Raw genomic sequence first — 144,179 nt, forward strand, 5'->3', positions numbered from 1 at the left:
ACAGATTCCAAATTGCTATATATGGCTCAGTTCTGAGCCACCTCATGTACCTCCACAAAAAAGGAACAGAGTGTACGGCACTGCACACTGCTTGCATAGGTAGGCAAGCAGGGGGAGCAGTCTCTACAGAGACGCTACACTCTGTCCCACGTATTTGGGTGAGGGTGGGCGGAGGCTTGGCCAGCAGAACTCAGCTGGGGCAGCAGGGCAGGTAATCTATGCCAGGTAAAGGGCTCAGGTCCCAAGTCTGGACCTGGGGCAGTGCAACAGCATGGTTAGCCTTATACAGAGCTTGTGGCAAAGCCATAATTGAGCCCATACTGAAGCACTAGAAAAACAAGGGACATTTCTCCAGTGTGAGACCAGCCCTAACCCATATACTTTTTCCTGGTCAACAATATCAAATTATTATTCTGATTTGTTGTGGTTTTTCTATAGATGAGTGGGGGGCTTTGCAGATAAGCACCAGAATGCTCTGCCCCCAAAGAGTTTACAGTCTGAACTAATGGACAGGCAAAGAACTGGAGAAGGAATAACAAAAGGGGAAGGTCATATTTGGCTTGGCACATCTCTTGCTATTCCAGGGACTTGATTTAAAATGTATTTTGTGTTTTTGGCACTGGCAGGAAAGGATTGAAAGAAGTGCGGTTTTAGTGGGGACTTGAAGAAGAAGAAAAATCAACCAGCTATAAATTAACCAGTCTGCAGGCCAAGGAGCATTATAAATGTAGCCAAAGATCCCCCAAATCTCATGCACATGTCTCAGTAGAGTGTTCTGTATGGGCTACGCAGCTGCTCCCAGCATATAGGCTGCAGCTGTGTTGCAGAACTGGAGGATGACGTGATGAGCAGCATAGATCATCTGAGATATGAGCCTGTGTGCTTTAACTCAACTCACACTGGGTTTCCAAAGTCCTAGAAAGCATAATGACAGATCCAGAGGGATTGTTAGCCCAAGACTGCATAATAATCTCATCCAGGATTTCCCTAATGGACAATAGTAAAGATGTTTCTCAAAATAATGGGTGAGTCAAATGAACCAAAAAGCAGCTAAGTTGGAGGATATATGATCCAGTTCAGGGGCCTTGGAGTTGGGAATGAGAGAGTCTTACAAGCTGTAACAGTTCTGGAGAGCTATGCCAGTGAGCCTCTGTGTTAAATACAAGGGTCTAGGGAGCATTATATTTATGGATGAAGAATTATTTTATAGGGCCAAATCTTTCTCCCATTGAAGTTAATGGGAGTTTTGCCACTACTTTCAATAGGAAAAACATTTGATCCATAATGAGAAAATAATAACGGTAAAGAGCAGAAAGAGCCAGCATTCACGGCAGCCAAGAACATTCTAAAGAGATGTAGGTAAACTATTTGTCATTTGGGTGCAAATATAGGCTTTTACATAAAAGCCAGTCATTCCCCAAACATTTGTGGAGACAGGTGAACAAAAAGGGGGTGCAAGGTTTTATTAAGTTGCACCAAAATATCTAAAAATAGTTCGTTTAAAGTTCTTAAGTTTTGGACACTATATTTTTAGTTTAGCTTTTGGGCCAAAGTCAGCAGCATATAAGGTGGTTAAAGTGCTTTGAGATCTATAGATGAAAAGCACTATAGAAGAGCTAGGTATAATTATTATAAGGTGTAATTTACAGGTTATATGTGTGGGATTCTAAGTTGTTTTATTTCAGAGTAGCAGCCGTGTTAGTCTGTATCAGCAAAAAGAACAGGAGTACTTGTGGCACCTTAGAGACTAACAAATTTATTTGAGCATAAGCTTTTGTGGGCTACAGCCCAAATTACACAGACTTAGTCCCACTCACGGATGTGTAATTTACACCTCTTTGCTTAGTACCTCTGAATTTAGTCCATTATTCTCTATCAAACTGAGGCAAATTGAAATGGCTGAAAACAAGTTTTAAAGAGATCACCTGACACAGCTTCTCAACCAATGAAGGGCCTTTACAGACTCCTTCCTGTGTTAGATTTCATTAAGGTTGGTTTAGATGACTATCCCAAGCTACCTAACTCACTATGGAGGTGCAAAATAGCTTTGTTTCACCACTCACAGTTAGGTTACGCCCCATATTCAGAGATTTGCTTATCTGAGTCATTTCAGCCCACCTCTATTTTAAATAAGCTGGGGGAAGAAAGTCAGAGATCAATAAAAGTGAAGCACATAAGGCAGCCAGCAAGTAATAGCTTTAAGTATTCCCCCTAGAGACCCGCTGCACCAGAAACCTTCCACTTAGTGCTGGTGATCCTGACACCTCCTACAAACTGTCTGTGGGTGGTCACACTCAGTATGTGGATGGGAGACTTCTAAACAACACCCCTGTTGCTGCCGGAAATGGGATTGGTAATTCAGTAGGTAGCCCTCTTTTCTCGGAGTCAGTACTCAGTCAGTGGCTCAGTATGTTTGCAGGGGCATTCGACTGCTGGTGCTGTTATTTTTTTAGTTGAGATTTAAAACCAATGTTCCCACAGTCATCATCTGTATTAAATGACACTTGGCCTTTTCCCTAACATTCAGGTGTTAACACCAGTGTCCTGAGCAAATTTCAAAGCAGTCATTTATATTCTGCCTCCTTAAATTCCCTGTCTGCAGTTTTTGTTGTACATGGTATTTTTCATTCCTGCCCTACACTGGCAAGTATTGTAGCTGTGTGCTGTTAAACAACCGAGTGTTTAGCCCCAGAGATGGCTGCATTTTATTGATGTATTTAAATGATCCCTTTCTCAGTTTGTAACAAACAGTGCTCTCAACATGGAAAATGTAGTTATTATTATTGCCTAACTCTGAACTCCTCAGAGCATATTCCCATTGCAGGATCGGCCCCATTGTAATTAAACCTGTATAAGAAGCTTTGCTCATCTGTGTAGTCTCTAGAAGTGACCCAGGTTCAGCTTAGAATAAAGTAAAGGACAAACCAGATAGACGAGACAACCCATATGTTACTGACTGGAAAGAAAAACCTTCTCTTACTTGTATGTGATAAGACCTAAATATTCAGTCTGACACAGGGTTTAGCACTGTCACAATGAGCCCTCATGACATGAATCTGTATCTTTTGTTCTTGCAGTAGTTTCTACTAGAGCCTTTTATTTTCAGAAATGCGAAAAATTTGCATGATATTAAAATGCATAATTCCATGGGGCTTGCCGTTTAATTTTTTTTTTTAACAAACAGGGCTCAATTTCACCATTGTTCAGTTTTTCTCTTATTTAAGCAAAATTTTAAGCTCTTCAGCTGCTCTGCCGAGATTTTTCTTTCATTACTTTATGGCAGATGAAAGTTAAGAGGCCCAATTATGAACATTTATGATGGCACAGAATATTATTAAAGCACTTAAGAGGTTATTAACACCTTTTATGTACCTCATTATTTAAAAGACTGCCATAGTTAATCATTTTAGCACCATTAAATTGGCATTAACAACAACCCTATGACTTACACTCACAAAATGTCACAATTTGACAACACTCATGTAATAAAACATCTTGGAGAAACCTGCAAGCTCCAGGTGAGTACTAATGCTTCTGGAAAAAAGGAGTTTTTAATAGCGTTATAGCTACAGAGAGGCAAAAGGGGCCCCAAAGGCACTGCGGCTTTCATAGGCCTTTCCCCCATTGAAGCATTTTCTTGTGCCCAAATGCAATTGGATGCCCTCACTCTCCATTTAGGGCCTGTTACCCACCAGTGGGCAGTACTGAGAATAGCACTTGACTATACAGGCCTGGGCACAGAAAAAAAAAGAATCATGTGATTGCGTTTAATGTCCACCAAGGTTTGAGATGGCTGGTCATAGCTGGATGCAGTGAGACAAGCGAAGGGCAACACTTGTTCCATACGTGGCTCTATCCATGAACAGGAAGCCTAAAGCTGGGCTCACCTGCCCTGAGTCCGACAGGATTCCCTTTCTTCAACAGGGTTATCCAGAACCAGCAGAGAAATAGGAAGAGTCCAGAAAGCTTTAGGTTTGAATCATGAAAGGGAGCCCATTAACTTGTCTTTCAGACACTAACCCTCACATACAAGTGACTGCATATAAAATAAATCAGATCTGTGTACAAAACATACTGATACCATCGGCTGGAAAGATGCCATCACTGCTATCAAGGATATTAGTTCAACCATTTGGGGTAAATGTCAGCAATTCCAATGCAAAGAGGTCAAGACATTCTGTTGTTAATTATGCTGTCTGTCCACAACAAAACTCCTAGTGTTTAATGTTAATCACTGGCTCTTGCCTATTTCCAAGGCCCCAGACGGAATATATTAAGGCTTGGATTCGTTTTGCTGTTTGTGCCACATCCATATCTGCAGCAGTTTAATGTTGATAGACCAACGTGTCTCTTACATGTATGACAGGAGCCCCTTGACAGAGAATCCTACACCTCACGTGACAGGCTAGAGCACTGCGTCCCAAATTACTCAGCTGTCTAATGTCAGCAGACTGAGAAGGGCTCTGACTAGTGAATCCACCATTGGAACAGAAGCTGGATTGAGTTATTATTTGAAAAGGGGGTGGGGGGGAGGAAGGGAGGGTGTTACCACTCATTAAAGTGAGAGATTAATAGCAATGCTTTGGGGACCTACCTAGATCTATCCTAATCCCCACCTTCAACCTTCCTCTGCATTCCTCCCTCTGCTTCCCTTCTTTAGTCCCTTCTTCCCCAACCCATGCCTTTTTGCTTCCGATTTTAAAACCCTTTATGGTCCCCTCTCCTCTTTTCATTTCCCTGCTCTCTAGAAGATGGAGCACATTTTGCAAAAGTGCCTGAGTGACTCAGAAGCCTGAGTCCCATTTTCAAAAGTGCCTGAGGCATTTAAGTCTTATTGGGACTCAGGCTCCTAAATGCCTCAGTCACTTTTAAAAATGTGATGCAGGCTTCTAAGTCGCCAAGGCACGTTTGAAAAATTTGCCCTCAGTGTTGTTTGGAGGGTGAAGAGGATAGCCCTGGGTGGCTCCATTATTGTGACTACCAGTCTCAGCTGATGTCTGGCTGCAGCCTTGCACATAATCTGCAGAATCAAGGGGTGGGTGGGTGTGTATGAATTGCTGCTCAGTTGTTCTCCCACCTGAGGCCCATTGACTCTAGCTTTGAGCAGGGAGAAATGCATTTCACTCTCCATACACAGAGTTCATTTGGACAGTCACATTGCTATTCATCTGGCAGCCGATTCTAGTACTGAATTTGCTTTCAAACTGTTTTTTAACATGCTGGAATAGCAGATTGAGGACGTGCCTATTTTCTACCACTTGATTCAAGAGATCCTTACAAAAAAACAAAACCAAAAATGTAAAGGCCTTCAGGATCCCAGCTCCTGCATCTGACAAAGTGTTTTACTAATGTCCCAATTAAACGTACACTGTAGGAGAAAAAAGAGGTGACATATAGCAAGTCCCACTTTGGTCAATTCTTAGTCGAAGATGGGTTATTGTAATCGAAAAGTGAGTTGAGGTTGTTGATTTGTTTCTAATTATAAGACTTGATTCTAGAACAGGCAATCATACAAGTGAGATTGGCTCACCATCCCACTTTAGCTCCACATTGTGTCACGTTGGAACGGAAATGGCCTGGTAAAAGCCAGGGAATGCCAAAAAGCCAGATATAATGCTGCCAGATCGTTATGAAATATTCACAAGACATTTAATTTAACGTGGTGCTAATTGAATACTGACAGCATAAGTTACTCCTGCTTGCAGCAATAGTCCATCACATTTCGGCAAGCGACATTCTCTCCCTTTGATGCTATCACAGAAAGTACCCTGCACATATTAGCAAAAAGAAAAGGAGTACTTGTGGCACCTTAGAGACTAACCAATTTATTTGAGCATAAGCTTTCGCGAGCTACAGCTCACTTCATCGGATGCATTTGCTCAAATAAATTGGTTAGTCTCTAAGGTGCCACAAGTACTCCTTTTCTTTTTGCGAATACAGACTAACACGGCTGTTACTCTGAAACCTGCACATATTAGGGTATACAATATCTCAGGGTCCAATCCTGCTGGCCCCAGGCAGGAAGAACTCTCTGAAGCCAATGGGAGTACAGCTGCACAGAGTGAGGCAGGCTGGTCCAGTGTTAGGGAGTAGCTTAGGAGTTGAGAGAGGTGGGTTCAGTTCCCTATTCCCCACAGACTTCCTGTGTGACCTGGGGTAAGTCACTTAGCCTCCCTGTGCCTCAGTTCCCAGCTGTACAATGGGGATAATACAATGGGGGTGTTGTGAGGATTAAGACATTAAAGATTACAAGGTGCTCAAACACTAAGGGGATGTGTGCCAGATAAATAGGGATTGCAAGGTTGGAGTCTATGTGGGTAAGTTTTTTGATATAACTAAGGTATAAGTTTATGCCAGTTTAGCTCTCATGATTTAACCTCCCACCTCACGTGCACACTGGCATAAGAATGCCCTTTTCCAGTTTAGTTCATATTACTTGAGAAGAAGCCACTCATACTGCAGTAAGAGTATCTAGAGGGGGTTCTGTCTGTGTAATGATATTGATACCACTGGCAAACTTTCCCATGTAGACAAGGTCTTATTTACTTCTCCGTCTGATTCTTTTCTAAACAAATGAACATACTGTTTAGTGACAGTTCTAAATTTGTTTATTGTTTTGTATGCTCAGTTTTCCCCAGGGACATTAAACGTCCCATCAGGAACTTTATTACTGTCTTAATTGTCTCTGGTTTTACTTATTTCAGAACAAAGTTTGAAACATTGCTTTAGAAGCATGATGTCTGGATTCTTCAGAGGGTATGTGTGGTCTAACGAGTTTGGGCCCAGGCCTCGGAGCCAACAACTCTTGAATGCTAATCTTGGCTCTGCCATGGCCCAGCTGTGGTTTTGGATGAGTAGCTTGACTCTTCTGCCTTGGTTTCCCAGCTGCAAAATAATAATGCTCGCATAGCGCAGAGAGGGGGTGATGAGGAATAGCTACATGTTAACATTTGAGAAGTGCCATGAAGAAGTAAAGTGCTGTGTGAATGCTAAATGCTATTACTGGCGTGCACAAAGTGGTGGCATGGATTAGGAGCAGCAGTGGGCCAACAAACGGACACACCACTTTGTATAATTATTTGAAGCATCACTTCAATGTTTTCCATTTCCTAACGCATCCAGTGGGAAATTCACAGCACCAGCGTAGAGCCAGAACAATAGTACAGTGGGAAAAACCAAGCCCTTAAGCTGGGCTCAGGGTACTGCAGAGCACTTGTGTGGAGTTAGGGCCAATGTGTAACTGAGGAACCAGGAGTCCCCTCCACTATCCCCAGCACCACCTTCCACACCAGCCTGTTTAAGCGAACAGAAGAGCTCACTCCTTATGCACAGGGGGTACTGAGATCCTGCTACAACGCTGCTCCACCCTGTACCTCCTGTGGAAGGCAAATGTGGTGCAGAGAACTTGTGTGGGACCCTCTGTGCAGGTCTGAATTTCACTCCATGAGATCGAGACTTTTTTTTTTTTAAACACAGTGTGTTACAAAAGTGACCCAGGACAGTTTTAATCTGGAGAGCAAGCTCCTGATCTGCCCTCCTCACCTATCCTTGGTAAAGAAGGGAATTAAAGGAGACTGGCTCACAACACAGGAAGGTGTTAATTGAGCTGACAGTGATTTAAGTGCATTAGTTCACTGAGTAAATGGCCAGCTGACTACAAGTTCTAACGTGAACACCAGCTGACTATAAAAATTTATATAGTCCTAATACCACTGGAACTTGTAGAGAGACGAGGTCATGCCCTGGTCCTTAAGGGCTGGCTTTCACTAGAAAATACTGGCATTTTAGCACTTCACCTCACTCAAACCATGTTAATTATCACTGTGTGGCCCGTGTAGGCAGGGACCATCATGTCTGGCTACGTCTTCATTGCAAAGAAAGGGGAATTTTTACATCAGGAAAGATTACTTGATGTGCAACCCTAGCATAGACAAAGCACTGTCATTTTTACCTCCATGTAATTCATTGAAGTCAGCTCCAGTTGAGGGTTGTAGAATTGACCTTGACTGACTGCATCAAGGTAAGAACTACCTGTGCCAAATGACTGGAGGATAGCTAATGTGACGCCAATTTTTAAAAATGGCTCCAGAGGTGAGCACAGCAATTACAGGCCGGTAAGCCTGACTTCAGTACCGGGCAAACTGGTTGAAATTATAGTAAAGAACAAAATTGTCAGACACATAGATGAACATAATTTGTTGGGGAAGAGTCAACATGGTTTTTGTAAAGGGAAATCATGCCTCACCAATCTACTAGAATTCTTTGACGGGGCAACAAGCATGTGGATCCAGTGGATATAGTGTATTTAGCATTTCAGAAAGCCTTTGACAAGGTCTCTCGCCAAAGGCTCTTAAGCTAAGTAAACAGTCATGGGATAAAAGGGAAGGTCCTTTCATGGAGTGGTAACTGGTTAAAAGATAGGAAACAAAAGGTAGGAATAAATGGTCAGTTTTCAGAATGGAGAGAGGTAAATAGTGGTGTCCCCCAGGGGTCTGTACTGGGCCCAGTCCTATTCAACATATTCATAAATGAGCTAGAAAAAGGGGTAAATAGTGAGGTGAATTTGCAGATGATACAAAATTACTCAAGATAGTTAAGTCCCAGGCAGACAGCAAAGAGCTACAAAAGGATCTCTCAAAACTGAGTGACTGGGCAACAAAATGGCAGATGAAATTCAAAATTGATAAATGCAAAGTAATGCACATTTGAAAACATAATCCCAACTAGACATATAAAATGATGGAATCTAAATTAACTATTACCACTAAGAAAGAGATCTCAGAGTCATTGTGGATAGTTCTCCGAAAACATCCACTCAATGTGCAGCGACAGTCAAAAAAGCGAAAAGAATGTTGGGAATCGTTAAGAAAGGGATAGCTAATAAGACAGAAAATATCATATTGCCTCTGTATAAATCCATGGTACACCCACATCTTGAATACTGCATGCAGATGCGGTTGTCCCATGTCAAAAAAGATATATTGGAATTGGAAAAGGTGCAGAAAAGGGCAACAAAAATGATTAGGGGTATGGAACGGCTGCCATATGAGGAGAGATTAATAAGACTTGGGACTTTTCAGTTTGGAAAAGAGATGACTAAGGGGAGATATGATTGAGGTCTATAAAATCATGACTGGTGTGGAGAAAGTAAATAAGGAAGTGTTATTTACTCCTTCTCATAACACAAGAACTAGGGGTCACCAAATGAAATTAATAGGCAGCAGGTTTAAAACAAACAAAATAAAGTATTTCTTCACACAGTCAACTTGTGGAACTCTTTGCCAGAGGATGTTGTGAAGGCCAAGACTATAGCATCTTCAAAAAAGAACTAGATAAATTCATGGAGGATAGGTCCATCAATGGCTATTAGCCAGGATGGGCACGGATGGTGTCCCTAGCCTCTGTTTGCCAGAAGCTGGGAATGAGTGACAGGGAAAGAATCACTTGATGATTACCTGTTCTGTTAATCTCCTCCGGGGCACATTGGATTGGCAACTGTCAGAAGAAAGGATACTGGGCTAGATGGACCTTTGGTTTGACACAGTATGGCCATTCTTATGTTCTTATGCTTCGTCTCCACTAGGATTTTGCATCAAGAGCGCTAACTCAAGTTGGCTATCTTGCTGTAAAAACACACTTTTTTTGCAGTGATAATAAAGCCTTAAACATCAGATCAGCTGCTCATGGGTGAACCCTGAGGTTTACATTATAGCGTTAACTACAACCAGTTGATGTGATGTTAAATACAGCTTATCTCAGTCTACACTTCCAGCAAAGTCATGTTTAACATCCTATTAGTCCACATGACTCCTTAACTCAAGGTCTTATTTTAACATGGCCTAATTTGAAGACCCGACCTAAAGGGGTGTCAGATATTATGGTGATGGGTGCCAATACAAGAACCCCAGATAAATAGATAGATCACCTACACTAGCCTTCTCCTCCATAAATTTCCCACTGTTGCTACCACTGAATGCTACTTTCCAAGTGCCACCGCCTTTAGTAAGTTCAAATTGTGACACTGCATCCCATATTCTTCACAGTGATATTATGATATGATTATGACATAGTTATGATGTATTTTATGCGCTATAAGTCATGAAAGATGTCATTGGAAAGGATACGATTTGCTGAATATGATTATCCTATTGGTATGCATGTATCATTCTTGTATCCGAAGTTATGAATATTGACTATGTATCTATTTCACGTGTAGCTATTCCTGGGCAATGTCCACTAGGCAAAAGGCTGTCAATCTAGACGGCTGGCTGGGAAGGGCCCAGTCAAGTTAATGAGCCATTAGAGAGAACATCAGGCCTTAGGAGAAGCTTATGTCTCACCTGGGAAGCCTTCCTGAGGACCCTACAGAAAGCATCCGAGTAATGGCTGCTGTGATACTGCAGGGACATGTGACCAGGTCACCTGGTGCTGGACTCCATCTTGGGATGTCAGTATTTTTCCACTGATTGGTGTGGGAACCAAGCTTTGAAACAAAAGGTTCCCGCCATACGCAAAAGCTATATAAGGCAGGGGAGTGACATCATCGTGGTTCTTCACTGACTCCCCCACCCAAGATGACTTGTGGAAATAGCGAGAAACAAAGACTGAACTGTGGTAAGCTGGACCCAGGATGAAGGGATTTTGAGCCTGTGAATGGAACACCTGGGGATTCCAAGCTGTAAGCACGTGCAGCTTGCCCCTTAAGAATCTTCAGCCTGCTTGTATCATCACTTAGGGTGAGAATTTGCTATTCATAGATGATCTATGTAGTATATTAAGCTTAGTTTGTATTTTTTGTTAATTTGCTAGATAATCTGCTTGGATCAGTTTGCTATCACTTAAAATCTATCTTTTGTAGTTAATAAACTTGTTTTTGCTTTATCTAAAACCAGTGTGTGGGAGTCATAACCCAGGGAAGAAAGCTGTTGCATATTTGTCTCCCCATTGAGGGCGGCGGCAAATTTCATTAGCTTACGCTGTACAGTTCCCTGTTCAGCGCAAGACGGTATAATTTGGGTATACATTCCAGACGGGGTACATGTCTGAGTAGCTGGGAAGTACCCTAGCTGGATTCCTGGTCAGAGCGTCTGCATATAACTGCACCTGGGTGTGTCCCTACCTGTCCGTATGCTGATGAAAGGGAAGGCTGAAGCTTGGAGAGGGCTTGGCAGCTTGTCCCAGCAGTACAGTGTAAAAGGGAGCCCAGGCTGGTGGGTCAGGGGGGCTCAGTGGTACCCCAGTTCCAGGTGGCACCCCGGGGGGAACCTGTCACACAAATGAATTTGCATTTCCTCCTGTCTGCATAACATAGCCTCTTAAGAAAGGGATGCATGACATGCCCCACCCTCCATGGAATCCTGCACCAACTGACTCCCATAACTACTTCTCCTCAGAGGAAAACTAAATTATGCTCTGGAAATCATCTAACTTGATTCATTTTATTCTGGGCTAGAGCAAAGCCAATAGACAGTGGGAGGACTCCATTAATAAAGTATTTTTTCCAAAGCAGAGAATACCAGAAGATAACACAACAGCAAATTACTGCATATTTTAAACCCTTGTAGCTAAACATACAGTTCTGGGGCTACGCCAGGTATCTTGTGGTGCCAGTGAAAATGGGATACAGATGTTCACTTGTTTGGATGGAGACACTGCAATAATTCATGCCTGCTACAAATTATATGATGCCTTGTGCTCACAAAAGAACACCTCTATCTTTTTGTCAGTAATGAGAAAATATATTCTAGCTGCCTATCTTAAGGAATACAATGCCTGTGAGGATTTGGAATCTGGAAAGTTGGTTCTTTCTTTTCCATAATGCTACCTCTGCTGTAGAAAGCACTGACTTCTAAAAGGAGTAGTACCATGATACAAAACAAATGGTGTGTTAAAGCCATCACTCCGAAAATCAAGTCAATTAGTGGCAGGGATAGGTGTAAATCGAGTTAAAATGTTTGAGTAAAAAGATATGTCGTGGCACAAACCCACAGAAGGACCATGAGAGAATTTGCCGTGAAAAAGCAATCTGAAGTGTCAGTGGGGCCACTACAGACTTCTGCTGTCTATAGCCATGTTGGTCAAGGGTGTGAAGAGGTGAGATTCCCGATGGACACAGCTGTGCTGGCAAAAGCCACTGGGATAGGTGTAGCTATACCATCAAAACTGGACTTTTTCTGCATAACTCAGTTAGCTCATGGGGAATGAAATAACCTGTACTGGCAAACATGCAGTTTTGCTGGTATAAGCTTTGTCCACACTAGGAGTGCTAGTATACCAGAATGGCTATACCGGCAAAGTATACCTAGAGTAGACCTGGCCTGGGACTTAGGCGCCTAAGTGCTTCAATCCCTTATACCAATGGAATTGTAGCTGCTTTTGAAATTTGTACCTCTGGTCTTGCAACCATTCCTTTTGCAAATAGCCCATTGGAGTCAATGGAATTACTCAAGGCAGTAAGAGGCTCAAGAATCTGCCCCATCCATTTCAAGAACTGGGGGGAAATGTGAAACCTGTCAGACATACGCTGAAAGGGAGTAAATTTCCAAAATGGGTGAGGCCTGCCCTCCCTCTGCAGATGGAAGATGCACCTGCAAAACTGTCATCCGCATATGGAATTCTGCAAGCAAGTGTGAGTACTTACACCACTGACTTGCACCTTCAATCAGATTTCTGCCAGCAGAAATGCAACTAGATTTGCATCCACAATTCAATGGCAGGTCCAAGAATACAGGGATAAGTCCAGCAAGGGCAAATGGCATCCCTAAAAGACAAGTCACCTCTCTGGAAATCTGGCCCCAGATCACTTAGCTTTCACTCTGGCTATAATTTTTTCCTGTTTTTCTTGCAACATCTGTATTTAAATAAAGGATTTTTTGCCTCTCAGTCCATTGTCTCCTGGTGAAACCTTCACTGGAGTCACAGTTAGTGCTGTGTGCTATCACCAATTTCATGGGACCTTGTGTGAAATTTTGTAATGTTTGCACCATTTTGTCCCAAACGTTTGATCTTTATTTGTAATTTTGACAACATGGCTATGGACTTGCTGAGACTAGGGCAACATGTAATGTAGCAACATCAAAACTGTTACACCATGGCAAATGTCTAATTTACCCCAGTAATCACCAGGATAAGTCACACTAATAGAGTTCCCATCATGCACCAGTGCATCACATCTACACTGGTGTATCCACACTAGTGCAAAAACAGAGACAGAGCCTATTTTTGTTCTGCAAGAGTTCTCAAAACATGAATTTCCATGTGTTTCCAATGTGGAAAGTACAGTTACTTTCATTTGCAAATGAGACTGGATCTGCTCAAGAAATTGCCAATTTCCAGTAAAAATAGTGCCCATTTTTTGCCAGGAAAATATAGACCCTTTTGAAAATTGTCCCATCAGATTTGGAATGGGATGGAGGTGTGTGTGTGGTGGGGAATAGTGCCATGAATTTCAAGTCATTTTTCATTTCTCTAGGAGTATGTCACACACCTTTAGTCACAATGCTGCATTTTGTGTTGTCACATTAATTTTCACAGCAACAGACTGATATAAACTCTGTGACTGCAGTGCAGAATCAAGCAAGAGAAACTGGATTGATTTGGAGGCATAAATATCTTCAGTGATACTGAGGGGAATACAGGAAACAACCAGCCAAGAAATTGCTTTTTGTATAAATGTTATCTTTTTACAAGTGTGCTCCAGTGTGAAAGTCTAGGAGCAACAGGGAAAACAGTGACCTTTTAATCCATTTATCAAGCTGATTGTCGTTCCTGTTAAAGTGAGGTAATACAACAATGAATAGAGGAGGAAGAAATTCAGTCTGCATTCAGAAAGTTTTCTGAAATACAGGGGCCCAATCATGCACGATCTGCACAAAGGGAACTCCTACGGATTTCAGTGCGAGTTCTGTGCATGTACGAATTACAATACCAGGCTCAAAAAAATGATGTATTTATGACAAAAGATCAGCACGCACCCATTGAACCAGATCCTCCAGTGCTACAAAGCCCGCATGAAGATTCCTTTTGTGAAGGGGAATCCTTCAGGGGCATAGAGCCAACAGAATAGCTCCTACACCTGTTCCCTTCCAGCTAGTGGTGCAGTGAGCTTGGCCTGGAAAAAGTGGGTACGGCCAGGCATCCCTGTATCCTAGAGATGCCTAGTGGGTCACCCATGCTTTTGTCACCTCCAGATTGGATTATTATAGTGGGTTGCTACATGGCTGCCATAACTCAAGATCATTTGGAACCTTCAGCTAGTGCAGAAGGAGGTGGCTCTCTTCCGAAGCAATGTTCTTCCCCAGTCTACCTACCAGCAGCGTTTCCCGCAGGGAGCACATTACACTGGAGCTCTATGATCTGCACTGTCAACCCGATGATATCTGAATGAAATTTAAACTGTTACCTTTATCTCATAAAACATTATATGATAAGGCCCTGCCTGTTTCAGTGACCACCTCTCCACTTGGCTCAGGAACTGAATTCCTTCTTTGGCCCACCAGAGCCCAGGTTACTGGATTTTCAATGCATGCTGCAAAGCTCATCTCTGCTACCAGTTGTTTTCAGACGAAGGGCTGAGAGTTGCACTGGGTCCTGGAGATGACTTTTTGTAATGTTTGGTTAAAGATTGTTGATCAGTGCAGAAGAAATAAATGCATAAATAATGGAAGTGGGAAGTGTTCCATGAACCAAGTGCTGGGTAATAACATGAGAGGACACTCTGTTTCTAAAACTAAACTGGCTATTAACAGAACTATTTACAGAGATCTTTCAATTACAGCTAGCATTTCAGCCATGAGCAAACTAACTGACTTCCTGGTGCCTCCTCCAAACTCATCCTTCCTGCAACCTGTGCTTCTCCCAACAAGTTCCATGCAGATTGCTCCATGAGGGAATATCACACTGTCCGAACAGATTTTGCTAATAAAGGTGAATTGTGTATCCACATGTATGCTACATTTCTCACATTTTTCCCACTCGTTGCTGGAACTGCGTAGTGTTTTGTAAAACTTGTTCTTCTGAGGCTGAGAATGCAGTTCCCAGTTGATAAGGCCAAGCTTCTGACAACAAAGGCCCTGAAGTGGAAAGTCACTTATACCTGAATGGCTTGCAGTAGCCAGAACTTTTAAACCAAGAACAGATAATGGCATCTTCATAATGGTGTGTACATTGCCTGACACTGGACTGGACTGGATCTGAAAATTCACTCATAGCCAGACCTGCAAACACAAATCCACAATTTTTGAAGGGCAAGATTCAACTGAAGTTCTTAAGCCCTTTTTTATTGTATAAAGATCCATTAAAATTTTCAGTCTGAGCACATTATTTTTTTAACAAAAGAGCACGATACAGCCCAATATATCAGTCTGCAGCAAAGTGATTTGTGTCATGAATACTAATATGCATTTGACGGCATCACATAAATTCAACATTTTGAGAAACATTAGCAAGTTGTAGCTACTGTACTTAAGAATTTTTTCTTTTCAGTTACAGAGAAAAGGAATCTAGCAAGAGTCTATAATTGTATTCTAAACAAATATGGCTTGGGTAATGGTAAAGCTTATGTGCGCCATGCTAGACCTGTGACTAGTGCACATCATTGATTTTGTCTACATTAATCACCCTAAAGCTATAGGAAACATAAGCTGACACTGTGTAGATCTGATTTCCATATTAATTTGTTGTTCATTAGAAAGATTTTCTCTCTCTTATTTGCCGCACCCCCGCTGCTGCACGTTCATTAGGGGAGTGGAATGTATTCCAAATATTTCCTAGCACAGGCAGGGCAGATGGCTAAAAGTAATGTTGCAAACTCCTTTGGAAAAGAAAAAAAAAAAACAAAACACCAAAACCAGAGGCATCAGCTCTCGTAATGCTGATGTGTTTCACATTTTTATATCCCTTTGGGTATAAGACATTTTATGTCAGGATTATGTGAAGGGCTGTATATAGATGTGTGTGTATCACATTTAGGGTGACCAGTAAGAAAAAGCCCCAAATATCGGGACTGTCCCTATAAAATAGGGACATCTGGTCACCCTAATCACATTACAAATGTGATTGTTGTGTGGCTACTTTTTTTGTTTGTTTTGCAAACACTGGGGTAGAGAGTCAGGTGAAGTTATGCACGAGCCAGAGTCATCCCCAGGGAGAATTCTGTCTGTCCCAGTTGAAAATTTTTCTGGGAGCAACCAGCATACCCACTGCACTACCGTAAAAGAGACATTAGGTTATGAGGAATGCAGGAACCATGGCCCCAAATTGTTTCAGGCACCAAATGCCCCCCAGGGTCCTGGGTGGTAGCAGAGACTGTGCTTCCCATTGGTGTCCGAGCCAGCTTTACATAGAACAAGAGAGGGAGTAGAAGTTCCTTATGTCTCCTCCCACACTGCATAGGTACTGGCCCCATGGAAGAAGAGATACCCTGCACAGGTCTAAATGTTCAGATAATGACAGAATAAGTAGCCACGAGTGCACTTCCCTCTTGACTCCTCTGTATAATCAAGAAAGTGAAATGGAATGGAAAATTCAGCTCTCAGATCCACTTGAAAGATCTCAACATTGACTCTCTGCTCTCCCTCCATGCTCACTTCTCCTGCTGATGTCACACAGATGGGAGAGCAGAATACCAGAGTCAAGATCTATCAGGCAGATCTGCAAGCCCTAAGTGTGGGTAACAAAAGGGTTTTATTTGTTGTCTTGCCAAAGACATCCACTGCTCATGCTTAGAATGATCTCCGTTTTCCCATGAGCCTCTTGACCTTCAGGTCCTTTCTCAAACCAACACTCTTGCAATGAAACCTTGTAAAAAAAACTCCACTGCTGGATTCTTATCTCTCTTCTGTTCACACCAGCACAACACAACAAAGAGTCTGAACTGAGTGTCTGCGTCTTTACTTTAAGCTCCTTTGCAGGCACTGTGCCTTCATGTTTTCAAAGTGCTTAAGAACAGCGGTGGCACTCAGTGAGTAATAAATAAACCAAGAAAGTAGGTTTGCCAACCCTCCTGGATTGTCCTGGAGTCTCCAGGATTGTCCTGGAATCTCCAGAAATTAAAGATTAATCTTTAATTACAGATTATGTCATGTGATGAAGCCTCCAGGAATACGTCCAACCAAAACTGGCACACCTAAAAGAGAGAGGGGCTCAGATAGAAGTTCGAACCCTAGATCTGAACTGAGGAAAGTTCCTCTCTGGCAACTCTTAACCACTGTTGAAAACAATTCTCTCATGGGTGTGGATGGAGTCAGTCAAATCAACAAGTACTGCAGCTCAACATGCTAGAAATCTGGCAGAAGAAGGAAATGTGTTTGACCCTGTCTACACCAGTGAGTCACCCAAATCCAGCACATAGGGAAGGGCTTGGAAAAAAGCTGTTTTTGACACCAGTTGCAAAACCCAGCAGGATTTCAAGTGCAGACACACCCTGGGGGTTTAATTTTCAAAAGGGATGAGGCTCAGCCCTTCTTTCTGTAGGCACAGTTTGCGGTGTTAAAATGTGTGGGTGCAAACTGTGGAACTTGTGCCGCTAGCTATACACAATCAAGTGTTAGAACCCAACTTTGACCCAGCAATTCAATGGCGGGCTCAAATTTTGAAGGCACAAATTGCTCCTCAATTCAGAAAAACATTTAAGCATGTACTCAGCTTTAAGTCCCTGCTTAAGTCTCATTGACTTCCCAGGAGCCTGATCTTTCTTGTCTTTAATTTTTTGTACAGTTACATGTATGTTGCCTTCAGTAGGACTTAAGTACATGCTAAAATGCTTTGATGAATTGGTGGCCCAAAAGAGGATGCCAATCCTTTGAAAATTTTACCCTCATTATCCACTGTTAGGCTACTTAATGAACCAAAGCATGAGATCACCCTTGTAATAGATTAGTACTTATGTGGGACCATCGTGTTCCTCATTGGAGAGCTGACTTTCGCTGTTCTTTGGCTGGGAATAGCTAACACTAATCCTTGTTAATACCCCCTAGAACTGCCTAGCAAACAGTGTTTCAGCTGAGGTTTAGAACCCTGTCTAAGCCATACACAGACATATATTTTTCAGTGCCGTGTTTTAAACTACTTACCATCAGCTGGCCAAGAGTCTTCGGAGATGAACGGTGGGGATAATTCCATTATCAAGACTTCTTTTTTTAATATTTTTTTACTGAAATGTTGAAAAATGTATTTTATTCACAATTATAATGTGTTGGAATGAAGTTTACCCTGAGTAATTTATGGCACAGGCTACATATGTGTAAAATATTATCACAATCATAGTTTTAATTAAAATGTGTTAAGACGATGCCTCCCCCTCCAAAAAAAATCTGAACCAAGATTAAGTTTCTAATTGTTTTAACAGTGAGATTCAGTTCAGTGAACACAGGGCATATTAGTTTCCTTGGAAACACTAGCGATGTATTAGCTGTATAAAATCTACAATAAAAGATCTGCAAAAGTAAAGCCTCTAGGTCTTAACTGATATTATAACTCTTTTCATTTTAAAAACCAGATTGATGTGTGGCCCCTGGGAAGGAGTCATTTTGGTGTGTTCTGTTAAGCCTAAAATTAATCAGTTTACAAATGACCAAAATCATTAGGAAAAGAATCTAAAATGGAAAACAAAAACCCTCTACCAACCCAATATTTCTGATTCATATGGTTTATTTAAATGTGACTGCAAATACCACTGGTGCAAACACTGCAGAGCTCAGGCAAAACTCCCAATGGCTTCAGAAAGAGCTACAGAAATCTAGCTCTTTGTGTTTTAACATATATTTTATTACTATTATTTATTATTTAACACACGTGGTATTATACGCCAGAACCTCAGCTGGTGTAACTTGGTGTCGCTTCATTTACACCAACTGATGATGTGGCTCCATAAATTAGTCATAGGCACATAACACCATATGTTTTCATGACATAAGTTTTGGGAGATGTAGTCCAGCCACGGAGTGTGGCACAGTGAGGAGAATGGTAGCATGAGGTGCCTGAACTACAACTCCCATGAGGCAATGTGGCAGCTCAAATGGACACATATCAGTGTCAATCTGAACCAAAATGCAATATTTTGTTTCAATTCTCCTGATGGAAAATCAGAACATGTCCGGAAAATCAAAATTTTCTGTGGGAAAAGTTCTATTTTATGGGAAACAGCCTTTTCTATCGAAAAAACATTTTGACAGAATTCCTGATCAGCACAGCACAACACCACTTATGGGGAAACAATCTACAATATTTTAATATGTGTGATTCACTGTGAGCAGAAAATGTGAGGTCATATAGTAACAAAGGACAAAAATACTGCAGAATCTTGTTTTTAAATTAAGCAAAAAAACACTGCAGATAAATTACCAAATGTATGATTTTAAATATCAGCATACAGAGTAGATGGCTGGGTTTTAACATGTAAGACTAATAACTCCGTTAAAATCATTTTAGCAGCTGCTGAGTAAATACATTTACAGAGAACATCTATATGGATGAGTTTGTATTTTGGGATTCCCACTCCCAATGCCCCGCTCCCTTTTTTCCCTTCCCCTTTTGTGTTGAAGCTTCCAAGTTAACAGGTTTATTAGGTAATGATGACGATGTCAAATGTGCGACTATGCAATCAACAAAGCCTCTAGACTGTAACATATACATATAAGTTGAGCAAATTGAGTGCAAGTTCAGCAGCTCATCCCCAAACAATAGGCCTTTCTAAAGCAATAGGTCTATTCAACTACGTGCCTGGCTGATTGCCACCAAAAGCTGTGACCAGTCAAGCACAGTCCAAGAGTCTGCAACACACACACACTCACAATCCCCAAGAAGACTTTTTCTTGTGCTCTTTAGTGATTTCTATCAGCTGCAACCAGATCACTTCCATTGCAGTTTTCCCTAGTGAGCAGTAATCAGATCAGATCTTTCATAGAATGAGATTCCTAAGGCATACAGTTAAAAGCATCAGGAAGGTGGAATTGAGGAGGGTATGAAATAATAGGAGACTAAAGAAAAACGGTTCAAGAGTATAATCTTGTTCCAATTGAAGCCATTGACTTTTTGGGAGCAGAATCCATGTGACAAATGTGAAAAGGGTTCTTTTGAATTTATTGGGGGGGTTAGTACACACCTTCTGCACACAGTTACACAGAGGTGCCAAGAGTGAGTTGTGTTTAAACTAGGGGCATACACAAGAATGTGTCACCGAAAACTTTTCTGGTTTAATAACATGGTAAATAACAATTCAGTAGTCACTAAGAGCTGCTGTTATTTTGTAATCTCTGTAAAGTGCTGTGTATGTGTGAAGTATCAATAATCAGTGCAGAGAATGTCTGAAACTTCTGTTTTTAAAAAATAAGGGCCATATCCTCAGCAGGTGTAAATCAGTTCAGCACCATTGAAGACAACAGATTTGCCAATTTGCCCACGTGAGGACCTGGCGCTGAGACTTCACAGATAAACAGTGCTGTATTTGATTTAAGGTTTAGCATTTTATGACCCACAAGGGCCCTTATCCTTCAAAATGACCATAGTTACAACTAGGAATAAGCACTGCCCTTGATGGGAAGCACTTGTGAGATTGGGTCCCTTGTGGCATAGAAAAATATAAACCTGGATGTGCTTCTGTATCAGGCTGTTTGCTTGTGTGTAGATTTCTTGGGGAAGCTGATGCGTGTGCACACACAGATGTGTGAGTAACTTGACACAGGTGACTAGTGCTATTAAACCAGCTCTATTCACATCTGTAAAGGTACTCCCCTGCATAAGTCTTGCAGGATCAGGTGACCTAAAAAGCTCCTTACTTCTGGCATTATCCCCTATTTTTATTTATTGATAATATTAAAATGATACCATATAATTAAACATTATTGGCTTTATTCTAGCAGGTTCTGATCACTCATGACTCAGGATCAGATCCTAATAGAATCAGGCACAGAAATCCAACATATTACAAACCCTTTGTCTAGCCTTTGTGATGAATTTATCTTGAAAATTGCATTTTTCCTTTCTTTGTGAGTGCAGCATGTTTACTTCTCCCTTTCTTACCGGAACATGGGTGTGTATATTTTAAATACACTGAAGCTACCAAATAACAGGAGGAATTAATTTCTTTTTTTTAAAAAAAACCAAGAAGACGGATCTATGTCTAAACTGAACTTCATCCGTGGCAACAAACAATTATGGCTTTTAGGAACGTGTCTCCATCGCTTCGTAGACAGAGACATTGGTGCTACTTTTGCAGGAGGCAGAACAAGTGGGGAGCCTGTCTCTTTAATGCGTCTAGCTCAGGGAGAAGAAGCTGTTTATTCCTTTGTGATAGCAGTGGGTCAAACTGAGGTTAGCAGCCCCTTTTTACAACAGCCTCTGATTGCAAGGGTAATGAATTGTGTCTGTGTGCACAGACACCTCCTCCTCCCTCCCTGCAACACGTGGATTTAAAACCCCACATGGACAGCTGGGTCCTTCCTTCTCTTTGCTGATTAGCTCCCTTGCAACCAGTGGAAACTTCCACTTGAAGGAACTCAACTTTTGATTGGCTGAGCGATGGTGTCATTTACATGTGGAGACACAGAAACTCCTGTCTGTGAGTGACATCAAACCATGTCTGAAACCCACCTCTTGGGGGTCTGGAGAGATTTAAAGCAGCAGAACACTTTGATCAGTGCTTCTCTTCTAAGCTGCAGTAGATAGTTATGATTGTACACCGTTATATTTTTAAATATTTTGTATATTTCCTTGGGTATATAGGTAGATAGAGGAAAAACTGCATATTCCTGACCACAAAATCAAGCTTGTTTTTTCACGGATAGAGTGAAAAGAGTATGTATATTGAAATAGATGGAGAACACACAATACATATTCAAAACCATCAAATCGCACTGTTCTTTTCAGTGGTAGCATTAACTCCCTTCGGAGGGACATTCTTGGAGAGTCTTGAAATATTTGATCATCCTCTAGCAACTGAAATAGAAATAAACTGCATTTGTTCTAATTTATTTATTTTTTGCCTGTGGGCAAAGCAAGGCTCTACACAAAACTTGTACCCCTGTAATTCTCCTTATTTGAGAGAAGGGATGCATGCACACACATATCTGTCTCCCAGCAATAGATAGTGAAATCAATATAATGTCCCTATTTTTTTTCTTGTTTTTTAATTTAGGCAGCTATACATTGTAGATAGTTCAAATGCTTGAGTGGCAATGTGACAGAATCCATGGACAGAATTACACTAAATCAGATAGTCATCTGCTCGGGTCACTGAAGAATTGAACTGTGGGCACTCCATTGCCTCTGAGTCAACTCCTGGGTTTAAGAGCTCTGTGTGAGCCAGCAGCCTGGGGAGAGTTCTCCTTTGTGTTTTTGGATCTAACCTCAAGTGCTGCATTGCCTCATCATGCATCATCCTGAACCTGAAGAAAAGTCAACTTCATTCTGTGGAGGGTGCATAGAAACACATGTGGGAATACAAAGGTGCATACATGGGTGCTGCTGTGCTGGAACAATTTGGATAGTGGGGGTGCTGAGAGCCACTGAACCAAACTGTGAACCCTGTATATAATGGAAACCACTTCAAGCCAGGGGGTGCAGCAGCACCCGCTGCACCCCTTGTTCCAGCACCTGTGGGTGTATAAGTGCTTGCTGGAGGCTCAGGGCTATTCCAGAGATGGGAAGCAGTGAAAGTGGGAAACAGCTGCAGTGATGTCCATTGGTCATGTAGCCAAGACCCGATCCCCCTCCCTTGTCATAGCCAAATGAGAAGCAGGCAAGTGCTGCTAACAGAGCCATGTTGAAAACACCGTTGTCACTACGACTTATCTTCTTTGCCACTGAAAGTGAGCTGAAGCCTGTTGAAAGCTGAGATGCTGTTAGGACCACGATAACTGCCTTGAGCCTGTGTTCTGTGAATTAAATGAATGCTAAATGTTTCCATAAATAAAGAGCAAACCACAGAGCATTTGTGGGTGGTAGTAACTGAGGTAGCTAAAACAGTGTTCGCTCCCCCTAGGGTACATCTTCATTGCAGAGTTAACTCATGTGATCAGCAACCAGGTCTGAGCATTCCATTTAGCTTGTCCACAGATGTGAGCAGCCACCCTATTGCAAAGCCCTGCCTCAATTACTGTGTCCTCCATGGTGTGCTCCCTTGTGTGTGTCGCTAGGACTTCTGGGGGCATATCCCATGGCTTTTTGTGCTGTAGTAAGCTCTATGAGTCTTTCACAGTGAATTGTAGAAGCTGTCTGTCCGGGAATTGTGGGAAGGCACTGCAGAACTGGCAGCACTCGATGATTTAGCCTTCATCCTCACTGCAAAATAGGTGAAAGCGGCACCAGGAGAGGGGTTCGGGGCAACAGCTGGGTAAGAGCCTGGATAACTCTGCAGTGAAGATGTACCCACAGGGTAGAGGTGCTGCAGCAGTGTAGATTTGGACTGACCCCATGCAACTTACCCAAATGTAGAAGCCCTTTCTTAAAGTTTGGACTGGGGTTTCCTTTGAGAGCAAAGAAACAACAAAGAAAGAATAAGGTCTCCAGGAGCGAGACAAGAGTGTGCCTTTCATTTTGTAAGAGCCTCCATCTAAAATCCACTCATAGCCTTGCCCCTCACCAGGCAGACAGCTATAGACTTCTTGAGGCAGACCCTCAGCTGGTGAAAATTGTCAGAGCTCCGAAATGGAGTTCCGTGGAGCACTGATAACTCACCCCAGGGGAAAATCTGCCCCTTTGCATCTAAAAGTGCAGAACAGAGGTAACAGGAGGAGAGCTACCTGCACCCCAATAAGTAGTTCTGCTTCTCCTTTTAAAACACAAAAATATATTTGTGAACATGTCTCATCAGTAAGAAGAACAGTAGAATCTGGATTTCTCTGAGCTTGCTTTTCTACAAGCATCAAGGGGTCATGAGGCATGGAGAGATATCCATTATGGTCGATATAGATATATAAATGCATCATTCTGTTCTGGCTAGGTTTTGACTATATTTTATACAGTTAATATAAGATCATATTATATATATAAAATTTGGACAGCTTAACATACGAAATGCACACAGACACTGGCCATCTAGACTGCTCCACAAAAAAGCGCCCTCAAAGCAAACCCTGTCTGAAAGCTGTGCACAAAGCTCTGCTTTCAGAATGTCTGAACTGCTTCACCAGAAGAGCTAGAAGACTTAACTTTGATATGCTGGCTGCAATTTCAGAATTTCAAAGTGTCACTTTTGTTTGCCTTCCAAAGTACCATTTCTCTGTCCAAAGCGACTGTCTTTCCATCAAGAAAAATCAGCCGGAGTTTATGCTTCTGTATTTTAAAGCGCTTTCTCTAGCGCTGTTTTATTTTACATACTGTCACTGCTATTCTTGCTTTTCAGAGCAAGAAAGTAAAATGTTTTCAACTTGGAAATCCTGAATTCTGAGGATGTTTATTTTTTGTTAGTGGTACGCTATATTTCCTACCACTGCTTCCAGCGAAATATACGTTAGGTTGGAGTCTTTCCATTGATTTCAGTGGGAGTTGTATTGGGACCAAAATCAGGCGGAACAGACTAAAGTAACATTCCAAGGGTTTCAGTACAGTCTGTCATTACAAACAAAAACAAGTGGACTTTCTAGCCCTCCTGGTTGTGAAGAAAACTTTCCATACATGACCCAGGCAAATACTGTAAGTTTGCAGAGACAGAATAAAGCATTAGCTACAAGGCAGCTGTGAAGTGTCTTCTTTCATCTAAATTGAGGGTTTACACTGAACCCTAATGATAACTATTTTCTAGATAATTTTTCTTTTTTTCTTTTAATCCCACCATACACAGGGTTGGAATTAAGTCACCAGGAATGATGGAACATGAACAATCAGGTGAGAGATATCGCAGTATCCACTGGCGGTGGGAGGGAAGGAGGAACGTGGCTGAGGGGGGAGTCCCGCAATAAAAGGAAAGAAACAGAGGTGCATCCACCCAAAGGAGTGGGAAGGAGGACAATTCAACAGCTACCAAGGATGAGCTATGCTGATGAATACAGTAGAAATGCCTGGGGTGGGTGGACATGTACATTAGGTAGAGAACCACTGGGAGAGTTGAGTGGAACATGAAGATTGTTCCCCCACGCTGCTCATAGGAATGTGGTGTAGGGTGAATAACTCTTGTCAACCATTCTGAGATCCTCAGAATGAAGGTGCTTTACAAGTGCAAAACTCAGTTGAAACTGACGTGCACCTGTGTCTCTGCACAGCACTGTTCTGCTTTACCATGCCACAGAACTTGCTATAACTGGCATGGAGCAGATTGGAGTCCCTAGCACCACACAGTTAAAAAGAAAAGAAAAGAAAAGAAAAGAAAAGTGGATTAAGAGGTTAGTCACCAGAAAGTGAAAACCATGTCTGGAATTGTTAGAAATAAGGCTTGCTTGAAAATAAATATAGAATTATTCACCATGGTAACTATTGCCCTATTGCGTTACTGAATATCGATTTAACATTTATCCTGGGACTAATACTGTGAAATATTTGGTCTCTTTAATGGACACCTATTTAGTTAACAAATCTTTGGGGAGCGCTGTTGGGTTTTTGTGTTTTTTCTTTTGTTTTTTTTCCCCCAAACTGCCTTGACCTATTTTCTTAAGAAAATGAATGGACTCCCAGGTTTAATTATTTCTATTATGGATCTCTTCTTCACAGTACTTTATATGAACTTATACTCAGTATAATAATTACATAGGACAGCTCAAATGCTTAACGAAATCTAAAGTGTTTGTAGTAAGGCCTAAAAGCAAAGATTTAAACATGTGACTGTATAGGTGCTGAAGGCAGATACTGAACTTCTGTTCTTTAAATGGAGTAATATTATCTTATAATCAAAACATAGCCAGAACAGAATGATGAATTTATGCAGCTCAGTTCATCCAAGGGTTTCAAAACACTGTGAAGTCTCATGAAGCTTCACAAAACCCTGGGAGGTAAAATTAACCCCATTTCATAGATGCGAAAACTGAAGCACAGAGAGGTTAAGTGACATGCCTAGGTTCACACTAGGTTTGTGGAAGAACCAAGAGAACCTAGACTTCCTGATTGCAAGACCAATGCTCTAAGCACCACATTACTAGGGGATTAGTAAAATTAGTACAGAATTCGAAATAAATCAGTAAAGGTCATCTGATGTACTTTAATTTTTACAAGCCCCATCTAGAATGACTTTAATTATTCATTCTTACATCACGACAGAAAAATGTTGGTTGTTCTTAAGGCCACATGTAGCTCTTCCGATTAAATTGGGTAGTAAACGTTGCATTTTTAATCCAGCGTCAACTTGCAAACAGTGATCTATCTATTTATTTATTTATCTTGGATGAAAGGTTGAGAAAATGTGTGAACTTGCAGAAGCCTGCATCTGAAACTGGAGCTTATATCTGCCAAAGCTGTACAAAACTTGTAAAATCTCCCCTTAAAACAAGAAAGATGATTCATAGGAACAGAATAAACTCTTGCCCCCTCCTTTTCCCAGCCACAAAGAAAGGTATCCTTTCATCTCCTGTGCCTGCTCTTTCTTACTCACCTACAGCCTGCTCCTGCTCCCAATTAAGTCAGTCACAAAGCTCCCATTTAGCTAAGTCTGGGCCTGATCCTACTCACCCCAAATTCCATTGACTCCACTTGATAACTAAATGACCCTAGCCTCAGTAGGAATTTTGGCTGTGCGAAGAGTGCAGAGGCCTAAATGACAAAGTCTATATCCTGAAATGGAGTAATTATTTATCAAACATGATGCAGAATGTCACTTATTCTTGTACAGGAACATGGATGCATATTAGAAGACAGAACACAGAGGGTTGAATGGTTAATTGCAAGATTAGTCCGAGTAGGTCAATGGTTTCCCATGAAATGTGAGTAAGGTTGTATTGTTAACATTGACTTATTTATGTCTATGCTATACACTGTAAGTGTGAAGCCATATGTTAGTTGCAAGTAGTATGACCTAGCCTCAGCTCACATGCTTACAGAGCTTTTTGGGCAAGCAAGCAGGGTCCATCGAAATAGGGTCTTTGCTATTCAGCTTCCATCAAAAGCATTTCTTGAAGAAAAGACCCAGTTATCCAAGCCCCATTTAAATCATTTAAGGCTACGGAGGCAAAACGGAGCATTCCTCTTTAAGGTTTCAATTCAGCAAAGCACTTAAGCATGTGTTTAACTTTAAGCACATGCTTAATACTCTGCTGAATAGAGTTGGACTGCTGAATCAAGGCCCAAGTTAGTTTAGTTGAGCTTCAGGTTAAACGGGCTTTTCTTAGATATCAAAACCAACATTTAAATTCTCTATTTGCATTTCCATGTCAGTAACAAAACCAATTTTTTGTGTTTTCATAGCACTTAACGAAGAGGATCTTGGCACACTTTGCAGCTATTAATGAATTGAGCCCATAAGGGAGATAAGGATTACAGACAGGGAAACTGAGGCATACCTCAAAGAACTGGAAGAAGACAGTGGTTTGGCTAAAGCACAGAGCTGGGAACCAGAGAATTACTGTTTTTTTTCCCCCAGTACTACCACAGACTTCTCATGTAACCCTGAGCAAGTGATTTAGGCTAAAACTTTCAAATTGAGGTACTCACATTTAAACACTTAAATCCATATTTAGACACCTAAAAATTGTTGTGATTTTCAGAGTTGTTGAACCCTCCCAGCTCCCACTGATGTCAGGGTTCTCTATGTGTCTGAAAAAGCAGACCACAATTTTAGGTACCTACAAACACGCCTAATTTAGGGAGCCACCCAGGTTTGAAAAGCATAGCCTGACTACAGGATATCTGCACCACAGCCAAAAAAATAACTCATGCCCTACTGCCTCCCAGTTCTGTGCCTTAACTACAGACACTACCCTCTCCTTCTAGTTCCTTAACTCAAAGTTGTATTCCATGCACCCATATATGCCTTTTACTATGGAAAGAAAAATCTGTTGAATTGGCAAAGTGACCTAATAGGTTTTCTTTGCCATCTGTAGTTCTACAAAAATTCATATCCTTTTAGCACTACACTGTTAGGAACCACAATCTAGCTTCTTAAGGCTCATTTGCTATCTGTGATGCAAGACTTCTTCCCCCTGTTCATATTGGACTAGTTATTGTTGGAGATGCCTACTGTCAGATGGCAAAGTGTAAAGCCTACCCAATCTTTCAATAACATATCCTTTTCCATCAGGCATTTTCCTGAGGGGTAGATGGAACCATAGCCATCTCCGAGGGGTATAAAGGATTATTTAAAAACACATTGTAAATAATTGTGAAAAAAATCCTATTTTCTGTGTGTGAAAATAAAAGTTCAAACTTGCCAATAAGTAAATCATGCCTGACTCCAAGACATTCTCCCTCCATCCTCCATGATTTCTATGGCTTTGCAAGAGATTTTGGTTTTTAATGTGGTATTCATAGTTTGTATGCTTTTTCTTTAGCACAATATTCATGATAGCATGTTTAGGGAGCACAGGCTCAAATGAAGACCCTTTAACTACTTCCAAGCAGTAAATCATAGCTATCAAGAATTATGGGAAAATATGCCTTCTTGGAAGATAATTGAAGCTGACTTTCTCTCTCAGTAACAGGATTTACCCCCCCAAAAAAGGAGTACTTGTGGCACCTTAGAGACTAACAAATTTATTTGAGTATTATGGGACCTTGTTTGCACCACTATAGTAAAGCATGTATCAGCATTTTCATTATAAACCCCAATTTTCACAGGTCTATTTCTCCACTGAAAAAAATCACTCCTGATTAAAACTTGGCACACAAACTCTCATTGTGGGGATGATTCCTCCCTCCCCACTTATATCTGTCTAAAAATTAAACTGGGCTGGACATTTTTAAATTAAATGACAATAGAAATGTATCTCTTTGGACTATTTGTTGAGGTTTGCACCTATAAGGCAAATGCTGGTTCAACTGACAAGTGATCAAGCCATACAATGTCTAATAGCTTTTGGTGCCTTTACCAAAAAAAAAAAAAAAAAAAAAGGTGACATGGAATTTCTGAAGTCATTAAAACTCCTGTTCATAAGGATTACCAGCGGCACCATCATGCTTTGGCAAGCCCCAAAGTGACCTTACATTAAGCCCAATCTTGTAACTACTCCACATACACACAAAGTTTGCACTGAAATTTTCCTGCAGAAACACCACAGATTTATATTTCAGGATTTATAACTTCAGAGCCTGAATCAATGGCTAAACTCCCACTGACTTCAATGACAGCAGAATCAGGTACTCTCTGTTTTCCTCAAAGCTTTTATTTTCCACACCTCCACATTCCCTTCCCTGGAAAGCTCCCCCAACTTTTCACTTAGGATCTGTCTACACAACCAAATTTGCAAAGCCACAGGGATGTTGCTATACTATAATGCCCTATTTTGTTTCTGAGTAACAGCCGTGTTAGTCTGTTTCTGCTGAAGGGACCTAGCCATATTACAGAACCATGATAAAGCCCTGTATATCCTGTATAGTCCAAGGCCAAAATTTTCAAAAGAGGGCACTGATTTTGCATACTTCAAGTGGTTAGAAATTATTCAGGGCAGTGGTTCTCAACTAGGGGTCCAGGGCCCCCGGGGGGCCACAAGCAGGTTTCAGAAGGGCCACCAAGCAGGGCCAGTGTTAGACTTGCTGGAGCCCAGGGTAGAAAGCCGAAGCCCAGGGCCCTAAGTCCTGCCCCCTAGGGCCAAAGGAGAAGCCTGAGCAACTTAGTGTCGCAGGGCTCCCATGGCATGCAGCCCCACACAATTGCCTTGCTTGCTACCCCCTAATGCCAGCCCTGGCTTTTACATGCAGAAAACTAGTTGTTGTGGCACAGGTGGGCCATGGAGTTTTTATAGCACGTTGGGGGGGGGGGGGGGCAGAAAGAAAAAGGCTCAGAACCCCTAATTCAGGGAATGTTAAAAATCAGAATTACCATAAGGGTGATCTCTGGAATGTGCATTTTAATGTACATTACAGATTTTCTAAACACATCTGTACATAACAGTGGGTCACAACAGCATTAACCAAGAATACAATATTTCTGGGGCCTCCTTTGCAGAAGTGCTGAGAAGCGTAACTTCTGCTGAAGTCAAGGGGAGCTGTGGTGCTCTGAAAAGCAGGCCACTGACTTGCACAGCAAACCTGCACGGGGTGGACTTCCTTACAAAGAAAGGAAAACCTTCTAGTAACACCCTGAACTGCAACGTTCCTGTATGATCATGAAATTTATGTAAATAATTTTTTATTTTTATTTTTAAAACGTATGTGGTGGGAACTGTTCCAGTGATTTTTTTTTCAGAATAGTTTCACAGTAATCAAAGGATAGGTATAATAATTGGGAAGTACATTTTGCACACGGCAGTCCTTCGCAACAGCCTGATTCTTATAATAATCCCCTTCACTATAAATCGTGCTGCCCTCTACCCCAGTATAAGGAGGGTAAGGATGTTCTCCTAGGGAACTGACCTGGCGCTGGGAGCCAATACACCTGATTTTCATTACACCACTGTGCAGCTGGACTAGCCCCAGTGGAGTTACTCTGGATTTACACTGGCATTGTTTAGGTCAGAATTTGGCCCCAGGCGTCGATGCCCGACCGTCACCGACTTGCTGCGTGAGTCTGGGGCGGCAGTCTCGCTTTTTTTTTTTTTAATAATCTGCGCTAGACCCCACAGGATGGGGGGTGGGGGGGGTGACGTGTCACTACCCTCGCTGTCCCCTGGCCTGCAGCCCCAGGCCTGGTAGCAGCTGCCTCCTCGGGGGTCTGGTGTGGGTGTCCCCGTGTGCAGGTGGCTAGCTCCCCCCCCCCGTTTCAATTCGGGTGCAGCGGAGGGCAGGGGGCTCCCCGCAGCCCCACTACCAGGGACGGTCCATTATTACCCACGTCGCCGGGAACGACCTGCACCGCCACCGGAGAGCCCGCTGCACGGCCGGGGCTCGCTCCTAAGCCCGCCGGGGCCAGCAGGAGCCTTGGGGCTTTGGACCGGGCCCGCTCAGCGGCTCCGGCCGGGCACGGCAGCGTCCCACCGGGGAACAACGCGACGCCCCGGCGAGCCGCCCCGACCGACCTCGCCGCGCGCTCCCCCCACACTGCGCGGGTCCCGACAGCTGCGGCGGGAGGGGCCGGGGCCGGGGCGCTCCTCCCTCCCGCGGTGGGCGGGGCGTCGGAGCTGGGATTGGCTCGCAGAGCCGTCACTCGCCTGCCCCCTTCTCTCTCTCCTCATTCCCCATCCCGCGCCTATTTCCTCCCCGCCCGGCGGGGCGATGGCGAGGGCAGTCCTAGTCTAGCGCTGACGTCACCCTGTCTGCCTGCCTCAGACGCCCCTTTCCATAGGAAACTTGAATCTCCTTGGACTTGAATGAGGAGGAGCGAAGGGGGCGGGGGGGAGAGGGGAAGCCGCTCGGAGCCTGCCTGGGCAGGAGCGAGAGCGAAACAAAGTCGCGAGTCTGTTTCACTCAGCCCTGAGCAAACTTCCCGGGCCGGCGGGGGGGAGGGGAGGGAAGGGACGCGAGCTGAGCCGAGCCCGGCTCGGGTCTCCTTCTCTTTCCGTCGGGGGGCTGCCGCCGTAGTCGTTCGCCGTGCCCTCTCCCTCCCCCCTCCCTCCCTCCCTCCCTTCCTCCCCAGCCCCCAGGAGGAGCCCGGCTTGATGTGGTGCTGCCCGGCGAGCTCGGCTGCCTTCCCGTTCTTCGCTCGCCCCTTTTTTTAAATGTATCACTTGATGGGTGTGAACAGCACAGCCGCAGCCACACAGCCCAATGTCTCCTGCACATGCAACTGCAAGCGGTCTTTGTTCCAGACTATGGAGATCAGTAAGTACTTGCTCCTTCTCGCTCACCGCTGTCTCCCCGCCCGCTCAACTTTCACAGATGTGTGTGTATATATGTATTTGTCCGTCCCGTCCCCCCACCCCTCCACTCCCAGCCCGGACGGATCGCTTTGTATGGTTAGAAATACAAAAATGTTAAGCGTGTTTGCTGCTCCCCGGTCCTGGCTGGCAGGCTCCGAGCTCCGGAGTCTTTCCCCCGCTGCCTCTCGGAGAGGGGAAAAGTTGTTGGGGTGTTTTTTTTTTAAATTTCTTTTAAAAATAAACACCTTGTTTAATTCTCTCTTTCCCCGCCCCGCCCGGTACACCTTTTCTCGTAACGCACCGCAAAGGAGCGAGTCGCGGTGATGACCTCTTGGCTCTGCGTGTGTGACTTGTGTGTTTTAATCCGATTTCAGCCCTCTCCTGCCTTTCCCCCTCCCCCAGTTCTCTTACTTCCTTCTCCTCCACCCTCAAAAGTTGCTGTGTATATACAGGATGATCAGATGTCCCGATTTTATAGGGACAGTCCCGACTTTGGGGGCTTTTTCTTATATAGGCACCTATTACCTGCCCCCCCCCCCCCCCCCCCGCACACACACACGCCCTGTCCCGATTTTTTTACACTTGCTGTCCGGTCACCCTGTGTATGTGTGGGAATCAGTTACATTTGGAAAGATCTGCATGTCTGTAAGGAACGAACTCTCTCCTCTCCCCAGGGCACTTTATGGGGGCCTTTCAGTTGTACGTGGAGTCGCTGTATGGGAGACCGAGCAGACTTCTGTGCATTCTGCTGTGTGGTACTAACAGGGAGGGTTTGCTGCCAGGTCAGTGTTCCTGGGGTGGCAGCGGGAGAGGAAAGGTCTGTATCTGGGAAAGGGTGAGTTCTAGTCCGTTTCAGCTGGCTGCTTCTCTTAGCTTTGTCTCTGCCTGCGCCCCCAAGGCAGACGGGGAAACAGACTGCGAGGGCTATTTAAAGCACAGGCAGAGTCCCAGCGTTAGGCTGGCGGATCCAGCAGCTCCAGGCGTCCTTTCCCCCGCCAGACCATCCCTCTTGTTTTATTACAACGCTTCACCCCTGTAATTCCCCTGACACCCCAGGTATCCCTCACTGTGATTCTCTCTTTTCCTGCGCTTTCCCCCACCCCATGGAGCTATTATATTCTCAATAGTTTCCCCCTCCATTCCCCATTTAGATTTTGCAAAGAGCAGGATTTGGGGGAGTACAGTATTAGCTCCATTCTTGGTTGTTCCGTTGTCTGTTCCCAAAGGGTGCATTTGAGATCATGTGGCTGTGATAGGGAGATTGTGCGGGTCCCACTAACCTTCTGTACTAATTCCAGCTTTGAAGTGTACAATCAGCTGTTATTATATGTCTTGATTTTAGGATGATGAATCAGTGAAGTTGCAGAAAGATGTCTGTGTTTTTCTCCTTTCTTTTCTCTCCCCCTACCCAAGACGATAACAATGGTGTAGTAGTAGCATTAAGTGGTCTCATCAATTTGTGTGTGTGTGTGTGTGTCTGTGTGCTGGGGGGGGGGAGTGGGAGATACACATGTACATCCAGCGATCTAGAATTTGTGACTATAAATAGTAATCGCTAGGTCTGAGAAGTAGATTAAGACAGTGTCTAGCCTGCAGGGTGGTTAAATAAGTCAAAGTTTTCCTGCCTGTCTGAAGGGGAAGAGGGCCTGGCTAATAAGCTGTATTGTTAGACAGACTGTGAAACCAAATACAAAAAAGCTTGGATCTGTTCACAAAGGTCTGAATACCTAAGGGGTAACTGCAGGGGCTAAACAACTTGTAGAGATATTGCTGAAGGGACAGAGTGAAGTAAAAACCATCAGGGCCTTTTCTTAGTCTTTTTGCTCCAATTTTTTTTGATCTGCAGACATTTCTAAATATGTGTCGCATCCTAAATAAACTATTTAACATGAATGCATTGATGTGTAGATCATGATCACACTTGACTCATTAGCCAGTTTAACATATGCTGTTGCCACACGTTGGGCTGAGTGTTTTCTCCAGGAAGACTCTGCCTGGTATTTAAACATCACAAGTACTATACAAAAGGTAAAAATAACAAAAGACCATGGCCTTCTCCATTCTGGGTGCTGTCAAGCAGTCTTGGTGTCTTGGCTTTGGTGAGCAGAATACAAACCTCCTAGACACAGCACTTCCCCCCCCCCCCCCCCAATGATGTAAAGTTTTTGCTGGGAAAGCAATGTCAGGTTCTGCCTGTCAAAAACTTCTCCTAATTAAAGATAAGTAAGTCCACTGAAATGATAGAATAGCTCCTTCATTTAAAAATAATTGTTGCTATTTTAATGGCTTTTCCATGCTAGCCCTGATCTTTCATCTGTTGCTGTTTAGGATTTAGAATATTTATGAAACACAGCATCCTCACATTAATAAAACCTAGCCATATTAATGCGGTTTTGTTATAGAGCTATGCAAAGAATTTACTTGATTAGGAGGACAAAACTGCATTTAATGCTACCTCCATATATAATTTTGAGTAGTTTGTACAATGGACAATTATGATCATCCATCTTCCCCCACTCAGCATATATATATGAAATAAATCCTTTTCAAATTCATCATTTTTTTATTTAGGTCCTTCCCCTCAGCTAAGAATATAAACATAAACGTAATGATATTTTGGCTGGCACTGAGGCAGTTTGGTTAATTTAGTTGTCTGCTCTTCCAAATAGACATTTCTCTCTCTTCTGATGAAGTGATGCTCAGGAGATTTTGACCCATAAGGTTAGTGTTGTCAACACTTTAACAGATAAATCTTGCTTTTAGGTATCTTAATTAGCCACTATATTAAAATTATATGTATGCATGTAGTTATTTGGAGGTTAGAGGGCTACACACAGAAATGGAGCAAATATTTGGAAAACTAGTTTTTTGTTTTTAAATCCATAAAAATGGAGTAGCAGTGAGAGTTTTGTCGGACCAAATATCTCCAGTTTTGTGTTTGCCAATCTGCCTTTTGAAAATAGACAGTATTGAGCTGAGATAGAAAGCGAGCTATTTTTTGGTGTGAGGGGTTTTAGTTTCGGGGACGGGGGTGTTTTTGTAGTTTTTTGCTATTGTTGTTTGAGAAGTTGATTGGCTTTTCTAGCTATTATTTTTAAATGTATTGTCTGGAAACTGAATCTTGTCACAGTATCTCAGCCTGTGTGGTTTTTCTACATCTAGAAGGCCCGATTCTGACCTGATTTACACCGTGTGCAACGCTATTCGAGTTAGGGCAGAATCTGAACCTGGGTGTGTTGCTGCATTGAGTGAAAAATAGAAATTTGGGGCACAGACTTGCCCTCACTTACGCTCAGGCAACCCTATTGGGCCAAATTAGTTCCTGGTGTAAGGAGGTGAAAGTAAATTGAGCTGTGCCCATCGATGCCAGCAGGGAATTTTGCCCATTGTCTTCATTGGGGTTGCGGTACTGTCCATTTTCAGATTTTTCTCCAGTTTCTGAAAGACTCAGCAGCAGACAGGACAGCATTGGGCCCTTAGGCTTTTGGATGGTCAGATTCCTGCATTCCCTGCACATCTTGGGCTGACTCGGGTTGTTTGAATTTTGAAAAATCTATTGGCATTCACATGCTGGGCACTAAAACGTGTTCATCTTGAATTTTAAAATAAACCATGCCCTTTGTATGGTATGCACCTTTAATCTTGATTTAATCTCATTCGTGTTCAGACAAAACTAAGCTGGATTTGCCTGATTTTATTAACACTACCAGTACTGAATAGACCATTATTCTTTTTTGACTTTAACAGACCATGTTAGGTATGCATACCAATGATACTATATAAATACATAATAAAGATATGGCTCTCTCTTATGCCAACCAGTGAATGAATGTAAATTATTTCTCTATCCCACAGCATAATGAATCTGAGCAACTTTTTATTTTTTTTAAAACTAGGTCAGGTCAAGGCAGTGATGATGTAAAAAGTAGCATATTAAAAGAAATAGCATCTGCACGGTTTGTCTTTTGAAGAAAAAGTCTCTCCTACAGTCAGACTCATGGCATGAGTTTCCTTTTGGAACCGTTTGGGCTGTTTTTGAATCTTATTTGTTGATTATTTTTTTAGAGATACTGTCCATTTTCAGATCCAGGTTCTGAAAGACTCAACAACATGACAGATGCCAGTCACTGATGTTGCTACTGCCTGTGTGCAACCCCAGGAAGAATTAAGAAAATGTAACTGTTTTTTGCACAATCGCTTTCATTAAGATGGAAGCAGTTTTGCTAGAAGCTTGTATGTCAGACTGTTACACTGCTTAGCTCCTCTACCAAACAGTGTCTTTCTAACACTGCACCCTTTTCCTGTGCTGTCAGTCAATCAGCACTGTGATCCTGATCCAAAACCCACTGAAGTGGATGGAAGCCTTTTCAACGACTTCATTGGGCTTTGGATCAAACCCATAACAGTTTATTTTGCAGTAGGTTACTTTAAATTGCTGGCAAATAGCTAATTTCTGTGAGGCCAGAGTTGTTACCTTGCCGTGTAAAACGGGACTAGCTACACGAACGCTGCTCCTGGTCTGGATTTAATAGAAAAGACAGAGTTGTGCCTCCACCAGACTGATTATTAGCAGAGTTTTTCACTGGCTATTTGACTTATCTTTTTAAAATAACTATTTTAACTGGCCCTAAAAGCGGTCAACTTTGTAGCTGTAAATATAGTGTAGGAATGCAGCAGGAAAGTAGCATAACTGCAAACTCTTTTTAATTTAACCCTCTCTCTATAAGTAGGTAAGCTGTGAAATTGACTCAACAATGTTTCGGTGCAGTCTTTAGTCCATATGACAAGCATGAGTATTTAGACAGATTAAAGCAGGTGGCATCTGTTGGTGGCACTCTGGGATTAGGATTGCAAAGGGGTTTTTTTTGGTTTTCTTTTGCTTTTTTTTTTTTTTTTTAATGCCAAGTTCAAAGTCTTGACTACTGTAGTGACTAAAGAGAGTCCTCTGAGGGTATGTCTACACAACCCAGTTACAGCGCGGCTGCGGCAGCGCTATGACATGGGCAGTGTAGACACGCTTTATCGCCAGGGGAGAGCTCTCCTGGCGATTAAAAAAAAAAAAATCCCATCCTGAACAAGTGGTGGTAGCTTTATTGCCGGAAGCCATGTCTATCCTGCCGCTTTTCAGCGCTAAAACGTTTGTCGCTCGGGGTGTGCTTTTTTCATACCCCTGAAGGACAAACGTTTTAGTGCTGAAAGTAGCAGTGTAGACACAACCTGACTTGCTGTAGTGCCAGTACTCTGTGCCACGTTAAACCAGACAGACGTCTTCTCTATGGCCCTAATCAATCAGGCTGGGTGAAGGAGATCAGGGGTGATTTAAGTGTTGGCTGAGTCTGTAAATAACTAATTATTCAGCTGACTAAACAAATCAGTGCTGCGCCCTTCATTGAATAGCTCGCTTTCCTGCTTGCTAAAAACAGCAAAACTGTTTTTATTCAGTTCAGTGTTCTCCATGGACGAGTCTTGTGACTGCCCAGTTTGTCCAGCACTAGAGTCATTTGCACTGGTAATGGGTTTCTTGTGGATGCCAAGCTGAACTCTGCAGGGTTATTTTAGACCAAAAAGGCGGTCTGAGGAAGTTAGGCGGCCACGACCAAAGAATGCTTCTGCGCTTTCCTAGAACTTCAACATGCTAGCGTGATGCAGGTGAAAAACACTAATGACTTCAGTGGGAATGCTTAAGGGGTAAGGTGCTATTCTTATTCATAGTGAGTAAGGAGCTGGTCGGTTTTCTTTTACTGATGTTAACCAAAATATTCTGGAGATTTATTATTATTATTTATTAAAGTAGTTAAAATATTTTTTAAGGAAATGAGAACATTCTCCTGACATCCTTACAGCTGGAAAGCAGACATTATACACAAATTTTAAAAGTGGCTTAGATTGCTGGTTTTAAACCATTCTGAGTTGACCATCTGAGTGGATTTCTTTCTGAAGGTAGAACTTTTAAATCTTTGCATTCTTGAGTTCAATAACCAAATACAGATGGCTCACCCTAGTATCATGTCTCCTTTCCACCCCCAAACTATTTCTTTTCAAATGTGTGTCATCATTGACATCCCATGTCAATGGCAGCACTTGACCTGTTGCCCTCTGTTGACTGAAAGAATCTGAGTTATTAAAATATTTACTTTTTCTGTCACACAATATAGTTTTTGACTAAAGTTTTCATAAACAAGACCAGTACATGTCAGCGAATGGCCCATAAACAGCACAGGTCTGCTACCAGCTTTCTAAAAAGCTGTTGTCTCTTTACACAAAGCCTACTTTGTCGCTGAAATCTCAATTTGATATGTACAAACCCAAGTCAGGAGAGTTCTGCCTCTCTTTGGTTGTGTCTTCATTGGGGGGAGGGGGGAAGGGTGTTTTTACAAAGATAGCCATCTCATGTAAAATCCAAGAGCCGGCAAGGAACAGGTTGTAGCTACTTTAAGGAAAGAACTACCAGTGCTTTGTCTCCACTGGGATTTTACATAGGTATCTCGAGCTAGCTCTGTATTAAAACTTCTTTTTTTTTTCAGTGAAGATATAAATATAATTTACTTTTCTCTCCCTACTGTTCCTTGATATCACAGGGGTCTTAAAATGATGATTTATTATGTGCCCCAGGACAATGACTTCAATCTTTGTGCTTTATTCCCTTCATTCAGTGTTGATTATAAAAGAAATGGAGGAAGAACAAGTATCAAGTACATTTAAAAGAAAGAGAGTCAGACTTTTTTCTTCTTCTTCTGTGCTGTACTCCATGTCCTGATACCACAAGGTGGGTCAAAGTCAGGTGGCATGCATTGGAAGGGGGGCACCTGAATTCATGTATATTGCAAAGCACTGACATGATACAGCTAACTCTTCTTTTTGGTCGATATCGTGGTAGACTTAGGAGAATATTTGACACGATAAGTTTTGTTACTCTGTGTCATGGAGGTGTGTGTTACTCACCGAATAAGACTTTTTAAAATTATTTTTAGGTGTACTGAAATTGTATCAGGTTCTCGAATACGAATAATTGGGGTGCCTGATGGATGTTGTAGAAATGCATTTGATAAATAGCTAGATTAAGTAGGGACTGAGGCTTTCTCCACATTTTTCAATATTGTAAAAAAGAATTTAGCCTGACTCTCCTGATTTCTTTGAAAATGTAAGGAGTAGGTGCCTTAAAGAAGAAAGTTCTCCTTTTAAATTATTATTGTTTTTCTTTGCTGTTGCTCTCCAAACATGCTAAAATTCAAAAATCTCTTGGTCAGAGAGCTGGCAGGCTCAGTGGAATCCCCGAATGAATTTGAAAACCCAAATTATAAATGGATAGAAAAGGCCTTTCCAAGGGAACCACGTAAATATATAGTGACTCTCACAGTAACTGTGATGATCTAGATTTTTTCCCATGCGGTAAACAGTTGTACAGTTGCAGGTGTTGGTCTTGTTTCAGTTTAATATTACCAGTTATAATTTATTAACTCTAATCAGCTAATGGGCTATTTACTTGTAATGGTCTTTAAATAAAAACTATCTTTCAATGAAGAACATTTGCTTTTTATAAAGAAATGGCATGTGTGGCCATTTCTAATCCAGTACTTTAAGTTCTTTGGTTTAGATGGTTACAATATGTCTGTTATCAGCAGTATTTATTTTGCCTTGTTACTAGCAACTCCTGGCATGGAAGGCATAGAAGTAGAGATATACAAGGGGCCCTCTGATGCATTATGTATATTCTCTGTTCACATGGGTATATTCCTAAACAAACATGCAAGAAAGGGGCCATTAATGTTAATGGGAGTTGTATGCAAGCACTAAGACCAAGATCCAGAGAGGGAATGTGCCAGTTTGTCCATTAGAGTCAGGGGCTAGGGGGAATGGCTCTGTGACTAAATTGCTGGGTGATCTTGGTCGAGTCATTTGGGGCAGATCCTCCTCTGGTGTAAATGGTGATAGCTCCACTGAGATGAATGGAGCTATGATCATTTACACCAGCCGAGGATCTGTTCCTTTGAATCAAATCCCTGTCTCATTGATGTCAATGAAAGGTGAAATCCTGGCCCAGCTGAAGTCAATGGGAGTCTTTCCACTGATTTGAGTGGAGCCAGGATTTCATCTCAAGACTCCATTGAACTTCAATGAGACCAGGATTTGATCCTTCATCTCACTGTGCCTACGTTTCCATCTGTAGCTTCTTCCCTACTTCACTGTCGCAACAGTTAGTGGTCTTTGATTGAATTCCTTGAAGAGTGGTCAAGGTATAAGTGCAGAATATTACATTGTACGGTGTTGTATGTGTGTTTGGACAAATATTGTTAGTATTTGAAAGGCTAGCATAGTCATTTACCGGGTGGGACAGAGATAATTTGTAGACCTGTTATTTCTTAAGTGTTTTCAACAATTCCCAAGGACTACGGATTGATTTTATTTTTATTTTTTTTGGTAAAGGGTAATTTGCTTAACACTGCCAAAAATGACTTAAAATAAACTCAATGGACTTTCTGAAGGCTATTGGATAATTTGAGGAGGCAGTATCTCTTTTCAGATAAATTTCAGCTGTATCAGTTTGTCATCTGTATTCAGAGGATTTGGGTAACTATTCCAGATAAACAGGGGTTTGATGGTTTGCCAAGGAATATAGCTTGGAAGGCAGCACTTTGATCTGCATTTTAAATGTTTCTTTGTAATGAAAATTTTTCATAATTTTCTTTCTAAGTCTGTAATGCTGAGGTTTGTTTTTTATTAAAAAGAATAGCAAAAACGTATTACCAGACATTTATTATTAGTTCCTTATCTGTAAAATACAGGATTTCGAGATCTCCTGATGAAAAGTGCTATATAAGTGCTAGGAATTATTATTTATTATCTACCTTGGAGCCAGCTAAAAATTCTAGCTCATCACATGTAGTGGTATACCTCCTAACGGCATGATTACGGCAAACAGGAAATTAGTAGAGCTGTTAATCTATTATCAAAGCTTTGAGTTTCTTTTGAAAACACTAACTTTCTCCAGTGAGAAACCTAAACTGGCACTAGCATTTTGAACACTGTATATTATACAGGACTTATCTTGACTGTCTCCCTTCTACCTAATGCTGGGGGTCTCTGATTTAGATTTTTCTCCCTAAATAGGACACTTAAATCTGCTTAGTCTTGTATCTCACATATTAGAAGATAGTGACTTAAATGAGCATGTCAGGCACTTTGTACAAATAATTTGCTTGGTTTTCTCTAGCTGTTCAGAATCTTTTCTAAATCCTCCACCTCACCTTCCTGACCAAATTAACAATTGGTCCCCAGAAAAAGTCTAGGGTGCTTGTTACACACATAATCTCTCACACATGAGAAATGATGGCTGTTGTGTTTGATGGATGTAATGTGGATCCAGGTCCATCTAGAAGAAAGATGGATAGAAACACAGAAGACATTTAAAAAGGTTTAATTTACTTCTTGAAGCTGATCTCTGCAAGATTTATTTTTTGGTTGGGAAGCTGATGTCCTTAAGGATGAGGGCCTAGAAAGCAGGCTTTTGCAAATAGCTTCACCAGTGCCTTCTAGTACTGACTGGTTGCTTTTCTACTGCGCCAGTCACAGGACTTTCTAGGGCAGAGATGTCCTACTGCCCCAGACTGGTAGCTTTCTGCTTGTGGGCACTGGTCAGGTCATTTTCGGAAGAGACCGGCTCCATTCCATTTGTAATCTAAACTAGCACGTGAACCCAGATCACCAGAACCATGTAATACTTAGTCCCATATGAATGCCTTAGGACAAACAAGGTCTTGTGTCTATTTAACTTGTATCTTTCTGCACCCTTCTCTAGAACTAAAATGTCTTCCTTCAATTTGACTTTATTATGTTGTGCATGTACTTGAGACTGGATGCTGATATTGGACTTATGGTCGCACGTGGCCATGTATCTTGTAAAACCTGCAAGCATAGTAGCTGAATTTACAAGTGATGCGTGCTCACATGCCTGATATTAGCACTGAGTCCTCCTAAACCTTATTTCTGTTTTATGACCTGATAGTAATTTTGCAGTATGTGTAGAAAAATTTTTGAGAGAGTCATGTATAATTTAAACAGTAGAACAGTACCCTGGAACTTTAGCATTTGTATCTGATAAGGGGGTGCATTTATGCTGTATTTAGAAGAGTTAGTTTTCTTTTTTGAGATGAATTGTAATGACAGTTGGACTATAGATTTTAACACTGAGATCTAGCACAGAATTTTTAACTTCTCAAGATGCTTGTTGAAGTTATTCTGTGTGTATTGGTGTATTTCTGTAATGCCTTCAAATTGTGTGTGTGTGCATGCATGCACAATATACGTACAATACTACACAAATCACTTAACAAAATTGACCATGATTCTCAATTATATATGGCTAATTAAGCACTTAAAATACATGCACAAAAGCATTTACATGTGCAAACATATTTGCTGATGCCATGCTATTAGTACTGTTTGTTTGCATCTGCAGCTTGAAAATTTGGGCATGTAATATGGAATTGCCCTTCAGCAGGTGCAACTTAATTGCCCACATTTGCAAACTCAACTCATGCAATCCAACAAGTAGAATTTAGCTTGATGATTAAATACGCACATGCAAGCTGTTTATTAACCAACAGTTTTAAAGTTACTAAAAGTGAAAATATTTAATTACAAAAATTTATATAAATTTGTAAGGATATATGCAGGAATTGTTTGTTTTGGGGGTTTTTTTTTTGGTCTTGTATCACTTTTATTCACATTCTGTCCAAAATGTCAAGTAGACAGTTTGTTATTGTAAGCTCCTGCAAACATTGTCAGTAATAATTCTGTAAAACTATTAATCAGCTTTGCATGACACTGTGCAAACAGACTGAGTAATTTCTTTGTTCTTTTCTTTTTACTTTGTAATTGGTGTCTGTAAAAGCCCAAAGGTTTGGTCTTGTGGAAAGCATGATTCATTTATTGGTGTCTATGCTGACTAGTTATCTTTCAGTAATTCCAGAGTAGTGCTAGAAGCCAAGAGTGATTCATACATGGCTAAGTGCACAAACAAATGGGGTCATGGCCATCTGCAGAAACTTTTCTAATCTATTTATGGTATCGGAGAAAGAAGTGGGTGTATTAAGGATGATGGAATAGGTGTCAATTACACTGGTGAATGTAACCAGTTAAACAACACTAACCATTACTTAAAAACCACTTTGTGCTTGTTGCTAGGGCTAATTACAATAGATTGCATTTAAATGCTATCATTTCCACTTAGTGTATCTGACCTAAGTGTACTGAGATCGTGATTTTTTTTTTTTAAACAAACATAACTATAGTGATAGTTCCCTTCAACCTACCTCAAAATCTAGAGGCTGACGTTAATTGTCTTTGTAGATAATGGCTTAACCCTTGCTTTCTGTTATCCAGGGTTCCGCTGGTATATGCCATTATTCCATTGTACTCAGAATTTGGGCCAATACTTGCCTGTTCATGAGCAGGGGTAGCATTCCATTTTTACACATCTAGCAAAACTTCCATGGAACAGCTTAGAAAAGTAAACACAGTGGGCAAGTGGGTTGGTTCTCCTCTCAGATGCAGCTCCATTGGCTTCCTTGGTGTTCTCCTGTTTGAGTGGAGAGCTGGTTCTAGTCAGGACATCTATTCTGGAGTGACTTTTTCTCCTTTGCATTTGACGAGTGGTGAGAATTGATTTCACTCTGCGCTCGAATGAATGCATCAGTGCTAAGTGCACCAAATATTCAAACTGTGCTGTGCTCAGGTAGAAACTCCTTCATTCTGTCTTCTGTTTGGGGGATTCAGAGTTGCCTCAGCATTGCTTAGACGTGTAGTAAAGCCAGACACAGGCACCGCCATGGCACTTGTTGTCTGTGCTGCCAGAAGGAAGAAGGGGGTTTGCAGCGAGTGGGAGAGACGGGAAAGTCCTAATAAGAGTATCAAGGGACAGATGCTGTAGTAATAATAATACCTAGCTCTTATAGTGCTTCCCTTCAGTAGATCTCAAAGTGCTTTTCACAAGCTTAAATGTATTTACTCTCACAAGAGCCCTGTGAGGGTCTAGTATCATTACCACTTTTACTGATTGGGAAACCGAGGCACAGAGAGGCTAAGTGACTTGCCCAGGTCACGCAGAGTGGAGCAGGGAATTGAGCCCAGATCTCCTAAATCCTAAACTAGTGCCCTAGCCACTGGACCATCCTTCCTCTTGCTGTCTATCGACTACGACTAGCTTCGCAATGTGGAAAGGACTAAGAGGCAGGTTTTGGGCCACAGAATCCTCTTTAATCTTCATGCACCCATGAAGCCAATGAGTTCTGCTGCAGGTGTAGGGTCGTGTATAGCTCTTTTGTCTTAAACTGAAATACTTCATGCATGAAGTAAGTGTATTGTTATACAAGACGTCACACTTGCAGTGTACAGATCTCAAAGTGCTTTATAAATACCTCTCACAGGGACGTGGATAAGCATTACATTGGAGATGGGCTTGATTGGCAACACTGAATGTAGTTCATGAAATTTGCAACATGCCCAAGTTCAAGGGTACCCCTTTCCAGGAGGGGTTGGTTTGGTCACATCTGTGGTGCACCTAGCTTACAGAAGAGTACATTGAAGCCCAGAGATCAGTGGCTTGATTACTCAGTAAGTTGAACATGTGCACTAGGGCTGGTTGAGAAGTGGGAATAATGTGGCACAAATTTCATCAATTTTTGAAATTGAAAATTTTAAACACTTTGACTAGCTGGACATAAGAACAGTCTTACTGGGTCAGACCAGTGGTCCATCTAGCCCAGTAGCCTGTCTTCCAGCAGTGGCCAGTGCCAGATGCTTCAGAGGGAATGAACAGAACAGGGCAATTATCGAGTGATGCATCCCCTCTCATCCAGTCCCAGCTTCTGGCAGTCAGAGGTTTAGGGCCACGCAGAGCATAGGGTTGTGTCCCTGACCATCTTGGCTCTTTTGTATACTTGCTGTGTGGGCACCCACAAAGGGCCCAAACAGGAAATATACTCCAGGAGGAGAACTGACCTGGACTTTTGCTCAAACACTGATGAATCTCTTCTGATGTCTGAATTGCATTCTTCTCCCACTTTATTTAAACTAACAGACGGGGTAAGTCAGGTGCTAGACTTACCTGCAGGGTGTGGGGAGGGAGGGAGGGAGCAATGCCATTTGGATCAAGTCCCATGAGACTTCTAGCCATTGAACATTGGGGCTAAATTTTCAAACCTGAATACCTAAATTAATGCTTCTAAATCCATAATTAGGATCCTAAGTAAGTGTAGCCTGATTCTCAGATGTGCTGAACACCTGTGGCTTCCACTGACTTGAGTGAGAGCTGTGGGTTCTTGGAAGCTCTGAAAATACTTGACTGTTCTCAATCCCAGGGCTAGGGATAATGTTCTTAAAGTGAGATTTTTTTTCTAAATGCTCAGCTTTGGCCTAACTCTGTGTTGAGAAAGTTTGAAAATCCAACCTTTAATGTGTTGGGCTGGGGGTTTTTTTGTTTGGTTTTAAACCTTCAAATGGAAAACATAGTGAAGTCATGTCCCAAACCTCTCCTGCTCTCCACACACCTCACCTGTTCTGCATTCCACATACTGCTGTTGCTGATCTTAGACACACACTAATGTCTAGTGGAGTTACTCACACAGACTTGGCTAATCTGAACATTCCTTTGGTGTGTGTGGCCAAGGGTGGGGTCCCCTGAATGGAGTTAGTGGTTTAAAATACAAAGGCCCCTGCTGCCATCACATGTGTGCAGAAGCACCCACAATACAGCAGCTGTGCTCTCTGTTAATCACATGCAGAAAGGGGTGGCTGGGTGGGAAGGGGTTTGATCAAGGGCCTTGTGGAGCTGAGATGAATTCAGCGAGGTCTTGGCCCTCCAGTTTCCACATTGTGGGAGGAAGGATTTCTGAGCAGGAGAATGTTCTCTAGTTCTCGGTAAAGCACTTGGAGTGAAATCCTGGCCCTCTTAAGTAACTGGGAGTTTTGCCATTGGCTTCAGTAGGTCCAAGTTTTCTGATGTCTCTGTGCTTGCTCTGGTCTGTTGGCGCATGGTAGGCTTGATGCCACTTTACACCTGCTCGTGCTTTGAGAAGGCAGTGATATGAAACGTGCGCATTATAGGCCCAATTTTCAGAGGTACCAACAACATGCAACTCCAGGGAAGTCAGTGGGAGCTGCACGTGCTCGGCTCCTCTGAAAACCAAATCCTAAACCTTTTGTACAGGTGTAGGAAGTGCTGCGGTTCCCCCTTGCCTCCTCCCCACAGCCTCCCTCCACCGCTACTTAGTGTCTCAGTTGGCCTGTGTGCTCCACTGGCCCCAATAACAGACCCCAACATATATAACATTGGTCCCTTCAAAACTGAGCTCAGCATTGTCCAGTAAAGTTATACTGTGTAATACTTAACCACAAGTCACATTGTTCTGTTTTACTCATACCTGAGTGAAAATTAGCTTAGGTTTTAATTGTTTCTAGTTTAGGATACAGTATCTCCTTTGTTCTTGTCTTAGGCCTATAGTGGAGACTTTTTAAGGGAAAATACCTTTCCTATGTGGTACTATATACCTTGTTGGTATATAGTAACTTCAAAGACTAAAATATTCTTGTTTTGTCTCCCCCTCATGCCCCACCCTCACAAGTAGTTTAATATTTGTAATGATTTTAGTTGGTTGTATGAAGTGATGAAGACTCATTCTCCAGCCCTGGAATGACTGATCCTTTGCAGTGTATACAGATTGCTCTTGCCGCAGCTTTTGCCATCATATCTTGCCCAGGACTTTAATCATGCAGAATTCTAGGGCAGTGTCACTGAAAATACGGTTCTCATTGGACGTGTCGGTCATTGCCACAGGACTGAGTTGTGAGGAAAAATGAACATAATGGACAAAATGAGTTGGATAAATTCACTATGTCCTTTTATTAGTATTTTTTTAATAGAAGCTGCATTCATTGATATGTAAGTTCTGAAAGAAGGTATTTCAAATTTGAAGGAAACCTGCTTGAATGGGTCTAATTTATTCAGTTATGGAGCGAGAGGGGAATGGGCCCCGAAGTAGGAGTAATGAGTAAAGAACTAGCTGCTCTTGAATAAGAGTAGCAGTTGTACCCGAACATTAAGGAACTTCTTTATTCACTTGACCATCGAGCTTTGTTGCACTCCAGATGACAAGTGCACTTCAGGCTCAAAGAACCTATGGCTTTGAAGAAATCTTGCGTCATCCTATATTCTTTTTTTTTTTTTTCACTTGGCATAGGTAGGATAAGAATGTGCTCTGTGTGTGAGTCTTCCCTGATTTCATGTCAAGGAATTTTTTTACTGCAGCTTTGTTTTAATTTTACATTAAACCAAGCCACAGTCTCTTCCAAAAAAAGATCTCAGGTGCGAGGCACAGGCCCACTTAAATTAAAAAAAAAACCAAACCAACAACAAATCTAAGCAAAATTTGAAATTAGCTGTTACAAAAATAGGTAAGTAAGTTTGTTGCACAATGGTTTTTATGGCTTCTAATGTTAATGGCATAATATCCTGTATCCTGATCACTCTAGTTGAACTGAAAATATGAGGAGCATCATAAGGGGGCGGGGGGGACAAAAAACCTAAGATAATAGGAATAAAGTTCTAGGAAAAACATTTCCTGTTGTTTTCCAAACTAAACACATCTGTTATATTTTGTTTAGCTTTTTTGTTTTTCAAGAAGGCTGGGAGATGACATTACTCTTCGCTGTATTTGCAAGCCAGACTATATCTGTAATGTTCATTCTCTCAGTATTTGGCAGTAGGCGGAGTGTAAAGACTTTTTTTGTTAATTGTTGTAACTACTGGAAGGTGAAAAATGCAAACTCTCTTGCAGCTGTACTCTCTAATTGTACTGATGCCAAGAGCTGAAGCTCAGTTTTCTAGCTTGATCAATGTTGTTAGTTTAAATAGTTGGATAATTTAGTAGCTGTAGGCACTCTTGTCTGACTAGCGTGAGCCTGGATTGCTTTGTTTGCCCATCTTGGGAAGGAGAAGAGGGGACTTCCCTTTGAATACAAGGTTTCCCCTGCCTCAAACAACTGTCAGTTGACACTTTCTGTGACCGGTACCCAAACCTTTTGGAATTGAGGGACAAAGGAAACCGTGGATATGATGCTTTGACCTTGCAGCCTCACATTCAGCTAGACACTCTTTCCTGTTGTCATATAAAGCCTTTCACTCTCCTTTCTGGAGGGGCATAACATTGTCCCTTCATCCAAAGTATCCTCTTTTTTTTCTTTTCTTTTTTCTTTAACTGGGCTTGCTTACCAGGTATTGCCCATGAAACTAGGCACTAGGCGTTCAGGGCAAAACATCCATCTGCACAGCTGTTAAATAGTGGGATGAGCACTCCTTCCCTTTATTCAACCCATTGTTTAACAATTTTTCTCTGTCCTGGGAGTCTGTTTGGCCTGTCTTCAACTTTGGCTAAGGAGTAGCTGGGTGGGACAATGACCGATCATCTTCCTCAGATGCACAGGCCTCTGGAGGGGGAAAACTATGTTTCTTTTCTGAGCAGCATCTTAACCAATACAAGAAATGCAGCAATAGTGACTTCTAGGAAGGGGAAAAAAGGAAGTTGAGGAATAAGAGGAGACTTGATCACTATTCAGCACTTGTCCATTTAATCTCTCAAACAGGGTTTCAAAGTGTTCTCCCACTCCCAACAGGAGAGGAATATACATGTATATATATTCTTCAATCACTTATACTTTCTTATGAAGGAAGGATATGATTATTTAGGAGAGGAAGGATGGGTTCATCATATTGCTGGAGAAAACCCTCCACCTAGCATTCAGTTGGTTCAGTGGAATATGCTGCAAAAGGTATGGCTGGCGTTGCTTTAGTACATGAAGATTCATTTAAAAATAAATTAAAAGTTCCAACTGCAAATGAATGAGCACACTTGGGGTGTTGGTTTGTACAATTTAGAAGCTGCCCTTGCATTTCCAGTGATATTATAAGTCATTTGCTGACCCAGCTTCTGTTGGCTATCATGGGGAGATACAGCAAGGCAGGGAATCTATTGCAGTAGATCAGTGCATATTGGCTTTGCCTGCCAAAGGCTGTGCTGGTTACAAACACTGATGAAAGCTAAAGACTGATGCTCCTATGAGCAATCCATAGATAGCATAGTCTCCCCCCAACCTTGTCAGTGAAATCTCTGGATTTTAGCTCATTTCTGAAAAGCGCTCGTCTTGAAATCTAATACACTTTTTAGGATGGCCATCCACCTTGAAGACAGCATGAAGCCCTGGTTCCCAGCTTGGCCGATGACCTGCTGTGTGCTTATTGGCAATTCTTTTCTCCTCTGATCATTATCCGTCTTAGGGCATGTCTACGCATGGAGTTATTCTAGAATAGCTATCCTGCATTAAATCTACACTCTACCTTATGAGAAAGAGAGAGATTTCTGAAAGGCTCTTAATCTTGAGATGTGAGAATACTCATTGCTGTTAAACCAACGGGCTTCTCTGTAAGGAACTTCTCTACATCAATAGGTGACTGTGCCTTTACAAAGCAGGGAAGAAGTGAGCCAGCCCTCTAGAAGGAAGGAGGCTGCTGCTTCTAGGGCGTAAGAACCAGGTGGTGATTGACCCGGAGTTCCTCGCTAGCCACAGGGATATGAGATTGTGCTGCTTAGAGCCTTCTGGTAGCCCTTGCAGGGAGAATGGGGAAGGGCTGTTCCAAACTAAATCTGAGTCGAGGTTTATTCACTGCATTTCCCTGCCCTCTATAAGAAACTACTGGGAAACTGCTTTCAAAGGTGCCAGTTCCTGGAGTTGGGCTCTAGTGGAAGTGTAAGAGGAGAGACCCCTCCCCACCACAGTCTCACTGCTGAGGTTGTCACTTCATAGCCCTTTGAATATTAAGGGTTTGCTTGTTCTGAACTCTCCTTATTGACTAAAACAAAAGAGCTTATCCAGGCAGAGGTTAAACGGATGTATCTTGTGCCAAATGTATTTTGGACCTTGAAACATGGCTGCCCCCTACATAGACTTATTTTTTTTTAGATCCACCTAAGCTGTGCACACCTCTGTTTTGTTGGCAGTCCACTTAGTTGTACAAACCGTATAAGATGAAACCACTAGCAGCAGCAGGTGTTGGTCAAGCCAGTATAACTACCTGTTCTTTGTTCCTGCTTATAGATGGAGTTTGTGGGCCACCATTTAGGACAGTGGTTCTCAATCTAATTACCATTGTGGGCTGCATATGCAGCTGTCTGTGTGTTATGTGGGTTGCAGCCATACAATATACATATTACCTGTATGGCCCTGAGGATGTCACATGGGCTGGGTACTGATTGGGCCACTGGTTTAGAGGGTTGTTCAGTAGTAGTGCAGCCACAGAAGTGATTGGGCACTGGTCCATGGTGACAATTCATTGAATGTTCTGCAGTGCTCAGGTCTTTCCTCTAACAATGAGGAGTAGTCTAGAAGGGATGAAAGGAGAGGAAAGGGGTGGTGGCTTAAGTCGTTTGCAAGAATTCACTTTGAACATTGTTGCTTGATAGCCCCACTTATATTTAACACTATGTAAAATGGGTTATACAAATTAATGGACAAATATGAACATAGTATAGCCAGACAAGGCCAGGGAGAAAGGCAGGACGTAACTTCCTAAAACCCCGCATGATGACACAAACTCCAGACTAACATCTCCCACACAACCACGGCTAGTCCCAAAACATCGTGGATAAGTCATATGGGCAGATAATGTGTGTGTACACTGTGTGGCATATGAGTGATGGCCTCCCTCTTGGCTGACACATCAGCGATTGAACCAGGAACCTCAAGAGCTAAAAGCATGAGCTGCTACAGCTTGAGCTAAAGAACCAGCCTCTGTAGCTACCAGTTGTAACAACTCATCCTCTGTGGATTGGCATGGAGGCAGGGAGCGGGTAGGGGACTGGTAACACACTCAGCAGTGGGCTACATATGCACCTGTAGCTGAATTTGAAGTGGTGTGGGAGGGAAGTGACCAGTGACTGCTTTCTGACCCCATATCACCTATCCCAAGTGGGACTCATCCTATATGTAGCTATTTTTGTAGATTTTAGAAATTGAAAGCAGTTGGGTATCTTCACTTCACCAAACAGGCTGAGAAAGATCAAGGAGGCGGATAGAACTTGTCACCACAAGTGGGTGTTGAGCTTGGTAGATTTCTTTTCTTTTTCTCTCCATTCATGATAAATTTATGAGATGCTGCTTCCAATCAAAACTTTATTGCATACACATGTGCCACGATTGCACACTGCCCAGTGAAGTCCCATCTGCCCAAAGGAAATGGAGGGTACAGTTTACATTTTACAAGATAACTTCCTAATTCCTTTTGTGAACAAGGAAATGCTTTGCAGTGTATCTGAACTTGCTCCTGTAAAACAGAGTGACTTAAAAGCAGTGAGTAGACTCTGAGCCTAGAAATCCCAAGTTGTTTAGCTACTGTGGTAATTTACACTGACACTCTGACCCTTAATCTCTTTCTAGGGTGAAAAAGTTGCCTATCTCTGTCCTCTCAGGAACATTGGAAGTAATTTTAAAGGTCTCTTTCAGGAGAAAGGCTGTGTTAACATAACCTTTTAAATTGCTTCCTAGACTGCTTTCCTGCAGTTCTCACTTGCCATCTTGCAATGGGAAGGCTGGGAGGAGAGAGAGGTGCAATGCAGCCTTTGATTTGCTAGTTTTGGTGTTGACTCTCCTTGCCTTAGTGTGTTTGATGTCTATGGCACATGTTGCCCTCCTGTTTGTGTCAAATTTTGACTAATACAGAAAATCTCCTACTATGCAAGGCTGGTAGTCTTTATCTGTAGATGCCAAATAACACTCACTAGCAGGACATTACTACTCCTTTTCTTTCCCCTCTCTGTGAATTGTGGCTACGTGAGTGAAAGAGCTCAATGTACATCACAATGGTGCCTAAATTGTTTACCTGTGCTAATAATTGGAAGCAGATGCTCAAACTGGTTATGGTTACATTAATTAAGAGTTGAGACTAAATAATACTGCATTAAAATATATAAAGAAAATAAGCAATTCAAAGCCTTTTATCTATAATCTAGCAGGTTTGTATTGATCACTATTAAACGCCTTTCTAGGGAAACCTCCATTTGAGTCATTGGTGAGTGCTATACAAAACTTTTATTTTTATACAAAAACTTGTATTTCGTTTAAAAAAACTTGTATACAAAAAACTTGTATTTTGTATTTATTGGTGTTCTAAGATTTCTTCCTGCTTGGTATGAGGCAGGGTTTAACAAAGTGCTAATTTCGAATGGAAGTCCAAGTAGTGTTCTAGGGCTGTGTCAAACACAGATTTACGAATCTGCAGCATCCTATATAGGAGAATTCCACAACTCTGTCTCACGTAATATGCTACATTATATTTAAGAGGACATTATATAGTAGCTCCCTACCCATTATATCCAAGTGCTGCATTATGGCCTTGATCAAAGTAAGCCTGCGTCCAAGGATGATCATCTAAATGATGCACCTCACCTGAGCTCTAGATCAGGTATCTGAGACCATTTAGCTGTTTAATCAATTGGTCAGCCTAGAAATGGATATTTGTAGCATTACCTTCAGTTGAATTCATGACAGGATTGCGTGACCTGCTGAAGTTTTGGTCTTTGATCTAGTGCCTAGATTATTCTTGGCCCAGCTGAAGGTCACGTGTTTTCAGTTACAACATTCAGTTATTACAAATCATTAGTGCAAATTTTTATGTTCCGCCCAAAGCTAAAGTCTTCTTCAGATCGTTGTAAGTATCCACCACTACTTGAGTATCTTAGGAGGCCTTTGCCTTTTCTGAAATGCTAGCTGTCTCAAAATCTAGTATGTGAAGATTCCTGGGGTTTCTCCCAGGGTTAGAACAGGTGCAGTGTAGGCCTTTGTACAGAAGACATGATACTCCAAGATAGGCAGACAGCCCATGAGAGGCTCCCACCTGAGGCCACCAATGTTGTATGACACAATGTAAAAGGTAAAAGAGGGTTGCTGTTCCTGGAGATGATAGGGAAGGCTCTGATAGGCTGGGAGCGAAGAAGAAGGGTGACTGTGACCACCAAGGTGTTAGATAAGGCCCGAAAAGTTTGTATATTTTATCTAGGCCTTCCAAGGTTAAGTCCTGACTTGGTGTTGGATGTAAGTGCTACTGGGTAAGCAGTTGTACTGGTATAACAGTGAATTAAAAGGGGAATTCATTCATTATAACTTCAGCTCATTTGGAAAGAGGGTTTTTTCAGTACTTTTTTTTAACAGGAATGGAACAAACTAACTTGTAAAAAAAAAATTAGTATCACTGAAGTTTGCAGGGGTAATGGCACTAAGGGTCAGAGATATTTCAAGTTCTCAAATGTCCTGAGGTCTTTTGAAAATCAGGCCTCAAAACGTAGCAAATAGCTACTTGTATGGGAGTTACAAAGGTGAGGCTGCTAAGGTGGTAGGAGTACAGATACGTTACTATAAGGTGGGTGCACAACTAGTTAAAAGACCAAACTTCTAGAGTAGTTATCAGTGGTTCACTGTCAAACTGGGTGTTCCACAGGGGTCAGTCCTGAATCCGGTACTAATCAATATTTCATTCCTGAATAATGGAGTGGTGAGTATGCTTGTAAAATTTGCAGATGGCACTAGTGTTTTTGCAAGTGCTTTGGAGGACAGGATTAGAATTCACAACAACCTTGACAAATTGGAGAATTGGTCTGAAATCGGCAAGATTAAAGTGCAAAAGCACAACTACAAAATGGTGAGTAAATGGGGTAGGTGGTAGAACTGCTTAAAACGATCTGGACATTATTGTGGATCATAAATTGAATGAGTCAACAGTATGGTGTAGTTACAAAAAAGGCTAATATTCTGGGGTGTATTTACAGGAGTATTTTATTTATTTATATATGTACATATACATTTATATATATACATGGGAGGTAATTGTCCTGCTCTACTCAGCACTGGTGTGGACTCAACTGGAGTATTGTGTCCAGTTTTGGGTGCCGCACTTTAGGAAAGTTGTGAGTCCACAGGAGAGCAACAAAAATGATATAAGGTTTAGAAAACCTGACCTTTCAGGAAATGTTAAAGCTGGGCATGTTTAATCTTGCGAGAAGATGGCTGAAGTGTGCCCTAGTAATGGTCTTTAAATATGTTGACACCTTGTATGCAGAGTCCACTGAAGGTGGGATAAGAAGAAATGGGCTTGATCTGCAGCAAGGGAGATTTAGTTTAGATGTTAGGAAAAACTCTCTAACTATAAGGGTTGTTAAGCTCTGAACTAGGCTTCAAAGGGAGGTTGTGGAAGATGGAGATATTTAAGAACAGGTTGGATAAACACTTGTCAGGGATGGTCTCGGTCAGAGGTAGGCAACCTATGGTATGCAAGCCAAAGGCGGCACGCGAGCTGATTTTCAGTGGCACTCACACTGCCCGGGTCCTGGCCACTGGTCCAGAGGGCTCTGAGTTTTAATTTAATTTTAAATGAAGCTTCTTAAACATTTTAAAAACCTTATTTACTTTACATACAACAATAGTTTAGTTGTATATTATAGACTTATAGAAAGAGACCTTCTAAAAACGTTAAAATGTATTACTGGCACGTGAAACCTTAAATTAGAGTGAATAAATGAAGACTCGGCACACCACTTCTGAAAGGTTGCCAACCCCCGGTCTATGTTTATTTGGTCCTGCCTCAGTGCAGGGGGATGGACCTGATGACTTCTCAAGGTCCATTACAGCCCTACGTTTCTATGGTGCTTTGTGTTCTGTTTTTCTTTCAAATGTATCCTGGCACCAAATCCTGGTCTCACCTTTCCAGGTAAACTGGGCAAGTTAAATATTTCAAGAGCGACAAGAGCTAATTATGAAGCTTATCTGTGTGTTGCTGGACTACAAACAGCTTTCATAGTTCACTCAATGGAAATGGGGTGTAAATCCCATTGTCATGCTATTAATGAAATAGTATGTGTGTGACAGTAGATATTTGACATATTGGGTGTGGCAAGAGGGCTGCAATATTATGAGGAACCATACCAGCTGATCTATTTAATTCTACAAACCTGCATAGTTTGGGTTTTTTTCCTTCCATTGTTTGACAGACCTAGGAGCTGTCATGTGTAACCTGCAACTTCCACTGTTGTCTACTATGGAAACAGCTGTTAAAGTGCTAATTTTCCTGTTCTCCTTAAAGTCTTGATCACTCTTCTATTTGTTGCTCCTGTTCTAAACTTAGACTTTGGTTAATGAGGAAACACTTCTGTGCATTCTGTGAAGGCAGACGTGTGTGCACTTCAGTGACCTGATTTTTCATAAGTACTGGGAAGCCACAACTCTAGTTGAAGTTGGTAGGAGCTGTAAGTATTTATTTAGCACCCATGAAAATTTGGTCCCAAGTACCTAGTAGACCAGACTCTCTGATACGATCTGAAGCTGCTTGCAAAATGCTCTTTGCTTTCTTAAGAATATGTTGTAATTACATTTATGGGGTTCACAGACCTAAATTTGGGCATTGGTTTTACCTTAATTCACCCTAAATATAAAACATCTTTTCTTCTTTGATTAAAACATAACTTGCAGAAATCCATATATTTAAAAGTTAATCCTTTATATTGAGGTTCCATTTATAAAGAGTTTACAGAGTGTTAGGAAATTTATTTATTAAAACATCTATGAATCAATTGGTGTAGAGCCTGACAAGTCAGTAGGTTGTTTATAACCTTGGCTTATAATCAAACATCTATAACTACACTCTACTCATGTTTGTAACATGCTTTTAAACCCTATAAATCTCTTGTTAGCCCTTTATAAACCATTTAAAATGAATCCTCAATCAAAAGCTGTGACCAAAAAGCTTTATGCATGATTCTATTTAAAAGAAGTCCAGATTCTACAAGGTTCAGGGCAAAGTAATCACTTTCACCAGTGCCAAGTGGCTGTGAAATGCCACCATTCTTAATAAGGCTTTGCACTCACTTTGCTTTGGTGGAAATAATGACTCAAGGAGCAGGGCTACAGAGAATGGAGCCCCAGGTTGGGAATAGCTGGTGTGTGGAGCAGTGTCAAGAACAGATGTAGCCAATGTGTCAGGTGAGGAAAAGACTTACTAAAATCTGATAGGGATTTGTTTTGTTTAAAAAAAAAATTTTTTTTTTAATGTAGCACCAAATACTTTCAAATTGTCTGCTGTTTAGAAGCTTTCTGTAAATATGTTGGACCAGCCCAGAAAGCCCAAGTGTTCAACTCTGGTTTTAATTTTGTCAAACTTGCACCAGTTATCTTGCTCCTGTAGCATGTGAGCAAAGCCTTGTTCTAGTTCAAGTTGTTTTTTTGTGGTTTTTTAATTTTCATTATTGGCATCACTCCCTCCCAACTCCCCGTTTTTTGTTTGTTTGTTTGAGAAAAGATTCTGCTGAGAATTTGTCTTTCTATAGTGGGGTAGAAGAGGATTAAATGTGAGTCTTTCTAATGAAAATTAATTATTTTCTGGATTCACTACATCTTGGCTCCTTTGCCTAACATTTCCTTGAGTTATCCAAAAAAAGGTTGTTTGGAATACAACATAAGGCATTCTAATAATCTTACCATGAACCTAATTTCACTCAAATTCAAACCAATGGCTGACCAGGGTTTTTGTTTCGTTTTTTTAAACCCCATCCAAGAACCTTTTACTTAAATGTTACACAAAAAGGGGAGATTGCAGAACACAGGAAAAAAACAAGAGAAGACTTGTAAGGCACTTAAAAGCTCCAGTCTGCAACACAAAATCCCTCTGTCAGATGATTATTCTCAGAGGCTTTGTCTGGGACCCTGACTGCAGCTACAGATTGTGCCTATATTGCAAAAACCTGCAAATCCAAAAAATGATTTATTCTGTAGCTTGCACAGAAAAACCTCCCCTGAGAATCCACACAGAGATGCCTGCAAGCCTCTTTTGGCATTCTTGGGCATCTGGAGCTGCATTTTTAGGGAATGACAAGCTTTCACTTCTAAGGGAGGATGCACTAAAAACTACACTTGACTGAGCGAGGGTAAGAGGGAGAAGCGTCTCTCTCTTCTATGCAAGCCCCGTGTTGCACTCAAATAAAGGGGAATTTTTTTTAATGGAACCTTCTTTGCATTTAATGACTTGCCCTTTAGCTGTGACAACCTGGCATTAAAACACTTGTTAGTTTGCACAACCACAATAGCATCAGTGGCAGCATTAGCCAAGATCTGTGCTGGCTTCGCTGGATAATCCCTAACTACATCTCTCTTTGGATGTTGAGATAAATCTCTTAAAACTCTTCATGCAAGGGGTCAAAACACAAGCACCAGGCAGGGAATACTATTTCAAGTAAGACTGATCTGAGAGATTTTATAGTTAACTGCTTTTTTTCCCCCTTCCCACTTTTGCCTGCAGACTCCTGAATACCTAGTACAATCTTCTAGTTTGGTTGCAGGGCTCTTTCTCAAAAATTCAGTTGATGTTTGAATCTCTGACTTTATCCTTTTAAAGGATGTGGGGCAATGGATATAGAGCTAAAGAACTTCTGCTTCCAAAAGAGAACCAGGAAGCTGAATGCTAAACTGAGGCACTTGGGAATTCCTTCCATCAAAATATATGGCAATGAAAAACTAAGCAGCTCTTACTGTCTTCACAGTGGCCTCCCAAAAAATGTTTATTTTATAACATGAGAACTTGAGATGATTCCTTCCCCAAAGAGCTGTTTTGGTTGAGGTACAGTCAGTATACACAATAAAATGGAAGAGAAAGGAGTGGGGTGAGGGGACAAACCTTACAGCGGTAAGATTGCTTGGTTACTCAGTTTAGGCATTTGCATATTTCACCTGCAATTTCCTGGTAATATTTCTAGAGTGGTCTGGCTGGCATTAATGGATGTGTCAGACATGGGTTATGATTCTGGTGGCTCCATATGGTGTATAGAGTTGGTGATTACTTGACTTAGTAAACATTACAACAAAACTACCAACCAGACGAGTATCTTAATTGGAAGCTTTGTCCAAGTGGACACTGGAACTGCATTGCTCATTCTGACAAAGTGGTTCATTCTGCTCCACGGTCAAGTCCATATCCCGTTCATCAAATGAGACAGAATTACAGTTTTCCTCCTCCTAGTCTCTACCATCTCTTGTAAAAGCTAGAAACCACATTGGTGTTTGCACAATGCTAAATATATATCTAGGCAAACATGCGCTTTCCATTAACTTCTTTGGGCTTTGGATCAAAATGCTTGAAATCTAAGCCTCATCTGTCACTGTTCTCAAAAGACTGGAATTGAATTCTGTAATGCCTCAGTCAGTTGGTGAATGGCCTATGTCCATATTTCTTTATTGCACTCTGTTCTTTCAATATTTGGTTATATTAGTCTACACTTTTTCCTCTCCATAGCTACACACTATTGATAAAACCTCTTTGTAGGATCTATGGATTTTTCTGTGCTGAAGTACAGAAAAATGTACATGCAATTACCCCAAAATTTCTTTTCTTCACATAGTAGGACTTATAGCTACCAAATGGTCAACCTTTATCTAAGTGAATAACAAAGCTCTTATGCTCTGCAGTAAGCGTATACATAGTCAGTAGTTAATGTTTTATTTATCCGAATATATTCGGTTACAAGGGCTCTATTTCTGTTGCAGCTGTGGAAGCTGGCTTATTTGTCTTTGTTAGGCATATCTCTGAGTTTAGTGACTGGGCTGCAAGTGGGCTCCGAAGACCCGTTATAAATTCTGTGGATTTCACTGTGCTGAAAGAAAGGAAACTTTTGGATAAGTTGGTGTAAATCCTCTTCTTCTTTCACTACCATGCTGACTGGCTTTCGTGATCCAGAAAATACCACTTACATTCGGATACAGCAGTAATTTCCCCAGGTAATATCACAGAAAACAGCACTGGCTCCCCATGCATAAATTGTTTTTATTTATTTATTTATTTATTTATTTATTTATTTGAGGAGATTGGGAATCTTCCATCGGAATGATTTTCAGACGGAAAATGCAGTTTTCACAAAGTATTAATTTTTCATCAGGAAAATCTAAATAAAATATTTTTGTTTCATGCTGGTTTGGGCTGAATCAGACTATTTCATTTCGTTGAACTGACCCAGAAAGTTTTATTGGACTGATTTGAAATGAAACATTAATCTGCATTTCCCTATGGCACAGTGCCTTAGAGAGTTGACGTTTCGGCCTCCATTCTCTCCTATGGGACGAGCTTCTATAATGCTGTGCAGATTTCTTTCTGAAAAAGCTCTTTGTGGTGCGTCATGGGAGGCACATGACCCAAAGTATGTCATGGGAAATGTAGTCTAACCAGGGAGCCTGGCCCATAGGGGAGAATAGGGGCATCAGGCTTCCATACTATAGTTCCCAAGAGGCAACACATCCCAGATGGAAAATGCAGTTTTAATGTTAAACTGATTTGAAACAGGTTTCAGAGTAACAGCCGTGTTAGTCTGTATTCGCAAAAAGAAAAGGAGTACTTGTGGCACCTTAAAGACTAACCAATTTATTTGAGCATAAGCTTTCATGAGCTACAGCTCACTTGAGCTTATGCTCAAATAAATTGGTTAGTCTCTAAGGTGCCACAAGTACTCCTTTTGATTTGAAACAAAGCATTTCAGGTTCTTTCAAGAAACCAAAATAAAACATTTCAGTTTGGGAATGTCAAAACGTTTTGTATTGATCAAAAGTGGTGAAATGAAATGGTTTGGTTTGACATATCTGAATCAAAATGTTTTGGAATTTCCATTCCATGAAAAATTTTGAAATTTCAACCTATCGTCCCTATTCAGGTCAAAAAACTGTTGAAATGTCAGAACTTCCCACAAGATGGAAATTCCAAATGTTGCTCATCTGTAATTATTTTCAAATACTTTTAAAAAGTATACTAAAATACACTCTAGGTATTTGGTAACAACCCAATTTCCTTAAGACTGGGGGAAGAACTTTTGGGGGTGTTTGGTGGGTCTCTGTTTCTACTTGTACAGTACTTGTACATTTCCCATTATTGTGGTAGCTGAGTGTTTCACAACACCCCTGTGAGGTAGAAAAGTACTATTATCTTTGTTTACAGATGGGGAATGGAGGCACAGACTTAGTGACTTATGCAAGGTTACACAAGAAATCTAGGGTAGAGCTTGGACTTGAACACAGGTGTCCTGACTCCTAAGCCAGCCTCCTAATCACAGGATCAGAATGGATTTCCCCAAATTGTTTTATTTTAGACTAACAGCAAGACAAAAGTAGAGATTCAGTGAAAGAGATCATGGTGTATGCTCTCTCTCCTGTAACAGTGTGCACTGAATTGAACATGAATTGGTTGCATTAGTGGAGCTGTCAGAGATCTGCAGAATACAAAGATGCTAAGGGGAATCCAAGCCCATTTAAACTGAACATATTAAGTCAGATAAGCAAATTCCAGCCCCCAGGGATTTAGCAGACTTGATACGATGCTGTTTGCCTAGACTCCCTAGAGAGTAGCAACACTGACCAGAGGGACCCTGTGTTGTGGAAGCCTATCCCAAAGCATCGATTGGCTAAAAGGGACAAATGTAGTTTGGCTCTTTCACTGTGATGGGATGTAGTTCTGGGTTTTATTTACCAAATATTAGGGCTGGAGCTTCCATTACTTTTGGCTTTCTCCTTCCCTTCCTGTCTAGTCCGGCTCCTTCAATGTCTATAGCAGCCTCTGTTCTCTAAGGCAAAGCCTGTATCTCCGCAATACAATACTTGCCTTCTCTCACATTCAGACTGAAGGTCTAGACGCTTTCTCTACCTTTTGTTAGTGGAGGTCAGAGGTTAGGGAGTGTTCCCAGCCAGTCTTCTCTCGACTGATCAGGGAATGCATCCCAGAATACGGAGCTATGCTTGGGAAAGGAAATGGGGACTCCGCCAGTGGGAGTAACCCCGCTATTTAAACATGCTCAGATTTATAATTATCAAGGCAGCTCCCAGAGAGAAATGTGCTTTTGAAATACAGTCAAGATTACTCCCACTCCAGTTCTTACATGCACAGATGCTCAGCTGACACCGTCTAAATAAAAACCTTTTAGCCTATGCCAATAAGTCTAGAGCAAACTGCCAAAAAGCATCTAGGACCAAGATACAAAACGAAGTCAGGTCTCAGCAGAGGGCTTTATATATAAAGGGTGCAGCTGACCTGCCTCTGTCTCTTGAAGCCCGCATACAAGATGGTTCAGCCTTTAGGGCTTTATTGAATGTAATAGTGGAATTGCAAAGGTTTTCAGCAGATACAAAGCAAATAAACTGCCAGCAACAAAGTTGTTGATTCTTTTACGCAGATTTGTGATGAAATATTTGTTAATTTTTATTTCTTTAAATCACAGATGGTTTTTGTTTGAAGGAGAATTGTTGATCTGCAATTTTAGCTTTATTCAGTGCATGTCTTTCCTGTGTCTCTCCTCCCCTGCCCCCTACCGTCCAGCTTCCCCTAAACTTAGATCATCCCTAGCTTTACCTTTCATTGGACAGTTTGGGTCCAGTTGTGCCCCTGCTACTAAAGTCTGTGTTTGGCCCATTTGCCTGATAACTGAAATTGTTAGATAAATATGTTGGAAGCACATTTATCACAGTCCCATGGAAAGAGGACAAAAAAAACTGGCAGGTTAGTACTTCTTTTCATTTAATTAAAAACCATTTAATAGTAACAGTGGGCTTTCAAATCCTGAAGTGCTTATTCAGGTAAAACTCTCCGTGAAGTAAAATGATTCAAGATTTGCCCCACTTTTGTGTTTATATGTGTGTGTGCATATCACATGTGTAGAGTGCGCATATGTAGGATAATATATACAAGAAACTTCTTCAGGATTCTGTGGACAATGAAATTATGAGCATTTTGGGTGGGAGGGTTGGGGTTTTTTTTCCCTCTCGTGGAGTTTGTCCTGTCAAATACAGTGGTTTTAAAAAGAATACAAGCGATAGCTATTTCTCCAGATATCTAAGGCTATTATCTCCGGCTTTTGCCAAAATGAGTCAAGGAAGAATTCTATATAAACTCCATGGTTGATTTGACAGCTGCAGAATTGTGGTAGGTTTGAAGCCTGATTGTTAAGCGGAAGAGATGTAATTTTTACAGAGCACATCTGTCTGGTAATTTACATCTTGGGAGAGGTTAGAGGGGGAACAAAATCCAATAAACCTACTCCCCACCCTAGCCCTAAAACCCAGGTACTTTAACTAGGCTGGAAGTAGAAGCCTCGGTTCTGCAAAGCTGGTTTTGGAATTGGGGAGAGCCATTTTAAAAAAACAGAGGTATTGGGGGGTCCCCTTCAAACATTTGGTTTTTCAATGTCTTGCCAAAGAGTGACTCTCTGAATTTCTCCATTCCAGTTTGGCAACTGTTTGAGCCCATGTGCCACCAATTACCCACAAAGACACAAACACACATAATCATTCAAAATGGAGCTTTTGCCAGAGGAACTCTTTTATGATTAGGCCAGATATCTTGAGCCAGTGGTAGGGTTGCCAGGCATCCGGTTTTCAACCAGAACACCTGGTCGAAAAGGGAACCTGGCAGATCTGGTCAGCACTGCTGACCGTGGCATTAAAAGTCCGGTCGGCAGTGCAACAGGGCTAAAGCAAGCTCCCTGCAGCTCCCAGAAGTGGCTGGCATGTCCCTGCGGCCCTTAGATGCAAGGGCAATTAGGGAAGCTCTGCACACTGCTCCTGCCCTGAGCACCGGCTCCACAGCTCCTGTTGGCCGGAAACTGTGGCCAGTGGGAGCTGCGAAGCCGGTGCCTGCAGGCACAGTGCCACCTGGCTGCCCCTGCACCTAAGAGCCGGACATGCCGGCCACTTCTGGGAGCCTTGCGGAGCCAGGGCAGGCAGGGAGCCTGCCCTAGCCCCGCTGTGCTGCCAACCGAGAGCCGCCTGAGATAAGCTCCACCTGGCTGAACCCTGCATCCCGAACCCCAGCACCCCAAACCCCCTCCTGCACCTCAACCCCCGGCCCCAGGTTGGAACCCCCTCCCGCACCCTAACTCCCTCCCAGAGCCGACATCCCAATCCCCTGCCTCAGCCCTGAGCCCCCTTCTGGAGCCCGCACCCCCCTCCCACATCCTAACCCCCAGTCCTGAGCTCCCTCCCACACCCAAACTCCCTCCTGGAGCCCACGCACACACCCCCTCTTGAACCCAAACTTCCTTCTGAAACCTGCACCCCGCAGACCCTCCCGCACCCCAACCCACTGCCCCAGCCCTGAGCCCACTCCTGCACTCCAAACCCCTCATCTCCAGCCTGGAGCCCCCTCATGCACCCTGAACCCCTCATTTCTGGCCCCACCCCAGAACCCACACCCCCAGCCAGAGCTCTCACCCCCTCCCACAGCCCCTGACCCAGTCCAGTGAAAGTGAGTGAGGGTGGGGGAGAGAGAGAAGGGATGGAGTGAGTGAGGAACTGGGCCTCGGAGAAGGGTCAGGGCCTTGAGGAAGAGGCAGGGCAGGGCAACGGTGTTTGGTTTTGTGCCATTAGAAAGTTAGCAACCCTAGCCAGTGATTGCATTAGCTTAGTGAATCGACTTGCAATCCTTCCCAAAATCTGTACCCCATAACCCCAGTCTGGCTCACCTTGCACTAAAAATTAACCAATTGACTTTGGAATGCAAGCAGGATTTGGCATCTTGATACTCTCTACAGTTCCTGCTGGCTAGCACACATGTCATGCATACATACACTGGGCCCAGTCCCATTAACGTCAATGGAAAGAGGTAACTGCGTGTAATGTGAGTCTGATTGGGCCCCCTGCAAATATATATTGGCTCATCATCAGAGCGGCACCAAAAATCTTTGTGACTTCTCACTTTAAAAGAGTAGCTCCGCTGAAGATAGAGGTGATTTCTAAGCACACAAATTTAAAACTGCTTCAAGTTAAAAATGGCACTTTAACCCTTGTAGAAATCATCTCATTTTGAGTAAAATAAAACACCCTTTTGGCCGTGGGTTCAATTCCAACCAGCGAAAGCTTATCACAGTAATAGATGGATAATTTTTGAGATGCATGTTGACCAGTGCTAAAACATCCTTATAAATGGCTTCTAAGGTGCATACGCTACAATAAATGCAATACTTTTGTCTGGTAAGGATTCTGTAACACCTGACCGAATAGGGCACAGGAAGCAATTACGGGCTAATTGCATCTTTGGACAGCAAAACCTGTAATGCATTTAACACTGCTATTCTTATAGGGGAGAATATTAAACTTTTCATAAGGGAAGAAAAGCATCCAGCTCCATTCTTTACTGCTCAGTTTAGTAATTTCTTCCAGATAACCAACACATCTGTGTCAGTGCAATTAAAACAGAAATTCTGTCTAATGAACAGTTGTAGCCCTTGGGCTATTGCAGAATAAGCTGTGAAGTTGGGAACAGTCTTATTAAAATAATAATTAAGCAATGAGTGGGGGGGGGACACAAATGGGGTAGAGGGGAATGTTATGGTGCAATAAACAGATAATCCGATTTTGAACTTAAAAGACAACCCCCGCCCCCCTCAATCCTACACTCCACTCATAACTGCCACATGAAGCAGCTAGAATAGAAACTGTGTGTGCATAACTGCCTTCTCTTCAGAACATGCTTTTGATGCCCTTTGTAATGTCTGGCCAGTTTTACCTTATCTTATAATAAAATCAGATCTTTAAAAGTCATAGCCTTACACTTGGGTTTTGCTGAAATTGTTGCCCGGTAGCATTATCTGTCAAGAACATTCATTAATCTCTACTGCATCACAGGCGTTGTAAATCTAATCAGTTAAGCCAGATCAGATATTTTGCATATTCTTTATAAATATTTCGGCTCTCAAACAGATGATAAAACTGGGGTGGAAGGGGGAGATGGTTCTTGTATTGGCTGAGCTTTTAACTTTCTGTGCTTCTCCCAGAAAATTGTCCTTTGTCAGTAAAAATGGTTTAGACACCCGTTCGATTTGCATTAAGTTGCCTTTTGCCCCTAAGAGGAGAGGATGATGTCCATTCAGGTTGCATCTCGGTGAAGGTAGACCAGTTGCTATTACATGAAGTGTAATTTATGTATTTTTAAGCCTGCAGCTTTCAAGGCAACATTCAGGTTTTCTTTTTTATTTATGTATGTTGATGCATTTCGTAGTTAACCCTTTATATAGAAAGACTTCCCATTCTAAATCACTCTTTCATGTTCTTGTGGATCACCTAACACTCTTGGAGCTGGGCTTTAAGTACATTAACATCCGTATTAAAGATTCTTTTGCCAAACAAAGATGTATACATCTCTAGTTAATAAAAACAAATGCCAGCCAAATTCCATTGGAAAGATTTATTGGAATGGTTTTGATGGGCTATAGATCGAAGAGCTGTGGGTGGGGTTTTTTTTGTTTGTTTTGGGGTTTTTTTGCTTTTTAAATGTTGGTTATGAACTCAAGTGATTACTAACTATTTTCATTTTAATTCCATCTGATAAATGGTTTCAGATGCAGAAAGCAATACTGCATCTTTAAATGGCTACTCTGTCTGCGCATCTCACAGGACTTTAAATGCCCTTTGTTGTCACAGTCTAGACAGGATGCAGGCAGAATATTTGATATGTTATAACTTATAAGGCAAAGATTTGACAAGGTTGAACTAATTTACCGGCTTATTTAAAACTGAATTTCTAAATATTTCCCCCTGCAAACAGTCGTCTTTTTTTTCGTTTTATTTTTTTTTTGAGAAGTTAGTGCAGTACATTAAACTGCTTAGACTCAGAGAGGAGACATTAGCTTACTGCAGCATGCAGTACTTTAATTGCCCTTTTTATGACTGTCTAGACATCATGCAGATGCATGTTTGTGGTGAGAAGACATTTCCCCCTCTGGTTATATGATAGTCTGAAACCTTTACATTCGCTATCTTTTTACTCCCCAATCCTGGAATGTATGGTTTTCCCACAAATTATTTTACTTTCTTTTTTTTCTTTTTTAAGGGGCACTTCACTCTCCTTTTTGTTTTCTGCCTTTATAATATGTTTTCTTGCAAGTGCTAACATTTTTCTGGGAGAATACAGGTAGGTAGGATGAGTATCTCTTGGAGTTGCATAGGCAGATCACATTACAAAAGCCATGATTATATTTGATATATATTATTTGTGTGCATTCACATTGCGGTAAGAAGAATACAGCTCGGTAGGCCAGGTTTAAGAATGAAAATATCAGCACGGTTTGAATGGGTTTGTGGTTTTAGTTATGGAAATTAGGTGCATTAATTAACCCGTTGCTATAGCTACTACTTTATTGTTAAACAGTGGAAAAGGGACAAGCTGTGTCCATGGATAATCCTCCCCTCTGCCTACCCCCATCAAACTCTTCACCCCCCCCACCAGAGCCAAACTGCAATGTAAACTGCTATTCCCTGCACTCCCCTGAAATTCTCAGGGTCACTGTGTTTACCTATACCACAGGCATGCCCACGGTGGAAGGGGAGGGAGCAGAGCTAGCCATCCACTGCTGCAACCAGACTTAAAAAACCACGAGAGCCAAAAGCACATCAGGATATTTAGGTCCCTACAAAGCTGATTAGAAGCCAAGCTAAAATCACATCTGGGAAGAGTGGGGGGCGGGGGGGGGGGAATAGGCAAGAGCAGAGAATGAAAGAGGGTCTCTTCCCCATCCCCTTGCCCTTGTGAAAACCTATTGTTGGTGTTGACCTCACTGAATAGCTGTAAATTTTCCACTGCAACCCCGTCGTCCATCTACCTTCTGGTTCCTACGTGCAGGGTGGGAGAGGTCTCCGCTGGAAGCGGGCGGGGAGCAGATGTCTCATGAGGATTCCAAACTAATCCCGCTTCTGCTGTAGTGACCAAAGCATATACTAAATAGAAATAGATTTCTGATTGTTTCAAATCATCTTTGTGGCTGGAAAAGGAACAGGGGAATGGTCTTTGGATTAGTGAAAAACAGATTTCTTCTTTTTAAAAAAAATACATAAACACCGGTGCTTGCTCCAGAAGTTAGTTAGCCCTCAGGCAGTGGCCATAATTGTAATGGAAATAAGTTTATTACCCTCTCCTCTGTAATTTTACCAGGCCCATGATATTCCTCCTCGTCTACTCCCCCGCCTCAGGCACTCAAGCCAATTTGAGACTAGAACTATAAAACTGAAATGGCGAAATTCAGATCAATTTCAGATTTTTGTGTGTGTTTGGGATTTTTTTTTTTAGTAAATTTTATGGCTACGGTTGACATTTGCCTTACTTGACAGAAGCAACTGCCTTGTGATGTGTCTCTGGCTTATAAACAAAAGTGACCAAACCAGGCAGGGGGCACAAAAGTAGAGGAAGTAAGAAAATGTAAAGATGTTCTTTTGGTTACTGCATTGGACTAGGAGGAGATCTGGCTTCAAATCCAACCACATCCCTATGCGTGACTTTGGGCAAGTCACTTTGTCTCTCTGTGCCTTGCTTCCCCATGTGTAAAATGGAGTAATAGCATTTCCTCTCTCCCGTGCTTTGACTTGCCTACATAGTCCCCTGTCCTGCAAATACTTTGCTTCCCAAGGAGTCCCATTAGAGTCCATAGAACCTAATGAACTATTAGAGTCAGTAAGATGACCAGCCTGAGTAAGGTTTCAGTGGTAGCGCAAAAAAAACAATGAATCCTTGTGGCACCTTAGAGACTAACAAATTAACATGTGTAAACAAAGGTTACATATGTGCCTAAGTGTTTGCAGGACTGGGACGTTCACCTGTAATATCTTCAAGGCAGGGACAGTATTTTTGATGTGTTTGCGATACCTAGCATAATTGGGACCCAGATTTCAGTCAGGGCTTCTTGGTGCTTCTGTAATACAATAATAATATAACCCTGGGCTGTAATGGGACTGTTGTCTAAATAATGAAAGTGGGATAGGGAAAGGCATGATCAGCAGACTTTCGCATGAAGAACCTCTTCCTTGGTCACAGCAGATACAGTATTGCAAAACTGACTTTGTAGTGCATCCAGTCCCAAGTTCTGAGCTGTCAAGTAATGAAGCAAAGCACAAGTGAGAGTGAGATGTTATCAAATATTATTGTCTTAGGCTAGCAGTGTAACTATGTGTATATGTGCAGGGATCATTATTTGTATCACAGAGCCCAGCTGAGACTAGGGTCCCATTGTGCTTAGTGGTGTACCTGCACATAGTGAGAGATCATCGCTGCCCCAAAGAGTTTGTAACCTAACGCTATGTCTACCCTACAAAGATAAATCGACCTATGTTAGGTTGATGTACAGCCACTGCATTAAGTACTGCGATGGCTGATGTCCACGCTACCCTCTTTCTGTCGGTGGTGCGTGTCCTCACAAGGAATGCTTCCACTGACTGAGGAGGGGCAGTGTGGGGGACTGAGAGCCAGGGCTCACAGCTCCACTCAGCTGCCCCCTGGGGCTTCTCACTTCCCTGCTCCCAGCTGGGAGCAGGGGGGGCAGTCACCCGGGGCTTCTCGCCTCCGACAGGGAGATCCGCATCCAGAGTACGGTTGGTTGCCATGCTCCCAGTGGCCTCCCCAGGAGGCAGCAGAGGGAGCCCAAGCTGGGAGCCTGGGTGGCAGCCCAAAGGGGCAGCAGCCTGGCTCCGGAAGGGGGAGCCAGCTTTCTTGTCAATTTCATGGCTCCAGGGGAGCTGTGAAATTGACAAGAATGACAGCCAACAATGGATGTAAGGAATGCAATGTCTATGGGGACACTGCTTTGCCTTAACTACACTGACATAAGCCCTCCACCTCTCGTTGAGGTGGTTTTATTATGTCGGCATAGCAGGGAGGTTACATCGGCGAAGGAGCATTTCAGTGTGTACACCTCTACTGTTTTATTGACAAAAGCTGACTTTTGTCGAAAACACCTGTGTAGTGCAGACAAGGCCTTAGACAGATTGTGACTCTCCTATGCATATTGGTGAAGTTACTCATGCAAGTAGTCTCACGGTGCCCCATGTACAGTAACTACTGACTAGTGCAGGTAAGATCGTGATTAGTCCACAAATCCTAAGTAGACAAGTCAAACAAAGTGCTGGGGGAGAGGCAATATTATGGAGAAGCTGAGGCAAAAAAAGATTAATTGATTTGTCAGGGGTCACACAGGAAGCCAGAAACTGAACCCAGTTCTTCGGATGCCCAGGTCACAGCCTGACCCACAAGACACTCATTCCTTGGGGGTAGGGGGGGTGTATGTAGGTATATAGAATACACACGTAATTTTCCCTTTATTTCATTATTCCTTCTCCAGATTCAAAACTTCAGAACATACATAACTTAACCTGCTTTGGTGTGATATTTCTGACAATGGCTCAAATGTATATTCTGCAGTAGCTTTTCAATAGCAGCAGGAAACAGAGCCAGTTACTATCCTACAGAAAACAATCTATAGTGCCCCTACCAGAGGGGATCTAGACTTTCACAAGTAAGTGTGGAACTGCATGCGAAAAGTCCTGTGAACACCAGCCAGCTCTCCAGTACGGTGACAGACAGAGCTTAAAAGAAGATGGGAGTGGAAACCTATTCCATCTAATTGCTGTTAGTTTTCTGGGGAGGTGGCAAAGCTCTCTCTGGAAGAGGTTCACTCTCCTCAGAGAGTCCCTAGCTGACAATTTGGTGAAACAGATGTGGGCAGCAACAAACATCTATTTCTATAACTAGAAACAAATTTGGTAATTGCCTCTTTCAACAGGACTTGCTCAAGCAGGAAATGAAATTCCTAAATGGCAGTTAGCAAAAGTATTTATAGCTAAGTTCGTAAATGAGATGTGCTCTTTTGTCATGAGTTTCTGATGGCTGGGGGGAAAAACCTATCCAGCAGCAAACCACATATTGATCCAGAGTGTTTCCAGTGTACATGGGACTATTCTGTCTCGTTTTAATAGAAGTTTAAAGCACTCCTGGCTAACCAAAGCATCTTTTTTGTCTTTCAGAGTGTATATATACAGGGGTTGATTTCTGATGTTTACACCAGTGTAAAGCCATTGGTTTGTGTGGAGTTGCTCCTGATTGATGCCAGTGTGATTGGCACAGTCTCTCTGACTTTCTTGACCCTCTGTACAGGGCCTCATGCAAAACTGGAGGCCTGGGGGTTATTGTTGTCTTTTGGTCAAGGGTGGAGTTGGGGTCTGACTTTTCTCTCTTTGGACAGGAGAGGTGGGTGGGTGCTGAGAGATCATGCCATAAAGCTTCAGCTGTTAATTATTGCTGTTGCTAAGGAGAATAAAAGGGGGAATTCAGCAACTCAGTGGGCTTTGTTTCTGGTACTTGAGCAGCCATCTAGCTGTGGTAGCTTTGTAGAGTTGACAAGGGATGGTGAAGTAGCTGTTTTTGCTTACTCTTTGGCCGGTAATGGCTAGAGGAGGGGGTTGAAAGTCTGTATAAAGTGTAGTCGGTCTATAAGTATAAAATCAGATTCTGAATTTAAAAAGTAAAATGACCATCCCTACTCTTGGAAATAGCTTCCAAAATGTGGTACACAAACTCTGGTTCTTCCATAAACTCCGATGGGCTTTGGAGGAGTCTCTCTGTGCATAAAATATGTTGGTTCAAAAGACTTCATGGGGGGAAACTGGACAAAAAAGGGAGTTAATCTTTAAAAGTGTCTCACTGTCCTAAGGGATTGCCATTTAGTTCATATACTCTCTCCACAACTCCTATAACACTGGTTAGTCTCTTCCCTGTCCCCATTGCTTCCTCCTTCTCCCTCCCCCTCCCCCTAACCCCATGTAATGAACCTCTCCCAACACGGTGCTGGAATTATTTGTTGCCAACTTTCTGTCTTTCTTTTTTATTTTTTTTACAATTACTTTAAAACAAAAAGGTGACCCAACTGAAAAATTTGCTGATTTTTAACATTAATGATCATAAAGCTTCAAGTAAGTGGTAAGGATTGTCAGATAGATCCTTCTCAGTTCCTGGGAGCTTTGGCTTTGAACTTGACGGACTCTTATTCCTTAAGGCTGTGTCTGTGCTAGCTTGGTTAAACTCCCATCTTAGCACTATAACTAGCAGAAGTGCGACACAGTTGATTTTTAGGGCAATAGTCAGAGCAGGTCTAGATGATGCTGTGGCAAAAATGCCTAAGGCCCATCTACACTGATGTTGCCACTGTTGCTGTCACTGGCAATCGTGAAATGAGGGTGATTTTCTCCAAAAAGGCTAGGTCCTAAGAACTCACGGCCATACTTTGTCTGTGACTCAGGTAACCGATGACACTTGCTTATCCAGTCTGACAAATGAAAAACTGAGCTGTATTAAAGTGCAGTTATGGTCTGAGAATTGACGCGGAGGGTGACATCTTGGTGTTTCATCTTTCTCGAGCAACGATTTCTGTTGCAAGCTAGCTCCCTTTCTGAGTCAGTGTGATTTGTTACTCCTTACCCCCAGTGCTACAGTTCTCAAGCTGGAATCAGTATGTTGTGCGGCGTTATTTCCGCTTTGTACAACACAGTTGACCATGTTGACTTGGGAAATATAATGTAGCTATTAAGTGTGCTGAGGCAGAAGTGATGCATGAAGCAGAACTGAATCAACTCACTCTTCCATAGTTATGTACCTAGTTCTACAGTGCTGGCTATTATGGGCCTGATTCCAGTCTCATTTATGTCCATGTTTTTTGCCAGTATAACTCTGTTGACTTCGAGATAGTAACTCCTGCAATGCATGTGAGAGCAGGATGGGGTCCTATATTCTTTTTTTCACTATTTTCTATCATGCATTGTTGACAGATGTACTGAGCTGATGTTATTTGGAAGGTAAACAGACAAATCTGTGCAGTAACAACCAGATGCCATGTTTGACGGTCCATATTTTCTCACAATGACCATCCTCCTGATGTGCAAGTGATAAACTAGAGAAATGTACCATCTTAGTGTTTGCCCTTTCTTCCCATCCTCTCCAGCTTTGGTAGCAAGAACATTAGAGTCTCCCTAATATGTGGTGTTTGGGATCTGGTGAGTGCAGTATCTATAAACCAGGAGCTGGATTCTGTGCTGTGCCACCTTTGGGCAACCACTGAGTTCTGGCTCTTGTAAGGGCTGAAACAGCTCCCAGCATAAGTTAGAGCAGCTTCAAGGACAGCAGGCCTCTTACATTGGGGAAAGTGCAAGGCTGTTCATGTCAACCCAATGCTGCCCCTTTGTGTTCCTGTGTGGGTGGAGGAGTAGGAATTGGCCCCTACATTCTCCGTTGGATAATCAAGGCATCGCAGGTAGTCCAAAAGGCAGTTGTTACACACAAGTTAAAAGCTGTATTCCTAACTGTTAATATTAGACTTTTTTGTAAATCTTTTTTTGGATCACCAACAAAACTCCTAGGGATGTGTATTCAAACTCTCTGCTCTGTCTGGAAAAACAGGGGTCCAAGGTCTGGCCATGTTGCTTGACCCGTGTAACACTACAGCATTACGCCAGATACTCATGTATCTGTAACCCTGCAGCTGGTCTCAGCTCTTCTTACTCAAGCAGATTGTCTGTTTGAGTCTTGCCTTCAAAAAGGTGCTGCTTGTTCCTAAATCTCCCAGGAGCTCTAGCCTTTCCATGATTTAGGCACTGCTGCCTCAAACAGCAATAGGGCATCTTCTGATGTTGCCAACAAGACTTTGGCCAACATAAACCTTACTGTTCGCTCACCGCGTGTGTGTCTGGCTTTAGAGCATGAGGTACAGGGAGGGCAGGCTTTATTTTGTTTGTTTGTTTTCTACTGAAGTGATTAAGTCTCTATTTGGGCAGATCCTGATTTTTCAGGGCATGCCAAGTGCTGGGAGGCTGTAAGCTCTTTGTGGCAAGAACTGAACTCCTGTTTATCTTTGTACAACACCTAGCAAAATGGTGCTGTGGTCCAAACTGGGGCCTCTGGGCACTACTTCTGTACAAATAACAGGCATGCTTTGAAACTCAGTGACAGAGGAAGGAAGTTGTCTGACTATATCTGGCCATGCGTGTCAACAGCTGACAGACAGACATGACAGGGTATCTTCTTTCTCCCCTTCCCGTTCTCCTTTTCAATAACCAGCACTTGATTTTCATGGCTTCTGAGCACCCATATCTCCTTCTGGCTCCCACTGGAGTTTGGGTGCTGAGCCCTGCTGAAGATCAGGTCCGTAAGTTCTGGTGAAAGGCAGCATCTCTGGCTGCCCTGCAGTGATAGATTGTGGGCCTGAGGTTTCAATGCCAAACCTTTAATTGGCTTGTTCTTTGGGAAACTGCACATGCAGCAGTGTCTCCCTTCAAGTGCAGGAGATGGGTGGGTCCTCCAGGCAGCTGGCCCAAAAGTAGGCTGCGTTACAGAAAGCTACAATATTATTAAAGCAATCCAAAGGCTTGAATAGTGAAAAGCATTTCCTACTGAAACCGGGATACACAGGACTCCTGCTCTTCCCTCTTTTCCAAGAGCTGCTTTTCATTTTCTCCCGCAGGTTCTGTGGGGCATCTTGTTCAAAAGTCCTGCAGGTCACCACACAGGCTTGAGTTGACTCTCCTATTATGGATGGCGGCCCAGTGTTCTGTATGTCCAGCATCCTACTGTGTCTCCTTCCCTTTCCCCATCAAGCCTATCAGGTACAGAATTATGGAAGCTAGAAATGGGGGATGAGTGCATGGAGACCTATTGGCGCAAAATCCAAAATGGGGGTGCAGAACGCTATATGGTGAACACCATCTGATTTAGGCATCTTCTCTCTCTCCTTCCCACTACTTGTCTTATATCGTTAACACCTGAACCTGTCTTAAAGTCAAAACCTTGCACTGTCTTTGTATTTCCTTTACAGCTGGTTCTACAAACTGGCACTGCCATCAGGGACTACAAGGAATCTGTTCAAGCAAAAGATGCCCCGGGCGGGGGGAAGCATGAAAGGGTTAGAAAACCAGGATGAAAATAGAAATTAGGATTGTGCACATAACCGTTACATTTTCTTTGTGAGTCACATTGTTAGGGCAGCCGTTTGGCTGTTGGAGGTGTTAATGGAAAATCAGAAAACAATACATGATCAAAAGTACCCACCATGGATTGCTGAACCTCTTTTTATTAATTCCTCCAGCTACTTCTGTCTTGCTTGGAAAGTGTGTGTGTGTGCGCGCGCGCACGCGCACTCCCTGTTCCGAGTCCAAGAAAATATTTTTAAAACTCCATTTGGGAGAGTGGGACCTTTAAACCCATATAAGTTGACGTTTAGTTTCCAGAGATTGTAGAGGAAGTTGAAGTGTGTGGCCAAATGTATCACAATGCCGCCACTTTTAGAAAATAATGGTAGATTGCAGCTTTATTGTAGTCAGCAATTCACTTCAGATTGTATAAGCTTCAGAACACACTCCTCAACCTCATTGTGTTTCGCTCAAACCTATTTTAGATGTAGGAGAGGACAGGGTATTTTTGTTGAATTGAAAAGATATTACACAATCAGAATATTATTGTTTTAAGTGAATTCTCCTCCTGATGTGAGATGGCATTTCATACCAACTTGCCTAAACTCTGCTAGAAGTCCTACCCTATTCTCTTACTTCACTGGGCTGAGTCACATTCATAAAGTGAGACTTCACAAATAGTTGCAAATGGTTTATGAAGGAGTAACACAGGACACCTAGATTCTATTCCCACCTCTGCTACTGTCTCATTATGTGACCATGGGCAAGTCCCTTAACTTCTCTGTGCCTCATTTTCCCAGTTCTGCCAAAAAGTGTCTACAAAGTTGGATCGGTATTTAAAGTGCAACAAGACCCTTGTATGCAATGCACTATGCAAGGGAAAAACGTTGCATAAAGGTCTTCAGTGCACAGAAGTAAAACTTCTCCATTCAGTATTTCTGCGGTATGCTTGCATCTTTGAGCAGGATTCTGTTTTTTTGAGCCACTGGGTGAGATTTTTAAGAGGGCTCCAAAGGCTTCTCACCTCAATCACAGGGAGTCATCCCAGTGTGGCTGACAGCGGTGTCTCCTATGACAGGTTACACTCGAGCTGCTAACCTAGTTTAGAGTCAATTAAGTCCCTAAAAGATTGTTAGCTCCTCTCTCCCCTCCCACTGTCAACCATGTCTGTTTCATGAATTCACATAACCCTCCTTATACCTCTTAGACCAGTGGTGGGCAACCTGCGGCCCGCAGACCGCACAAGGCCCGCCAGGGTAATCCGCTGGCGGGCCAGGCCGCGAGGCATTTTGTTTACAATGACCGTCTGCAGTCACAGCCTTCCGCCTGCATTATCTCCAGCAGTGCTGTGGCTAAGGGAAAAGGATGTTGAAACTGACTAGAATTAAATTCTATCAACATCTTTAAAGATGAATATCCTCAAACTACCCACTGTGAAAAAAAGTCCTCAGTCCCCTGTCTTCTGAAAACTATTCTGATGCTCAGGAGGATGTTACTCAAGTTGCCCCTTAGTTCATTTTCAAGAGGCAAATTTTAAATCTGTTAATCTTCCTATAGCATTTACTGAGCACTGGTAGTCAGGCAACAGGAATCTTTTTGCACAAAAGATATCCTGTTCAGTATCCCAGTGTAGCTTCAGTATCCCAGTGTAGCTAGCTACAACAGTTATTTGAAATACCTTAGACAAATTCAGAATCCAAGGCAAATAAATGTACAATGCCGGAAATAGTTCTTTAGCCAGTCCATTAACTTCTTGGGGCCCATTTCTTGAACTTCTTAATTAAAAAATAATACCCTATTTTCAGAGGAAACTGGCCTCTTTGAGAGGTGAAGGCTTTCATGTGTTGATTTGCAAACAGCCATTTTATCAATCTTACTGGAAAAGAAACCAGTCCAGGAACACCTACCAATTTATCCCTCCTGTAACTCTAAGTCGAGTTCCATCTCTGTATAGTCTTTCTTCCCCCTTAGTACTCAACAGGAGAGTCCCTTATCACTTATGCAGAACATGACCAAATCAAGATAAAACCAAATTCCCCCTCAAGCAGAACCAGGCTAAGTGAAAGAAAACCTACTCAGTACTTCTCCTGAGCAGTGCTGATAATGACATTGGCAGTGCGAGAGGGTGGCTGTGATTCAGAGAAAAACGTTGTTTCCACTGGACTCTAAAACTTGTAATATAATAAAATCTGTGTTCCTTTCAGTCTATTTTCTTCTTTACAGTTTCAGAAATTCTTGCTCACTTCCTGTTTCTTTTTTTCTACTAATTTAATTAGCCTTGCTATATAGATTAGCAGTAGATGCTAGTGAATGAAAGCTGCGACTGAGTTTCCATTATAAACCCAGCTTTGGCCACCTCTCTATAACCTGGTGTTAATAACACTGGGGAATTTTTAGAACTTTCCCTGGTATAGACAGGGCTTTTCTTGTTATACCTTCTTCCTGTATTCTCCTCATCACCCAGGACTTTCGACCCCCTTTGCATATTACTCAACAACCACTTTTTATGTTGGTCGCCTGGACCTGTCTGAGGGTCAGAGAGGGGCAGGGACTTGACTGAGGGCGCAGTGAAAGAAAGACGTTGAAAAGAGTTGACTTTGTATAGAAACAAGCCAGCCTTTTTGTGATCGGGTTGTGCCCCCCCTCTGTACCTAGAGGGACTCACTGTATGTGGATCACCCCATTTCCACCTGGACAAGGGGTACAGTTCCCTCTAGGGCTCTCTCTCTTCCCCCCCCCCCCGCCCCCCCCCAATGGTGCCCCCTTTTCAGGGATCTGTGCTAGAGGAAAGTAAGGAGTGGAGAGCCTGGGGAGAATGTGGGGAGGGATTCATACTATACTAGCCTGATAGAACTTACCTGCGGAAAATAGAATGACCCTCTTCTGCATAGCCCCCTCCTTGGACCTTCCACAGGCCAGAAGGTTCAACAGTTAGGACAGCACCACTGGAGCCATGCTACCAGGGGACCGTGGAGGTGCTGGGGAAGGGGGTGCAGCTGTAAAGGGGTCCACCCGGATCCCTGAGAGGGGGATTGGGAGTAGGCTGAAACATATTTGACGCTCCTTCCACTCCGACCCCTCCCAAACTCTATTGAAAACCTTCCCAATGGGATGATATGGGTTGAGCCTAATGGAGATTTACTTCCCCAAAGCAGCATCTTCGACCCTCCTGCATTAAATCTGGTGCACAGGTAGGTAGGGAATGGATTACACACAGATACACACCCTAACCTTCTCTTAGTCCTGGCTCAGCACTTATGATGTATGGACAGTGACTTGCTAAAATAATTCAGAATGCCACTGCTTTGATGCTTCCTTTCACAGAGGTCTCTAGTGTCCAGCCAAACTCGCAGGGCATGGGCACAGAGGATGTGAGGCAGCCTCTATTATTTTGGCATTTGTTAGGGTTCAGAGAAAAAGAAGTGCAGACCTGTGGAGTATGTGGGCAAATACTGCCTGAACGATTATTATAAATGGAAACCTGTTTCGTCACCCGTGACCGGATCCAAGAGAGAGAATTAGCCCGTGGTTTTAGCAGGAAATAGGATGGACATTTTCTTTCTTTCAGTAACAAAACTCATCAAACCGTTACTCCCTTTTTTTCTTTAATTTATTAACACAAGCAATTAACTTCTCTGAAGAGTAACATCTCTATATAATCTTTACTGCTGCTCTAATGTGTAAATGTTTGTCTTGAAAATGACAGTGATAAGTCAGAGCAAAGGACAGAAGAATCTTCTTTCTGACTCACTGCATGGTCTTGTCCAAGCCCTTGAACCTCTCTGCACCTCCGCTTTCCCTGTCTGTAAAGTGGGGATAAGAATACTAACCCACCTTAGAAGGAAAATAAAGCCTATGTATTAAAGTTTTAAATCTCTCAGTTGTCCTTGGAAGGAGCTATTTTAAATGTTTATGAGGGTGAAAGTATGGCCTTATTTAAGTCAATAACAAAATTCTCATTGACTTCAGTGGGGTCAGGATTTCACCCAGAGCTTTTGCACACATGTGAATTTTGTATGTATAGAATGACACACATAGTTGTTTACATAAAAGTGGTCTTGCACAATCAGAGGCTGACCTGAGCCTGGTTGAAAGCTTGGCCCTAAATCAATGTATCCTGTTCATAAGGGCTTGCCTGCCTCTGATGCCAGCTGCCTCATTATCTCGCTGCTTCCGGAGCAATCATAAAATATCGTTTCAGATGCTCTCTTCAAAGAGTGTTTCATTAAAACCAGAGGTGATGAGTGATCCTCCACTGGTTTTGATGCCAGTCTAGGTAGCATCCAAAAGTTCATCCCAAACCTTCTGGGTTGGAAAATGAGCTGTGAACCTTTAAAAAGTGAGGTTTTCTTACAAGGTGCCTGGTATTTCTGGATTGGATCTGGTGCTTGGACCACCTTTCTTCTGATACTGTGATTGAGCCACCTCCAATCCTGGCAAATACCTAAGAGTGCATGAAATTTATGAAGAAAAGTTTTTAAAACTCAGCAAGAACACACATTTGGGATATGGTTCAGAATCTAGATTGTGGTCTAGATCAGTTCTTTGTATCATCTGAACTGCCCCAGAAACTGATTTAAATAAGGAATTCAAATGACAATATCAAGAGAATTTGGATGAAATGGTAGTCAAAGTAAAAGAAACAAAGCATTAGAGGAATCCATTTCTCCAAGACTTCCTTTGACTCTGAATTAATATGCTTAACTTTAAGTCTCGCTAAAAACGTTTTTAGTTTCAGCCCAGTTTACCATAGCATGTATGATCTGTGTATTCTTTACCAATTTGTAAAACAAGAAAGTGTAGTTGGATTACTATCTTCTAAATAATTTGGCCCTCCCCACCCTCACCCCCTTCTATTGTATGGTATGTAATACACATAATGACTAAAGCTTATGGATAGTAATAGAATTGTTCTGACTTGCAGATTGTATCCAACTGAAAGCAAAGGTCTTACTGGAAAATACTCTTCTGAAAACCACCCTGTACCTTTGTACCTTACAGATTTAGGTTTTTTTTTAATTAGTTCAGCAAAATAGAGGTATATTTTCCATACTTACCTTGTTCCCCTATAGCGGTGGAGTATTGGCTATCATAAATAAATGGTATAGCAGAAAAGAACAGTTATTGTTATCTATTCTGTATATGGGAACAATAATTGTAAAATAAGGAAATGCATTTTAAATCCTCACATTTCAAATGCATCGCAAATATCATGTGGCAAAGCTGGTTATGCTTAAAAGCTGAATACTTGCACCACCTGATACTTGGAAAGAGTAATGATCATTGGTAACGGTATGAATATTAACCCAAATCACTGTCTTCTTTTTAAACAAAATGTAAACCTTTTGTGAATGAAATGCTCAATGGACATAGTATTTGAAATGCTCCTAGCAGCTTTCAGAAAGTTTGTTCCTTTCAATGTCTGGTTCAGTTTGATTTTAAATTCTAAAGAACCAGGTCTTCATTCAAATGAGGACTAAATCTTGGCTCTGGTGCTCCTGGAGCCTAGATAAATGAAACGGCTTGCCAGTTGAAAGTCACTCAAATGGGGAGCTGCTGGTCAGAATGACAATGAGTTATCTATCCTCTGCCTTGTCACATAGGGAACAGTTACTAACCCAGATTAGATTTTCATACATTTCAGACACTTTCAGTTCCTAACACCTTCGTGGGCAGACAGAATTGCAGGCATGACCAAATTTGCACATGGTTGTTTTTAACCAGGAAGGGAGTAGTTGTTCCTCTTAGCAAGTAGGCAATTTCTTTACAATAGTGGCACCCACTCTTGGCAAGGCTAAGGGTCCCATTCGGACTTGGCACACTGTCAAAGTATTACACCAAATTTGTTCACAAATTTAGACAAAAAGTCAAAATAGCTGTGTGTGAAGCTATAACTCTGTGCACTTCTGTCATCTGGGGTACACTGTATAGGCTGTGTTTTTTTTGTAGTCCACAAGCTTTGGGAGGCACTTTGGGCTCCTATGTTTGATTTAATGTAACACTATGATCCATTATGAAACTGTTGTTCAAGGACAGAACTGGTTTAAGAGGGCAGACTAGTGATAGAAACTTGAATGCACTACTTGATAAGTGATTTCACTTGGCCCTAAATATCCATTTCCAGAAATTTGTTAATCTGTAAATAGATATCTATATCTATGTAGTTGCAGAGTGATCACACACTGATCCCAAAACCGGCAATGTCTGTCTAGACAGAAAATATAGAGAAACAGGTTGTCACTTAAATGTGGTGTCTGAACCTGTTAGTTTGAAATGTATTCAGGAGTGAAAATTATGCTAAATTAAATTAAAGTGACCTTACTTTCTATTTGGAAGCCAAATTTGTCCATCTCATAAAGCCTGGTGCATTCATAACACCTCCCTGGGGGGAAATTACAGACAGAAATGGAATGAGGTCTCTTCTAATTGAAAAATGACAATGATTAGGAAGCCAAATACAAAACGAGTGGGGTTTTTTTCTTGGGTTTTTTTTTTTTTAGGACACCAGCAGAATTATAAATGATATTCTTTGCAGTCCTGTCATCTCCCCCTCCACCCCATCCCTTTTTATTTGCACAGTGGCTGAATTGCATGGTTATTATATACTTTAGGGTTTATTAATTAGTTTGACTCTAGCTATTTGAATGAAATTTTACTATGTAGATCCCGCTTTCCAGGGAGTTTTCACTAGTTTTGAAAATGAAGCACATGAATACAAGTTAAAACAGAAAGAGGGGTTGGCATAAACTTCGATGCTTCAAGTAGATCTGGCCCTTTTGAAGCTTGAAAAGAGCAAATTGTGTGGGATATTTTTGTTTTTTTCAAAAGGGTGCATGAATGTTCTTCCTATTGTGATACAGCACATCTCAAAATATCTGACTTAGCCACAGGCTCAGATGCTGTGCTGCTCACTGCAGGCTAGAGTTTGGGGGCAGAATGAGACTTGCAGGCATCTCACTGATGCAATCCCCATAGGTAGCAGCTGTGATGGGCACAATAATGTCCAGACACTTGTGGCTGCTGGTGTCTCTATCACCCTGTCATCTAGACCTGCGCTGAAAGTTGCTGATGCATTGCCCGCATGAGAGGCACACTGATGGCAATGCAATGGTGAGAAATCTTTATTTATAAAACTTAGCAGATCCCTCATAGATAGCACCTGGCTGAGATGCACAAAAGTCTCTAAGTTCAGATTCTGATTGCTAGTCCAGTAAAAATCTAGAGTCGCTCTTAGTGATTTTTAGGTGCTTAGGAGCCATTTGCTTCCCCATGCAGACGAAGAGAAATGATCAAGGACATGGGCATAGACATAGGCGCAGGACAGCTGATCCACAGCAGGCGGGAGGTGCTGGTGAGGAGGCGGAGGCTGAGCACCCACTGTTTGTTTTGGGCTTTTTTTGTTTCTTTGTGTTTTCCCCGTGGGTGCTCCAGCCCCGGGACACCCACAGAGTCAGCACCGATGGGATATGAAGAAACAATAGCTGAAATGAGAGGAGTGGACCTGTGATACTGCAAAAAATCTGCTTGTAGGATGTTGAGATTACAAAAGTAATTTCCCTCCCAATTAAGAAATTTAAAGTTCTAATTTTTTTTCTAATGTTAACTTTCCCACACAGCACATATTGTTAAACTAAATTATAAATTTAAACAGCCTAATTCATAATCAAAAGTAGTGAGTGCTATGCGATACACTGTAGAACCAATCCATTTCATCATGTCACCTGCACTCTGCCCACTAATCTACCTCATTTGAGTATTCACTTCTAATATTCCGAACAGCTGCCTTTAAAAGAAAAGGAAAAAACCTTGCCAGAAAGAAATATTTCCTCTTATCTAATAATCATACCATGTTCGAATAATAGCTTTTGGCACCTACGTTGTAATCAGCCAATTAAATTAGTGGCAGACTAGGCAATGTTTGGTACTGGACCAGGGATAGAGTAACAACCTATGTTCCTGACCCTTACACCATCCCCAACCTTCCCCACGGGGAAAACATCCTTTGTTCAATTCCAGACTCTCCAGTCACGATACTTTTGTGTATGCAAATGCTATTTTATGCAGCTTTTAGAGGACTATAAAACTTGAGGTTGGACTCATGGTAACTAAGAGTTTTACAGGTGGGAGGGATATGAAAAACACTCCCAGATGGCTTTAGCTTTACTTATACCAACAAAATTCCTTAAGCAGTTTAGCAAGACTTGGCTAATTGATGAGTCTCACACCCATCGTGTGAGAACTTTTTCTTTATAACCAGCTAGTCTTGTTTTTCTTTAGACAGTCTTCAGAATCTTTTGGAGTAGAACCATGTCCCTTTCTTAGGTTTTATGAGCCATTTGGTCACTGATATCACTCCTTTCTCTTTCTTTCTAGTCACCAAAACATGTGTCACACTTCATCACTGGCAAAGTTGACTTGCCTCCTTAAAATCCAGCTTTGTGTAAATTATGCGGCAAGCAAAGCATTCCATAATGTGGGACGGTGGTTTATCGAGCTGATATTCTCTGTTACAAATATGTAGGAGAGAAAAGAGGGCTCATCATTATAAAGGTTTGCTGTTGTCTGTGCCCTTCTGCTTTAAAGAGCTGTCATACATCTGCTGAAATGGAGTCACTGAGTAACTTGGGCATTTTGACAAGGGCAGGGTCATTAGAAATGGAATGTTCTTCAGAAGTGCACTGTCTAGACTTTGTGCCAAGCCTTAGTTACAGAAAACACACAGGACCTTTGCTGGGACAGCTCAGAGAGAGCATAAAGAGTTCAGATTGGAGAGGCAGACCAGAACTGCAGCCTGAGTAGCAGGCAGTCTTTGTGTCTACTGCAGTTTTAGTTGCTATCTGTACTTTGGCAGATTTTTTGAAATGAGTGTATGGCAAACTCTTGTGAATCCAAGTGCATGTATAATCCCTAGCATGGTACAGGTGCATTCTGAATATCATATCGCTACAGTACCCAGTCATCTTATGTGATCTCCATTTTTCTTCCTGAATAATTGAATGAGGTTCCTCTCCAGATTTCACATGATTGGTGTCATCTTATAGGGAAAGTAGGGGGGGTGATGAGGATATGTGCTGGAAAGTATATTGTACGGTAGCTGGATGTGGAGAGTTTCTAATTAGAACTGATGGAATATGGGAGTTTAGAAAGGCACCTGAGTTTGAAAGGGGTTGTTGCAATATGCTGCCATCTCTTGTAGTCTGGCCACCCAAAGGAAAGTGAACTGGGACACCTCCCCAGTTAGGTCTGTCTCTCCGAACGGCAGCCATTTACAACAGGCCTTTGGATCTGAATAAACATCTCCAGGAACCTTCTTTTTTTAAAGGGCATTTGGTGTTTCCCAGTGGGCAGAGGACCACAATAGCCCCATTAGGAAACAGAATCGCTCCTCCCAGTTAAGTCTGGCCTTCTGCAATTCTGGTACTCTCGTCTCTCTAAAGAAACACAGACTAGCCCAAAAATGCAGGTCTCCTGCTGCCCGGAAGACATAGATGGCAACTATGGGAACCCCCTCTATCCTGCAGACAGGCAGCCATAAATCTGGTTAGTAAAACAAAACAAAAAAAAACCCTTGCTCCTATATGAACCTCCTCCTTGTCAGGCGAGGCTGAGGCCTGTGCAGTGCGTGATAGGACTGCCAAATGCAGTCTGCCCTAACTCCACCCTCAAGGCAGCCTGCCTGTCTGCCAAGTGCTTAGAGCTGTCTAGGAAGCAGCCAAGCATGCCCAGGGCGATAGCAGTTAACACAAGGACAAGGGGATTGTCTCCCTGTCAGGGTTCCTGTTACCTTTAACCTCTCATGGTTGGAAGGAAACAAAAGGACTCCGGGTATTGGTTTAAAGCCTCTCATCCTTTTGGTCATGCAGGGAGACTTTCTACAAAGGGCCCTTGAATGTTAATGGCAGATATTTAAATGAGGCGGAGGGCCTGTGTGACTGTTTCCCTTCATGGCATTGTGTGGCTTTTTGACATGTATCTCATTGAGGTAGAAAGTGCAGAGCTGCCTTTTCTCTGGAGTGGATTTAAAGACCTCTGTTTATTACGGGCCCCAAAAGAAGCCCCAGCGACAGGCTGCAGCTGTGAACGTGGGTGTTGGGGGACAATATGCGCACTGTATGTTATCCATTCAGTGGAGAGCATTACATCTAGATTCTTGAGACTTTGAAAGGCTCTGAAGGGGAGAGAGAACTCTTTGCTGTCGCTGGGTAAATTTCTCCCGCCATCTCCTTTCCAGCCCTTTTCCGTATCCAAGAAGCTCATGCTTGGAAGTTATAGCTTTGTAAAAGTTTGAGAAGGGAGTGTTGGGGGTGGGGGGAATCTAGCAATATAATGCACACATTTTTCTCCAGGGAAGCCTTACCTGAAGTTTTCCCTATGCAGTTGCATTACAAAAAATAAGAAGATTTATAAGAGTTCTTAATAGTTTTTTGGGGGCGGGAAATCTATTAGAATTAATCATATGGGGGTTGTGCCTGGAAGAGATGATTAACTCGCTTTAAACATCCTTCTCTCTCTAGAACCACACATCTCAATCCCAACGGCGTCAAATAGCCCTTCATTCTCCCACAGAGTATGCTGCCTGTGTGATTTTCAGATTAAACCTTAAAAGAGAGCGGTTCTAGGTAGTTGGTATGCTGTGCCCCTCACGATGACATGTGGGCAACTGGTCTGCTTTACTGTTGAAGATCCCATGGCTCCCTTTTTAAGAGAGTAGGGTTTGTCCCTGGGCCTTAGCTAAAACTCCTATTCATCACTGTTTGTGCAGGGTACTGTGAACTGATTGTTCCACTCAGTTGCTTCCTTCCACCCCAGAGGTGGTTGCACTTTCAGTGGTGCTGTAGATAGCTGGGCTCCAATCTGAAAAGACCTGCTCTCACACTTAAATTTAAGTACCCAAGTATTCCCAATGACTTGAAGACATGCCAAAGTCTTGGAAGGTTGTAAGCACAGTCAGTAGTGTTTTGGGGTGCTTTGGGATGAAAGGTGCTGTGGGAAATGTAATATTAAGACTGGTTTGGTGGCAGATACGGCTGCTGCTGCTAAGCAGAGTTAATTCCAAGGTAACTGGCCAGAATTGCCACCTGGACTGTTTTGCTTGACATTTTATTTGCTTTTACTTCACTGCTGCCAGAAGGAAAATGCTCCATTAAAAATATCTGCCTGAGTCAGCAGAAGCCATCCCATCAGATACAGATGTTACTATGATGCTGTTCTGTTTAGGCGCTCTTACATTTTAATGCAAATTACAGTATCTGTGATAGCGGAGGGCACAGCTTTTGAAAAAGTGGTTTCTTTGGCTTTTCTTGTGGAGGAACAGGTTCTATGTAAGTCGTCTGCACTGTTGGCTTTGCTTTTCCTCCCTTCTTTCCCTTGAAATGGCCCCAGTCTTTACAAATATTGCTGGAGGGAAAACAACTTTCCTGAGATTCCTTCTGCTAATGTAGCCCAGATAGAAAAGCACCAGAGAACAGGTGAGCATCTGTGTTCGGCTGACAGAGTAACTTCTTGGCCAGCTGTCAGGGAGCTGAGTTGCTCAGGGTGGCTTCCGGGCTCTCCTTGGATGCTGAATACATCTTCTCGGAACTAGGATTGCATGGACATATTGGTCAAACTGTTACGTGCTATCTCCGATATCTAGTTCCAGCCAATGCATGCTACAGTCCAAGTGAGGAACGATTTCCTTTGACTTTAGGAGTCATTCCACACCAGTTGCTGTCTAGTGTCTGTCTCTTGGAGACACACTGAAGTTAACTGGTAACCTGTTGAGGCTCTTTGTGCCAGTTCACACCATTCAAGCCCCCACTGTCAGCTGGCTGTGCTGAGCACTGAACTGAATGACATCTGGAGATCTGGTATATTGATGTGGTAGGGAGGGGTGCAGTTAGTGTAGATTCAGTGTCTGTCCTCTCATGAAAAGCACGAAGTCTGATCCACTGTGTGTTTTTTTTGGCAGATTAACTGGACCTAGAGAGAGAGACTTGTAGTGTGGGTGGGACTAGGAATCGATTCCAAAGTGTTGCAGGCTTGCTGTGACCCCTTGAGCAGGTCTCTATTTACAAATCTGTAAAACAGGGATAATACTCACCCAACTCACAAGGCTGTTAAGGCCTAAATTTAATACAGATCCTCATCTGAATAAGGCCATGTAAATGTTAAGTGTACTGCAAAACCAAACTCAGTTTTTAAAATTGTTTAATTAAGACCGGAAGTATTTGAGGCGTGCCTTCATTAAATAGGGTGACAAGGCATTCAGCACAGAAGTAAAACTTGGACAGCCTGGTTTAGTGGAGGCATCTAGCAAACATTTCTGGTAGAGATGGGCCTGAACCCAAACCCCTGGGAGATTTTGAGAAACTTGGTCTCTGGACTCTAGCCTCGCAACTCAAGCCGATAAAGCCGACATCTAAGTATGATTTAGAATAATTTTGTCTTTGCAGATCACATTTAAAGACAGACCCTCATCTATTATGTATGAGGGCTGTTATTCCTTGGTGCTAGTCATTTCCTTTTTCTATGTTGCTTAAGTGGAAGCTTGCAGAGAACTTTTGTGTCTGAGAGCTTGAAATATATCCATGGAAGCAATTCAGCTGTGCAACTCCACTAGCTGTATGGTGGAACTCAATCTAGGATTTCTTGTGCTGTATTTCATGCTGCTTTCTAAGGTGGCTCAAAATGCATGTCTGTGTCTGTTGCAGCGGAGTTGGAGTTTGTACAGATAATCATAATCGTGGTGGTGATGATGGTGATGGTGGTCGTTATCACATGTCTGCTGAACCACTACAAACTCTCTGCACGATCCTTCATCAACCGGCACAGTCAAGGAAGACGGAGAGATGAGAACCTATCTTCAGTAAGTAACTCCCCCATCTCTGTGTGCATTGCTGTCCAGATGATCAGAAGCTTGTGAAATGTTAAAGGTGAAAGGAGTCCCGTTTGATTGCCTTTGCCCATCTAGTAAAGTGCTTGTGCCATTTAGAACCCTACGAACGGGCACCTTCCAAGCAGCTGAATCTTTCAGGTGGTTGGGGTGTGCAGGATTTTGTGTAGAAACTTCAGGTTAGCGTTCTGTGCCTTGAGAACAAAACCACCACATGTCTACAGTGGGGCACTTTGCATGAGGGCAAGCACAGCGGCCTTTTTATGCTCTGCAACCTCCAGACCTGCAGCTGTGAATGCGTATGCCAATGCCAACTAACTGGCCTGAAGTTAACTCAAAGGGGGTACCACAGCATGGCATGAGGGGGCTTTTCCTGTATCCCCCTGAATCTGAAAACACCAGTTATAAACACCTGGATGGGATTCACATTATTGACTCACGTAACCCCAAAATACAGCAGTCCTTTGGGTATTGCATTGGCCAGGGAGTCCCTAAACTATACTCTTGATTAGAGATGAGGGTGCAAATATCATACAGAATTTACTAGGGTGTTCTGTAGAAGTGGTCCAAAAGCTGCATTATTACCGCTAGAAGAACAATGTTGTTGGGGTTTTCTTGTCCCATTATTGTAGTGCAGAACACAGAAAACGTGGTCAGTCTAACAAAGTGAATTCTTCCTGAAATAATAATGCCTGAAAAGTTCATGGTGCAATTTAAGCTTACTGCTTCTTTCGAACAAAGAGGAAATAAAATTATTTTAATTGTAGTGTTGACACGAATTCAGTCAAAATCCATTCCAATATCATGACAGATATTAGTCACGTTGCTTAATGCGCAACTGGAAGATGTTCAAACACTATGGTGATGAGCACATTATAAAAACCTACATAGAAAAGAAATAGAATCTTTATTTTTCTTGGCGGCTGCACATGTGATTTTCCACTACTCTTTGTCTGATCTACCATTTAGTACAGCAATAACTTGCATTCATATATTGCATTGCATCCCAAAGCTCTTTAACAATAAGAATCTTTCAAACTACCACTGGTGTAGAAGGCAGTACATAGCAGCCCTGCTCAGCGGTTTGGGACAGGAAGTGAGGAAGAATACTTCATCTGTTTGAAACTGTTCAGGAGTTTCCATAGGCAGAAAGTAAAAATGTCCCCAAATCCATGCAAAATGAAAGTCACTTTTTCCCAATTCACAGGTTTCCACTATAAATGTAAAGCACCGACAGATGTTTAGTTTGTCATGTATGGTGCACCATTCCCATGTATCCAATGTTTCCTACAATCTAGAATCAAATGAAGCTATCCCTTTGAAAACAGGAAACTTGACATTCAAAAGAGTGAGTTCTAGTAAGTCCTCCTTGTGACACCTATTGAAGTGCCCAAAGCATGTAGTAACATGGAACCTGCCTACACTTTCCAGTATTCGTTTAATGTCCCAAAGAACACAAACCATCCTCATCCCACAGATGCCCTCTCACTTTCGCATGAAATAATCCAAGGTAGCTGAGGCCCCTTGACAAGGGCTTCTTACCAAAGTGAGAGACACCCTCAACTGTGAAATCATGCAATTCAGTTAAAGGACCCTTCATTTAGTCTGATGTGGAATATGTCTCTAAGGAGTGAGGGAATGAACAAATTGTTTAAACCAGGCAAGAGGAGTGAACTGCAAGGGGTGGGGGGAGGGGAGGTATGTGAACTCTCTTTAACTATGGTGACTTGCAGATGAGGCATTTTACAAAAGCATCTGCCCTGTTTGGAGTGAATAAGCCAGGGGATCAGAGCTGAAATTCTAACCTGAATCCAGATCCCAGTGGTTAGTGTCAAAAACCTTTGGTGCCGTTCTTCCTCAATTCTCATGCACCTGGTTTCTGCCAGTAACAAAATATCAGAAGAGAGGCTGTTTTTGTCATGCTTCCAATCCAGCCAAGAGTCGACAGGAGCTGAAAGTTCAGGAGAGAATCTGTTCTTGCAAGATTCCTAGCCCACAGCAAGCTACATAGAGATTTCATTAATAAATCAGACCAGCTTTCCATCTGGTCTGGTATCATGGCTCTCTGACAACGGCTCATCCCAGATGCTTCCGGCGTGCAAGACACCCCATCATGGACACTTGGGGAATAACCTTGGCATGAGGAAAGCATCTTTCTGCTCCCAGTGAGGGGTTGGTTGATGTTCACATGTAGGGAATTAAGAGATCTATGCAAAAAAAGCTCACCTGCAATGCACTTTATTATAAACTAGACCTCCATAGGTGTGGCGAGCCCTCAGATTTGGTCTCTGATCTAAGGTGCCTGCTCTTGATGGACCAGCCTGCATTTAGAGGCTTAAGTGCTGAGATGTGCAAGGTTCTGATTCATTCTTGTGTTATGCTTAAAGCAAGCTGCTAAAACCTCCCACAGGACAGAAAGTTGGTGCAGTTCTCTATGGTCTTTGAGAGCTCTTTGGAAGTGGAACCTCATGGGCTTAGGGAAGGAGGGAACCAGTGCAAAACCAAGATAGTCTCCTGGCAGGTTTACACTATGCCAGTTCAGTGCCACTTGCATTGTGTACAATACTTCCAGAGCCTGTTTGAATTTCCCACTGAAGGAATACTTTTGTAACACAGATTAGCTCCATAGATCAAAAGCCACATTATCTTTTATTTTTAGTTATGAATCACGTCTTAGTTTCCTTCCTCCCCACCTCCAGCCCCCCTGAGGAGAGCTTCACCCCCACCCCATCCAGTGTAATTAACTCACAGCCACACATTACTTTCGTTACTGGCATGCTGCGAGCACTCCTGGAAGGACAGAAAAGCCCCCTAGTGTGCTAAACAGGAAGCTCATTACACAAGGATCAATCATAATAAAGATTTTAAAAGTGGCCTATTTAAGATTCAGCACAGTATGATTTTTTTTTCCCTTTAGAAGACAATGTTCCAACATCAATTGCTGCCTGTCATCCCTGCGCATTCTCTGTATTGAACTAGATAGTGGTTTGCCAATCCACAGAGCACACTGAGAAGTTCTTTTTTTAAAGGCAAACTTTTTCATGCCCAGAGAAGCCCACTGGAGCCATGCACTTTCCATCTACTGAAGTACTCATGTGGCCTATTGCTTGGGTTACATTTTTTCTTTTCTTTTAGATCTGCATTAGAGCCCACATGGTTTTGCTTCTGAACATTTGCAATTAAAAGAAGAGAGCCTTACAATTCCCCCCAAATGTTTTTAATGTGACCACTGCTGGCACCATATTTCTCCGTTGCCTTCTCTGCCTGTCACAGATACCTTCATTTCTCCAGAGTCCGACTGTCTCTAGGAAACACTGCAAAACCTTCCTTTCGACACAGCCTTTTCCACCGTGAAAATGATACTCAAAACACTGACACCCCCTTCTACTACTAAAGCCCTACTGACTCCCTGGAAAAGGAAATCAAAACCAGAAACCCTTCTCCAAGCACAGTGTTAACTCCCAAAAAGCTTCACTGTTGCTATTACCATTTGATTTTACATGGAAGGTACTCGTGTACTACTACACTGATGGGCAGCCATGTAAATAGATGGTTAGAATTCTTAAATAAATAACTTTCAGATTGTTATAATCTCACACAATTGTATGGAGAGTCTTGCAGTTTTTTTCTTTAAGCCCTAGACCATGGAGTCATGTACAAACACTGCCATCTCAGCTTTTTAAGAAATAAAAAGTAGGTTTCTAGCCATCATACATGCAGAGGTAAGCTTGAAAACTCATGACCCTGAACGCTCAAAAGTTAGAAAGCCAAATAATAACAACTCCCAATGTAATACTTTGAAAATCTGGTTATCTCATGGTTGGTGTGGTTTTGGTTTTGATTTTGGTGGGAGGGTGGAGGGATGGCCTTCCTCGTGATTTTGGAATGTTTAGGATTGGCATTATAGTGCTCCCATGGCCAGGAGATGGATGTCTTTTTTAAAAAAAAAAAAAAAAAAAGAAAAGAAAATCATGATTAATATTTCAGCCTACAAACTTTGCACACCTCTGGCTGCTGCTTTCCTGGGCTGTTTTTTATTTTCCTTTCTATATTTAGAGATGAGACATAAGCTGCTCTCAGGCACCATAATGATGGGTACTGTAAAAGGCCCCAGTCCTGCAACACTGTAGCACATCCTTAATTTAATTGGGGTAACTCAGTTGTTTGCAGGATCAGGTCCTCAAAAAGCTTAAATAGAAAATCCCAGATCAAACCACTTCAGATTTTGGATCTAGATCTGAACTTCACAGCCTCCCGCTCATTCACTGCTTAAGTTCCTGGTTGTTCCATTTTAATGTTGTTCTAGTTCCTCTTGGGCACCATCCACTTGTGATTTATTATTTTTTGTATCTTGGTAGCACCTGGGAGCCCTGGTCATGGACCCCATTGTATGGTGACTACTACAGAACATCAAACAAAAAGATAGTCCCTGCCCCAAAGAGCTCACTACTGGATACTGCAGGGGGGTTGGGAGGTGAGGATTCCAGGGGGAGGGGAGCTTTGAAAGTAACTTAATTCACTTAACAATATTTCACCTCCCCTTTTGAGAGCTGCCTTATACAGTGCAAAACCCAAAATCACATATAGTGGCATGGCATTATTCCCTCTGCCTTGAGGAAAGCACTGTCCTTCCTGCTGCATAGCAGCTGCCCGTGTGGAAACAGGTTGACATCACTGCAGGGGAAATGGAAAAGCAGATGGGATATTGTAATGGCACTGCCCACTGCTAAGTTAAATATAAAACATCTAGCAGAAGGCAGTGAGGCACTAGCTGCTCAGGAAGTTTGCCATGAGGACATTGCAAAGTAAACACTTAAATGTTTCGAAGTGATTCCCTCTGCTGCCCTTTGGTTCAGATTCCTTTTAATCGAGGTAACAAACAGTAATCAAACATACCTCCAAGCCAGCAAAGTTTTAATCCATGCGTACAGCCACAGTGAATGTCTTAAAGCCATATGTTGGCTCTGTATTCACTTCTGAGTGCATCATCAGCCATCTTCATATTTGTAGTATCTGTTCTGTTGCATTCCTTGCCTAGCCATACAACATAATCCCATGCCTCCTTTAGAGAGAGATGCATTTGGTTACAAAGAGCCAGATTCTTAACTGATGTAAATTGGAATAGCTCTCTCGATTTCATTGATTCCATTGATTTACACTAGATGTTTCCAGTGATTCAAAAGTTCTTTGGTATTAATTGTTTTGAGTCCCTTTTGCGGGTGGATGGGGGAATTGTGTTTTGTTTTGTTTCCAGACAGGATTTCAGTCTGTGATGGGTGCAAGTGCTCTTTGTGACTTTGGATGTTGAGGGAATTTTACCATAGAATATCTTTACAGAACATCACTTCCTGTAGGCAAAAGAAGCCATATGCAATTAAATAGACTAAACAATCAGTGCCAGTGTCGACAATTGCATATTAAAGTCTCAAAACTCCCTATAAAAAATTGCTTTGTTCACAACTATCAGACATTTCAGCTGCATAGATATGTGGTATGAAACTAAAATTATAGATCCATTTTCTTTAACTCCAAAGTATGTGGTTGTCCTAATACTTAACCTTTAGCATTTCAAGGAGAGACTCCCTAAACTGGGTGTTTTGGGGCTTGGCTCCTGATTTTTGAATGCCTGCGGTTGGTGACACTGGGATCTAATTGCAGGACTGGGGCCAATGCTTGAACACAGACAAGGTTTCTCGTGCCTGAGCACCAAAAAATGAAACTGACCAAAAAAACCAACTCTAATGAAAGAGAGAGTAACACTGGTGGTGTTTTCACCGTCCAATTCAAGCTGTAAGTGAAATTAAAAAAATAGAAAGCATAAATGATGAAAATTAGATTTTGAGAATTCTTTCAGTGTTGTTAATCTAATGCTCTTAATAATGCAGGTAAGAATATTGACTGTTTTTAAGACCTATGACTATATACTTCGCTCTTGTAAATTATGTGGCTCCGCTGACCTGAGCTACATCGATTTACACCAGCTGATGTTCTGGTCCAGAATGTAACTTGGTAGAATTCCTTAGAAAATATTTGGCAGTTTAGACTCTGGCCAGACAGGAATGATTCTCAATTTTCCTCCTATTCTTTCCAATGTAGGAAGGAAGTCTGTGGCCTTCAGAAAGCATAGTGTCAGGAAATGGAGTAACAGAGGTAAGGACAAGGCTGGTATTGCATAATAACCTCATCTGTTGGCATGCAGGCTATGATACAGGCTGAAATGTTCCAAAACTCACTCTCTCTCCTTTGTCTTCAGCAGCAAATCTACACTCCAAGACCCACAGACAGACTATCAGTTCCATCCTTTTTGCAGAGGGACCGTTTTAATAGATTCCAGCCAACGTACCCCTACATGCAACACGAGATTGATCTCCCACCCACCATCTCCCTATCAGATGGAGAGGAGCCGCCCCCTTACCAGGGACCCTGCACACTACAACTCCGAGATCCAGAGCAGCAAATGGAACTAAACAGAGAATCGGTCCGGGCCCCTCCTAATAGAACCATCTTCGACAGTGACTTGATAGATAATTCAGTGTTTGGAGGGCCTTGCCCACCCAGCAGTAACTCTGGCATCAGCGCGACCTGCTATGGAAGCAATGGTAGAATGGAAGGACCGCCGCCAACCTACAGTGAGGTGATAGGTCACTATCCGGGCTCTACGTTTTTCCAGCACCAGCAGAACAACAATGGCATGCCCTCGATACTGGAGGGCAATAGACTCCACCATTCACAAATCAATGGCCTCGAGAGCACAACCGCATGGAACAAAGATAAAGAGAAGCAAAAAGGGCATCCCTTTTAAAATAAAATAAAATCAAACATGAAAGTAAGAACACTCTGCACTTCTCATTAAAAGAAAAAAAGAGAGAGTTGGGGAAGACGAGCAAAAAATAAGAAGCCCTCCCCTACCACTCTGTGTATAATATTTACTTGTTATGTCTGGTCTGAATGCACAAGCCAAGAAAGCTTGCAAAACCGTTTCTTTATTGAGCTGCATCTAGAAGTTTAAAAAGGAAAAAAAAAAAAAGAATCAACCGTAGTCCTTCATTTTTTGTTGTTGTTGTTGGTTGTTGTTGTTTCTAGTTGAGCTGTGTGTGTGGATGCTTTTTTTTATTTCACTTAACTTTAAAAAAAAATATTTGCACAAAAACATTTTGTTTAAAGATCTGCAATATATATATAAATATATATTAAAAAATAAGAGAAACTGTATGTGTGAGGAGCAGGAGTATTTTTGTATTAGAAGAGGCCTAGTTAAAAAAAAATTTTGTTGTTTTCTGAACTAGGAGGAAAAAAATGGCAATTTTTTGAGTGCCAACTCAAAAAGTATGTATTACATTGTAAAAAAAAAAAAACAAAACAAAAAAAAACAAAACAAAAACAGCAGAAAAAAACCAGAAAAAATCAAAAGCAGGGGTTTAGAGTTATTTATATAAATGTTGAAATTTTGCACTATTTTTTAATATAAATATGTCAGTGCTTGTGTTGGTCAAAGCCTCTATCATGTCTACCACAAAACTGTTAAGGGATACATTTCAAAGTGAAGAACAAACTAGCTGGAAGGGGGTGGAAAATCCTAAAGTTAAAGTGGCAACCCTGGAAGTAACATTGCAAGAGAGACGGCATCTTATGCAAATCTTCAATTTCCATAGTCACCCGAGTGTTACCCATACAGGACAGTCTGCTACTGGGTCATTTAATGATAGTCACTGCTTTATACATTCCCGATAGAACAAGAGGAGTTTGTGTGTTTGCATGTATGTTGCCAGTTAGGATTATTGGAGTTAAACAAAAAAACACTTTTAAAAAAAAAACTCTCAACACTTCTGTGAATTAAAAACAACAGAAGCAAAAAAAAATTACTTTTGAGGTGGGTGGGTGGGGACAACTTCTATTTTTTTTTTTTGAGGGGCGGGGTGGGGGGAGGGAATAAGCTTCGGTCTGAAGGAAAACAATGATTTTTTTTTTTTTTTTTTTTTTTGCTTTTCTTTAAATATTAAACTGAAGGGCCCTGGTTTGAGAGGAAGCGGTGGTTACTGAGGTGCCTGTGAGTAAACGGGAACGTAATGGAAGTCTGGCTTTTTGGATAAGTTTTTAAATGGGACACTGAAACAAGCTGAACAGTCTGCAGTTTGTTCATGTCATTTTCATACGATGTCAAACTGCAAAACTTTTATTTGGAATAAAACAGTGCAATTGTCTTGCATAAATGTCTGCAATCCTTGTACGCTGCCTCTGGCTTTTAACTGTTTTTTTTTTATTACTTTAAAGAAAGAGGCATAAAAAACAATAGATGGAAATGAATCTGCTCCTGTGATGTATTAAATAAAGGCTAACGAAACCATGCTTAATGCTTTAGAAGCAAAACCCTTTACCTCTTCTGAATATTTCTTCATTCGAAACAAGCACCATCCCTTGTCCCTCAATGTCAAGGTTCCACCTCCCCCCCTCCAAGCACCTCCTCAAAATCATTGGATGTGTTTTTAATTTATCTTTGTTTCATAAGCATTTTGTCTTACTGTGCTATTGTTTACATTTTTTCTATTGTGTGGATATCGGATAGACGTTTTACCCTTGTGGTGAATTTGTATGTGACAGTGTGAAATATGAGAGAGAGAGAGAACACACATAAGGGAATAATTGTTCTCGCTACCTTGTGTGCAGATGTTATTAGCTGAGCTACACCTCTCCATTTGCTGGGAGAGGATATCTACAAATGTGAGGAAGGGTCAGATGGGGGAACCACAAAGAGTGAAGATTTTACAAGGAGGTGTAACTTCTTTTTCTGCAGGATGCTAACTAGTAGAGTAACATAAATGAAAGATATAAAGGCAATAACTATAAACTATTGTTGTTAAGCAACTTTTCCTATTACTTGAAAACAAACAAACCATGAGAACAGTTTTGAAGTTTTGACCATTTGAACAATATTTATATATATTTTAAAGGAGATAATGAATAGATGAACTTGAAGTTTGATCATTACTTTGTTTTTGCTTGTGGGTTTTTTGTTTTGTTTGGGTTTTTTTTTTGTTTTGGTTTTTTGTTTGTTTGTTTTTGCCTGGTAGTAGTCCAGTACCTTCGCAGTATCACTGCCTGCTTTTTCACAGCTTCTTGAAATCTTCATAACTGTACAAGTCATGTCACCTAAATTTTGTTGACCTTCAAAACAAGAAAACAAAAAACAAAACAAAAAAAAGTCATGCAAAGGAATAAATCTAGTTTGTCATGAAAGGTACAAAACTGATGAATTTATACAAGTTTTTAAAATTTATCTTTCCTTTATGTAACATGTCTAATTAGTGCCTTATTAAAGAAACAGTAACCCTCCCCTTAAAGAGGGAGAAACAAATCTTTGCTAGTGTTCTGAGTTACCAGGGTCTGGTCTCCTGACCTTTAGATCCTTGCATTAAATTTTCCCATTATGTATTTCAAAGGGGTACTGCTTCTTTAAATGCTCCCTTTCACCCACTAGACCCAGTTTGATGTGCCTAGCCATGTAAGGTGCTCCCTTTCTGCCATTTGTTTTCATGGACTGTTTGTAAGGTAACTTGAATACATTTATGCACATATCCTACTCCAGGGGTAGGAAACTGTGGTGGATATTGTAAATGAGATACCAACCAAAAGACAAACTGAAACATAATATCTACTGCCCTCTTGAGCCAAAATGCGTGAATAGTATTGTTGGGTTTTCTTTTTTGTTTGTTTGTTTGTTCCGTAGTCTAACTAGTTTGTTTGCTACAAAAATGGTTACCTCAGCAGGTTTTGGGTGGAGTGTGCATCACATCTAAAACTGTATAGTAAATATGGAAGCGTTATCCGGACTGGAGGTTGTTAAGTAACTGAACTGTCTTGTCATTGGGAGGGGGAAAGAGGGGATTAACATGCCCCAAAAACCTGTAAAATCAATCAGAAAGATATCTGGCTCTCCTGAAGAACTGTCTAATGGGGGTTGGCAGGAGAGGATTCTAAAAAGAATAGTGAAAATAGAGCTGGTCAACATACAGAATCTAATTTTCACTTTTCACTTTTTTTCCCCTCCCCCATCCCAACTATTTCCCAGGAAGAGTATTTTCATTTGTTTTTCTTGTATGCAGAAGATATGTCTGTATAAGCAGGAAGGCTCAAAACATTGACTTTTCAATGAAAAGGAATTCCTCTTTCAACTCATCTATTGCACAAAGACAAAAAGAATCTATCCTTTCTTCCAACAAGGTATCCTTAACGTCCATCAACAGGGATTTAGATATGGGCATATATGGAAAGGGAAACCACAGATCCCAACCAATCTAGTTTCCAACAGCACTTAACCCTTTCAGGTGAATTCTGAGCTCTTCCGAAGTCAATGACAAAACTTTGGGTGACTTCACTGGAGCCAGGATTTACCCCCAGTCATTTTTCCCCCTAAATCCTCTTTCCGCTTTGTGTAATCCATGTATTTGTTACCCAAATACTCAAGATGGGGCCCAAACCAACCCCAAGATCCTAACAGGGTTTTAGGAATCATAGTCTAACTTTTTTTGGCTCAGGGTCCATTTCTAGTGAACACTGATATCCCATATTACCACCAAGTTACTGAAAACCAGCCGTGCCGCACAACAGCTGATGTATCTTTGCCCTTGGTTTCTCCCTGCCTTTCTGCAGATGAGAGAACTGTACTTGAACTTGTTTGACTCCTGTAGTGTAGGACCATAATGGGAGATTTGCTGTTGGTGTTACAGGGAATGGGAGGGGGAACAGTTTGAAGCCCTTTAAGAAGGAGCACCCTTTCACTTGTTTTTTAATTTAACAAAAGCAGAAGAAACAAGACATTGCTTATGCTTCGCAACCTCTTGTCCCAATCTGCCTGTTTGCTAGAAGTTTGACATGTTAGCTTTAAAGTCATGTTACCTTTTTCTCTTTGTATCTTCTAGTAGGGCAAACAGCATTCTTCAATAAAGTGCCACCAAAACTTAGTGAACTGCAATGTGAACAAGGATTTTTAAATAAGGATGGCAAGGAAGAATGGGTTTTATTTGGTTCTAACACTGGTAAAACTAAGTTCCCTTCACAACCCTTGATTTCAACAGTTGGAATATCAGCTTTACTAATCTAGTGCATTGTTTCCTTAAGTATTTTAAAATTCATTCTATCTTAAGTGGGGGAGTAAGGAGAACTGATTGCTTTCTTGGGAAATGACCCCTTTTGTATGCATATGAATCAATAAAATTGCACTAACTGCTATACTGAAAAAAAAATAAAAGCCCAACGTTTTTATTAAGGGTTGAAAAACGACTGAATCCAGATGTGTGGCATAAACAATGTTAGTCAAGAACAGAATGAATTTTTATTCTCTTCTGTCCGCTCCGATTTTCTATGTACAACACAAAGCTACAAAAAAAAAAAAAAGAGAGAGTTTTCCAGAAACTGTGCTTCAAATTTTTGCTGTACTATAGAAGCTCATGAAGGACGACATTAAAGTCCTAATTTGCCTGCCTTATAGTCACATTTCATTGTATTGATATTTTCTTAAACTTCCAGTTGCATTGCTTTGGCTTTGAAGTTTGTTATAGGCAGTCCTGTATCCTGAATTCTGTTCAAGTTTTAAACTTATGTAAACTATTGACAGCACATGCAATGCAGTACTTATCTATATTTTGCTGGTTTAGTATGAATATGTACTCTGATGCCAAGTTACAAGAATCTGTTGTAAACGCTTATTGTGTAACAGTAACCGATAGTGGCAATTATATGTCATTCTAAAAGCTGCAATACTTATACAATAAATTTTACAATACTTTGGAATGTTTGTTTTCTCCTTTTGCTTTCTTAGCCAAATTCAGAGTTTGCCAACACAACGTATTTTTAAATGCACTTCCCTAATTTTTGAAAACACTGGAAAAACTATATCCTCAGCTCTGCATTTGCGTGTAGGGGAGTTAATCACTAACATTCTTAACGGGCTAAAATGACAAGCCAGCGTATGTGTAGACACTGTGGTTTTCAAATGAAGCTGTAGTCTGCTCCTAGTGTATTTGCATGCTAAATATTTTTGTTTTGTGTGTTTGCGTGTGCATGTGTGTGTCTGTGTGCACAGCTAGGTACTGTTCTCTTTGGAATGTGCAGCTTTAATTGCAGAAGAAGCATTCCAGTTTTGCATCATAACACCAATATATACCACCCTTGTGATCCTGCCTTTGCAACAAGAGCATGGTTGATGGTGAGAAGTTCTTAACTTGAGTAACCATCAATCAGCGGAGAACTATCTAGATTAACTTAAGTCTTAAACGCAGATAACTCGTGTGACTCGTTTCCTCGGAGGCTGTGGTCAGCTTGCAGCAATCACAGATTAAAAACCTAACTGTTTGCAGGGTTTCCGCTTTCACTTTCTTAAGGGTGTTCTAACAGCTGGGTTCAGCTTTGCAGGAGGTGCCTGCGTTGTGCAGGAGATCAGACTAGACGATCATAATGCTCCCTTCTGACCTGAAAGTCTACTAGTCTTAAAGTCTGAGTCTGTTTTTCCTCTTAAAAGTGTGAAGCCTCTAGTAACACTGCACTTCCATAGCACCACTCCTCTGAGTGCCTCAAGGGCTTTACAAATATTTAATTAAGCCTCCTACCAGCCCTGCTCTGTTGGTGGTGATATTGACATGGTGTTCTAGATGGCTAAGCTGCACCACAGACGGTAAGAGCAGCATTTCAAAAGTGGCCACTAGTCACAGGCACCTCAGGTTTTTGGGTGCCCAACTTGGGGCAACGTGACTCTACTCTTCGGAGGTGCTGAGAACTTGCAGCTCCCATTGACTTCAACGGAAGTTCTGGTTGTTGCACACTTCAAATCAAACTGTCGAAGGTGGGCACACAAAATCACTGACTGCTTTTGAAGACATCAGCGTAGATGGCTTGAAACAGATTCATGGCAGGACTGGGAAGAGAACCCAAGATTCCCAACTCCAACCCCCTCGACTACATTGTTTACCATCCGCTTAGTGTTTTTATCATTCAGTAGTCTTTCCTGCTGGGGAATATAAACATGGAGGGAAGCTGCTATGCTAGTAAACCTCCTGCCACGCCACCCCTTCCAAGGATCTAATAGTAGGATCTGGTGGATTGAGGTATTACACTGCTATCCCTCTGAGCTATTTGAACCTCCTATAGACCTCCATTCAAAATACCTGAATACCAGATGCCATAAATTGGCCTAACTCTAGAATAAAACTACATTTCAGCAAATGCATCCAGCCCATCTTAAAGTGTCTGAAAATGTGTGTTTGAAAGTTGAGACCTGACCAGTCATTTCCACCCGATGCATTCTTATTCATAGATAGTAAGGTCAGAAGGGACCATCATGATCATCTAGTCCGACCTCTTGCACAACGCAGGCCACAGAATCTCACCCACCCACTCCTGCGATAAACCTCTCACCTATGTCTGAGCTATTGAAGTCCTCAAATCATGGTTTAAAGACTTCAAGGTGCAGAGAATCCTCTAGCAAGTGACCCGTGCCCCACGCTGCACAGGAAGGCGAAAAACCCCCAGGGCCTCTTCCAATCTGCCCTGGAGGAAAATTCCTTCCCGACCCCAAATACGGCGATCAGCTGAACCCTGAGCATGTGGGCAAGACTCACCAGCCAGACACCCCGGAAAGAATTCTCTGTAATAACTCAGACCCATCCCATCTTACGTCCCATCACAGGCAGATCAGGTAAAGGGTTGATGTTTTGAAGAGTTAAATACCTCTGGGAGCCAGACCTGTTGTGCAGACAGCACTTGTAAGTACTGTGTCTATTAAATTGTTTTCCTTTCAGCTTTTGGGTGTACAAAACACTACCCTGGGGAGTGTGAGCTCAGAGCTGGGTGTGTATGTGCAAAGTTTTGAAAGCATGGTCCTCAAGAATGTGAAATCCTTTCTTTATTCAAACAATACTAAACCCCTGAGGATCATGGAACATTGGTGTGTGAATGTGCCCAATATTTTACTCAGCCATCAAACAGGCACAAAGTCTTTCGTGTCTATCACGTATTTAGAGCAGCTGTTGGTCAGGCACTCCTTGCAGAACTTGATTTAGCAGACTTTAACACTTTTTTTAAAATCAGATTGGTGGCTTCTTATTGGAACAAAGTAATTACTTTCAGAAACTGGGCGGTCTTGGGTTTTTTCCCCTCTTTGCTTATGCCAAGTAGTCTAGCTAACCCATTTTACTAGTAGGCAAATTGTGGAAACAGGAAACTTTAAGTGTATGTTAGGGGATAATCTTAGGAAGCACATTTAAAACACCAGTGGGTCTGAGAGTTACGCATCTGCAAACAGGAAATGAAAACATCACCTTCTGTGAAATTAATCAACCCCGTTCATATCTCCGCTATTGTGCGCTCACAGACAGTGTCAGCTGGATTAAACACAGTGTGTGTAAAGTTAAGCCTGTGAGTAAGTTTCTGCAGGATCAGGGCCCTAGTTTAAAAAAAAAAAAAAAAAAAAAAAAAAAAGGCTGAAAAAGCACTGATTGATTTAGTTGCTCAGCTATAATGGTGCAAGAATGGAGTACGGTAGCTTTTGCAGAACGCCCGAGTATTGATCATTAACTCAGGTACTAGCCAATGCTGAAATAAGGTTATCAGAAGCTTCAGCAAAAGCCAGAATCCAATAAGGTACCTAACCAGTGCTACAAATGGGGGTCACTATTCCTGAGCTGCTACTAATGTTTACAGTGCTGTGTGGAGGGATTTCTTGTTTGTGTGTTCGTACAGTACCTAGTGTAATGGGGTCCTGGTTCATGCACTACAATAACGTGAATATACGGATATCAACTGTGCACTTACTATGGCATATGTCTCTTGTTGCCCATCCCTTTTGCAATGTTTCTTCTTAGCCACAACTGGAGTTGTGTATGCTTGTCAAAGAATTGTTTACAAATTATTTCTCAGATCAAAACCAATAATTTTATTTACACATCATCCACTGCCAAGGAGTCCAGGTAAAAAAACAGAGGATGGAGGGAACATGGTAAAGTACTGCCTGCCTAGAGTACAGGCAGATAACGAATGGGCGAGGACAATTTTAATATAAGCAACTGGAAAGGAAGGTGTTAGCAACCTGCTAATAGCCAGGTACTAGGCACCTTTGAGGAGGAGGTTGAAAAAGAGGCTTCACTTAGCATCTAGGATCAACTTTAACATAAACAATAATATTTTAAAAGGGTGAGGGAATAAAGTAGAGGTTTCAGGAGTGAATGAGTTCCACAGCTAAAATGCAATTGCCTGATGCCTTCAGGTGTAATGATGGGAATCCTAAAGGGGTAGGATGTAAGACCAGATCCAAAGCCACAAGGTTATCGGGCCAAAGCAAGGATAACCAGAGTTCCCTCCCAGCCAAATGCTCCTTGGGCATGACAGGGAACATACGCTAGGAGTTGGTGCTATTATCTGCTTCCTTACTCTGACAGGTGCTCCATTGCCAGGCAGCATCTCACCCTCCCACGTTTACATGACTGCAGTGCTTTATTTCCCTTTGGTGTGTTACTGCAAGACCATGGATTGCAGCTCCAAAGCCATTGGGATACGTGTAACTCTTGACCTCCTTTTAGAAGAGCCACCCAACCTGCAAGTTAAAAAACCACACACTCTGTCAGAGAAATGACAAATCTCTTGGCTCTTGCAAGCAATTAACCTGCCCAGTTAAGTCTGAGAACTGTCAGACTGCAATACCCTTCAAAGAGTCTAAACCGACCCAGCACTGCCAGCCGGCCCATGCAAAACAACTGTAGCGAAATGTGAAAACAGCTGAAATGTAGCCCTTTTCAAATCCCGAGCACTACTATGAAACCAAAGGGTGTGGGGGATATTTTCATCATGAGAGCTTCCCCTAGCCCTCACCCCCACCAAGTTGGGTCACATTTTTCCTCTGCTATCCCACCGCCATCAAAAAAAAATCTGAGTAGCTTTTCTGGGATTGCCTTTTTGAGTGTTGAGTTGGTTGGTTGCGTTTAGTCAGATGGCTGAAGCCCCATGTTATTTCCTAATGATCCCTGATTGTCTGCGCATAATTAACATGTTCAAGGAGGTCAGCTGATGCTAATTCGACTTGTGTTTAGATCTGTGTGGGAAGGGATAGGCCCCTTAATTTTGCCAGAGAAGTGTGGACCTACCCCTACAAAAGAAGCTGGACAGGGCTAACGGGAGACCGATCTTCCTTAACCAAGAATGAACCACTAAGTAACTATGTGATGGGGGATATTTAGTTTGGCTCCAAACGGAAGTAGACATCTCATCATCAGTTTACTCTTGGTTCATTTTGTTGAAGGAGAGGTCTGTTGGGAAGAGGATGAAGGGGGTTATAAGGAATGGAGGACTGTGGGCCTTATGGGGACTTCTGTAGGATGGGATCAGCATTTAAAAACTCTGGATGTTTGCCTGAACCTTTTATGATTTCTCCAGTGCTAGCTTCATATGCATTTCTCCAGTGCTGTGCCTAGCTTTCCTATACTGTTACATGCATTTTATTTTGAATGGCTGATTTATGGCATGTTTTATGTGCAGTTTTGTAATGGGGTGGCTTGTTTGTTTTAGGGTCTTTGTGCCGTATTGCACTGTATTTTAGGAATATTGCCCAATTCCTATCCGCTACATACTCCTTTAATGTAAAAGGACATGTAGTATGGGAGCAAACTGATATTTTAACAGAGGGAAGCAAGTTCTGCAGCTGAAGTCATTGACCTAAAGTTTTTAAAGGTCCACATCTTAGTATGTCAAGAGGAGCATCCAGCTGCTTATTAATGACAGTGCATGGAGATGGTTTCTTAAGTAGATAGTGCAGATCTAGTCCATGCATTTGTAATGCTCTATTCACCACCGTATCAAAGTTTGTTACTCACTCACACCTTGCTGCGAAGCTATATGTAATTTTTTCATATACAAAATGTGTCCAGGAACAAGGCTGATATATCTACTTGGTAGAGCTGTTTGAGAAAGGAATTTTCCATATGTGGGAAACTGACCTTTCAAAATTGCTTTCCGTTCCCAATGAGAATGAAAAATTAAAATAACAAATTTGTGCAAAATTGAATATTCTGAAATGTTTCAAATGAGAAATGGCAAAATGAGAAGTCTACATTTTCAATGGAAACTAAACAACATTGGGGTTTTTTTGTTTTGAATCAACATCCCAGAATGACCTTTTTCATTTCAGTTCTCCCAATCAAAGATTGAAAAATTCCAGCAAAGTAAAAATCCATCCACCTCTACTATTGGGTGTGGGGAAGGGTTGCCAACCCCCCCAGGATTGCCCTGGAGTCTCCAGGAATTAAAGATTAATCTTTAACTAAAGATTATGTCCTGCTATGAAACCTCCAGGAATATGTCCACCAAAATTAGCAACCCTAGTGTGTGAGGGAGAGAATTATTGTAACTAAAAGACTTCTCTTCTCAAACAGCAAGGGAGGCTACAGTATATTTGAAGGGGGAGAGATTATTTTAACTTGGTTTTTCAGTGGCGGAAACCATTTTTAATTGTGACTCTTAAAAACCACAAGTGGCAAGGGCCTTGGTTTTAAACATAAAAAGACTTTAAAGAAAAAATTGATTCCGCCTTACCCAGCACTTCCAACACTGAGGCTATTTTTGTTAAATTTCTGAGTCTCCCCCTGGCGCTGCTTGCTGGAAAGTGTCTGTACCAACTTGAAAGCATCAACACTTCACAGCATCTCTCTTGCTTTTTTTTTTTTTTTTTTAATTTCTTTTTTATCCTCAACATTTTATCTTTCCCATCATAACCCAGACTTTTCTCCACTGTTGTTTGTTACAGCTTCCAATCTGAGATCTTCTTCCTCGGGCATTGAGTTAATCCTTGTTCCCATTGCTGCTTGACAGATGATTCACTTCTCACGTAGCGTCGGCAGTTCTAGCCATGTTGCTGCCTATGACTGCATTTAATAATTTTTTCTTCCTGGAGGCAGCTCAATTTCAGGCAAAGGGGAAGTTTTTCCTACCCAGCTTTAGGAGCTATTCTGAGTCCTATAGTAGCATAGCCTACATTATAGGTTCACGGCTACCAACATGCAAAGAGGTTGTAGGGTTTTTTATTTATTTATTTATTTATTGGTAACACCTGGTGTGTGTTTGAAGAGATCTCATACACAGTGTGGCTTAACTTCTGCAAGTTCAGAGAGTTGGAGCAACTCTGCTCTCCCCACAGCCCTTGCCCTCCATCCCACAAAACCCCATAGAGCTCAACACCATGCAGTTAAAGAAGGAGTGGCTTCTGTAGGATCTGGAGAAAAGTGAGATTGACATTGCTTGGGTGTCCCATGTACCCACATACTTCACATGCCTGTATAACCTGTAGATTAAATGTGTCACCCTACAGCAGATGGCCTATAGAGGATAATAGCCTGCTGCTGCTACCAGCTAATAGAAGTATTTGTTCAGCCCAAGTGACTTTGTGTGTGGAAGGTCCTGGGTTCTGTCCATATTGATGATCATTGGTGGAAGTTATTATACATTCCTCTGAGCAAAAGAGCCTGGGGATGGGATGATACAGCCTTAAGACTAGAAGGGAAAGAAGGGGAGAAACCTAGAGTTGATCCCTCCCTGGATTTCATATCTGGCCACAACTCTCAACTGTGTGTGGGTTTTTTGGTTTTGTTTTGGTTTTGTTTTCTTAAAATCACGGCAGCTGTGCTGCTTACTTGTCTGGCATTCTGCAGACTGTCACAGTTGTCTGCCCCTCCCTGTATCTGACTGAGAATTTACACGGCCTGCTGGCTGCTGCAGATACAGATCAGGGTCGTCACTCGAAACACTGAGCATCATCCTTCTTCCAATAGTATAAATGTGTTTTGTCACCCGCAGGGTTCTTCTGAAATGGGATCTCAGCTAACAATGTAACATGCATTAGAGGATTGTTTCTTTGAAGAGAATCCATAGGGACTCTTTGCTGAGAGCAGTGGGAAAGACTGCCCGTTTTATCCAAAGTTTCTTTACTTTTCTTTTTCTCAGTGTGTGTGGCATAGAGAGTGGGGGGAGTGTTTTGGATCCAAAGGAAAGTTCTTTTTAATCATGGCCAAACTAACAAAACCCTGGCAGGACATGAAAAGGTCCGAAGATAAGACTCCTAGACACTTGGATGATAGCATTCGCTTGGCCTTGATTTTATCTGCTGTTTCTTATATTCTTAGATGCCACGAACAGTAGCTAGGACATTTGATATGGGGGCTGGGCCAGAAACCCAAAACACAAGTGCCACCTGGAATTAGCACCCAAAGGCCTTCGGCTGCAATTTTTCCAAAGGAAACTAAGGGAGTTAGGTGCCCAAATTAATTGGGAGCTTGAGCTGCTTTTGAAAACCCCAGCCTTGGCCAATAATACAAATCTGTTTTTGAAATGGGTACGTGTACACTGACCAAGAACAGTAAAATTATCATAAAAGAGGGCCTGATTCTCCTCTTGCTTACATCAGTGCAACTACGTGGATTGCAGTGCAGTTGCTCCTGATTTGCATGTGAATGGACAATATAGTCCTGGGGGGTTATTGCATGTGACATGCAAATTTATACTCAGAAACGAACTTTTCTTAAAGCAATGGTGTTTATCTGGAAAAAACGACACGCAGACAGATTCCCCAGCTGGGTGCAGCTCCCATTTATTCCAGCTGGCTCTTTGGAGTTCCTGGCTCTCATCTGCCCATTTAGATCGCTAGACTGAGTTCTACTCTCAGCCCTTGACTTCTCTCCCTTCGGGTAAGTCACTTAACCTCTCAGTTTTCCCATCTGTAAAACTGAAATAATACTGTTTGTTCTTGTCTCCCATGCATATCCTATCTTGTTAATCTAGTTCATCTAAAATTGCCTTGCAGCTGAAGAGCACTATGCAAGCGATAAGTATCAATTGAAAAAAGGTATGTTTTTATTTGTTTTCTAATTTAGCACAGATACATGTCTGTAGTTTAGTGCTTAGATTCAGAAGCCATATGGTAGCAAGATTTTGGAGTACAGGACAAAAAAATAAATCCCAGACTTGCAGCTCTTTTTAGTGTACTTTTGGTTGGGCCCGATCGCTCAGTTTGTCATCCCCTAAGAAATTACTCCAACTGATCCTAAACAAAAACTGACTCCAATCAAAGTGATTACTGTAGAGCAGTTTAGAATAAATAGTAGCTGTCAGTTCCATGTAGTGCCTCTTCCTATTAGGAAGTAGAATATCTGTTCTATTTAGGATGTGAAAATACATAGCATATGATTTGCTGTCTAGTTTTGGTGGACAGATGCAGTGGTTTTCAGAGGTCTCAAGTGAATTCCACAGGGATCTGTTCTGGGCCGGGTGTTGTTTAACATCTTTATTAATGATCAGGATGTCGGAATAGAGAGCATACTGATCAATTTTGCAAATGACACAAAGTTAGGAGGGGTTTCAAACACTTTGGAAGATAGAACTAAAATTCAAAGGGATCTTGATAAACTGGAGAACTCCACTATAGACAACAAAATTAAATTCAACAAATACAAATGTAAGGTGTTATACTTAGGGAAGAAAAACCAAATGCATAAATACAGAGTGAGTGGATAACTGGCTTGGCAGCAGCACTGCTGAGAAGGACCTGGGAGTTGTGATGGATCACATCATCAGCAAGAGTCAACAATGCGATGCTGTTGCAAAAAAAGCAAATGCAATTTTGAGTTGAATTAACAGAAGTATAGGATGTAAGTCACGTGAGGTGATAGTACCGCTCTACTTGGTACTGGTTAGGCCTCAGCTGGAGTACTGTGTCCAGTTTTGGTCACCGCAGTATAGAAAGGACGTAGAGAAACTGGAAAGGCTGCAGAGATGAGTAACAAAGATGATCAAAGGGATGGAATGCAAGCCTTATGAGCAAAGGCTGAAGGAACTGGGTACGTTTAGTTTGGAAAAGGTGGGGGGGGCATTATAGCGCTCTGTAAATACTTGAAAGGCTGCCATAAAAAAAGAGGAAGAAAAAATGTTCTCCCTTGCCACAGAGGGCAGGACAAGAGGCAATGGGTTCAAACTGCAGTAAAGCAGATTTTGTTTAAATCTCAGGAAAAACTTCCTAACTGGAAGAACAGTAGGACAATGGAACAGGCTGCTTAGGGAAGTTGTGGAAGCTCCTTCACTAAGGTTTCAAAAAGAGGCTGAATTGCCGTCCGTCTTAGATGGTTTAGACGCAACAAATCCTGCATCTTGGCAGAGAGTTAAACTAGATGATCTTTGCAGCCCCTTTGAAACCTATGGTTCGATGAATAACACACTCTCAGGCAGACACCCTTTCTGGTGACTATTGTGAATGTGATAGGAATTCAATGAATACATTTGCCATTAATTTTTTCCTCCTATAAGGGATACTGGTGGTCTCTTGGAGACTCAGTGCAAGACAGCTAGCAAATGTATGCTTACAATAATGGCTGCTTCCAGGGCTGGCTACCTGGAGGAGCGTTTGGAGAGCAACAAAGGGCTGCAGCTCAAAAAAGAAAAAGCTGCAGGTTAGATAGGAAATGTTTCCTAAGTGGCTCAGTAATTCGGCAATAGAGTAGTGCAACTGTGAAGGTCATTGAGCCACTGTGGCGGGCTGGGGATAAGGGTGTATAACACACTGGCTCGTCTGCCCTCTACTGGATAGAATTGGAAATACTCCGATGGATCTACTAGAGCTGGCTGAAAAATGGTATTTGAAAAATTTCTAAAAAAACCAAAAAAATATATTTCCCCCAAAACTCTTTATGGAAAATAAATTTTTAAAAAAAGATTGGGGCATATTTTCAGGTTTTTTCCTCAGAAATTTGCCTTTTTTAATAATAAAAAGTAAAAAAAAAAAAAAAAAATTCCATTTTCATAACCTGAAAACTGCTAAAAAAATATTCTCATTTTTCACTGAAAAATAGTGATCTTAGACAGAGACAAGGGTGGGGGGGACGCGGCATTTTGCATCAGAAAAAAAATTTTCAACTGAAAAATATCAACCCTCCCTAATGCTAAATTCTACTTCTCCTTGGGTATGGAGATCCATCTTCAGCCCAAACACCACAGTCTGTGCTTTGGCCGTGGATGGGGCCCATTTCAAACGTCACTGTGAAGGTGTGACTGGCTGTGTGCTGCAGCACAGTGACCGCCATTGATCCGAGGTGAAGGTCACTATTATTTGCACCACAGTGATGTGTAGAGGCTCCTCCAAGCTAGTTGAGATTCGAACTGGCCCTGTCCAGAGATCTGACAGTCTAGGAGTATGACAAAATGAATAGATGGATGAAAACCAAACTGGGAGGGGGGGAGACAATCTTGTTCCACGCAGAGTTGGACAAGAAGGCCCAGATTTTGAAGCTTTCTTTTTTCCAGCCTGATGATCTAGAAGAGGGATCAGCAACATTTGGCCCACGGCCCCCCAGGGTAAGCCCCCTGGCAGGCTGGGCTGGTTTGTTTACCTGCCACGTCTGCAGGTTTGGCCGATCACGGCTCCACTGGCCGCGGTTCACTGCTGCAGGCCAATGGGGGCTGCGGGAAGCGGCGCGGGCCGAGGGATGTGCTGGCAGCGGCTTCCTGCAGCCCTCATTGGCCTGGAGCAGTTAACCGTGGCAGTGGGAGCCGTGATCGGCCAAACCTGCGGACGCAGCAGGTAAACAAACAGGCCCGGCCCGCCAGGGGGCTTACTCTGGTGGGCCACGTGCCAAACATTGCAGATCCCTGGTCTAGAATTAAGCTTTGATGGATATAACCATATCCTGGACAAACCTTACTGAATTAAGTTTAAGTAGTTTAGGAGGCCATTGTATTAAAAATGAAAATGTTTAGGTACTATTGAGGGATTGTATGTATTTTCATGGGGGAGGGGGACCACAGACCCCCAGGAATTAGGGGCCGGGGGGAGCGGTTAGACAAATTGACTCAGGTTGTACCACCTCCAGAGAGCTACCACCACATCTACTGGTTCAAAATGGATTTGTCAGGGACCAACAGACACAGAAAGGACTTTTGGATAAATAGCCAGAGTTAAAACTGACTCAGGGCTTTCTCTTTGATCCATCAAATGGATAGGGCCTCTGGTCCAAGAGGGGCCCCAATCAGTAGGAAAGGGCTGGCAGGACTTTGACCTACAGAGGCCTTATAAGACTCCTAGATGCTAAAGCCAAAAGGGAACATGGTGATCTACTCTGACCTCTGGTATAACACAGGCCATAGAACTTCTCCAAAATTATTCCTAGAGAAGATCTTTTAGAAAAACATCCCATCTTGATTTAAAAGTGGTCAGAGATGGAGAATCCAATTGTTCCAATAGTTAATTACCCTTGTTGCCAAAAATTTAAGCCTTATTTCCAGTCTGAATTTGCCTAGCTTCAACTTCTAGCCATTGGATCATGTTATACCTTTGTCTGCTAGATAAAAAGTCCGTTATTAAATATTTGTTCACTATGTAGATAGATTGTAATCAAGTCACCCCTTAACCTTCTCTTTGTTAAGCTAAACAAATAGAGCTAATTGAGTCTATCATTATAAGGCATGGTTTCTAATCTTTTAATCATTCTTGTGGCTCTTTCTGGAACCCTTTCCAGTGTAACAATATCCTTCTTGTATTGTGGGCACCAGAACTGGAATCAGTAATCCAGCAGCTGTTGTACCAGTGCCGAATCCAGGGGTAAGATACCTTTTCTGCTCCTACTCGAGATTCCTGTTTATGCATCCAAGCATTCATTGCCTTAGTTCTTTTGGCCACAGTGTCGCATTGGGAGCTGATATTCAGCTAATTATCTGTCACAACCCCCAAATCTCTTTCAGACTCACCGCTTCTCAGGATAGCATCCCTCATCCTGTAAGTATGGCCTACATCCTTTGTTCCTAGATGTGTACTTTTACATCCATATTGTATGCGTGCGCCCAGTTTACCAAGTGATCCAGATCACTCTCTATCTGTGACCTGTCCCCTTCACTACTTACTCTCCCCCAATTTTTGTATCACCTGCAAACTTTATCATTGATGATGTTATGTTTTCTTCCAGGTCATTGATAAAAGAACCAGTCCCTGCAAGACCCCCACTAGAAACATAGCCACTTGAAATGTGTTCTTGCTTTCAGCAAAAAGATGATGGACTGGTAGCCACAGAAAACCCATGCTTGGGGTTTGAAGTACTGTTCAACAGCCAGAGCCCTTGTGGAGTGAGGGCTGTTTTCTGGTAAGCTTATTAGCGTGCATGTAGGTTCTTTTATTGTTGTTAATGTATTTTCTCTGTAATGCTTTACTTTTCTTGCTGAGACAAAACTGTGTGGAAACCGAACTGTGGCAATTACACTGTATATCGTCTCTGAGGAAAGAAGCAAAGCAATCCAAAGCAGGCCTGTTTTTTGCTGGGGATTTCACAGCATAATCTGGAAACTATGTAGCCTGGAAATACCCTGATCAGGAGGGAGAGAGATGCTGGTCTTCACCCAAGAGTGGTGACAGCTGCAGAGTCTGGATCCTAAAGTCGGCACCCTTGCTGGATCACCAAGTAGGAATACAGGTGCAGCTGCCCTAAACTGTGACATCAGTCATTTCTTTTGAAGAACTGGGAGGTTCGGTGCCTTATGAAGGAAATGCTTTGTGTAGGTTTCAGGGAGCACTGCCACTGTGCATTGCATTGTGTCCCCGTGGTTAGGGGTGGGGAAAAAACTGGCAAAAATTCTTAGAGGGTCAAGATGCCTTTGGTGGTTTCAAGATCTTTAATGACCCCACATGGTCAGAACTCAGTCAGTGCCCTGTAGCAACATGCTGGTGCTTTAGTTCAGAACTGGCTCAGAAAGAAGGGTGCGCCCCACTGAATAACCAGCACCACGTCCTGGCAGTGAGATGCTCCCTCCCATCCTAATTAGGACCTCTTTGTGGGTCACCACAAAGGCTATGATCACTGCAGGCAGAGACTGCACAGTGCCTGACTCAGGGCTTCATCTGGCTCAGTCACGATGAAGAACAGGGAAAATGGACTGACAAGTTGCTAGGATTTTTCCACATCTCAGCCTGTTGAAAGTATATTGTCAGAGAAGATTAAAAGATGCACTAATGACATTTACAACCCTAACTAAATAAACCAATGGCACCAGAGTGCAGGAAGGCGAAGTAGCTTTAAACATTCAACCTGCTGTGGTCAGAGTGGATTCTGAAAAGCAGAAATCTGGGGGAGCATTAACTATCAGCCAGGATTAATTATTTGTCAGCTCTCAGTGGCTATTCATATTTTTTTTCCTCTGTAGTTCAAGCTCCTCATTCGAATACACAAGTTGGCTTGAGATTGATTGCTAGCAGAAGCCATAAATCACAATCGCAGCATCTAACAATGGATTTTGAAGGCCAGTCAAAAAGTGCCTCCTCGGAGTATTTGTCCCTTGCAAATGCAGAGAACCTGGATGATGAACAATTAGGTAAGCTTGGCTCTGTTGAATTGGACTTGATTCAGAGTGCTGAAGGGCAGGGGTGGGCAGCTTTAGTGGTGGTGTGCATTGCTAATAAGCAGGAGGAGAACTATGTGTAAAGGTACCAAAACAAACCGCTCTAAAGAAATCAAATGTGTGGGTAGAACTGGCTTTGCACCCCTCTTATCCCTCTTCCTTTTTACCAGTGCAGGCTCACTGGAGTTACAGTATAGATGGCAAACGTAAATCACCTTTTGCACTGCTCTCCCTTAATTCCCTCCTACCTGGACTTGTGCTGTCCCCTCCATGATGGTATTTGTAATATCTGAGAGTGAGCCCTGCCACTTAATGTGAGGGATGTGGCAAAATGAGTCTCCATGGGGAATCCTGACATAGTTTCCTATTCCACGTGTCTTGTTCTCTTGGTGGAGGGTGCGATATGGCCCAAAGCTCCAGGCCTGGTGCTGTTTTGGGGTCTATGGAGCCAAGAGTATCAGACCTCTCTGAGGGAAGGAAAAGCGAGGTCAGCCGGGAGTTCGGCAGGAAAGACTGACTGACTGACCGAGGAGTCCCTTCCTGCTTTACATGGTGCCCGGAATAAAGAAACGCTTCAGCTGACCAGTATTGCCAGTCCCAAGAGGTCAAACATCATGAGTTAGGCCCCACAAAAATCACAAAATTGACAGAAAAATAGTGATTTTTTTATATAAATCATTTGGGGCTGCTTTTTATTTGCTTTTTGGTTTCTGAACCTTTACAGTGCACCTGCTTCATGTTCCCCAGCTTTTCTCTGCAACCACGAGGGCTGGAGATGTCCTGTCTTTTCTAAATGAAGGCTGAGATTCTCTTGACTTCAGCAGCTGAGGCTTTAAGAAAAACACCAAATATCATGAGAATTGCAAGCAAAGCGTGAGAGCTGACACCACTGATCAGCTAAAACACCTCTCACTAGTTTACTCGGAAACTGAGGTACCAAAGTGTGGCTGAAAGGGTTCCCATCTCTCTCCCTCCATCTCTGGTCACTGCCTTTCCCCAGCATCCCTCTCTTTTTGGTCTGGGTTCCTTGGCACCTCACCTGCTGTCGGTCTGTTCAGGCACAGCATCCCCTGCCACTCTGTTGCTAGTACAGACCTGCCAATGTCAGAAGGCTATAAAGAGAGGTTTGAAGAGGAAAAGGAGGGCTCTTATAGCTCCATTGAAACTACAGCTGTTTCAGGCAGCTAGCATTCCCGAGGCCCAAATATGGGAGGAATCTGGGAGCCAATGGCTGCAGATTAGGGCCACAAGGGAAAAAAGGGTGCAGGACACTTTAAATTATATGAATTAACCCTAAACTTCCAGGTCAAGTGCATGGTGCATTTCTTTGACCTGGACTTCTGTAACGTAAACATACAGGGGTGGGGGCGTGTGTGTGTGTAAACAAAAACATGTTAGTCACAATGCTAATGCACTGCCAGAAGGTGATCAAATACTTCAGCAATGAGCACATTATAAGGACCTATATAGAACATGGTGCTAATTATTTTAACATCAAGAGCAGCGAGTGGGATTTTTCAAAGCTACCTAAGGGGTTTTGATGCTCGTTTCCCATTAAAACAAATAGGAATTAGGCATCGAAGTCTCTTTGGCAGCTTGGAAAGTCTGATCCAACAGCTAGAGTCTGCTTCACGATCCAACATCTCCTCGGCAGATGGTCTACAATGATAAAAGCTAGAACTTCAAAGCTGCATAGGGGAGAAGGGGAAAGGTAAATTGGGGCTAAACTGGGGGTTTTCCCCTTTAAGGAGGGACAACTGAGAACAATGCCAATGTGTCCTTAATTGTATCCACTTGTGTGTTACACTCTGCAGGAGGCAACCCAGGGACATTGTGTTTCACTGGGAAACCCGTTGTAATATTTCAAAGTGATGGCATTTAACCAATGGATGTAGAGGTTCTAGTCTGCCACTGAAATCAAAGGTGTTCTGACAATGTAACACTGGAGCGATGCAACAGTGAATCACCATCAGTCCTTGTGACTTACAGTCACCTTAGAAAGAAAAGGAGGACTTGTGGCACCTTAGAGACTAACAAATTTATTTGAGCATAAGCTTTCGTGAGCTACAGCTCACTTTATCGGATGCATTCAGTGAATGCATCCAATGAAGTGAGAGAGATGCATCCGATGAAGTGAGCTGTAGCTCACGAAAGCTTATGCTCAAATAAATGTGTGAGTCTCTAAGGTGCCACAAGTACTCCTTTTCTTTTTGCAAATACAGACTAACACGGCTGCTACTCTAAAACCAGTCACCTTAGACAGATTTTCACTGTGTGCGTTTGTAACCCACGTGCCTGATGGGGAGATATCTCTTTAAGAAATGGTGGATGGGTAGGGGAATCAGGGCCAGCTCTAGGCACCAGCTTCGGGGCAGCAAAAAACCTAGAGCCGGCCCTGGTAGGAATGAATTATATCTGGATCATTGTTGCTAGGTAGATGCACAATTACCTCTCCACACACAGAAGTTTCTGGAATTGGGTGTGGTAGTTTTGGGTATGCTCAGTAGGTTCCCTGTTGCTGGACTCAGACTCCATGAGTGACCAAAGACCCTGAGACTCAGGTGAACTCAGCCTAACCTTTTGGGAGTTTCTTCTCACTGTGTTTCTGTGGGGACTGACCTGTTTAGATTCAGTTTGTTTTCTTTATTTATGTTCATGTGTAACTGTAAAGATCATTTGTGTGGCTTACACAATAGTCATGTTACGTTATAAAAATTAAGTTATTATTATTATTTAATTTTCTTTATCATAAGATTTTATAAAGTTGGCATTTAAGAATTAAGTTAATTCCTTTTATTCTTTTGGACTTGGTTACGGGCAGGTTGACACTGTGTAATTCTTGCTGAAAATCCTCAGTGCCATAACTCTGGGTCTCCAGGTGCTTTGCTATGGGTGTTGGGTTTTTTTAGGCACTGGAGAAAGGCAATGAAGTAAACACTAGCCCACCCAGAGATTACATGTTAACATGAAGCCGTGATAAACATGGAGCAAAGAAAATGAATTGAATTAAAAACGTTTAAATACACAAAAATATTCAAAAATAAGGACATGCAGCTCCTTGTTTCCCTTGTCTGATTTTTCCTAGTTAAGACCTGCCGTCTCCATGACAGCCGGTGTTTTTCGTTAGTTTTGTTTTCAGAGAAAAATGTAAGTTTCGTTTTCCATTTACAGGTTTGCAGCATGGTTTGAACCATGTTACTTACTCTTTGCTCCACCCACAACTGATCATCTCGCAGTGTGTGAGAGGATGACTTAGCTCTAGGATTCACAGCGTAACCGAACCCAAACGTTCAAACATCAGGAGTCAGGCCCTGCAAAATCATGAGACTAGCTTAAAAAATATCAGGACTCTTTAAAAATAATCAGGTGGAGTTATTTTTATTTGCCTTCTTGTCTTGGAGTCTTTTCAAGTTTTTCTTCTGTAACCATAAGGGTTAGAAACTTGCATCTTTTTTTTGTTGTTGTTGTCATGAAAGCTAAGATTTTCCTGTAATCGCTTGACTTTGGAAGCTGGTGCTTTAAGAAAAAAAACATGAAATATTGCAAGATTTCCCATTGCAAATTGAGAGTTGGCAACATTGAGTTCAGCAGAGTTTATTCCTTATTCGTAACTCTCCCAGGCCCAGAGTTTTGCATGCGTTATTTGCAATTGTAGTTACCACAGCTGCAGTAACTGTGCATGTGAAAGCCCCGTATCAACTATTTGCATAAATAACTAGTGAAACTGTAAAAAGAAAAGGAGTACTTGTGGCACCTTAGAGACTAACCAATTTATTTGAGCTTAAGCTTTCGTGAGCTTCAGCTCAGCTCACGAAAGCTTAAGCTCAAATAAATTGGTTAGTCTCTAAGGTGCCACAAGTACTCCTTTTCTTTTTGCGAATACACGGCTGTTACTCTGAAACCTGTCATAGTGAAACTGTGCACACAGTTGCTGTTCTTGAATACACACAGTGGCATGCATACAGCGTATAAATAGCTGGGCCTTGCTGTTCAGAATTTTGACATGACCAAGAGCTTTCAGGTGGAAGAGAAACTTTTATTTAAAAAAGAATAATGATCTCTGCTAAAAGAAACACAAAGAATGGCTCATACACAATGGATCCTAATGCAGCAGAGTACACAGCATGTTGTCCTTTATGAAAGTATGAGGATGTAGATCCATGTGACTCTGCTCCCTGAAGCTCAGAGAGATTTCAAAGAAGGATCTTCCAGATCAGCAAGTCTGAGATGTGCCTAAGTGGATGACACTGAGCGAAGGACACTTATGTAAGAGAAGGGAACACATAAAGGTAAGCTGTGCGGAGTGGAATACCTATTCATCCCTCCCGATTTTCTATTAATATCCTCACTGCTTCTATCAGGAAGTTCCCTACTCTTGCTTTATGATGTATATTATATCTGCTGCAAATTAAAATTGCCAAGAACTGTCTGAGTCAAGTGTAATGCTTTATTCTCAAGACAAACATTTGTACAGTGGACTTTGTCTTGTCAGCCTTCTCGGTTTCAGTTTATGAGATATGTAAGTTTCACTTTTCACTTCCAGCTTCACCACATAGTTATTAGTCCTTCGTCAGAAACCCAGCCCCAAGTTATGCTTTTCTTTTTGTTCTGACTGGATATTTGGTGCTTGCTGATACATGCTCATACATTGGAGTCAGTCGTTTTCTGGAAGTTCTGTAATTGACTCTCAATCTGCTTTGGGACTCGGATAAATGGCAAACGCACCATCTAGTGCAGGTAAGATTTGCTTTTAAAGACATTCTGAGTTTTTAGTGAACAATTGCCTGACTTTTCTAGCTGCTCATTTATACTCCTTGCTCTTTCTATTACTGCTGATGTTGAGCACACAAGTGTAACCGGTGTGATATGAGTGTTGTTAGGTGTCCCAGCAATGGGAAGGTAGGGAAAGGGGGCTTCAAAATCTAAATTATGGGTTGTGTCTTTGTCATCATTCGTCTGCCTTGGAAGAGTGATTGGAAACGTCCCTGTTTACTTGCGAATGCCATGAACAGAGCTGGCCAGAAAATGGAATGTCTTTCTGTGGAAAATTTTTAACAAAAACAAGATTATTTTCAGTAGAAAATTTTGAAAGTCAAAACCTTCTTGGTTTTCAGCAACTGAAAACTCTGTTTTCAGCCCAAAACTGTCCAATCCCACCCTGCACCCATCCACCTCCCCCCAAAAAAATGAAAGCAGAAAATGTCCTGTTTTACAGGCAAAAGTTTTTGTAAAAATTAATATTACCAATGATTGCAGAAACTTTTAGCCAACCCCTCGCCCCCCGTTTCCCATAGGAAAACAAGCTTTGATGGGATATTATTGACTAGCCCTAGCCATGAGAACTGGGGGGGAAATGGGTTTTCCTACTGACCCCCACCCACCCCAAAGCTGGCAGGTGGGAGGAGCAAGCTATCAAGCAGTTATCACAGGGGTGGGCAAACTACAGCCCACGGACCGGATCCGGCCTGTCAAGGCTTTGTATCCAGTCCAGGGGATTGCCAGCCCCGTGGCACAGCAGGGCTAAGGCAGGCTCCCTGGCTCCGAGCTGCTCCCAGAAGAGGCCAGCACCATGTCCCTGTGGCTCCTGGGGGAAGAGGCGAGCAGAGGGCTCTGTGCACTGCCCTCGCCTGCAGGCACCGCTCCCCGCAGCTCCCATTGGCTGGGAATGGGGAACCGTGACCAATGGGAGCTTCGGGGGAGGTACCCACAGACGAGGGCAGCGAGCGGAGTCCTCTGCCCTCCCTCCCACAGGAGCTGCAGGGACATGGTGCTGGCTGTTTCCGGGAGCGGCGCAGGACCAGGGCAGGCAGGGAGCCAGCCGTAGCCCCGCTGCGCTCTGCTGCCACCCCAGAGCCGCTCCAGGTAAGCGGCACCAGACCGGAGCCTGCACCCCAAACCCCTCCTGCATCCCACACCCCAGGCCCCTGCACTGAGCCCCTTCCTGCACAGTGCACCCCTTCCCACACCCCGCGCTCCCTCCCGCACCCCAACCCCCGGCCCCAACCCTACATTCATGGCCCTGCATATAATTTCCCTATCCAGATGTGGCCCTGGGGCCAAAAAGTTTGCCTACCCCGAGTTATCATGAAGACATCTGACAGGAAGGGACTGAAGGGTTAAAAATGGGAGTCAGATCTGGCAATTTCATCATCTGGGTCCATTAGCTGTTTACAAGCTGGAAGACGGTGTGCCCATGAGAATCACACCCGCTCGGTTAGTTGTGTGTAATCCACACCTGTGGCCCACGGTACTGCAGCATGGCCTTAGCCAGAGGGTCTCCCGGTCCACGAGCCACCAGCCGTGCATGGCCTGAGGCTTTGGGTGGCTGTGCTGTTAGGTTTTAATTAGGTGTAAACTTGTTCAGCGAGCTAGCTTTGGTGGCCGAGCTACTAAATCTTTATGGACAACATAATAATTAAAGAAAACGATTAAATGGCCACAAAAAACGATTGGTTTGATGAGAGCCCCCACAGCTGCCAACAGCGAGAGCTCCAGCTTTCCCAGGCTGTTTTACTGCTCTGCATTTCACCTTCATACATGGACTAGATCAACTTGTTGTCCCAGGCTGGACTTGCCCTGACCAGATAAGAGGTGAGAGAGGGAGCTTGCCTCTAATTATTAACACGCTGTCAACGTAACAATAGCGAACCTTCTAAACGTGCGGCACTGTTCTGCTCTGGGGCCCTATCCTGGGTACACTGAGCTCCCACTTAGCAGAATGGGAGTAGAGGAGCTCTCTAGGGCTCAGCACCTTTCAGAATCAGACGCCAGCTTTCTCCACTTCCAAACTGGACTTGAACCACATTACATGGTTATAAGACTGATGTAGATGGGGTCTTCTTTGCAGCGAGGTAAGGAAAATTCAGTCCTCTTTTTCCCCTTTCTTTCCATCTTAGCTGGAAAGGTTGACCATCTTTGCAATCACAGAATGTGTGTTTACCCTCCTCTTCTCTTCTCTTCTCTTCTCTTCTCTCCTCTTCTCTAGATTCAGGCTGAATCCTGTAAACCCTTTGCTTGTGTGGGAATCCCCATTGACTTCCCAAGGACTGCACACCACATGAGCCTTTGCAGGAGTGGCCCCTCTATTACAGCCTCCTGTTGGTTGCAAGACCTTTTTGTGGCTTTCCTCACCCCTCTTTGGATGTCCATTAGACTAGAATTTCCCATGGTAATGCTTATCAATCAAGCCAGTGACTGTGTCACGTTCTGATCTTGGTTACAGGGTAAACTGAGAAACTTCTTTGACTTTGTATAGCTTTTTGGAGAAGGTGGCGGGGAGGGGAGATAAAAGAGGAAATGTACATGCTTTCATTTTCATTTTTTGTCTAAAACCTTAGCGTGGAGAAGGGTTAGCATTTGCCTGCCATCTGTATAAGCTCCCAGTAGTTCACATCCTTCTGAAAGGTTTATTTGAGTTATCTGAACCTTTATTGCTTGCAGAGTTGGGAATGACCTGAGAAGTAGCTTCCCTGTGATGTTTTCCCTGGTCCTTTTCCCAAATCCAAACATTTCTGAATCTCTGAAAAAGGTTCCATTAGAGCTTGGCTCTCAAGAGGGACAAAGGTTCGGGTTGGCAGGACTAATCTCATCCATGTCCCCCAGTCGTCCCTATTGGTTGTGGCGAAACCTCATAAAAGCAAACCATCAAGGAGTCATTTCCTATCATGCTTCAGTCTGAACTGTATCTTCTAAAGTCATTCATTTATTCTCCAGAATTGGCTGAGATACAATGTGGTGATACAGGAATTGAGTGGAATCAAAATTACATTTTAATTGTAAACATTTGTCCAGAAATTAATGTCTCTGAACTAATAGTTCTCTCCAACCAATGTGTTCAGAAACAAATGACGGTCTCTAATTGATTTTATGATATAAAGGGACATGTACATGTAGAAAATCACCCAGGGATAATTGCAAATCCCCTTCTTTCAGCAGGTATCCACACAATCACTCAACCGATGCATTTGCTTGTTCTCACACAGTTGTCATTGAGTAGCTGCATGGGCATTTGCAGGAGCTGAATTTTAGCTGGGATGGATTTTTTAAATGTGCTGTGGAGCTGAATTTGGATTTAAAACACCACTACAAGCAGCCTATGCTGTATAACAGTTTGCTCAGGGCTCTAAATAGATGTCCCCTTACTGAGATCTTTATTGATGACTTTCTCACAGAGTAGGTATTTATGATAGCCTCAGATCCTTGAGATCACTCAGTAATTCCAGTGCCAATCCCAATATGTAAAGATGTTTTGAGCAACATCCAAGGACCCTTTTAACAGCTCATTGATGGTTCTTCCCTCTGCGAAAGCTAAACGAAACACAACTTGAAAAAGAAACTCCAACAAAGTTCTTGCTCTTTCTTTCTGAACTATTTTTTCTTGAGTTTTTTTGAGTTATTTAATTCATAAAGCACCATCACTGCAAAGCAATCTGAGAGGTGGCAGCACATATAAACAAGAGTCAGAATTTGAAAAACATAAACTGGTTACCCACTCGTGAAGGGTGCTCTACAAATGAGTCCTTGCCCTGATTCAGAGCAGATCTCAGGATGTTCAGCTGATCTCAATTGCCTTGATAGGGTGAAAAAAAGCCATGTAAGTACCTTAGGTCTCAATTATTCAGATTTCAACACCCATTGTAAACTTTCCTAATCATCTTTTGTCATTTTTAAGCACATTTATGTGGATTATTTATTACAAATACAAAGTAGTCTTGTGTCACCGGTGCATTTTTCAGATGTCTGAAGGTAAATTACCTTAGTTGTTGAGGTGTTCAAAAGCCCAGGAGTTCAACATACCTAATTGTAGTTTATTGACCCAAAAAAAAGCTACAACTGGTCCACCTTGGGTAACAGAAGCCAGGACTGGAACACCAGTGCTGCTGAAACTCACACTCAACATACATGGGCAGGACTGTGTGGGCCATATCTCCTGGCTGTAGTCACTCTTATATATTCTTTATCTTTATTAGTACAAATTTTGCATTATACAATAAATGCATAAATGTGCCTAAACATGCATACAGCACTGGCTCATACAGGGCTGACATCTATTGATTTCAATGGGCTTCAGATCAGGCCCAGGTAAAGAACATCTTTCCTGAAAGGTCTGGCTCGTCAAAGAATTTGGAGAAGTCCAAACCAAATGGCACTTGGCAATGCAACTTAGGAAGCAGTGCTTCTCATATCTAAGGAGGCAATTCTCACCAACGATAGCTGAATTTAACTTTACATACAGTGAAAACTTTACAATATGGCTGGGAAAATTCACAAAATGTGCCATGAATGGCACTGAAATTCAGAAAATAAAAGCAGCTGGAGATGTGAAATCCAGTGGAAAGGGTATCATTCCTCGGTCTAGACATTTTGCTGTGTCACATCTTTCACTTGAGGGTCAAATTTTGCCTTCAGATATCCATGTGAGTTTCATGTGTGAATATCAGAACATAGGATTTGGCCTGCATTAGGAAGACAGTTTGGGACAACTTGTTTGGGGTAGTTTCTCTGTGGTTGAAAGCCCATTCTCTAGGGTCCAATCTTGAGTGGTGCTGAAATCAATGGGAGATGAGGTCCTTTCCAAGCCATAACTTCAGGTCTTGAATCATCCTCTACTGAAGTCAATACACGTATTTCCATAGACTTTGATGGGAGTGGGATCAGACCCTCAAAGAGCAGGAGTCAGAAAAGCTTTACTCATTTGCTAGCCCATCGATACTATATGGTGTATTTACAAAAATACCAGGCATGCAGTGTCTGGTATACCCAGCTCAGGTTTTTTCATTCATAACTATTTAATTTCAGTGCTGGAACTCTGCTGTCATATATGCAAGTCAACAGCCCATTGTCAGTTTAGTGGTAAAGTATTAGTCAGAGCTGACTATTTGCAGCTTCCTAAACACATTCATGAATATATAGCAATGGCACAGGACTGCTTCACTCAGCCTTTGAATTTTTTACAATGATGCTGTCACTTTTGAGCAGTGTCTGCAGCCTCTCTTACTGTCAGCTTCAATAAACAAACGTAATCAAAGTTGCATTCAAAAGTAGCTTCTTGGAGTTTCTCTGGAGGAGCAAATAATCTGTGTTTATTTTATTTTTTTAAAGTCTGCATAGCAAATGATTTCCTCATTTTAATGATATTGATTGTAATGTGCTTGCAATAATTAACGCTGCTGCTAATGGATTATTGGAATTTCTCTTTAATAATATCATTAGGATACATTTCATGCATTTAATGGTTTTTGTAAAATGACAGTTAAGCCCTCTTGCCTTGGATTTCCTATTTCCTGATTAAATTAGTTTGTTTGCAAGGGCAAACCATGTTTCACAGCTGTAGCATTTTGGGGGAAATAAAAGTGTTTTTTGGTTAGATGTGCCAATGTATTTCCAGTCAGAGATGGTTTTTCTGCTCTTTGTCAGTTTCAGTGCTCCTCTCTGCTTTACTCCCCTTCTTTCCTGGTCTTCACGAAAAAGAAATAAAAAATCTCTCATGACATTGAATCTCTTCTATGGAGATAGAAGGCCATGAGTAAAACATGCAGCATTTGGATGCAACCAGGATCCTTGGGATTGATATCCTTATATTGGACCTCACACTGCACCCAGGAGAGGCCCTGATCCAAGGGCCACTGAAAGCAGTGACAAAACCCCCCTGACGTCAGTGGTGCAAGATCAGTCTCTTAGCAAGCAGGAGACCTTGCACCACCCTGCTGACGGCTTTTTGTCTGAGTTCTGGCAGCACAGAATGTGTAGCATCCCTCGTGGCAGGGAAAGGACAAGACACAGTGGTGATGAATACAAGAGGGTAATTTCTGTTTCTCTAGCTCACAGGCTAATTTAGTCCTTGCAACCTAACATCTCTTCAGTTCTTACTCTGCATGAAGCAGTCATAGAAGGGACTGCTGACTCTTACAAGAATACCCAGAGATGCAGAGAGGTACCTTGTCTCTTTCAAGATGGGGTACTAACCTACCACTCATGAAACCACATGACCTGAAGGAAGGGGTAGCTACTGGGAATTTTAGTTATGCCTCAGAGACAGGAGGCTCTTTTTGTGTTTGTGAGGAGGGGAAGCTAATGCTTAGACGGATGCAGGACCAGTGCCTCTGACTTCACCCCTGGATATGGCCGCATTTTTCCAAATGGCATCTCTTTTAAATTGTTAATTTGTGGCCTCCAGAAGCTAGACCCTCACATCCCTTCCAGACATAATCGGTGGTGCTAGGCTTGTGAAGTGGCGTCTAAAGAGTACAAATCAGTCCAGTATGGGAAAATAATGTGGGTATCACTTTTTAAAATAAGTCCTTAAGCCAATGACCATGACTGCTCTGAGGATATCATTTTGGGTGAGTAAATACGTATTCATTAAAGCCTAAATATGTAACTGCACCTATTTATATGATGGACAACTGCAGTGCAAAGCCACGCCAGCCCGTCATTTCAATTCATTCCATGCCTCCACTGCTTGTGTCTGGTCACAGTTCCCCATTTGGCTTCTGTGATCATTATTGCGTGACTATTATATCCACAGTTAACAAACAAAAAATTCAGACTGAAGATCAGAGGCAAGTGAGTAAAGTCTGGTTGCCAAAAAAAAAAAAGGGGGGGGGGTTATTATCTGAATTGCTTAGAATTGTCTGTAGATGGCTTTTATTGTTTACATTTAGCTTCACAAATGGAACAACTCATCTGGGACTACTTAAGGACAGCTGCCACTCCAAAGAAGGCCTCTGAGATTGCCTGCGCATGTTCAGTGAAAAAACAGGAAGCCAACAAAGTGCTGTACCAGCTGCGTAAGGAGGGAAAGGTTGAGAAGCAGAGTGACAACAAATGGGTTGTCCGGGCAGATGACACAGAGGTGGAATGTCATCAGAAAACCGCCCAGTTGAAAAGCGGTAAATGTTTTGAAAAACCTTTTTAAAACTCTGTCCGCAACCTCCGATGCTGAGGGCATTTGGGAGCTGAGTTTGTTCTCAAGTCTGTAACTACATTGCAGCCTAACTGCATCAGAGACTCTCAAGCCTTTGACCCCAATTACTTTGAGTCCGTTTTTATTTAGTACAGTGAGTTGCAAGTCAATCGACTCTGGTTTTTTTTCTTTTGTACAGAACTGAAACTTGACTAAAGCAGAAGGTGCATTCATTCCTAGGCAGTTTTTGCACTGAACCTTGTCCAGGGTGGTAGATTAACCCCATGTAGTGTTCTCTGAGGGTACTCTGCCCTAGGACATTTCTTTTGTAATACCTGCAATCTTGGTGCATCCCAGAAGCAGACAAAAGTTGGCTCTTCAGAAATATCTTGGAAATCTCTTTTGCCAGAAGCTGGGAATGAGTGACAGGGGATGAATCACTTGGTGATTACCTGTTCTGTTCATTCCCTCTGGGGCACCTGGACTGGCCGCTGTCGGAAGACAGGATACTGGGCTAGGTGGACCTTTGGTCTGACCCAGTAGGGCCATTCTTTTGAGTGTCAGGCTCCTCTCTTCGCTCAGACATGGGGGGTCTGCACCCAGGGAAGGGGGTAGTTTAATCTTCTACAGAATACTCCACCCATCCTGTAAAAGCCTCTCCATGGCTCCAGCGTCATAAAGCTGTGATAAGGAACCAGGTTCCCAGGCAGGGGAATCTGGCACTGCCATACCCGTTGCACTGGAGACCTTCATCCCTCCAGGAAGCATCTGGAAGGCATAGGCCCTGTAAGTACAGCTTCTGCAGAAGAATGATCCTGTGGATCTCATGGGATCCCCAACTTCTTCCACAGGAGGGTCAATCACTCCCTGAACCTCACAATGAAAAGCTCTGCATGAACCCCCTATGGGCTTCGATCCAGTGTCCTTTCCCCTTCATGGGGACCATGGGGCCCATTATTAGCCAGGGATCTTTGGCTGGGATAGTTTTAAGATAACTAGAGAGAGGACAAACTCCACATAAAGGCAGAGAAGTGCCCTTCCCCCTCCCTGATTAACTCAAGCCATGCAGCAAACCAACCATCTGCCAATATCCTAGCTCTACTAAAGCCCCACATTTTCTGGAGGTGGGTGAAGATCAGAACCGAGGGTATGCAGCAAAGATGCCTGCTCCCCTGGGAGCCTGCTTTAGGAGATGGGGACAAGAAAGGAAAATGGGGAATCAGTCACTCTTCCTAGCTAAATAGCAGAACTTTTCACAAATCCCCCGCCCCCCAAAATACAGTGCTTAACAATGTTCTTTGTTGTAGATGACAGTGCCCTAGTCCCATTGCACCAGCCTGTGAACACTGTGACTCCTGTGAAAGATGACCTCAGACTGTCAGAAAATCGTAAGATATTTGCCACTTGCCTAAGACTGAATAGACTAACTTTAGAAATCTACATTTAACGATTTTTGGCAGCCACAATAGAATGCTCTTAATGCTAGCATTGCACTATTGTATGTGTAGAAGTCTAGCATGGGTCTAGGAGTCATAAATCATATTCCTGCTAGGAATACCTTGTGCTAGTAGCCCACAGGCCATGATAAAGCCTCATCATCCCAGGTGCACCTCCAGAAACCATCTGTCTCAGGGAGGTAGATCCCCACCCCAGGCACCTTAGCTCCCACAGGGGAGCACATGAACTGCTACACACTGTTCTATCTACTCCATGCAGCCCACCAGCTCTGGTAGTTGGTAGAACTATGGCTCCACCTACTCCCCATTCCCTTTGCAGCCGGTGTAATGGTGGGCCTGAGCTGGATAGCACAGAGCTCATTACTGGCAATCCCAGTGAAGTCATGTGAGCTGATAACTTGGTAAGATTCAAAGGGGAATTTGGTAGACCATGTGTGGCCTTGGGGCCACAAATTATCAGCCCAGTGGTCCCAGGGAGCAGGATACAAACTTAGCTGCGTTATCCTCCATTTCTGGCAGTGAATCAATAAGCCCACCCTTTGTTTCCTAGAGAAAAAGATTTACCAGTTTCTGTCAGAAAATGGATCTTGCCGTGCATTAGGCATTGCCAAATATATGGGAATGAAGACACAAAAGGAAGTCAATGCAGATTTATACGCGATGCAGAAAAAACATATCCTCAGCCAGAAGGAAGACACAAAGCTTTGGTCAGTTTACGGACAGGGCACAGGTATTGTACTGAGATGCACTTTTCAGAACACCGCATTCTGAGTAGTGTTACAAAAAGCAGCTTTGTTTTCTTTATGGCTGTAAACACTTTCAGTTAGACAACTAAATGGTCCTTCCCCGGGCCACGTCTCTTTGGCTTTGAGAACGTGGGCTTTACTTCGATGTGCCTATCAGCACCAATGCTCACAGTTTGACTGATCTTTAATCAGAAGTTCTGGTAAATGGCTCAGAGCATGGGGCTGGGAGACTTGGGTCTTGAGTCAGCCAGACAATGCCCAACTCACTGTGTGCCCTCCTAGGGCGATGGGGGTTCATTTAACTCCCTTGTGCTTCCATTTCCCCATCCGTAAAATGCGGAGAGCACTTGTCCACCTTGTAAAGGGCTCTGAGTTCCTGAAATGATTAGCACTGTGTAGCCACAAGTTATCGTTATGCCTATGCTGACATATATTAGGAAAAAAAGAGATGTTGTCTATCGATCTCTTACTAAAATCATTTCATCTCACTACTTCTATGGCCTTGGCTTGATCAGTCCCATTTCTATCATTCTTTTCAAATCCTGCCCTGGGATATACACTGTTGCCGTTGTTCATTGTACATCGTTTTTGGGTACTGCTGGCTGACTGAGATCAGCCCTCGCCACTGGCACCATTAGACACAGAGACACAGAAGTTATGTGTAACATCAGGCTCCCTTACTTCTGTAGCTCCTCCCAACGTCTTCCTGCCCACAACCCTCCATTCTGAGATAACGAGACAACAGAGAGATCTGCTACCAGTCAGGGTCACTATGAAATCAGGATACCTAAACACCCCTTACTCCCTCTAAATACACAGAATTAGCAACATAACGGGCTCCTTTAGGTGTGTCTACACTGCACACGAAGTCTGGGCTCTGACTCAGGTTTGAGCCCAAGCCCCACTTCAGTCCACACACAAATTAGTCTATCTTGGGTCAGCAAGCACACAGGACCCGGGTCCTAGGATTCTGCTAGAGTGCGTCTACCCAGTGAGCCAGCAGCCCACCGTGGAGTGTCTCAGAGCCCAGATTTACAGACTCAGGCTCGTGGGACTCGCATTACAAGGCTAACAATAGCTGTGCAGACTTTGTAGCTTGGGCTTTGAAGCCTAGAGAGGGGATCACTTTTGTCACAGGACAAGAATTGCTTTTCTCCCAGGAAAATTGTTTGTCTTTTGTACTGGAGACTAATGTGTGTTTTGTTCTTTTCCAGGTTACAAAGCAACAAATCCTGGAGCAAATAAGGAAGCAGTGCCAGTTATTATTCAGCATAATCCAACAAACATTATCTATCAGGGAGGAGTGCAAAACACCATCTCTATAGCTGATTCCAGAGCTACTCAAATTGGAAACTACAACTCACTGAATCTAGTGGATAAAAAAGATGGTAATCATCTCTCTGCACAGGTTTATGAGTGCTATACTGGTTATCCTCTCTGAGAACAGACATGAACAACACCCATCATAATTAATAACACAAAAAAGATTTCGTATTTTACCAGAGCTGGTTGGAAAATGGATTTTCTGTCCTGTGGGATATGCCAACATTTTGAAATTTGCTTTTGTGCCAGACAGAATTAAAAGTTAAGTTACTGCAGAATGGAAATTCTGAAAATTTCTCTTAGGAAACACCAAATCGTTTCATGTCAATAACTGAAACTATAGCATAAATGTATTAAATATATAATATATAAATATAATAGATTAAAATTACTATTGCAATATACACCTAATATAGACCTTATCAAAATGAGATTGTCAAAACGAATCATTTTGGCACTCTCCCATACAAAATTTCACTATTATTATTATTATTTTATTTTATTAATATAGTTATTATTCCTTCCCTTTACACTTATACTTTAGATTCCAGACCAACTGTTCCAAGTCTTAGGGCTGCATCAGAGAATGCTGATATGTTGCCCTGTGAAGTAGAAGCTAAAACAACCACCCAGGGTGGTCAGGAAATTGATGTCACCGAGTCCACACTCAAGAATACTGTCATTGGTAATGATAATCAAATGAATATCATTATGAAGAACTTCGTTGACAGTCGAGAGGAGCATCTAGACCAATATGGCACTCCAGAAAAGAGTAGGTACAGTGTGTTGGCTTGTGTTGAAGATACTCCAGTGCTCTGCAGGGCACTGGTTATACAAGAACTCCCTCAAGCACAGCCCTGTCTGCATGAGAGCTGACTTGTGAATCATTACAAAGTATGTCAGTGCTGAAACAAACCTTTATGACCCTAGAAATTGGGCTTAATGCTCAGAGTCTGTGATGTGTGAGTAGCAGTGGTTATTGCACTCCAGCCCTGTTCATGTCTATCTGTCCCCTTTCACAACTGGGGTAGGAAAACTTTCCTCTGACATCCTACTAGCGCGTATTTGTGACCCACTCCTATAACAAAAACCTCTTGCAAGCCTTCCATTTGGCTCCACTATTTATGGTAGGACACCCTCCCATAAAGCCTGCATCCCAGCTAGGCAGGACCAACTTCATGACAGAGTGCAGCCCAGAAAATGGACCCTAATTATTGACTCTGCACCTGTCATCTGCCTGATTCCCACCGACTTCAAAGGGATGTAGGACGAGGCAACTAGATAAAGGGAAAGTATTCCCAAGTGGTTAGAATGCGGGACCGTGAGTCAGGAGAGCTGGGTATTCTTGACTATGCCACTGACTCGCAGAGTGGCCTGTGGCAAACTGTTTAACGTCATCTGTAAAATGAAGATGCCAATATTTTGTACGTTGCTTTGAGCTCCTTCATGGAATATGCTGCACAAGTGCCTAGAACTTTTTAGAGTTATACTAGGTACCCTCCTATCTGTATCCATTCATTTCTGTGCAACAAACTAACGTGCTGAAATGCTGAGATTTCTGCTACTATAATGCAAATCTTAGTCCCACCCAAGCCCTGGGAAATGAGTATGTCACCTTTTCGACATTCACTGATTCCATCTTTATGATTTCTTATGCTCTCCTTTTTATGACAAATGCCCCCCCCCCCTTTTTTTTTTTAACTGTAGATCCATTTGGTGACATTCTTTCTGCCAGCCCTGGACTGTCACTGAAAATTAACACCTCCCGCCGCGGGGAAAGGAGAGCTCCATTTCAAAGAGTCAGCATCAACAAGTCTCAGATGGAGAACGTCATGATCGGAAACAGCAACCAAATGAGCATTCATGAGCAGTGTGGTTCTGCCTGCCTCGCAGATGAGGAGACAAATGAGGAAGACGATGTTTCAGGTCAAGATGGCAAACGGCGTGTTGACGCTTGTAGGCTTCTCTTGCATGTAAACTGTGCCTGATGTGTATGAGCTGGCTCCATGGTGTGTGCCAGACATCTGAAGACTACTGACATCTAGGTCATACTCGCCAAATTTGGACAGGTGGCCAGTTCTGAACATTCTGCACTATGGGCCTGATCCAAAGCCTCTTTAGGTCAATAGAAAGCTTTCCATTGGCTTCAATGGGCTTTGGATCAGATTCTAGAAGCATCACTATCAGTGGGTCCTTCCCCCCCACTTTGGGCCAGATCCTCGCATCCTTCCTAATGCTGGGGTAGATTGGTACTTTGCACAGGAGGAGCCCTAATTTACATCACTTTGAGGCACCCCCACAATATTCAGAGGAAACATTAAGAACAGTCCCACTTCATCACATCTCTCCCCCCTTCGAGACCGAACTGAGGGGGGTCACTTTAGCCGGTGACCTGGGGAAGTTCGAAGCCACCAACATTCCCATGGATGCCCCAGCATCTCTTCCATTCCTTGGTGGGAGTTACATCAGGCCCTTCCAGTTTCATGCCCTCCCTTAGGTCGGGGGTGGTCAATGCCGCATGTGGGAAGGTTTATGCGGCCCGTGCCCTTTTGCCACCCCAAAACCCCCGGGGGTCAAACTGGGATCAGGTCTTCTCCCAGTGCTCCACTCTGGAGGGCTGCAATTCGGGCTCTCTTGGTTAAGAGTCCCCATCTTGACCTGGGCTACATACTGTTCACTTAAAGAACTAGCATGAAGACATTCCTTTCTCAACAACCTTGTCTCCCCAACAAGCTGGCCAAACACAGCCACTTGGTTATAGGACTGTTTAACTTTCTTAACAGCTTTCACTTCATCTGAGACCTTCTCAAAGCTATCCACACTGGATCTTTCAACAGGAAAGTCAGTGGCTTCATTCACAACAGAAAAGTTCTGGCTGTTAGGAACTGAAACTTTCTTGATTAAATCACTTTCACACCCTTCAGTTTCAGTAAACTGCTTGCAAAGACTACCATGAGGATTCCTTTCCCCAGGGGCTTTTCTATGTAACAATTCACCCTTCGCAGAAATTCTGCCCTTACCTTCTTTATCTAGGGCTTGCTCAAGAGAAACACTTCCCTGATCTTACACCAGTGGTGAATAAGTTGTAACAAAGCTCTTTGCTACCTGTGACATGTCCCCTCCAGGGAGCCAGCGAGGGGGTGGGAGTGGCTGTGATTTCCACCATGCAGTGCACAGTGGCCTTAGCGGACTGGAGAATTCAACCCAAGGGTTGATTTTATTTATTATGGTACTTCCCCCAGCATGCTAAACTGTAATTACTTTGCAAGCACCTTGATTCCTCTTTTGCTGCATGCTGTACTTTTTCACACCAGTATTTCTTATTTTTGTATCTTAATCGTTTATCATGTGTGTTCTTTAAATTGTAAATGAAATATACAGAGATAGAAGCAAATGGTAGCTACCAGTGTCAGTAACCACAATGTATTAATTTTAACATAAGGATCGCACAATTCAGTTGCATTTATAGCATGCAGGGCAGCTGGCGCACAGCTCTGCTCTGCTCCAGTCACTTAAATGCTCTCTCACTTTTCCTCTTGCTTAATAATTCCACTAGATTCCAACTTGACTTCGGAGCAAAGCAAATGGACATCCTGTGATGATAACAGCATGGATCAGTCAAGTGACATTTCCATCCTTTGTGAAAAGCTGCAAGATGTAATCATTGGGAACAACAACTACATGAATGTAGAAGAAACTGCAGATACTGAGAGGGGTGAAGGAGATGAAGACATATAATAGATATGTGGGGAAAGCAAAGATCTTGCTTATGAGGCCCTTGCAGAAATTCACAAATGTGAGCAGGAAGAGGTAAAGAAACTTGCTAATTCTAATTATTTTTGCCATGGAGAAGGAAGATATTTTCTGTGATTTACAGACAATAAATGGAACAGGACACACTGTTCTCTGCCTACTCAAAATGTTGAAAAGCAAACAGGATCCCTATATCTTTCCTTAGGGAGTTCTTCTGCAAGAGAAAGAAAAGTAACGGAGTGAATCAATTTTATGCTCCCTGTGAACTTTCAGAGTCCTAGCACTATCGTAAACCTTGAATCCACCCAGGACTTGGAAATCTTGTGCTGTGGCAAGTGACAAATTTCAAATGCAGCTGCTATAAAACTCAGTTGCTTACAACTAGTTTGCACCATCCTTCTGCTGGTAGGCTCCAAGGCAAGCTGCTAAATGGAGGTGATAGCCCAGCATGAGCTATGACTCAATTTGGTGGAGAGAGCTTTCAAATTCTGCCTCTTTGGAGAAGGAGATGAGCTAATGGGTGAGGTGCAGGGGTGAGAAGAAAGAATGCAAAGCATATTGTTCTTGTCAGTTTAAGATTCTGAACCTCTTCTGGGACCCAGCCCAAAGTGGGAACCAAGGTTGTGGAGCCAAAGCTGAGCCACTCCAAAGAGACTACTCCATCCTAGTAGACAATTGTACTTGGGACAGTGGATACTGGGATTCCTACCTCAGAGCTGGGAAAGGGGAGGCCTGTTCAAACCAGCTATACAGACACATTTAGGGGGTCCTGTGTGTACTGCAAGAACAGCTGAGCTAAGCCTGGTTACCAAAAGTTAAGAGGTGTCTGTTACTAACAGAGTTCAGTGTTTCCAGCTCTCATTAAGTTGCCATAAGTCTCGCAATGTTCACTGACTTTCTTAAAGCCCCAGCTCCTACAACTCAGAACCTCTCTTCTTGTTTTTAAAAGGAAAAAAAGGCTGAAAATGTGAACAAAGCATGATCTCCAGGCTCAGAAACCAAAAAGTCAAATAAAAAGAACCCCAAAAGGTGCAGATTTTTAAAATCTCATGATTTTTTTAAACTGCTCTCATGATTTTGGGGCTTGATTCATAATATTTGAATGCTTGGGGTTGCTAATACTGATCACGTGGTGCTTGGACATTACCATGCCCGTAGCTGGTTACAAACTGTTCTAAACATTGTAGTATGGACAGGGTATTATACAGCTGGGCTCCAGAAGTCAGGAATCATTAGAGGAGAATGAGGGACTCTGGAATTTTCTTTCCTTTCAGCTCAATGGTTCCACACTATGTTGACTTCCCAGGTACTTCCTAGGCCTGTGTCTTCATGCAGGTCTTTCCCAGAGGGATTATTTTGGTTTCTCTCTCTCTCTCAACATTATGCTAATTTAGATAATTATTGTCAGTGTTTTTGTCAATGTTTAGATTGTTTATGTGACAAGAAAGCAAGTGATGGGCACATTGTATAAATATGACAAATTAAATTAATGCTGCAGCTGGGTTTTTAAAAGGGATGAATGATTTTATTTGTAGTCACAGAGACAAATTGAAGGTAAATGGATTCCCTGCTGCAGAGTGTAAGCTGATCACTCTACATGTCAGGAAGGTATTGACCCATCTACCACACAGTAGCCTTTGATAGCTATGCTATGGGTTGATGTACCTGCTCAGCTCTGGAGCTCAAAGACCAGAAACCAAAAACAAAGTTCACGCAAATCCCTACAAATCAACACACCAGGTGAACTAAAGTAGCTGGTTTGAATCCTGGAAAGGGGATCATGTCTATATACAAATATGGGGCCAAATTGTCCAATCTGCCTGAGCTCCCCAAAAGCTGAGGGAGAAAGTGGAGAGGGAGATAAATGGGTTTCCTTCCCCTGTATTCTGGACCCAGCCCCAATGTATGGTACAACATCAGCAGTGCTCTTACATTTGGGCTACCTAGAGCCCCCTCAGGGGCCATTCCAGCAGTGGCATTCTGCTTCTCTTGGCCATGTCTCCAACACACCCTCTCCACCAAGTGCTGTGAAAGGAGATGGTGTCATTCCCCTCTGCCAAATCCACCAGCCTTTGTTCTGCCAGAGTGACATGAAGGGTCCCGTTGGAGCATTGAGCCAGTGGGATTTCTCGACCACCTTTTAATGTCACTGCTGCATTTCCTGTTCAGTCAGACATTGATCAATCTGCACCTTGTTTTTCAAGGCAAGGTAGAACTAGCCAGTGAAAAGTGTATGACCCCAGAGTTAATTTACCTCCATAACTAAGTAGTAAACTAAATCAAAACCACTTCAGTAGAGCATGAAAAATTTAACGAATGAGTAAAAATATTGATAGGTACTCTCTGCAAATCAGTGGAGTCACAGTGTTGAATGTGTCCTTTTAACTCCATGTCTGAAAAGACCTAGATGTATAGCACTCCACCTAATAATTACTATTTCAAGTTGCTTAACTCAGGGGTGAATGGAACCAGCGACATCAATTTGCATGTGCAATTGTAATATCTATTCAGCCAAAGTGACTCAAGATGGCATCAGAACTACCTCTGTGTTCCTTTCAAAACATAACAACAAACTCAAGAGGATTGGTGTCAGGATTTGTGCGTGTAAAGCCAAGAGCATACTGTATTTGTAGTCAGTGGATGACAAGCAACTGACAGATCCCACCTCCACCCCCAGTCAAAGCAGCTGAGATGCATGTCAAGCTTACTTTGACTGCAATGTGATCGTTCTGTTTTCCTGTGTGGAGGTAGCTCTAAAATTAGGGACACTGGAAAAAACAGACTGAAAAAAGAAAGAGAGAGAAAGCTCTCTGATCATAGCTAAATAGCAAATCAATGCCAAATGTCAGAAGTGATCTAAGTGTCGGCGTATGCCTCACTATACCAAAGTCAGATCGTTGTCCCGTGATGTCTGGTATTCCACTTCAGGAGTGGTTGTAGAGATTAGAGACCCGGGACATCATGGTCAGGGTTATCTCCTGTTTACACAGACCCTTATCTCCTCACTATATGCCCCCCAATGGCCACCCTGAATAGTAGCACTACACATTTATACCTAACTCCACAGGGGTCAATTCCAATAATTAAAGGCTTAAATTATTCCTTCTATGGCTTAAGGAATTGCCATGTGAGTAAAGGGCAGGAGATCCTTCAGAAAACCCAATAATTGACCTATTTAAGTCAATGAGAATTTTTTGGCCATTGGGACAAATATCAAGCTTAACATGGGCCTGAGTTTGAAACCCTTACTGATGCTGTGTGGCACTCATTCAATGGGGGATTAGTCATGTAAATAAGTCCTATCTGATGTGAGTAATGGAGGCAGATTTTGGCCCTAAATCATTACATGAATTGATCTTAGGCTCAGGAGAAACTGCATGACTCAGTTCTAGCTTTAAATAATAAATCTCAAGCCATAAAGTACCATTTGGCTTTTGTCAAAGTTGATCCAAAAGGGCTGTGCTGAATAATAAAAAATATCATGGCTTTTGGTGTTAAGTTGCATCTTCAAGCATAAAATCCAGCCTTGATGATGAAGCGGAGCCCAGCCTGTTTCACCCAGGCCAAACATACTCAACAAGACCCTTATGCTACTTTTCATTTAGAGGAAATGTCTTTACATGGAAAGAAAAGAAAAATCCTTGACAGATAAGTAATTAGGAAACATCTGGCAAAACTGAAGGCAAAAGAATTCATTCCAGGCAAAGGTGGTTAGCTGAACGCTTTTCATCGTGACTCCAATTTAGCATTTAACGAAAAAAATAACACTCCCTGATGAAGTGTTTAAAATGGCAGATGGCAAAAATTATGTAGATGTCTAGCACAAGATGCTAAATAGATTAAGGGAAAAACATATTGGATAGTCTAAATGTGGAGATGTGCGCCCAGAGGCAGGGCAAGTATTTTGAAACTGTCATGATATTTTTTGATAGATTTCCTAGAAGCAGTGTGGTTCCAGGAATGACAGGTGATTGGAAAGGCTGAGTCCTGGACACTGCAGTGTTTGCCTTGGAAGTACAGGGTACCTGTTTCCAGTGATGGTAGTTCCTGGAATGGCAACACAGCAGGAACGCTCCATATGCTATGTTCTCCAGTGCCCTGCACCTCGTGCCATCATTTACACCGTACAAATTGGGTATAAAACGCCACTGAATCCGAATGATAGCATACCCGCTTTACAGGGGTGTCAGTGATGATACTGGGTGTTTGGCAGTGAAGAATCAGACTTACGGTGTCTGTACTGTACTGTAATTTATTGCTGTACTAGTCTATCCCAGGTACACACTGCTTTATGAGCTTACAACTGGGACCAATACATTATTCAGTAAGAAAGTGTGAACTCTGCCAACCCCCCCACCCCCCAAAACAAACAAAAAACCCCCCTCTGGAAAGCAAAGACAGGAAGCATACACGATATCCCCCTCCCAAATTAATTGCTACTATTTTGATTAAAACACATTATCATATAAATATTTGATTTAAAATGTGATTAAATCTTTCTTGCTTATGAACTGTGGCACCTTTAAAGCCTAACCTTTTATGGCTTAGCACTACATAATTATTTTGCTCATTAGCTACGTTTAATAGTTCGATCTCTTAATATGCTTTGCCATTTGGAACCTGCCGTCAGTGCCAAGTTCAAATCAATGCTGTTAGTTATTTGTGCCATTGCAGATAATTAAACAAAAATTAAAAGCGATTTAACCTTGCAGATATTCACAGTGTGGTATTAATCTGGCTTGGGATAGACTGGTATTCAAAGACTGGGAGTGACTCAATTAGCCCAGTGCTATGGGCCTAATTCTGACTTTCTTTATACAGGGACAGGTAGGGCCCTGTGTTCCCAGACCAGTAGGTGGCTGCATGGAATAGGTAATGGCAGTCTGGAATTTGCATGGGCAATTACATCTCTGTAAATAAGTTTTAGAGCAGCCACAGAGCTTGATTCTGCGCTTGTAATTTGTGCAGTCATTCACACCTGTGCAAAGATAAAATGCTACCCTATGAGAATGGGATTCTTTCACTCTTGCTTTCACTGATACAAGTGAATGCACCAGGGTGTTAGAGGCTAGGAATCTTACAAGAACCTACTGTCACTTCTGTTTTTGTTCCTGGTTGAGAATAACCTTTTCTCATGCTATTGCTGAACTTCCCACCTTACCTGCAAGTTACCAGAAGCTTAAAGGCAGCAGCAAATGTAAAGAAAGTACCACAAAAATCATAATTCAGAAGCTTTACTAAAAGAGCGGGATCTTTTGGAGAGCAAGTGAAGTTTGGGGAGAAGAAAGTTTTCTTATTTTTTCACCCCACTGGTTCTGCCACCATCAAAGCCTCCCAAAGCATATTTCTATGGACACCCTGAAAGGCTAAAAAAAAGAGGGTGGTCCTTATCATAATACCACTCGAGTTTAAGGCCCAGAAAGTTGCACTGGAAAGAAAGACATTTGGGTACGATTCTGTTCAGTTATGCACATGAATCCAGTGTGACAACAGTGGGATTGCACATGTAAGCTAAGAGCACAGTTTTCCCCTTAGCTTACAAGATCCAGGGAACTATTTTACCTTTCAGAGGACTTGCTCCTGCAAGGCTTAGCTTTCACCCGAGAGGAGGGATGGTCTTGTGGCTAAGCTGGGGGACTGTAACTCAGAAATGGGCAGACTGAAAGACAACAACTCCACTGCATGAAATATACTGAGTTTTTGAAATTAGTTTTCATTCTGAGGTGGAAGGAAAATGAGACCTTTCAACATTTTTCATGAAAAAATGACACTCAATGCCAGGCTAGTCAGCAAGCTGGGTGGTTAAGGCACTCACCGGGGATTTGGGAAACTCAGGTTCCAGTTCCTGCTCCTAATCAATCAAAGTGGAAATTTAATCCAGGGTCTCCCACATCCCAGCGATGTGCCTTAACCCCTCCCCCCCGCCCCCCGGGTTATGGGCCATAAGCGGGTTGGCAGAGGGTGTCTCTGAGAAACCTTCCTGATGAATCCAACCAGCTCCCCGCAGAAGATCTAGGTTCAATTCCAGTCTCTGCCACAGACTTCTTGTGTGATATCAGACTTCATCCCTTAATCCTTCCAGTGCTGATTGGCATGATAATGCTCCCTTCCTCCCAACCTTCTTCTGTCTTGGCTATTTACACTGTAAGGGCTTTGGGACAGGGTCTATCTCCTGCTATGTGTTTGTTCCACATCTAGGACAATGGAGTTTAGCTCTTGGTTAAAGCCTCTATGTGTCATTGTGAAACTGTTACAAATGAATGGGAATAAAGGGCCCTCAGCGGGCTCAGGCCTGCAATGACTGCAGAGCTTGAGACCAGAGCTGGAGGCGTTATTCTTCAGTGCCTGCTCATGCCAGCCTTAGCCCTATTTCCTGATTTAAACCACACACAAAAACTTGCCTTACATGGTCCTGGATGCTATATTTAGCTTGCCAATTAATCCAGCTGGATTAGAAATCACATAGCCCCTTAATTATAGGTGTATAAACTCCAGACTGGCAGCTGTTTTGACATTCTCAGCTGGGAAATTTGCCCTAAACAGTCAATGCCCCAAGCTGATGCAGGATCACGGTCTCATGACTGCCTATGCTCATGCCCATCTGTTGTGATGGCATCGTGCCTGCTCACAACTTGCTTGGATCCATGCCCCGGGACACAGGTGCCCGGCAATAATAAACTGAGATGGGCAGCCTGCAAGGATCCTCTTTTTCTGCGGGAAAACCTTTTCTCTCTTCCATGGGCCTTTCTCCTCCCCTGATGACATCAGCTGAGAACAGGTGAGGAATGTGAAAAGCTTCATGGGAACGTCCTGCAGTGCACTGCTGAAGCCTGACTGTATGGCGGAGACAGACCGGTGGGATTAGGTGGAGGCAGTTCCAGGAAGCACAGTGCTCCACATGTACCAGGAAGGCGGCTGGCTGCTGGGACGGGAGTGAACCGAGCACAGCAGGGAGGGCACAGTCTACCACGCATCCAGCAATGGTTCTAACAGAGCTCAAAATATATGGGATATCCACTGGCACTGCTCCCTCGAAGACAGATCTGTGCTGAGTTACACCAGCTGAGAATCTGCTACGTAGCGTGATCTTTTACAGAAGCTAAAAAGGCCAAACTGCAACCGACAACCAGGCCCCGGCCCTCCCCCTTCACAGGAGGCAAAAGAAAGGAGGGCATTTTAAACCTCTTTTTCCCCCCCCTCCTGCCTAAGAAATCCAGCTGTGAGTAGCCTGAACGATGGGCAGAGCAGAGAAAATAGGGCATACGACGTGCCTAGACACGCTCGGTCTGGAGAGAACAGCAGCGCATCAGTGCAGCAGATATTTCAACCCCTGCTTGTTGATTGCTTTACTGAATACACAATCACTTCCCCATAAGCTATTCGAGTCTCTCTAACTCGCTTTCCTTTCTTGAGCCATGCTGCACATCTCATGAGAGTGCATAATATGCTACACTCTTCTAACACTTATCCACATCTAATGAACGAAACCTCTACAGTCTGTTTATGGTTTGTCACCAGCAAATCAGTGGCAGAACCCAGAACTGCTGAACCCCATTGCTGTATGTAACCACTAGACATTGCACCCTCTGAATTTGACAGCCAGCGTTTAGATCGGAGGCGGGAAAGCTATGGCCCACGGGCGGCATCCGGCCCGTGGGACCGTCCTGCCCAGCCCTTGAGCTCCCGGCCGGGGAGGCTAGCCCCTGGACCCTCCTCTGCTATCCCCCCTCCCCTGCAGCCTCAGTTCGCCGCGCCACCAGCCCTCTGGGTGGCGGGGCTGCGAGCTCCTGCTGGGCAGCGCGGCTGCAAGAGCCACTGGTGTAGTGTATTAAATTGCTCCCCGTAGGAATGTGCTAATTACAGTGTACTACTTATGGCTGCCAGTCCTGGTGCTCTGAGTGGCATGGTAAGGGGGAAGGGGGGGGTTGGATAAGGGGCAGGAGTCCCAGGGGGCACTCAGGGGACAAGAGGCAGGGGGTGGTTGGATAGGCGTGGGAGTCCTGGGGGGCCTATCCGGGGGCGGGGGTGTGGATAGGGGTCGAGGCAGTCAGGGGACAGGAAGCAGGGGGGGTTGGATAGGGGGTGGGGTCCTGGGGGGGGGCAGTTAGGGGCGGGGGGGGTCCCAGGAGGGGGCGGTCAGGGGACAAGGAGCAGGGGAGGTTAGATGAGTCGGGGGGCTCTGAGGGGGACAGTCGGGGGGGAAAAGGGGGAGGGGGCGGGGGGCCAGGCTGTTTCGGGAGGCACAGCCTTCCCTACCCGGCCCTCCATACAGTTTCGGAACCCCGATGTGGCCCTCAGGCCAAAAAGTTTGCCCACCCTGGTTTAGATACAGCCTGCACATTAACTTTGAGTGCTGTGTCCCAGGGCCGTGGGAACTTGGAATTACACTGTGCCAGCATTAAGGGTGCTCAAAATTTCTCCAATTACATGTTTTTGTGTCTCAAAAGAAAATTGAATGAAAAACTGCTGATTTTTTTTTCAATTTTGTGTTTTGTTTTTGTGACTTTTGTAATCAAAACTTTTATTGACACCATAATTTTAAATGTTCATTTATTGAAAGCCTGGTATGCAGCAAACAGAACATTTTGATAACAATTTAGATTACAATAATAATAAGCAGGACATTTTTTGAAAAAGTAAAGCCTGCAAAATGAAAACAACTTTGCAAGTATTTACAATTTTAAAAAAAAATCGCCCTGTTCTATTCAGGATCAGTGAAACTATCTAGCCCCATAAAGATCTACTTAGGTTTTTATACTGTGCCCATTACCATAGTATCTGTTTGCTTTGGATCCCACCTGGCTCGCTGTCTATCTCAAAGGAATTAGTCACATTCAAAAGTCCTGCCCCAACATGCACTGTTTCTTGTGCAGAACTCTGGATGTTTTTCAGGACAGTATTAATTTCTCAGACGTTTCAAAGGCCATACCAGTAAGCTGGAATGGGTCTTTTAAAACCAATACAGTTGCTTCTCCCAAACTGCTTGCCTGGGAAACTTGGCAATGGAATCCAGGATGGGGCATATAGGGAAGTCCCAAACAAAGTTGAGTTCTGGTCTGGAATGGATACTTCTGTAGTTCCCGTGTGCCACAGATTCCACACGAGAGAAGTTCTCTGTCTCACCTCAACAAGACGTGAACCACACAGACATTTGCTTGCTGCTGCATTGCCGTTTATTATAATTCTTGCAGCTCCTTGGCTGCTGAGGGAAAACGTGCGAATCTATGATACCTGACCAGTGAGTTAATTCAATTACCGGCAGTTGATAAAAGAGTAATTGGCTAAGTGACTCTTGCATTTTCAATTTGAGGAACCCTGCCAAAATCTGTAGCATGGTTAGGTCTCCTGAAGGGTTTGCTGCCATTTACAAGTGGTGTTTTGTTGTTGTTTTTCTTTTTCTTTTTTTCAGCAACAGGTGCTTTGAATGGTCATCTCTGTAAAATGGGGATAAGACTATTTCCTCTCACACCCTTTTTAGTCTTGTCTGTTTAAACTGTAAACTCTTCAGGGCAGGGCCCTTACTGTGTGTTTGTGCAGCTTCTAGTACAACATTGCTCCAAACTCAGATGTAGCCTCTAAACACCATTGGAACAGAAATAATCATTGTGTGATGGGCCAGTGGTACCTGACAGGTACTGGCCCACGAAGCAGGTAGTGTGGAGCTGCTCTAGGAAGGACCTGGTGTGGGCACTGCTGAACCTTATTCTGTCTGTTCAGCCAACTTAGGGTAGGTCTACACTAGAAATGCTACATCGGCGCAGCTGCTCATAGTACCGGTGTGGTCACTGTAACTTTTGTCACTTGGGGCGGGGGGAGGGGTGTCTTTTTCACACCCGAGCAATGTAAGTTAGATCGACATAAGCGGTAGGATAGACTTGCCCTTAGTGGTCTTCTAGTGGGTTCACTGCTACTTACAAGTTTCAGAGTAGTGGGATTTGTTTTGCAGCGACAGGTCCTTTGAAAATAGATGGTTAAAATGCTACTTGATGAAAAGCTACTTGAACTTTTTTTTGCAGTGTGGTTTAAAATGCACGTGTGTCTGTAAAAATAATGAAAAACGTGCCCTGCTAAAGCTAACAAAAGTTCAGCTCTCCTGGATAGTCTTCTCCCGTTTTATTGTCCGTCTTCCTCTAGCTTTAGCACATAACCGAATTCCAAAGGCTTGCTACAGTGCGTTGATCCTTCCTGCAGTTCTATGCTTTCCAGAACAGTTCCCCGGGCTACCCAGTGATTGGAAAAAATTACAGTTGCAAACAATGGTTCATTATTTTAGATAAATCAAAGAGGTACATTAATTGGATGTGGCAAACTTTAAATTGCCAACAAATGCATCAACTTGCATTTAATTTATCCCTTGCATTCAGAAGGAGGCCTATGGTTAAAACAGCTGGTCAAGTCACCAAGCTGCTGTAGTCTGGATTTGGGCTGCATTATTTATAAATAATTAGGAGGTTGGTAAAGTGAGCATGGGCATGATCTGAAGGAGGCGAGGTACACAGTGGGGTAGCAGAGCCATAACTGTGCCGTCTAACGCTCAACCCTCGGGAGACCTGGGTTGAACTTTTCAAAGCTGTGCAAGAGATTTAGCCACACACCAAAGTGAATGGAAGGTCTATGGCTAGTTCCCTTGCACTGCTGTGAAGATCCAGGAGCTGCTTCTTCTACAGGACATTTTTTTGTCCCTCAGACAACAGTATTGTGGGACAGCGTTCCACCTTACTGCCAATAAAGGAGTGAAGAGCTATTCGTCTTCTCCCCGTGCCCCTCCATGAAAACGTACCCCACGTCTTGAACTGCCTGGAGAGGAGGGGAGAGGCTTTCTGGCAAAATCTGTCCAGGCTCAGACAAAAGTGGTCTGGGGAGCAGAATATAAACGGGCTGAGGCCTCATTGACACACACAAAGACGCTAGTTGACGACAAATGGCTTGTGTATCCACTTTCTAAGGACAAATTAAATCCTGTTTGCAACCCGGGTGAGGCCTCTTTGTTTACATTAGTGTCTGGCATCTACAGTTCATGGGACAGCTCACCTAGCAGACATAGATATCATAAGTAGTTTTCCATTGAAACTACAAACCATATACATGTCATATTTTCCATTGCCCATTTGAACAAAGATTGGTGTTACAACTACAGGTATCACCCGCAGACTGGACTGAGAGAGAGATTTAATGCTCAAGAACTACCCAGCAGAGGTTAGCTGACTTACCTTAAAGTTAAGTCTTTTTACAATGCATGCATCCTATGTACACCCATGCACGGATCTGTTGATTGCAGAGTCTTTGGGCTAATACCTAGCTTATATATAACACTTTTCCTTAGTAAGTCAATGGCAAAGCTCCTGTTGACTTCAGATTGTGTCCTTAGTGCATAGGTGATGTTGTACAAGGTGCTGAGTGTCTGCAGCTATGTCATGATGACAAAGGACCCAGCAGCCTTCAGTCAACAAGAGTGCTGGGCTGGCTGAACAATTTAATGCTCATAGTTATGTGCAGTGGGACAGAACGCCTACTGTCAATGCGTTAGAAGCACAGTGGCTTCCAGAGGGCAGAGATGCTGGAAGAGCAGGTGAGAATAGCGATGGGGAACCTCTGACAGATTTGGGAGGGCAGTTTGCGTAAGCAATCAAAGCAGATGACTCTATGGTCTGTGTACTGGAAGGTCAGACTAGGTGATCTGATGGCCTTTTGTGAATCTTGTGAAGCTTAAAAGCTGTGAATCTTTAGAGCAGGATGTTCAAAATGTTCAGTGTTTGCCTAACTCTGCTTTCTTTGAGGTCACTGGGAATTTTCCTATTGACTTCAAGGGAAGGAGAATTAGGCCGACACTGAGCACCTGGGAAAATCCCACCTTTTAAATGTTTATTCTTGGGCCTGCAAAAATGGGTTGGAAAACTCTGAATGGAAATTATTGAGAACTTTCTGGTCTTTTCTCACTTCTGGTCAGAGCAGCAGTATTATAACATCAGCCCCTCCAGCAGTGGGTCAGGTCCAGCTGGGACCCAGAAAGGCAGAGGGATGTAAAATAATTAGGTGTGTTGGCGGGGAGGGAAGGGAAAACAGGAGTTACTTGTGGGTTTTATGAACCTCAAAAGGGATTTTGATGCAAGTGCTAGGCAAAGTTTTTGGACCTGTCCTTATCTGATCCAAGCATTTGTGCGTTGTTAGCTTGGGGCGGGGGGTAGGCCGTACGGGGCTGGGAAATGAGTTCTGTTCCTGGGCCTGTCACAGATTTGCTCTGGTTGCTATTTTTGATTGATATATTTTACTGGCATTTGATGTTCAAAAGAGCAGATGTAAGGGTAGCTACTGGAGTCTGAGGAGTTTGAGGCCTGTCATGTGACAGGCGTGTAACTTTTTGTAACCCCAATCCATGTCGTGTGAGTTAGGCCAGGAAATAAAAGACCAGTCTCTTGCCAGCATCCCCATGAGTCACACCTTTATCACAAGCGCCACCCTTTACTGGGTGAAGAAGCAAGCCAAAAGTAGGACTGTAAAGTTATATGTTTTAAAATACTTATTGAGAAGGCTGACTCAGAGGACAGCAATTCTGTCCATGCTCACCGCAGCTGTTAAGGAAGCAAAGAAATACCAACGGGTGAGTTCCAGAAGCTTTATCCATCACCAGGAATGCCAACCTTAATGGGACCTACGCCCAAGGATAATGCAGAAATCATTGTCCAGACATTTTGCATATGATATCACTGGCATCAGATCAGAGCACACTCAACAGTCATCTAGTTACCCTCAGCATTCAGTATCAGATACTTCACTTCTAAATCAGTCTGGGCCAGCACATAAGAAGAGAGGTCTTTGAACCACAGCATGTTGTTAGCAAAGCAGATGACAAATTCCAAGCACTGTTTGGGGGAAGATCACAATTCACCTCCGCTTCTATTTTTATCAAGAACGCCGGCAGCTTCTTTGATTTTGATGGTGAAATTCATAACTCCCCAAATATAATGCCTGCACCTCAAAGAGCTCATCTTCTGCTGAGTTCCCTGGGTTCCGAGAAGCTTTGAAGAACGCTTACTGGAGAACTTGCTTTGTTGGATTATTGACTGGAATCTGTAACGGAGGATGAGCTCA

At 42.6% G+C, this 144,179-nt stretch overlaps 2 protein-coding genes and 2 long non-coding RNA genes across 10 annotated transcripts; 3 read left to right on the plus strand and 1 right to left on the minus strand.

Moving 5' to 3' along the window:
• Window positions 1–11,442: 11,442 nt before the first annotated feature.
• On the minus strand, window positions 11,443–31,074 carry LOC122462739. The gene is made up of 3 exons (XR_006285489.1): window positions 27,571–31,074; window positions 18,072–18,151; window positions 11,443–15,215 (listed from the first exon to the last, which is right to left on the minus strand). It is a non-coding gene; the product is annotated as an uncharacterized LOC122462739 (long non-coding RNA).
• Window positions 31,075–31,169: 95 nt separating this feature from the next.
• PMEPA1 (prostate transmembrane protein, androgen induced 1) lies at window positions 31,170–98,295 on the plus strand. 5 transcript variants are annotated; one of them, XM_037915667.2, is made up of 5 exons: window positions 31,353–31,770; window positions 38,462–38,574; window positions 86,327–86,481; window positions 92,605–92,658; window positions 92,762–98,295. In XM_037915667.2, the coding sequence occupies exons 3-5, from the start codon at window positions 86,368–86,370 to the stop codon at window positions 93,308–93,310; spliced, it is 717 nt and encodes a 238-aa protein (XP_037771595.1). In that variant the 5' UTR covers window positions 31,353–31,770; window positions 38,462–38,574; window positions 86,327–86,367; the 3' UTR covers window positions 93,311–98,295. The 5 variants fall into 5 exon arrangements, with proteins under 5 accessions (XP_007059836.2, XP_037771593.1, XP_037771595.1 ...); XM_043526990.1 differs by lacking the exon at window positions 38,462–38,574 and having other exon boundaries at window positions 31,416–31,431; window positions 31,574–31,770; XM_007059774.4 differs by lacking the exon at window positions 38,462–38,574 and having other exon boundaries at window positions 31,170–31,770.
• An 11,763-nt stretch (window positions 98,296–110,058) lies between these two features.
• On the plus strand, window positions 110,059–112,820 carry LOC122462732. Its single transcript, XR_006285474.1, has 3 exons — window positions 110,059–110,657; window positions 111,712–111,879; window positions 112,631–112,820. It is a non-coding gene; the product is annotated as an uncharacterized LOC122462732 (long non-coding RNA).
• A 3,612-nt stretch (window positions 112,821–116,432) lies between these two features.
• ZBP1 (Z-DNA binding protein 1) lies at window positions 116,433–135,438 on the plus strand. 3 transcript variants are annotated; one of them, XM_037877078.2, is made up of 9 exons: window positions 116,478–116,643; window positions 118,892–119,023; window positions 123,570–123,797; window positions 125,119–125,199; window positions 125,819–125,998; window positions 127,229–127,402; window positions 127,882–128,109; window positions 129,045–129,263; window positions 130,894–135,438. In XM_037877078.2, the coding sequence occupies exons 3-9, from the start codon at window positions 123,578–123,580 to the stop codon at window positions 131,073–131,075; spliced, it is 1,284 nt and encodes a 427-aa protein (XP_037733006.1). In that variant the 5' UTR covers window positions 116,478–116,643; window positions 118,892–119,023; window positions 123,570–123,577; the 3' UTR covers window positions 131,076–135,438. The 3 variants fall into 3 exon arrangements, with proteins under 3 accessions (XP_007059919.2, XP_037733006.1, XP_043383151.1); XM_007059857.4 differs by lacking the exon at window positions 118,892–119,023 and having other exon boundaries at window positions 116,433–116,643; XM_043527216.1 differs by lacking the exons at window positions 116,478–116,643; window positions 118,892–119,023 and having other exon boundaries at window positions 123,659–123,797; window positions 124,011–125,199.
• Window positions 135,439–144,179: the final 8,741 nt, after the last annotated feature.

The sequence above is a fragment of the Chelonia mydas genome, chromosome 13 (assembly GCF_015237465.2).
Source record: "Chelonia mydas isolate rCheMyd1 chromosome 13, rCheMyd1.pri.v2, whole genome shotgun sequence".
NCBI lineage: Eukaryota > Metazoa > Chordata > Testudines > Cheloniidae > Chelonia > Chelonia mydas.

Bases quoted from the DNA above. Each gene is read 5' to 3' on its own strand.
- PMEPA1 (XM_007059774.4), top strand. From the start codon at position 31,668: ATGTATCACTTGATGGGTGTGAACAGCACAGCCGCAGCCACACAGCCC. The intron at 31,771-86,326 runs GTAAGTACTTGC...TGTCTGTTGCAG, and splicing joins GTTCCAGACTATGGAGATCA to CGGAGTTGGAGTTTGTACAG. The intron at 92,659-92,761 runs GTAAGGACAAGG...CTTTGTCTTCAG, and splicing joins CAGGAAATGGAGTAACAGAG to CAGCAAATCTACACTCCAAG.
- ZBP1 (XM_007059857.4), top strand. From the start codon at position 116,619: ATGGCAAACGCACCATCTAGTGCAG. The intron at 116,644-123,569 runs GTAAGATTTGCT...GTTTACATTTAG, and splicing joins AAACGCACCATCTAGTGCAG to CTTCACAAATGGAACAACTC. The intron at 123,798-125,118 runs GTAAATGTTTTG...TCTTTGTTGTAG, and splicing joins AACCGCCCAGTTGAAAAGCG to ATGACAGTGCCCTAGTCCCA.